The sequence below is a fragment of the Sciurus carolinensis genome, unplaced genomic scaffold (genome assembly GCF_902686445.1).
Source record: "Sciurus carolinensis unplaced genomic scaffold, mSciCar1.2, whole genome shotgun sequence".
Taxonomy (NCBI): domain Eukaryota; kingdom Metazoa; phylum Chordata; class Mammalia; order Rodentia; family Sciuridae; genus Sciurus; species Sciurus carolinensis.
This window is the reverse complement of record NW_025920137.1, coordinates 583,860-705,912: the sequence shown is the minus strand read 5'-3', so window position 1 is coordinate 705,912 and position 122,053 is coordinate 583,860. Positions and strand designations below refer to the sequence as shown.

Below are 122,053 nucleotides of genomic sequence, written 5' to 3'. Positions count from 1 at the left end.
TATTCTTAGCTTGAAATTTTTCTATAATATCATGAAATTCCTGTTGGATACATATTACCATGTCTTTATTGTCAGATTTGTTGTAAAGTTCGTGTAATTGCTGTTGAAGCAATATATTTTCATTTTGCAGTTGCTATCTCTCTTCCGTGGAATCCTGCTTCCCATGATAATTATTCACTTTAGTTTGTTCACTTTGATATGTGTGTGTAATTTCCTCCATTTGGCACTGTGTCTGCCTTAGGTCTCTTTGTACATTTCCTAAAACCAATGTCATTTCTTTAAAAGCATGTCTTGTCTGATGGAGCTTACTTTGTAGGCTACTAACTTTTATTTTATACTTAGTAAGTTCTTGGGAAACCTCCTCATAATTAATTTGGAGGCAAGAGAAATCAAACTTCATCTGGGCCTGTGAATGCAAATATTTATCTCTGGCTCTCTGGAAAGCAAGTTCTTGGTATCCATTTGATGTCTGGCTTTCAGGAAGATGGGAGGGAGCAGCAATGATTCCAGCACGGTATGACTTGTCTTCTGTCTCCAGTCTTTCCCTCTTTCATTTTTCATACTCCAGTTGAAATATATGCATTGTAATCTCAGATTTCATATTATCATATTGTTCATTATACTGGAATACATTCTCTCTAAGTATTTCTTCCTTTATTTTGATGGTCTTTTGAAGGTCATCATACTTTCTTTTTCTAATTTCAATATCCTCAAGGTATTTCTTTTCCTTTTCTTGGTTCTCATGTTTTATTGTGTCTGTTTCTAGTCTCAACATAGTGACTATATCCTCAATCCTGTGATGTTTATCCAGCAGCTGTTTTCCTGTTTCAACACAAGTGGAAACCTAAGCAAAAACAAGGAGATATTTAGCTAACACTCAGCAAAATGATAGATCACAATTTACTTTGAAATCAAAAAAATAACCTATATAATATGTACAATGAAAGGGTTGCAGTAAATGGATATCCAACTGGAGAAAAATTAGATCTAAACTTCAGAGCTTATAAGAGCATACATTCCCAGAAGTTAAAAAAGTTAATTAAAGAAAAGCAATCTATGAGAATACAAAACAAATGATAAGTTTAAGAATCTCAGAATTAAAGAACACTTTTCCTGAATTACAACAGACTCAAGACAGGATAAGTGATTTATAGGCTTGACCATGGGGCTGGGGTTGTAGCTCAGTGGTAGAGTACTCGCCTAGCATGTGTGAGGCACTGGGTTAAATTCTCAGCAACACATAAAAAATAAATAAAGATATTGTGTTCATCTACACCTAAAAATATTTTTTTAAAAAGATAGGTTTGGCCATGTTAAAAAATTTTTCACATTCTTATAACTTAGGTATAGAGCCAACCTATAGTCAGAGCTTTAGTGTACATATATTTGACAGATAAAAATTTCACAAACTTCTTTTGCTTCTCCGTTCCTGAAAATGTTCCACAAATACTCTACTTTTCTAACATTTTTTACTTCATTATAAGAATTACACCTATTGATAACTGATAAATCCAGGCACTAAACTCAGCAATTCTACATACACCAGTGAATTATTTTTAATCCACGATTCTGAAAAGAAAGGTGAGGTTGAAAGTGTAAGCAATCTATTATCCTCCTAATCCCATAACCCCTCCCCCCTCCCTTCACTATCCTCTGCCTAATCCTCTATTCTTTCCTAGTTCCCCCACTGTGAATTAGCATCATATCTGAGAAAAGGTTTGGCCTTTGGTCCTTTGGGATTGGCTTATTTTGTATAACAAATTAGAACAACAACAAAAAGACCCCCAAGTAACAAAAAGTAGATACAGGCTTCAGAATTTCCTCCCAGTGCTCTGACCCCATTTGAGGTTCTCTTCCTCCAAGACAGTAATTTCTGTACTCTAAACATATATGGTTCAAAATCCTAACAGCAAATAAAGTAAAATGTATAAGGCTCTTCTCAGAAAATACTGAGATTGTTTTCTGTTCAGTAATATTTATTTTTTCATTGTAATTTTTGAAATATGAGTAAATATGAAAAAGAGAAAACACAGTGATGTATTTTATTAGGAATGAAACAAGTACCAATAAATCTTCATTAAATATTTGGTATTCCAAGTCAGTGTTTTCAGAAACTCTTTGTACGGAAAGAGGAAATTACTTGGAGCAAACTGTTTCACTTCTCAAAATGGAGGAAAGAATATTCACACTAAGGTTTCTGCTGGCTACACTGTTCCTCCTGGCTTACTAGTGGGACTCTTAAGCAGACCTCCACATAAACATGTCAAGGGGTTAAAATCACTCCCCAAAACTAGAACATCTAATGTTAGTAGCAATGGTTTGGAGATTATGAGAAAATCACCAATTGCTATGAAATATATTAAAAGTATTTTCTCTGGATGAAGCCATCATGAAAGGGACTACTGAATCGCTGCAGAAAAGATTAGTTGAAATAAGAATGTTACTTTATCCAATGGGATAAAATTGCCCCCATCATGAAAATATGTACATTAAGGATACAGATAGATGATACTAAAATTCTTTACACATTCCAAGATGCATAGAGCTCTTGTTTAAAGCACATATGAATACACACACATATGAATACATACACATACATTTTAAAAACAAAAAGAAAGTAATCAGGAATTGTTTTTTTGCATGTCTATCTCTGTTGTTTGCAAGAATAATTTGCCAGAATCCCATCTTATAATATTCTTTCTCTTTTCTAAAAAGTTGCCTCTCAGTGTCATTTTGTCCCTCTAGAACATAGACACATTTCATTAAGTTTTTGATTTCCTGCCACCAGATGTAAGTCTAAAAGCTTATTAAAAGCAGTACTTTCAAAATTTAAAAAAAAAAAAAAACCCTGTTATAAAGGAGGACCCTGGACCGCGGATGGAAGCTGGTTGCTGAGCCCCCCTGCCTACCCCCCACTGCAGAGGGACACTGTGCCTGCCCCCTGAGCTGATCCAGCACACCCTCGCTTGCTCTCCCCAGCTTCTTTGGAGGCTGGTGCAGGCATTTTGAATTATTCCTGATGGTGTGGCCATCATCATTGGAAGGGCAGCTCCCTTCCTGAGACACCTACTGGAGACTGGAGGCCCTTTGACAGGTACCTCTATTTACTCACTAACATCTTACACCCTTCCCCATCCTCTTGTTCACAACTAGAAATGCTGTAAATAGTAATTGAACTCATCCTGTTCATTACAATAATGTTAAAGTCTTCATAGGGGCTATCTGGTTCAGGTTTGCATTTTCTCTGTATTGGGTGCTACTGGTATTGAGCTCCCCTTCAAAGGAGAAGTACTGGAAAATTGTAGGGTCATAATAAGCCTGCAGGGTGGAAACTTCAGTACCTCTGATATTCACTGCTACAGGGGAATATATAGGAACAATATGAAAAAACAGGGGAAGAAAATGCCCCTAACAAACCAAGATGTTGTGATAGAATCCAACGACAGCATGGCAGGAGAAATGACAGAACAAGAGTTTAGAATCTGCATGATTAAAATGATCCATGAAGCAAAAGATGAGATAAGAGAGCAAATGCAGGCAATGCATGACCATTCCAGTAAATGGTTAAAAGAGCAAATTCAGGAAGCAAAAGGACACTTCAATAAAGAGATATTCTGAAAAAAAAAAAAAAAATACTTGAAATGAAAGAAATGATAAACCAAATTAAAAGCTCAATAGAAACATCACCAACAGAATAGATCTAGTGGAAGACAGAATCTCAGACAATGAAGACAAAATATTTAATCTTGAAAATAGAGTTAAACAGAGACGATGTTAAGAAGTCATGAATGGAAACTCTAAGAATTATGGGATATCATGAAAAGACAAATTTAAAAATTATTGGGATTGAGGAAGGTACAAACCAAAGGAATGAACAACCTGTTCAATGAAATAATATCAGAAAATTTCCCAAACCAGAAAAAGGAAATTGAAAATCAAATACAAGAGGCTTACAGAACACCAGGTGCACAAAATTATAACAGATCCACACCAAGACATATTATAATGAAAATACATCACATACAAGATAAAGATAGGATTTTAAAGGCTGCAAGAGAAAAGCAGCAGATTATATATAAGGGGAAATCAATACAGATATCAGCAAACTTCTCAGCCCACACTTTAAAAGCAAGAAGGGCCTGGAACAATATATTTCAAGCTCTGAAAAGAACACGGATGCCAACCAAGAATTCTATACCCAGCAAAACTAACTTCAGATTTGATGATGAAATAAAATCTTTCCACGATAAACAAAAGTTAAAAGAATTTACAAATAGAAAGCCTGCACAACAAAACATTCTTAGCAAAATATTTTGAGAGGAGGAAGTGAAAAACAGCAATACAAGTCAACAAAGGGAGGAACTACCCTAAAGGAAAAGCCCATGAAAGGAGAAATCAAGGCAAGTTAAAAGCCAAAAATAAGCCAAAATGACCAGGAATACAACTCATATCACAATAATAACCCTGAATGTTAATGGCCTAAACACAATCATCAAAAGACATAGACTGGCAGATTGGCTTAAAAAGAAAGACCCAACATTATGCTGCCTTCAAGAGACTCATCTCATAGAAAAACACATCCATAGACTAAAGGTGAAAGAATGGTGAAAAACGTACCATGCACATGGACACAATAAAAAAGCAGGAGTCTCCATCCTCATATCAGACAAAGTGGACTTCAAACCTAAGTTATTTAGAAGTGATAAAGAGGATCCAAGATGGAGACCTAGAGGGAGACTGCACCCCCAGTCGCTCCAGAACCCAGGAGTTAAGAAGGGGAGGCATTGAGAGACTTGGACTGAAATAGAGCCACAGGTGAGTCTGGACACTGGGTAAAGCTCGGCCCGGGTGGCAGGCCCAGATAGAGGTGGCTTATCGGAGCCGGGCAGGGCAGCTAGAGTCATCCACAGGCAGCCCTGCGCACTCCGGCGGTGGGCCCCGCCCACACAGCCAGCTTCTCCAGGTTCTCGGAATGGAACTGGCCCGCTAGTGAGAGCCTTTCTGACCAGAACAAGCTCCGAGTCCCGGAGCCAGTGCAGCGCAACATACTCTGGCACACAAGCAGCTTCAGGGACCAGGATAGGGCAGCCAGAGACCTCCCCAAGTAGCCTGGACCCCTGCGGTGGGAGGTGCCTTCCAAGGCTAGCTTCTCAGACCAGACCGCCCAGTGAGAGGTTTTCTACATAGAACCAGCCACAAGTCCCCAAACCAACGGAGAGCTTCGATCTGCAAGCAGCCTCTGGGATCAGGGCAGGGCAGCCAGAGACCTCTTCAGGCAGCTCTGCCCACTCTGGTCGCAGGCTCTCTTCACAGGGCCATCCAAGATGGTGGCCTAGAGGGACACTGCACCCCCAGTCGCTCCAGAACCCAGGAGTTAAGAAGGGGAGGCATTGAGAGAATCGGACTGAAATAGAGCCACAGGTGAGTCTGCCCACTGGGTAAAGCTCGGCCCGGGTGGCAGGTCCAGATAGAGGTGGCTTATCGGAGCCGGGCAGGGCAGCTAGAGTCTTCATAAGGTAGCCTTCCACACTCTGGCAGTGGGCTCCTCCCACACGGCCAGAGGCACGGTGCAGGCCCACAGTGAGAGCATTTCCGCACAGAACCAGTTCCAAACCGTGGAACCAGTAGGGGGCCAGGGGCAGTTTTCTTCGGATGTGCTGCTTTATCAGATTCCTCCAAGACATCAGGCTACTGAAGGCTGGGAGGTGATACACTGGAAATCTACCGGGACACTATAAGCCAATAGCAGAAAACTGCAATATATCAGGGTCCCACTGACAGCTGACCAATATGAGAAAACAAGGGAAGAAAATGCCCCAAACAAACCTAGATACTACATCAATAAAACCCAATGACAGCACAGCAGAAGAAATGTCAGAAAGGGAGTTCAGAATGTACGTAATTAAAGGCTGTGAGAGAAAAGAACCAAATTACATTCAGGGGGAAGCCAATACGGATATCAGCAGATTTTTCAATCCAGACCCTAAAAGCTAGAAGGGCCTGGAATAACATTTTTCAAGCCCTAAAAGAAAATGGATGCCAACCAAGAATCTTATACCCAGCAAAACTTACCTTCAGATTTGACAACGAAATAAAATCCTTCCATGATAAACAAAAGCTAAAAGAATATACAAAAAGAAAGCCAGCATTACAGAACATTCTCAGCAAAATATTCCATGAAGAAGAAATGAAAAACAAAGAAGCAAATCAGCAAAGGGAGGAGATATCCTAAAGGAACTCTCAAATAAAGAGGAACCAAGTCGTGTCAAAAATAAGCAAATAAATGAATAAAATGAGTCAAATGACCGGGAATACAAATCATATCTCAATAATTACCCTGAATATTAACGGCCTGAATTCATCAATCAAAAGACATAGACTGGCAGATTGGATAAAAAAGAAAGATCCAACAATATGTTGCCTGCAAGAGACTCATCTCTTAGAAAGAGATACCCAAAGACTAAAGGTGAAAGGATGGGAAAAAACTTACCATGCACATGGACCCAGCAAAAAAGCTGGGGTATCCATCCTCATTTCAGATAAAGTGGACTTCAAGCCAAAGTTAATCAGAAGGGATAAAGAAGGACATTTCATAATGCTTAAGGGAACCATAAATCAGCAAGACATAACAATCATAAATATCTATGCCCCAAACAGTGGCTCACCCATGTATGTCAAACAAATCCTTCTCAATCTCAGAAACCAAATAGACCACAATACAATAATACTAGGTGATTTTAACACGCCTCTCTCTCCACTGGACAGATCTTCCAAACAAAAATTGAATAAAGAAACCTTAGATCTCAATAACACAATCAATAATTTAGACTTAACAGACATTTATAGAATATACCATCCAACGAAGAGTGAATACACTTTCTTCTCAGCAGCACATGGATCCTTCTCTAAAATAGACCATATATTATGCCACAAAGCTAATGTTAGCAAATACAAGAAGATAGAGACACTTCCTTGTATTTTATCAGACCATAATGGATTGAAACTAGAAATAAATGAAAGAGCAAAAAACAGAAATTACTCCAACACCTGGAGATTAAACAATATGCTATTATATGAGGAATGGATAACAGAAGATATTAGGAAGGAAATTAAAAAATTCTTACAGGTAAACGAGAACAAAGAAACATCGTATCAAAATCTCTGGGACACTATGAAAGCCGTACTTAGAGGAAGATTTATTTCATGGAGCGCATTTAATAAAAGAAGTAAAACTCAAAAAATAAATGAACTAACACTACAGCTCAAAGCCCTAGAAAAAGAAGAACAGACCAACACCAGAAGTAGTAGAAGACAGGAAATAGTTAAACTCAGAGCTGAAATCAACGAAATTGAAACGAAAGAAACAATACAAAAAATTGACAAAATAAATAGTTGGTTCTTCGAAAAAATAAACAAAATTGATAAACCTTTAGCCACACTAACAAAGAGAAGACGAGAGAAAACCCAAATCACCAAAATTCGGAATGAACAAGGAAGTATCACAACAGACACGACTGAAATACAAAACATAATTAGAAGCTATTTTGAAAATCTATATTCCAACAAAATAGAAAATTTCGAAGATATCAACAAGTTTCTAGAGACCTATGAATTGCCTAAACTGAACGAGGAGGACATGCACAATTTAAATAGATCAATTTCAAGTAATGAAATAGAAGAAGTCATCAAAAGCCTACCAACAAAGAAAAGTCCAGGACCTGATGGTTTCTCAGCCGAGTTCTACAAAACCTTTAAAGAAGAGCTCATTCCAATACTTCTCAAAGTATTCCATGAAATAGAAGAGGAGGGAACCCTCCCAAACTCATTCTACGAAGCCAATATCACCCTGATACCTAAACCAGACAGAGACACATCGAGGAAAGAAAATTTCAGACCAATTTCCTTAATGAACATCGACGCAAAAATTCTCAACAAAATTTTAGCAAATCGCATACAAAAATGTATTAAAAAGATAGTGCATCATGATCAAGTGGGTTTCATCCCAGGGATGCAAGGTTGGTTCAACATCAGGAAATCAATAAATGTAATTCACCATATCAACAGACTTAAAGTCAAGAACCACATGATTATTTCAATAGATGCAGAAAAAGCATTTGATAAAATACAGCACCCCTTCATGCTCAAAACACTAGAAAAAATAGGGATAGTGGGAATGTTCCTTAACATTGTAAAGGCCATCTATGCTAAGCCCATGGCTAATATTATTCTTAATGGTGAAAAACTGAAAGCATTCCCCCTAAAATCTGGAACAAGGCAGGGATGCCCTCTCTCACCACTCCTATTCAATATCGTCCTTGAAACTCTAGCCAGAGCAATTAGACAGACCAAAGAAATTAAAGGGATACGAATTGGAAAAGAAGAACTCAAACTATCCCTATTTGCTGATGATATGATTATATACTTAGAGGAACCAGGAAATTCCACCAGAAAACTCTTAGAACTCATAAGTGAATTCAGTAAAGTAGCAGGATACAAGATCAATGCTCATAAATCCAATGCATTTTTATACATAAGTGATGAATCTTCAGAAAGAGAAGTTAGGAAAACTACTCCATTCACAATAGCCTCAAAAAAAATAAAATACTTGGGAATCAATCTCACAAAAGAGGTGAAAGACCTCTACAATGAGAACTACAGAACACTAAAGAAAGAAATTAAAGAACACCTTAGAAGATGGAAAGATCTCCCATGTTCCTGGATAGGCAGAATTAATATTGTCAAAATGGCCATACTACCAAAAGTGCTATACAGATTCAATGCAATTCCAATTAAAATCCCAATGATGTACCTTGCAGAAATAGAGCAAGCAATTATGAAATTCATCTGGAAGAATAAGAAACCCAGAATTGCTAAAGCAATCCTTCGCAGGAAAAATGAAGCAGGGGGTATTGCAATACCTGAACTTCAACTTTACTACAAAGCAATAGTAACAAAAACGGCATGGTATTGGTACCAAAATAGACAGGTAGATCAATGGTACAGAATAGAAGACACGGACACAAACCCAAACAAATATAATTTCCTCATACTAGACAAAGGGGCCAAAAATATGCAATGGAGAAAAGATAGCCTCTTCAACAAATGGTGCTGGGAGAATTGGAAATCCATATGCAACAAAATGAAAATAAACCCATATCTCTCACCGTGCACAAAACTAAACTCAAAATGGATTAAGGACCTCGGAATCAGACCAGAGACCCTGCATCTTATAGAAGAAAATGTAGGTCCAGATCTTCAACATGTCGGCATAGGACCAGACTTTCTCAACAGGACTCCCATAGCACAAGAAATAAAAGTAAGAATCAACAACTGGGATAGATTCAAACTAAAAAGCTTTCTCTCAGCAAAGGAAACTATCAGCAATGTGAAGAAAGAGCCTACAGAGTGGGAGAAAATCTTTGCCAATCATACTTCAGATAGAGCACTAATCTCCAGAATCTATAAAGAACTCAAAAAACTCAACACCAAGACTACAAATAATCCAATCGCCAAATGGTCTAAGGAAATGAACAGACACTTCACAGAAGAAGACCTACAAACAATCAACAAACATATGGAAAAATGTTCAACATCTCTAGTAATAAAAGAAATGCAAATCAAAACCACCCTAAGATTCCATCTCACCCCAATCAGAATGGCGATTATCAAGAACACAAGCAACAACAGGTGTTGGCGAGGATGTGGGGAAAAAGGTACACTCATACATTGCTGGTGGGGTTGCAAATTAGTGCAACCACTCTGGAAGGCAGTATGGAGATTCCTTAAAAAACTTGGAATGGAACTACCATTTGACCCAGCTATCCCACTCCTTGGCCTATACCCAAAGGACTTAAAATCAGCATACTACAGAGATACAGCCACATCAATGTTCATTGCTGCTCAATTCACCATAGCCAGATTGTGGAACCAACCTAGATGCCCTTCAGTTGATGAATGGATAAAGAAACTGTGGCATATATATACAATGGAATATTACTCAGCCATAAAGAATGATAAAATTATGGCATTTGCAAGCAAATGGACGAAATTGGAGAATATCATGCTAAGTGAGATAAGCCAATCTCAAAAAACCAAAGGAAGAATGATCTCGCTGATAAGTGGATGATGATACATAATGGGGTGTGGGAGGGGTTAGTTTTAGGATTAGAGTGAGGGTTAGGGAGGGGGGCAAGAATGGGGGAAGGAAGGACTGTATAGAGGGAAAAGAGGGATGGGAGGGGTGGGGGGAAGGGGAAAAAAATAACAGAATGAATCAACCAACATCACCCTATGTAAACGTATGATTACACAAATGGTATGCCTTTACTCTATGTACAAACAGTGAAAGAACATGTATCCCATTTGTTCACAATAAAAAAAAAAAAAAAAAAAAAAAAAAGAAAGGGAGTTCAGAATGTACGTAATTAAAACGATCAGGGAAGCTAATGAGGAGATGAAAGAGCAAATGCAGGCATTGAAGGAGGAGATGAAAGAGCAAATGCAGGAATTAAATGATCGCACCAATCAACAGTTAAAAGAGCAAATACGGGAAGCAAGAGATCATTTCAATAAAGAGTTAGAGATACTGAAAAAAAACAAACTGAAATACTTGAAATGAAGGAAACAATAAACCAAGTTAAAAACTCCATAGAAAGCATAACCAATAGGATAGAACACCTGGAAGACAGAACCTCAGACATTGAAGACAAAGTATTTAATCTTGAAAGCAAAGTTGGCCAAACAGAAAAGATGGTAAGAAATCATGAACAGAATCTACAAGAATTATGGGATATCATGAAAAGGCCAAATTTGAGAATTATTGGGATTGAAGAAGGCTTAGAGAAACAAACCAAAGGAATGAACAATCTATTCAATGAAATCATATCAGAAAATTTCCCAAATCTGAAGAATGATATGGAAAACCAAGTACAAGAGGCTTATAGAACTCCAAACATACAAAATTACAACAGACCCACACCAAGGCACATTATTATGAAAATACCTAACATACAAAATAAAGACAGAATTTTAAAGGCCGCGAGAGAAAAGAATCAAATTACATTCAGAGGGAAACCAATAAGAATATCAGCAGATTTTTCAATCCAGACCCTAAAAGCTAGAAGGGCCTGGAACAACATATACCAAGCCCTGAAAGAAAACGGATGCCAACCAAGAATCTTATACCCAGGAAAACTTACCTTCAAATTTGACGATGAAATAAGATCCTTCCATGATAAACAAAAGCTAAAGGAATTTACAAAAAGAAAGCCAGCATTACAGAACATTCTCATCAAAATATTCCATGAGGAAGAGATGAAAAACAACGATGCAAATCAGCACCAGGAGGCGCTAGCCTAAAGGAATAGACAAATAAAGGAGAAACCAAATCATGTCAAAAACAAATATGAGTCAATTGACTGGGAATACAAATCATATCAAAATAATAACCCTGAATGTCAATGGCCTGAATTCATCAATCAAAAGACACAGACTGGCAGATTGGATTAAAAAGAAAAATCCAACAATATGCTGCCTGCAAGAGACTCACCTCATAGAAAGAGACACCCATAGACTAAAGGTGAAAGGATGGGGAAAAACATACCATGCACACGGACACAGCAAAAAAGCTGGAGTATCCATCCTCATCTCAGATAATGTGGACTTCAAACCAAAACTAATCAGAAGGGATAAAGAAGGACATTACATGCTGCTTAAGGGAAGCATAAATCAGCAAGACATAACATCATAAATATCTATGCCCCGAACATTGGCTCATCCACGTACGTCAAACAAATCCTTCTCAATTACAGAATTCAAATAGACCACAACACAATAATACTAGGCGATTTTAACACACCTCTCTCACCACTGGATAGATCGTCCAAACAAAAATTGAATAAAGAAACTATAGATCTCAACAACACAATCAACAATTTAGACTTAACGGACATATATAGAATATACCATCCAACAAAGAACGAATACACTTTCTTCTCAGCAGCACGTGGATCCTTCTCTAAAATAGACCATATTTTATGCCACAAAGCTACTGTTAGTAAATACAAGAAGATAGAGATACTACCTTGTACTCTATCAGATCATAATGGATTGAAATTAGAAATAAATGACAGAATAAAAAACAGAAACTTCTCCAATACATGGAGATTAAATAATACACTATTATATGATGAATGGATAACAGAAGACATCAGGAGGGAAATAAAAAAATTCTTAGAAGTAAACGAGAACAAAGACTCATCATATCAAAATCTCTGAGACACTATGAAAGCAGTACTTAGAGGAAGATTTATTTCATGGGGTGCATTCAAAAAAAGAAGTAGAAATCAACAAATAAACGACAACACTACAGCTCAAAGCGCTACAAAAAGAAGAGCAGACCAATACCAAAAGTAGTAGAAGACAGGAAATAGTTAAAATCAGAGCCGAAATCAATGAAATTGAAACAAAAGAAACAATTGGAAAAATTAACAAAATAAATAGTTGGTTCTTTGAAAAAATAAACAAAATTGATAAACCCTTAGCCACACTAACAAAGAGAAAGAGGGAGAAAACTCAAATTACTAAAATTCGGAATGAACAAGGAAACATCACAACAGACATGAGTGAAATACAAAACATAATTAGAAGCTATTTTGAAGATCTATACTCCAACAAAACAGAAAACCTCGAAGACATCAACAAATTTCTGGAGACATATGAATTACCTAAACTGAACGAGGAGGACATACACAACTTAAATAAACCAATTTCAAGCAATGAAATAGAAGAGGTCATCAAAAGCCTACCAACAAAGAAAAGTCCAGGACCAGATGGGTTCTCAGCCGAGTTCTACAAAACCTTTAAAGAATGCTCATTCCAATACTCCTCAAACTATTCCATGAAATAGAAGAGGAGGGAACCCTCCCAAACTCATTCTATGAAGCCAATATCACCCTGATACCTAAATCAGACAGAGACACATCGAGGAAAGGAAATTTCAGACCAATATCCTTAATGAACATCGACGCAAAAATTCTCAACAAAATTTTAGCAAATCGCATACAAATATATATTAAAAAGATAGTGCACCACGATCAAGTGGGTTTTATCCCAGGGATCTATAAAGAATTCAAAAACTCTACACGAAGAATACAAATAATCCAATCAACAAATGGACTAAGGAAATGAACAGACACTTCACAGAAGAAGATGTACAAGTAATCAACAGATATATGAAGAAATGTTCAACATCCCTAGTAATAAGGGAAATGCAAATGAAAACTACCCTAAGATTTCATCTCACCCCAATTAGAATGGCGATTATCAAGAATACAAGCAACAATAGGTGTTGGCGAGGATGTGGTGAAAAAGGTACACTCATACATTGCTGGTGGGTTTGCAAATTAGTGCAGCCACTCTGGAAAGCAGTGTGGAGATTCCTCAGAAAGCTTGGAATGGAAACACCATTGGAGCCAGCTATCCCACTCCTTGGCCTATACCCAAAGGACTTAAAATCAGCATACTACAGAGATACAGCCACATCAATGTTCATTGCTGCTCAATTCACCATAGCCAGATTGTGGAACCAACCTAGATGCCCTTTAGTTGATGAATGGATAAAGAAACTGTGGCATATATATTCAATGGAATATTACTCTGCAATGAAGAATGATAAAATTATGGCATTTGCAGGCAAATGGATGAAACTGGAGAATATCATGCTAAGTGAGATAAGCCAATCTCAAAAAACTAAAGGACGAATGATCTCGCTGATAAGCGGATGAGGACATATAATGGGGGGTGGGAGGGGTTAGCATTAGGTTTAGGGTTAGGTTTAGGGTTAGGGATAAGGAGAGTGGTAAGAATGAAGGAAAGAAGGACTGTATAGAGGGAAAAGAGGGGTGGGAGGGGTGGGGGGAAGGGAAAAAAATAAACATCATTGCCCTATGTAAGCGTAAAAAAAAAAATAGAGTTATGAAAATGTATTTTTTAAAAATATGACTTGATTTGATTTCCCCTAGTTTTAGAGATGGTATGACTTAAAATATTCATTGTAATTAATTGTCTATTTAAAAATAGCTAGTAGAGAGGTTAATAATTGTTCCCAACTCAAAGAAGTAATAAATGTTACCCTGATTACATTGTATACATGTATTGAAACATTACACGGTACCCCAGTTACTGTGTGTTGATTAAATATATTAAAAAATACAAAAAAAAAAAAGAAGTGATAAAGAAGAACATTTCATACTGCTTAAGGAAAGCATAAAACAGCAAGACATAACAATCATAAATATTTATGCCCCAAACAATGGAGCATTTATGTTCATCAAACAAACCCTTCTCAATTTTAAGAATCAAATAGACCAAAAACATGATAATAGTGGGGGAATTTAACACACCACTCTCACCACTAGATAGATCCTCCAAACAAAAAATGAACAAAGAAACTCTAGAACTAAAAAAAAAATCAATGATATAGACTTAATGGACATTTACAGAGTATTTCATCCATTATTGAGTGAATATACTTTCTTCTCAGCAGCTCCTTGATCATTCTCCAAAATAGATCATATGCTATGCCACAAAGAAGCCATTAGTAAATCCAAAAATACAGAGATACTACATTGTATCCTACAGACCATAATGGAATGAAATTAGAAATGAATGATAAAATAAAAAACAAAAACAATTCATATACCTGGAGGCTAAATAATATGCTATTGAAGGATGCAATGATAACAGAAGACATCAGGGAAGAATTAAAAAAAATTCTTAGAGGTAAATGAGAACAACGACACAACATATCAAAATCTCTGGGACACTCTGAAAGAAATACTAAGAGGAAAGTTTCAAGGACTTAGGAATTAGACCAGAGACTATGCACCTAATAGAAGACAAAGTAGGTCCAAATCTTCATCATGTTGGCTTAGGATCTGACTTCCTCAACAAGACTCCCAAAGCACAAGAAACAAAGCAACAATCAAAAAATGGGATGGATTCAAACTAAAAAAACTTTTTCTGAGCAAAGGATACAATCAAGAATGTGAAGAGAGAGCCTACAGAGTGGGAAAAAATCTTTTCCACATGCACTTCAGATACAGCACTTATCTCCAAAATTTATAAAGAACTTACAAAACTTTACACCAAAAATTCAAAGAACCCAATCAATAAATGGGCCATGGAACTGGACAGACACTTTACAGAAGAAGACACAGAGGCAATTAATAAATATATGAAAAAGTGTTCAACATCTCTAGTAATTAGAGAAATGCAAATTAAAACAACTCTAAGATTCCATCTTACTCTAATTAGAATGGCTAGTATCAAGAACACAAACAATAATAGATGTTGGCATGGATGTGGGGGAAAAGGCACACTTTTACATTGCTGGTAGAGTTGCAAATTGGTGGAGCCACTCTGAAAAGCAGTGTGGAGAATCCTCAGAAAACTTGGAATGGACCCACCTTTTGACCCAGGTATCCCACTCCTTGGTTTATACCCAAAGGCTTAAAATGAGCATACTACAGTAACACAGCCACATCCATTTTTATAGCAACTCAATTCATAATAGCTAGATTGTGAAACAAACCTAGATGCCCTTCAACAGATAAATGGATAAACAAACTGTGGTGTATATATACACAATGGAATATTATTCAGCCATAAAGAATAATAATGTTATGGCATTTGCAAATAAATGGATTGAATTGGAGAATATCATGCTAAGTGAAATAAGCCAGTCCCTAAAAAACAAAGGCCAAATGTTTTCCCTGATAAGTAGAGAATGATATATAATGGGGTAGGGGGTGTGGGGAGTGAGAGAAAAATGGAAGAACTTTAGATTATGTAGAAGGAAATGAGAGGGAGGGGTATGAAAAATGGTGGAATGAGTCAGACATCATTACCCTATGCACATGTATGATTACAAGAATGGTATGAATCTATATCATTTACAGCCACAGAAGTGAAATGATGTACCACATTTGTGTACAATGAATCAAAATGCAGTCTGTAAAAATTTTTTAAAAAATAATTAAATTTAAAAAGAAAGAGAATCAGGACTTTAAAGATGATTTAGTATCATCAAAAATAAAAAAGGAGCCTGTCAATATCTCCTAGATTTTTCCAATTTATTGATTAATTTCTAACAATCCTCTGGATTTCAGAAATACCTGTGGTAATATCGCCTTTTTCTTCTTTACTTTTGTTGATCTGGGTCTTTGCTTTCTTTTGGCTAGTTTGACTAAGGGTTTATAAATCTTATTTATCTTTTCAAAGAACCAACTCTGTTGCATTGATCCTGTGAATTGTGTTTATTCTCAATTTCATTAATTATGGCTCTAATTCTTATTATTTCTTCACTTTTACTGACTTTTGTGTTATTTGTTCTTATTTTTCTAAGGATTTGAGGTGGAGTATAAACTTATTTAGTTGGGTTCTCTCTATTTTTTTTTTAATGTAGGCACTCAAAGGAATGAATTTTTTCTCTTAGTACTTCTTTCATACTATGACAAAGATTTTGATATGTCATATCTTGGTTTTTCATTTGCTTCTAAGAATTTCTTGGTTTCTTTTCTCCAAATTTCTCCTTTGATCCATTCTTCATTAAAAAGAGTGTTAATTCCCATATCTTTATGTAGTTTCATTATTATTTTCTTACGGATGATTTATATTTTCATTCCATTATAATCTGATATAAGAATTCACTCTCATCACTTTATTCAATTTATTTCTCAAAATTCTAGCCAGGGCAATCAGGAAAGAGATGGTAATTAAAGGAATACAAATTGGAAAAGAAGATGTCGAACTATCACTGTATGCTGATGACAAAATTTTATATCTAGAAGACCCAAAAAATTCCACCAGAAGATTTCTGGAGCTGATAAATGAATTTAGCAAAGTAAAAGGATACAAGATCAACTTTCATAGATCAATATCTTCTCTATGCTCTACCAGTGATTCAGTGGAGAAATGAAGAAAACAACCCCATTCAGAATAGCATCAATCAATAAATAAGTTAAATACCGGGGAATTTACCTAATCAAGAAAGTAAAAGGACTCTACAATGAAAATCATAGCACACAGAGAAAAAAAACTGAAGATGACTTCAGAAAATGGAAAGACCTCCCATGTTCTTGGATAGGCAGAATTAATATAACCAAAATGGCCATATTCCCAAAAGCAGTATTCACATTCAATGCAATCCCCATGCTTTTTCCACAGAACTAGAGAAAACAGTCCTACAATTCATGTGGAAGAATAAAAGAATTAGGATAGCCAAAGCAATTCTTGGCAAGAAAAGTGATTCAGGAGGCAGTAAAATACCTGATCACAAATCATACTACAGAGCTATAGTAACAAAAACAGCACGGTATTGGCATCAAAGTAGACATGAAGGCCATGAAGTAGAAGACAAGATGATACAGAGACAAACCCAAATTTATATACCCATTAGGTATTTGTCAAAGATGCCAAAATATATGTTGGATAAAAGACAGCCTTTTTAATAAATGGTGTTAGGAAAACTGGATATTCCAATGTAGAAAAATGAATTTAGATCCCCAGTTTTTCATCCCACACAAAAGTCAAATCAAAATAGTTCAAAAACTTAGCAATTAGAGCAGAAACCTTGAAAGTGCTCTAAGAAAACATACAGTCAACATTCCAAGATATGGGTTCAGTCCCTGATGTCCTCAGTGAGACACCTAAAGTTCAAGAAATAAAACCAAGAATCAATAGATGGGATGCCATCAAATTATAAACCTTCTGACCAGCAAAGGAAATAATTAGAAGAGTGAAGAGTAAGCCTAAGGAATGGGAAAAAATCTTTGCTGGCTACTTCTTGGACAGGAGACTAATATACTAAAAAATATAAAGAACTCAAAAATATCAGTGAAAAATAACAAGTAGTTCAATCAGTAAATGGGCAAAAGAATGAAACAGAAACTTCTCAAAAGAAGAAACACAAAGAACCAACAAAGTATGAAAAACCTTCAGCATCTCTAGCAATTAGGGAAATGCAAATTAAAATACACTTAGATCTCATCTCACTCCAGTCAGAATGGCAATTATCAAGAACATGAATAATGATAAATGCTGGTGAGGATGGTGGGGGGAAGGTACACTGTTACATTGTTTGGATAGCAAACTAGTACAACCATTCTGGAAAGCAATGTGGAGATTACTCAAAAAACTAGGAATGGAATCAACATGTGACACAGCTATCCCACTCCTCCTTGTATATCCGAAAGATCTAAAATCAGCATACCATAGCAATACACTTCAGTGTTTATAGTAGAATACAGTGGCCAAACTATTGAACCTGTCTAGATATTCATCGGTGGATGAATGGATTAATAAAATGTGATAAATATACACAATGGAGTTTTACTCAGCCCTAAAAAAAGAATGAAAGAATGGCATTTGCCAGCAAAGTGATGGAAAAGGGCAAAATCATGCTAAGGGAAGTAAACCAGACTGAGAAAACTAAAGGTTAAATGTTTTCTTTCATATGTGGAAGTTAGAGCAAAATAAGGGAAAGAAGACAGTGGGGGAAGGGGTCAGAGTTCATAAAGTTACAGTAAAGAATAGTAAAGTAAACGTAGGAGAATGAGAGGAAGGAAGGAAAAGGGGAAGATAAATGGAATGAAATTAACAAAATCACACTATGACCATATATAAAGATACCAAAGGGAATGTCACTTTCATGCTTATGTAAAAGAAAGGACGTTTAATAGAGAAGAGAGGGAGGCTAGCAGGAAGGAAGCAAGTGAGGAAAAGAGGGGGAAAGGGCCTTGAATTCAACTTCCTTGCAGGTAAGATTTAGTCAAAATGAACCAAATACTACATATAATTATGGTACTCTAATAAATATATCTTAAAAAGAAGGAGTATATTAAGGCACATGGGACTTTATCCGACATGAATAGCTCAAATTTTAATCACATATATGACAGCTAAACTGGTCAGAGCAGAAACATATCTTAAATGCAGACTGAAGCAGTATCATGAAATACAACATTTTATAAAACATGTAACAAGTTTCCTGATATTTTCAAAGTGATTCAGCTTATGTTATAACATAAAATGCCCAAATTAACAACTATGTTAGTGAGTTAACTTCACTCACCTTCCATTACTACATTCAGAAATGATATTGAGCATCCATTAGAAGTCAACATTTGCAATAAAGAATTTTAGCCATAAAGGCCATCACTTAACTTTAGGATGAGATAGTCTTTTGTTTTAAATCTAAATAATGTAGTCATACATAGCATAACAATTCTTTAATAGACAACACACTGGATATATAACAGTGGAAACATAAGAGTATACTTCAGGGTAGACATCTTCAGTGAGTGTGAGTACAAGCATATGTTTGCATAATGATGAAATTACTAAACAATGCCGTTGTTCTCAGATCTTATCCCAATCATTAAGTGAAACATGACTACATATATTAAATTATACAAATATCATAATTAATGCTGAAATAAGAAGTTTGAAACTTTACTGAGGATTACTTTACCTCAATTAACTTATTTCTTGCAGCACTCAGTTCCATATCTCTTGTTTTAAGAGAGATTTCAAGTTGTGTTTTTATTTCCCTTTCTTTATTATAATCTTCTTCTTTTTCTCTTAACTTGGTCTTAATTTTATTTAAAAAATATTCAGCATTACTTCTCCTCTTCTCCTCTTCTTGTAGGTCACAGCTGCAGTTCAATAGGTTATCTTAAAATTCATTTTGTTAGAAAGTGAAAAGTTCATTTTGTGATCTGGCTCTTCATATGTTAATTTATCATTCTAATCAAAAATTCTGTGTTCTCAAATACATTTCCCTTCTTGTTTTCATATTTTATTTTCTTCTTCAATCTTTCTCAAAGGGGATATATGTATATATAGATATAGAAGATTTAGACACAGAAAGGTAATAAAGAACATTCCATTAGTGGTTAAGAGTCTGTTATAAATAACTCTGGTAGAAATTATGCAAAAAGAATTTTGAGATGATTCTGTTAATTGACAAGTTGAAACTTAACTTTCAGGCAAAGTCATGTTTCCTCCTCAATTCTAAATAAAATTTAAAGATGTTTAAAAAATGTATTTTTTTACAAATCAGTTTATAAGTTTACTAGAAATAAGGTTTTATCTTCATGAAACACTGAACATATTCCTAGCAATGATTCACAATGTAAGATATCGCACCTTTTTATATTGTTTTCACACAATACGTATCAGCACATTAATATAACCCAAGGCTAGTCCACGGAGTCTAATTCCTATTATTACACTTTTAGTTATTTCTTTCTGGGTGACACTTTCAACTGATCTTGTTGACTATTATGTACTTTATAAACAACTTACAAATCACCCTTGGAATAAGAAAGGACCTTATATTTAATCCAAAAATAAAGAGTAAAATGTCCTTTTACCAGAGAAATTTGAACTAATTTTATTTATTTATGAGAAAAGGTGAATAAGCTAGTCTGTAATCACTTTTTCAATTCATAATTTCTTTCATGGGTCCTCAGAATAAAACAGTACCTGGGGATATAGCTCAGTAGTAGCACACCAACCCACTTGAACAAGATCCTGGGTTTTGATCCCAGACACCAGAAGAAAAAAAATATGTAATTTTTCAAAACATGTTCTTGGTTGAAGAAAATGCCCATTTAATCTCTCCTGGAACTGTAAATTAACATAAACTTTCTAGAGTACAATTTAGAAATCCTGATCAAATACTTTTTAAAAAATCTCTCTACTTTAATCAAATAATTCTATTTTGAAGAATGTAGTAAAAATAAACATATAGAAAACGATTTCTATAAATGAGGCTTCTTGAAGCAATGATTGCAATACAAATGTTTTTTAAAAGAATGAAAGACAACCCAAAACTTCATTTCTTACAAAATACTGAGATTCCTGTAAAGTGAGCTTCTATGTAGCCAGTAACATTATGATTGGAGAGAATATGCATTTAATTAGTAGAAGCAATCATTTCTACTGACTTGTTATTATGTCCAAGATTTTCACACTCCACATAAATAAGAAATTTACTCCCTTATGAAATGCCAAAAGGTAAGTCAGGAAATACATTATATCCCCTACATATCTGTAGTTAAAACAAAAAATCATTCAAACATTCCTCTAAGTTTAGGATATTGTACCTCAAATTAAAGAGTTTTTGTTTCCACTCTGCTTTTTTATGCTCTAGCTTGCATTTCACTCTCATTGCTTCTAATAGCTTCATCTCTAGTCCACAAACTTTATCTTCCATTTTTGCAAGTTCTTCTGTAAGTAGTAAACACTGTGAACAGTGACATTTTTTATGTTCTTTTCTTTGAGAGGAAATAACTGCATCCTCAATTTTGGATAGACTAACAGAATCTATATGAGGGAAAAAATAAGATAGAAGTAAAATATTTGAATATTTTTCATATAGGAATGACTTACATTTTCACATGCACTCATTCCTGCACTGAACAAATTCATGCAGTCTGCCTACAATTTCAGGCATATTATATATTATATAGGTAGACAAACCTATCAGACCCATGTTCTTCTTTAGCTTAAAGTGTAGAGGAGAAGACCAAAAAAAATGCATAATGTAAGGAAACAGTTTTGTAATCACATAATGGAATCAAATCTACAGAAAGATTTCCCTGAGGAAAATGTGGTTCCCCAGAGAAATGAAGAATGATTAGGAAGTAGCTGGGTAGAGGGTGAAGAAGAGCATTCCAGTCAACATACAGCATGCACTGAATGAAGCTCTATTACAGTCTGCTTCTGGTCAAGATGGAGTAACACGTACTCACCTGAAATACCCAAACCCAAACAGGCAAAATACATTAAATACCAATTTTCAAGACAGTGGACTTCAGACAATGAGGACAATGTTCCCCGGAAGACAGGAAACAAATGATGTAAGCTTTGCAAGTGTGTCATCTCCCTGTTGTGAGAAAGCTTCCAGCCCTGACTCAAGGAGAACAAGCAGTAGAGTCTATCAGCCTCCCTGAGCTGAGATGATGGGGCTGAGATTCTGGTAAAACCAAGGCACAGAGAGATCTCAGGATAGAGCAGGAGAGGAGAAAGCAGTACAGAGAAAGAATCCTGGAGATCTTCAGAGGGACCCTTTTGAATATTTAGAAGACCAGTGGACAACAAACCCTTGAGTGCCAAGAAGCAACTTGAGATCAAAGGCAAAAGCACTGCAAAGCATTGGAGGAAACTGCCTTCGGTTCACAGAGTGCCAGGAAGTGTGTCTCTTCCTACAAGTCAGTGTGGAATATCCGATATTTCACAGGACATGGGAAGAGTCATCAACAAGTCCCAGTAGTGGAGAATTCATAACCAGTTGATCACCTGACAAATCATAAAAACAAGACTGGGAAGAATCAAGCTCATTACCAGTACCCTAACTGAATTCCAAAATAAAATTCAAAAGGAGAATAGGAGGCATGAAAGATATACTTTAAAAAGAAACACAAATTACACTTGTAGGGAGGAAAACTGACAGAAATCAAAGAGCACAATGACAGGTAAGCCCAACTACATTAACCATTGAACAAAACAGGTTTGAACTCTGTGGGTTGTCTTATACAAGGATTTGTTTGTTATTTGAGGAAATTAGAAACAATTTGAAACAACTCAGAGAAGTCAGGAAATGTCATAGTACATAACTACACTACTCTAGTAATTTTGTAGTCACTTCAAGGTGAACTCAAGTGTTACAAGCATCTGCTTAAAAGGTCACCTGAGTTGATCAACTCCATGGGAGCAGTTTACCTCCAGTAAATTGACTATCACTGTAAGCAGTGATCTCTCACAGTTTTTTATACTCCCCCCACAACACCTTTAACATACAGACCTATAGTGAAAAGGAAAAAAAAAAAAAAAAAAAAACTAAATGGTATGGGCACCAAACAGGCCCATAGACAAGTGGTACAGAATAAAAGACACAGAGACAAACCCACATAAATAAAATTATCCCATACTAGACAAAGGTGCCAAAAACATTCATTGGAGGAAAGATAGCCTCTTCAACAAATGGTGCTGGGAAAAAATTGAAAGCCATGTGTAACAAAATGAAATTAAACCTTTTACCTCTCACCCTTCATGAAACTCAACTCAAAGTTGATCAAAATCTTAGACACTAGAACAGAGACCCTGCGACTACTAGAAGAAAAAGTAGGCCCAATCTTCAACATGTTGGCCTAGGATCTGACTTCCTTCACAAGATCCCCAAAGGTGTAAGAAGTTAAATCAAGAATCAATAAACAGGACATGTTCAAACTATAAAGATTCTTACCAGCAAAAGAAACAATCAATAATGTGAAGAGAGAGACTACAGATGGAGAGAAAATCTTTACTACATACACCTCAGATGAAGCCTGAATCTCTAGGACATATACACAACACAAAAAAATAAATATCAACACCATTCCAAATGTAGATAAAATGAAAGCATGCCTTCTTAAAACCAGAACAAGATAGGGATGCCATTTAACCACTTCTGTTCAACTGAGTCCATGTCACTCTAGCCAGAGCTATTAGGCAAAAGAGAGTAAGTAAAGGGATACACACAGGAAAGAAGAGCTAAAACTAGGTCTGCTGGATGAGGACTTGAAAGACCCAAAAGCAATACACCAGAGAAAATTCTAGAACTCCTGAACAAATTTAGCAGTGTAGAGGCATACAAAATTAACACCCATAAATCAATTTTATAAGAGTAAACTGAAACAATTCATGGACAATAAGGCAGAACACCAGAAGGTTCTCAAAACAATCCTACATAAAAAGATGAAGTTGAAAATAAGACACGCATGTGAAAAGTAAATATCAACAAAGTAGACAAGCAAATGTCAATAAGTAGTGACTCTAAATTTAAAAATAAAGCAAAAGGACATGAGGAAATACATCCCTGTCTACCCTTCACACTGAATGTAATGGGCTTGATTCAATTAAAGGCATTAAGTGAAATAGTGAGTGAAAAAAATCAAGAGCCAACTGTATTTTGTCTGCAGGAAATACACATCACAGGCAAAGAGACTCACAGAATGAAAGGATGGAAAATGGTATTTCCTTTTCATATAAATGCAAGCCAAAAGCAAGGAGAGGTAGGTATTCTCATGTTTATCATATAGACTCTCAATTCTCATGTAGACTTCAAGTCACAATTAGCGAGAGATGACAAAGAATATCACTATCTATTGGTAAAAGGAATAGGCCAAAAACAATGTTTAATCACTGTCAAGATTTACACCTTGAACATCAATGCCCCAAATTTCATTAAACAAAAACTACTGAAAGTAAAGTGACAGATAGGCCATGTAACATAAGTATGAGTGACTTCAATATACTGCTCTCAACAATAACTATGACATCCAGACGAAAATTCAACAGCCACTATGGAGTTCAACTGTATGTTTGATCAAAAGGACTGTACAGATGTCTATGCAATACTTCCTCAGAGAACAGTAGAATGATCATTATTTTCAGAGAATCTTCCCTAAAGCAGACTCGAATTAGGTCGTAAAAGCTACTCTTAGCAAATAAACAAAAGCAATTAAAGTAATTCCTTGCACATTATCAGATCACAATAAAGAACATTTCAAACTCACACCAAGAAACACTACAATCCCTTAGACAGTGAGAAATGCACTTTTGCATGAAAATGTGTCAGCAAAGAAATTCGGGGAAGCATTAAGAGTCCCTTCGAATCAACTGAAAAGAGAAACAAATCCCAGAATCTATGGGATACACCGTAAGCAGCACTAAGAAGGAAATTTATAAATATGGTTACCTTACTTATTAATCAGAGGAAACTCAAATAAATCACCTGTAGATGAATTTCAAGGACTCAGGGAAACAAGAACAATCCAATGCCAAACCCAGCAGAAAGAAAGGATAAATAGTAGTGCCAAATTTATGAACTAGAAAAACAATGACTAACACCAACGATAAATGAAACAAGGAACTGGGTCTTTGAAAAGATAAACAAGATTAAGAATCCTTGAACCAAACTAAACAAGGAAAAGAGAGAAAAGATACAATTGAATAAAGTTACAGACAAATAAAAAAGTGGATCTTATAATAGACACCATTCTGAAATCCAGCAGATCACCAGGGACTATTTTGAAAAGATAAATGCCAATAAATGGAAAATCCAGAGGCCTATTCAGATAAATCACATCATAAAAACTAGCAAATGGAAGGAAAATTGAAAATTTTCTAGACAGATATGATCTACAAAAACTGAATCAGGAGGAAAGAGGAAATTTAAAGAGAGCAAAAGCATACCATTGAACTGAAAGAGGAATGAAAAGTTTCCTACAAACAACAGCCCAGGAACACACACATTCATGGCTGCATTTTGCCAGACATTCAAAAGAGAACTAATACTGATGCTCCTCAAAAAATTAGATGGCGATTAGAAAACAGGGAGAAAACTGACAAAAATGGCATTATGTGAAGGCAATATCCCCCATATTGGAAAACTGCCAAAGAAAAACAAGGAAAGAAACTTATTTAATAATATTCTTAAGAAGATATTTTCCCACTGGTGGAAGCCCAGGTCTCACCAGTACCGGGTGTTGCGCCAGTCCTGGCCAAGCACCAGCCTCAGGCTGAGCTCCCTGGAGTGCCCCAGAGACAACTGCAGAGGCGATTTCATGTATCACAAATGCAAGTCACAGATACAAACACTCATCTGATATAAAACACACTGAGGAACAAGACCTGAGACTCCAGGTTGTGCTGCATAGACAGTGCCAGGAACAGCCCCAGGAGAGAGGGAAGATCTGTGACTTCGAGAGGAAAACCGTAAGGCTGAACCTTGAAAAGATGCAGCCAGCACAGAGAAGGCTCTCCTTCCCCTATGGCCCTCCAGAGACTTCCAGGCCCTGGTGCCTGGACAGGAAGGTCTTTGCAGAGGTGCCAAGTGGGGGATTTGCAGTGGGGAGGTCATACTGGGCTTTCTAGTGGGCACCTTGTGGTCACAGGGTCATGATGGCCAAATCGGGAGGGCCAGAGTCTCAAGGTGACTTGATGAGAAGCAGAGGTACCAGAAGCTGCTGCTGCTGGCTGTGAGGATGAAGGATGGAGCTGTGGGCCAGGCATGCAGATGGCCTCCAGTGTGAGGAGCGGTGAGGGACTCCTTCCTCCCTCAGCCTCCAAGGAGGGCGTGGGCATACCTGCATGTGGCACTGTCTGAAGGCCAAGCCTGTGGCAAGGCCACAGCAGTGGGGCAAGCCAACCCCAAGGGACACTCAGCCTTTGCTCTTCCAAGTGGACACCATGTGGACACCCAACCCACGCACTGCCCTGGCCTCCCCTGTTGCCTCTGCTGTTGCAGGCCTCTGTGTCATTTGAACCTGGGCTGGATGGTCTGCTTCCAGCCGTGCCCACTCAGTCTCCACAACCCAGATGTGTCCACACTGTTGCTTCTCTCTCCCAGGCCAAAGAGCTCAACCTAGACAGTGTCCCATGACGTCCATTACGTATGTGTCCATGTTGCCATTTTTACGTGTCCATGCTGGTGTCTGTTGTCTGAATTACTCCCTAGAGCCTTGCATATGGAAGATGAAGCTGGGTTTTTTGGTGCTGGGGATCAAACCCAGGGCCCAGCATATGCTGGCAAACACTACACCTTGAACTCCCCAAACCTTTTTATTTTATTTTGAGACAGGTCCTCACCAAGTTGCCCAGGCTAGCCTGGGACTTGCCATCCTCATGCCTAGGCCTCCTGAGTTGTTGGGATCACAGACATAGCCACCACTGGTGGCTCATAGCTTTTAAACAAATCAAATAACTAGTGAAGTGTAAGCATCAATCTACCTACTATAAAATTATCCAGGAAGGTCAGGACGAGGGATACTAGGTCAATGTCAGTTAAATATATAAACAACTAAAGGAATTCAGCACTGGAAGGACAAACAACCCTTTTAACCAATGGCAAATGAACAGACAGTTAACTAAAGGAAAGGTATAATCAGTCAAGTCTTACATGAAAAGAGTCAATATCTTTTGCCATAAGGGACATGCAAATGAAAATTATGTTCAGATTCCCTCTTACCTAATTCAGCAAGCAATACTCAAGAATACACAAATAAACACTGATGAGGATCTCCATAATAGGAATCTGTCAGTACTCTTCATGAAGATGCATATTATTACTTCCACTACAGGAAGCAGAATGGAGGTTAATCTTCAAATTAAAAATAAAATTTCCCATGGAGCTGTTATACCACTGCCCACTGGTATTGAAAAAATACAGTCAGCATACAAACAATGGATTCTTATTGAGCTGCAGAAATGGTGCCATGTGCAGGGAAATGGAAGGAACTGGATGGGATTGTGTTAAACAATAAGCAAGACGCAGAAGTAAACATGTCATATGTGAAAATGGTCATCATGAAATGTGTAGGAAGACCATAAGTGGGAAGGGTGAAGAAAAAATAAGAGAAAAACGAAATGATTAGGCTATATTTTGAGACTGACATTCATCAAACTAAGTTACACATGTATAGGAGTATGACACAGAGAAACCCTCTATTCTCTAAAACAAATGTGCACTGGTATGAAACTTTGACCCTCTTAATTATTTTCAGTCAACAATTACTTAATGCTAGGATACAATATGTATTCCAAGTATCAATGAGAAGGGAAGTAAAGAAATTTTTATTAACTATCTAAATATAAAGGCATATATTTCTATGTGTTTTATACTGTATAATCATAAAATGATGTTGGTGATGTTATCTCGCACCCTGCTTCCCAGTCACTACACAATGTGAGGTGAATGATGGAAGACAAATTTTCACTCTGTGCAGAAGGTCCTCCCTCTCATACATTTATGAATCTGGCTCCTTCCCTTCTTTACAGGTCAACCTAAATGTCAGAGCTGGGATAATTTTCAATGATTCCAGAATTCCCCTCACAGACCTATCTACCTCTGAACTATATATATAGAATCTTTAAATAAAAATTGGTGAGAAGTATATTTTCTTCCACTTCTTACTTATAATGAATTTTGAGTCATTCAGAGGAATTGAGACCACACTTCTGCTATCCTTAACTCCACTATTTTTGTTGGGTTTTCATTACATCCTTTGTCCTCACTCTCTTATTCAATCTACATATTTACATTTGCTCTTTATAAAGAATACTTCCTATTTTCCATCCATCTCACCTTCAGGTTCAAATAACTACTCATTTAATTTTCACTCTAATTCGTTCCTTCCACAGTAAGGATACCCAAAATTTATTTACTCCCACCAACTTATACAAATCTCCATCCTCTACGTATGTCTCTCTCGGTGCTGCACTTATTTTCTATTGTGATCTAGTAGGGGCCTCATATTTCTGTTTAGGATCACTACCATCATTATGAGGATACGGGAGACAATAAATTTTAAAAAGGGATGGAAAACAGGTATTAAAAGACATCTTACCTTTGGGAGAGGTGATGACAGGGGAGCATCACACAAGCTCTTTTCCTTGACATGGCTTTTACTACCAGTTGAAACCATATGTTCTCTTTCACTCTCAGATATATTCTTGTGAAGCAAATCTTGATGTTTTGGGTTCCCAGGGTCGCATTTTACTTTTTCGGTAATAAACAAAGTAAAAAAAGTAGATGAAACTCTCTATTATTTCAAGGTAATAAACAGCACAAATGGGAAAGTCTTCAAAGAGATTACCATCATTCCTGGATTGCTGCAACTTTTCACACACTTCTCCTTTTCCTTCCAAGACAAACTAGGAAAGACAGAAAAAACATAAAAACATTAATGAGCAACCATGAAATACACTTTCTTGTCAGCAGCTCCCAGATCATTTTTGCAAAAAGACCACATCTTAGTCTACAATGCAATATTTAGTACATACAAAAAATTACAGATGATAACTTGCACTGCATCAGATTATAATGGAATGGTTTAGAAATCAAAAACATAACAAAACATAGAAACTACACTAACAACTCTAGATTAAATAATGCACTACTAAATGGCCAATGGCTAGCAGAAAATCAGGGATGAAAGTTTAAAATGTTTAAACGTAAATGAGGATGGGGCAAAACATATCCAAATCTCTGAGACACTCTGAAGGTGGTTCTATGCGGAAGTTCATAGCACACAATTCATTCCTTCCTACCTCCATACCCCTTCCTCTTCCTTCACTCCCATTTACCTAATATAAAGTAATAATATTCTTTCCTCTCCACCCCGCTACTGTGAATTAACATCCGCATATCAGGGAAAACTTTAAGCCTTTGGCTTTTTGCTTTTAGCTTATTTCACACAAAATGATATTCTCCAGCTCCATTCATTTACCAGCAAATCCCAAAATTCTATTCTTATTAAAACTGAGTAATACTCCATGGTACATGCATGAGTGTGTCTGTGTGTTTGTGTGTATGTATGTAGTGTATGTGTGTGTGTGTGTGCGTGTGTGTGTGTGTGTGTGTGTTTGTTATATAAAACACAATTTCTCTATCCATTCATCTGTAGAGGGGCACCTAGTTTCGTTCCATAACTTAGCTATTGTGTGTTGAGTTACTATAAACATTGATGTGACTGTGTCACTCTAGTATGCTGATTTTAAGCACCATGAGAATAAGTCCAGGAGTGGGATAACTGGGTCCAGTGCTGGTTCCATTTCAAGGTTTCTAAGGAATCTTCAAAGTGCTTTCCATAATGCTACACCAATTTGCTTTTCCACCAGCAGGACAATAATTCTCCACATCCTTCTCAACATGTATTGTTGCCTGTATTCTTGATAACTGTCATTTAAAGTGAAGCACGTGTGGCACAACAGTACAGGAATTCACACTATACTATACCTACAGTGAAGGAAAAAAAAAAAAAAAAAAAAAAAAAACAGAATGGTATGTGCACCAAATAGGCCCATAGATCCATGATACAGAATAGAAGACACAGAGACAAACACACATAAATAAAATTATCCCATACTAGACAAAGGTGCCAAAAACATTCATTAGAGGAAAGATAGCCTCTTCAACAAATGGTACTAGGAAAAAATTGAAAGCCATGTGTAAAAAAATGAAATTAAACCTTTATCTCTCAGCCTTCATGAAACTCAACTCAAAGTCGATCAAAGTCTTAGACACTAGAACAGAGACCCTGCGACTACTAGAAGAAAAAGTAGGCCCAATCTTCAACATGTTGGCCTAGGATCTGACTTCCTTCACAAGACTCCTAAAGGTATAAGAAGTTAAATCAAGAATCAATAAACAGGACATGTTCAAACTATAGAGCTTCTCCTCAGCAAAAGAAACAATCAATAATGAGAAGAGAGAGCCTACAAATGGAAAGAAAATCTTTACCACATGCACGTAAGATAAAGTCTGAATGTCTAGGACATATAAACAACTCAAAAACTTAGTATCAACAAACCAATGCCAAACCCAGTAGAATGCAGAAAAAATGAAAGCATGCCTTCTAAAAACTGGAACAAGATAGGGATGCCCTTTAACCACCTCTGTTCACCTGAGTCCATGTCACCCTAGCCAGAGCTATTAGGTAAAGTAGCAAGAAAAGGGATACATACAGGAAAGAAGAGCTAAAACTAGGTCTGTTAGATGAGGAAATGATTGGATACATGAACGATCCAAAAGCAATGCACCAGAGAAAATTCTAAGACTCCTGAACAAATTTAGCAGTGTAGAGGCATACAAAATTAACACCCATAAATCAATTTTATAAGAGTAAACTGAAACAATTCATGGACAATAAGGCAGAACACCAGAAGGTTCTCAAAACAATCCTACATAAAAAGATGAAGATGAAAATAAGACACGCATGTGAAAAGTAAATATCAATAAAGTAGACGAGCAAACGTCAATAAGTAGTGACTCTAAATTTAAAAATAAAGTAAAAGGACATGAGGAAATACATCCCTGTCTACTCTTCACACTGAATGTAATGGGCTTGATTCTTCAATTAAAGGCATTAAGTGAAATAGTGAGTGAAAAAAATCAAGAGCCAACTGTATCTTGTCTGCAGGAAATACACATCACAGGCAAAGAGACTCACAGAATGAAAGGATGGAAAATGGTATTTCCTTTTCATATAAATGGAAGTCAAAAGCAAGGAGATATAGGTATTCTCATGTTTATTAAAGTAGACTTCAAGCCACAATTAGCCAGAGATGACAAAGAATATCAGTAACTATTGGTTAAAGGAATAGGCCAAAAAGAATGTTTAATCACGTAAACATTTACACCTTGAATATCAGTGCCCCACATTTAATGAAACAAAAACTACTGAAAGTAAAGGGACAGACAGACCATGTAACATAAGTATGAGTGACTTCAATATAGCACTCTCAACAATACCTTAGGTCTTCCAGAGAAAATATTCAACAGTCACTACAGAATTCAACTGTACGTTTGATCAAAAGGACTGTACAGATAGATGTCCATGCAATACTTCCTCAGAGAACAGTAGAATAATCATTATTTTCAGAGAATCTCCCCTAAAGCAGACTCAAATTAGGTCATAAAAGCTATTCTTAGCAAATACACAAAAACAATTAAAGGATTTCCTTGCATAATATCAGATCACAATAAAGATCATCTCAAATCCACACCAAGAACAGGACAGAAAAAGTACAATCCCTTAGACAGTGAGAAATGCACTTTTGCATGAAAATGTGTCAGCAAAGAAATTTCAGGGAAGCATTTAATGTCCCTTCAAATCAATTGAAAAAAGAAACAAATCCCAGAATCTGTGGGATACAATGAAAGCAGCACTACTAAGGAAATTTGTAAATACGGTTACCTTACTTATAAAGTAGAGGAAACTCAAATAAATCACCTGTAGATGAATTACAAGGAATTAGGGAAACAAGAACAAACCAATGCCAAAACCAGTAGAATGAAAGAAAGGATAAATAGTAGTGCCAAATTTATGAACTAGAAAAACAATGACTAATACCAACGATAAATGAAATAAGGAGCTGGGTCTTTGAAAAGATAAACAAGATTAAGTATCCTTGAACCAAACTAAACAAGGAAAAGAGAGAAAAGATACAAGTGAATAAAGTTACAGACAAAAAAAAAAAGGTGGATCTTATAATAGACACCATTCTGAAATCCAGCAGACTATTTTGAAAAGTTAAATACCAATAAAGGGGAAATCCAGAGGCCTATTGGGATAAATTACATCATAAAAACTAGCAAATGGAAAGAAAATTGAAAATTTTTTAGACAGATATGATCTACAAAAATTGAATCAGGAGGAAAGAGGAAATTTAAAGAGAGCAAAAGCATGCCATTGTACTGAAAGAGGAATGAAAAGGTTCCTACAAACAACAGCCCAGGACCACACACATTCATGCCTACATTTTGCCAAAGCCTCAAAAGAAAACTAATACTGATGCTCCTCCCTCAAAAAATACATGGCGATTACAAAACAGGGAGAAAACGGACAAAAATGGCATTATATGAAGGCAATGTCATCCTCATAGCAAAACTTCCAAAAAAAAAAAAAAAAAAAAAACAAGGAAACAAACACGTAATAATATTCTTAAGATATTTTCAAATGTGCTCATGCAACACCTGAAAATAATTTCAACATTGCATTTAAATGATCATACACCATCATAAAATTGGTTTAATTCCAAAAATTCAAAGACAATTCAACACATGCAAACTAACAGATGTAGTATATCACACAGAGGAATCATGAAAAGAACCTCATGATCATTGCAACTGATGTATAAAAAGCATTTGACAAAATTCAAAGTTACTCCATGAGAAAAGTCTTAAGAAGCTAAAAGCAGCAGAAACTTGTTATAGTATTACAAAGGCTATGTATGCCAAACCCAAACCCAGGGGCACACTTAATGGTGAAAAATCTACAGCATTTCCTCTAAAATCTGAAACAAGTAAAACATGTGCATGCTCATCTCTCCTATACAAAATAGTGCTGAAATTTTAATCAGAGCAATTAGACAAGGGAAGCATATACAAGGTAAGAAGTCAAATTATCCCTATTTACTGATTACTGACACTCTTTGAAGGAAGATCCCACAGGCTGTAACAGAAAAATTTTAAGATATGGTCAACAAATTTGGCAAAGTAGCAGAAAACAAAATCAACACGTATCGATAATATTTCCATACAACAAAAGCAATCCCACTGAGGGCTGGATTTGGGCTCAGTGGTAGAGCACTAACTTGGCGTCTGTGAGGCACCAGGTTCAATTCTCAGTACCATATAAACATAAATAAGAAAAATAAAGGTATTCGATACATTTACAACTAAACAATTTAAAAGAACACAATTCCACTGAAAAGGAAATCAGGATAACTGCCACTCATAATAGATGCAAAAGAAAAAAATACACAGGAAGAAAGAAATCCAAGCAGTTGACAAAAATATTTAAGTAAAATTGCAGAATGATGAAAAAAAATTGAAGGAGACAGAGAGGCTTCATATATTAATGAAAAGGCTACCTTAATATGGGGAAGATAGCCAAGTAGAGAAAGTGGTTCACAGATTTTATGCAATCCCTATCAAACCTCCAACGATATCATTCATGCAACTGGAAAAATTATTCTGAAATCCATATGGATGAAAAACAGACCAAAAATACACAAAGAAAACCTGAGACATAAGAGCAAAGCAGAGGTCATCACAATACTCAATTTCAAAACATAAGACACAGCAATCATCAGGAAAACAGCAGGATAACAGAACTAAATCCGAAACACAAAACAGAATTCATGGAAGATACAGAGAAGAACCCACCTGGAAGTCATCTGATATTTGGACACAAGTGCCAAAAATATATGTATGGGAAAAGTCAACTTCTTTTTTTGATAAGTGCTGGCAGCAAAGGAAGTGATAAAGAGCATGAATAAAGAATCCACAACATAGGAGGAAATATTTGTCCACTACTCCTCTGAGAGGGCATTAAAAACAAGAATGTATATAGAACTCCAAACACTTAGCATCAAATACAATTAATCCAATTAATAAGAACATGACAGACATACCTTAAGAGAAGAAACACACATGGTCAAATATACATGAAGAAAATGTTCAAAGTATCTAGTAGTCAAGGAATGCAAGTGAAAACTGCAGAGTTTTCTTCTCTTCACAGAAAGAATGGAAATCATCAAGAATATTCATAATAAATATAGGTGAGGATGTGGAGGGAAAGGTACACTCACACATTGTTGGTGGAACCACATATTAGTGCAAACATTCTGGCAAGGCATATGGAAATTCCTCAAAAACTAGGAATGGAACCACCATGTGATCTAGCAATTCCTATCCCGGGTACATATTCACAAGCTGTAAAATCAGGAGATCAACAGGGATACAATTACATCAATGTCTGTAGCAACACAAATCAGAGTGGTCAAGATATATTGAAAGGATCATAAATTGGGTATACAAACAGAAAAAAGTGTAAGTCTGTCTTAAGAAATGAAATAATGCCATTTGCCAATGAATGCATAGAAGGAGAATATCTTACAAAATAAAATAAGTCATATGAGAAAACTGAGATTTCAAATGTTTTCTCACATAGGTGGAAGCTAAAGCAAACAAAGTGGAATGAATTAGGGATGGATATGATTAAATTCAATAGGAGATTAATAAAATGGAAAGAGCTTCATGGGGAGGTAGGAAGGTTAAGGAAGGGGAGGGAATTTGGAAGGAATCTGACAGTATTACTCTTCATGTATGGAAATATATAATAGAAAATCCACCTTTTATGTATAGCTATTAATTAAAAATAAATAAATGAGTGGAAAATAGATCAATACAGTAGAAGAAGGTGAGGGGTGAGAGATGAGGGAAAGGAATGGGAGGAACCAGAGACTGAAATGGTATAAAAAACATACATTTATGATTATATCAGTATGAACCTCACTATTATGTACACGTTTAATGCAATGCAGGAGCAAAAGCAAAGTCTCAAGAAAGTGGATGTCATATGTAGAAGAATGGAAGTAGATCTCTATTTCCCCACACGAAGAAGACAACACAAAAGGGTTAACAAACCTACATATGAGAACAGAAACCTACAACTATTTGAAAGAAATCTGGGAAAACATCTCAGCATATAGACATGGGAGATGGCTTTAGGAAGAAAAATATTACTGCTGAAGAAATAACAGCACAAAGAGATAAACAGGAGTGCATCAAAATAAAGCCTTCTGAAGAGCAAAGGAAACAACTAAAAGAGTGATGAGACAGTGTATACCATGGGAGACAATGCATGCCAGTTAATTTTTGACACAGGATTAGCATACTAAATATATAAACAACTAAAGGAACTCAGCACTGGAAGGACAAACAACCCTTTTAACCAATGGAAAATGAACAGAGTTACCTAAAGGAAAGGTATAATCGGTCAACTCTTACATGAAAAGAGACAATATTTTTGGCCATAAGGGACATGAAAGTCAAAATTATGTTGAGATTCCATCTTATGCAATTCTGTAAGCAATACTCAAGAATTGAGTAAACTCAAATGAGGATGTGTGTAATAGGAATCAGTACTTTTCATGAGGATGTATATTATTTCTTCCAGTACAGGAAACAGAATGGAGGTTACACTTCCAATTAAAAATAAAATTTCCCATGGACGGTTATACCACTGCCCACTACTAATGAAAAAATACAGTAGGCATACAAACAATTGATTATGATTCAGTCATAGAAATGGTGCCATGTGCAGGGAAATGGAAGGAACTGGACAGGATTCTGTTAAACAAAATAAGCCAGACTCAGAAGTAAACGTGTCATATGTGAAAATGGTCATCATGAAATGTGTGGAAAGACCATGAGTGTGAAGGGTGACAAAAAAATTGGAAACAAGAGAAAAAGTAAGGCTATATTTTGAGATTGACATTCATCAAACTAAGTTACACATGTATAGGAGTATGACACAGAGAAACCCTCTATCCTCTATAACAAATGTGCACTGGTACGAAACTTTGACCCTCTTAATTATTTTCAGTCAACAATTACTTAGCGCTAGGATACAATATGTATTCCAAGTATCAATGAGAATGGAAGCAAAGAAATTTTTATTAAGCATCTAAAAATGTAGGCATATATTTCTATGTGTTTTATACTGTATAATCTAAAATGATGTTGGTGATGTTATCTCGCACCCTGCTTCCCAGTCACTTCACATTGTTAGGTGAACGATGGAAGACAAATTTTCACTCTGTGAAGAAGGTCCCCCTCTTATACATTTATGAATCTGGCTCCTTCCTTTCCTTTACCTGTCAACTTAATTGTCAGAGCTGGGATAATTTTCAATGATTCCAGAATTCCCCTCACAGACCTATCTACCTCTGAACTATATATATAGAATCGTTAAATATAAAATAAGTGAGAAGTATATTTTCTTCCACTTCTTACTTATAATGAATTTTGAGTCATTCAGAGGAATTGAGACCACACTTCTGCTATCCTTAACTCCACTATTTTTGTTGGGTTTTCATTACATCCTTTGTCCTCACTCTCTTATTCAATCTACATATTTACATTTGCTCTTTATAAAGAATACTTCCTATTTTCCGTCCATCTCACCTTCAGGTTCAACTAACTACTCAATTAATTTTCACTCTAATTCGTTCCTTCCACAGTAAGGATACCCAAAATTTATTTACTCCCACCAACTTATACAAATCTCCATCCTCTACGTATGTCTCTCTTGGTGTTGCACTTATTTTCTATTGTGATCTAGTAGGGGCCTCATATTTCTGTTTAGGATCACTACCATCATTATGAGGATACGGGAGACAATAAATTTTAAAAAGGGATGGAAAACAGGTATTAAAAGACACCTTACCTTTGGGAGAGGTGATGACAGGGGAGCATCACACAAGCTCTTTTCCTTGACATGGCTTTTACTACCAGTTGAAACCATATGTTCTCTTTCACTCTCAGATATATTCTTGTGAAGCAAATCTTGATGTTTTGGGTTCCCAGGGTCGCATTTTACTTTTTCGGTAATAAACAAAGTAAAAAAAGTAGATGAAACTCTCTATTATTTCAAGGTAATAAACAGCACAAATGGGAAAGTCTTCAAAGAGATTACCATCATTCCTGGATTGCTGCAACTTTTCACACACTTCTCCTTTTCCTTCCAAGACAAACTAGGAGAGACAGAAAAAACATAAAAACATTAATGAGCAATCATGAAATACACTTTCTTGTCAGCAGCTCCCAGATCATTTTTGCAAAAAGACCACATCTTAGTCTACAATGCAACACTTAGTACATACAAAAAATTACAGATGATAACTTGCACTGCATCAGATTATAATGGAATGATTTAGAAATCAACAACATAATAAAACATAGAAACTGCACTAACAACTCTAGATTAAATAATGCACTACACTAAATGGCCAATGGCTAGCAGAAAATCAGGGATGAAAGTTTAAAATGTTTAAACGTAAATGAGGATAGGGGCAAAACATATTCAAATCTCTGAGATACTATGAAGGTGGTTCTAAGAGAAGTTCATAGCACTCACCACATTCATTAAAAGAATAGAAAGTCAACTAATAACCTAACATTACATCTCAAGGCCCAGGAAAGAGAAAAACAAATCAACACTAAAATTAGAAAAGGACTGGAAATCATTACAATCAGAGCCAACTTCAATGAAAGTGAAACAAAGTTTAAAAACAACTGATGATTAAAAATTGTTCATTAAAACAAACATGTTACTTGATAAAACTTTACCCCTAAATAAACCAAGAATGAAGGAAAAAAATCAAATTCCTACAATTTGTGAAGGAAACGAAATATCACCACAGAATACACGGAAATTCAGATGATAAACAGAAACATTTTTGAAAACATATACTCCAATAAAATAGAAATCATGAATACATTGACAATTTTCTAGAGAAAGATTACCTACTTAATCTGAGCCTTTGGGTCACACAACATTTTAGCACATCAATATCAAGCAATAAAATTGAACATACTATCAAAAGCCTGCCAACAAAAACAACCCAAGACCCACAAAATCTCAGACAAGTACAATTAGACATTCAAAGAGGAACTAACATCAATCCTCCTCAAACTATTCTATGAAAAATTAAAGGAGGGTACCTTCCAAAGTCATTCTGTGAACTTAGTATCACCATGATTTGAAAACCAAACAAACACACCAAGGAAAAAAACGTCAGGCCAAAAATCCTGAGAACATCAAAGCAAAAATTCTGAATATTAAAATGATAGCAAAACATGATCAAGTGGGTTTTTTCACAGGGATGCAAGGTTGGTTCAACATACACACATCAATACATGTAATTCACCACATCAGTATACATAAGACAAGAATCACGTGATTATCTCAATAGATACAGCAAAAGCATTTGAAAAAATAAAGATTCAAAACATAAGAAAACACAGAGATAGAAGGAATATATGTGAACATTGTAAAAGCTATTCATACTAAATCTTACTCCAACATCATTCTTTTTTTTGTTGTTGTTCTCATTAGTTGTATATGACAGTAGAATGCCTTTATACATTTTGACTGATCATATATAAATGGAGGGTAAGTTATAATTTTTCTGATTTTACATATTGTAGGATCACTTAGGTCACGCAGTCAGATATGTATATGAGGTAAATAATGCCTGTTTCAGTCTAGTATGCTATCTACATCCATACCCCTTCCTCCTCCTTCACGCCATTTTACCTAATATAAAGTAATAATATTTCTTTCCTCTCCACCCCCCTACTGTGAATTAACATCCGCATATCAGGGAAAAAGCCTTTGGCTTTTTGCTTTTAGCTTATTTCACACAAAATGATATTCTCCAGCTCCATCTATTTACCAGCAAATCCCAAAATTCTATTCTTATTAAAGCTGAGTAATACTCCATGGTATATGCACGAGTGTATCTGTGTGTTTGTGTGTATGTATGTAGTGTGTGTGTGTGTGTGTGTGTGTGTGTGTGTATGTTTGTTATATAAAACACAATTTCTCTATCCATTCATCTGTAGAGGGGCACCTACAGATGAATGAAGTTTCGTTCCATAACTTAGCTATTGTGAGTTGAGTTACTATAAACATTGATGTGACTGTGTCACTCTAGTATGCTGATTTGAAGCACCATGAGAATAAGCCCAGGAGTGGGATAACTGGGTCAAGTGCTGGTTCCATTTCAGGGTTTCTGAGGAATCTTCAGAGTACTTCCCATAATGCTGCACCAATTTGCTTTTCCACCAGCAGGACAATAATTCTCCACATCCTTCTCAACATGTATTGTTGCCTGTATTCTTGATAACTGCCATTTAAAGTGAAGCACGCGAGGCGTTTCAAGATGGTGGACTAGAGGGTGGCTGCATTTCATGTTGCTCTAGGACTCAGGATTCATAAGAGGAGATATTGAGAGACTTGGGACCAACTCAAAGCAGCCGGGTGAGTCTCTCCCGTTGGGGAGGCATCCCGGATGGAGCGGTAGTCCCAGAACGCAGGGAACTTTGTGAAGTAAAGCTGCCCGACGAGACTCCCCTCCCCTCGCTGCAGCAGTGAACTCGGACAACTGGGAGCATCGTAGAGGAGGCCGCTCAGCACAACGCTTGGTTTCAGAGCAACCACTGGGGCTCCGGGCGGCTACCCAGAGGAGAAGCTGTGTGGTGAGCTGTTTGGACTCAGAACAACTGCTCCTGAACACCGGGAGGCTGGCCGGAGGAGGAGGAGGAGGAGGAGGAGCGCGGCGGGTCGTTTGGACTCAGAATGACTGCACCAGGGCTACGGGCAGCGGCCCAAAGGAGGAGGTGAGTGGTGAGTTGTCTGGACTCAAAGCGACCATTCCTGAACACCGAGGGGCTGCCCGGAGGAGCGCAGTCATCGCTTGGTCTCGGAGCAGCCGCACCAGAGTTCCAGGCGGCTGCCAGGAGGAGGCATGTGGTGGGTCACTTGGACTCAGTGCAACCGCTCCTGAACACCCAGGGGGGTTGCCCGGAGGAGGAGGAGGAATGGGGCGGGTCACTTGGACCTGGAGTGACTGCTCAGGACTACGGGCGATTGGCAGGAGGAGGAGGTGCGCAGTAAGTTGCTTGGACTCCTAGTGATCATACCGGAACACCGGGTGGCTGTCCAGAGGAAAAGGCGTGTGGCGGGTCGCTGGGACTCGGAGTAACTATACGGGCCTTCAGGTGGCTGCTCAGAGGAGGGGCCGCATAGCCAGGTGATTAGGTGCAGAGCAGGGTCCCAGTACCTAGGCGGTTTCTTGGTGGAAGAGCCGCACAGAGACACGCCTAGGGGCGGAGCAAAGTTTCTAGGACTGCTGAGAGATTCTCTGAGGAGAGGCAGCCTAAGAAGACTCGTCTGCGAAGGGTGAGGCTCCCAGGCCCAGGAGATAGGCCCGGCCCCTGGGAACGTTGGAGAAGAAGGCAGCCAGCCCAGGTGGTAGTTGTAGATTGAGGGGAAACTCTAGGAGGAGAACTGACCAGCGAGACCTCCCCACCGGATGAGTCTTCCCTGCCGGGTGAGGTTTTCCAACAACGGTAAAACCAGAGACACAGGCACAAACAGGCCTTGCCTCAGCCCGCAGCCTAGTTCCCTTTTGGCTTACCAATGGTCAACAAGTGGAGGCATCTCTGCCCACTAGCAGGGAATATACCCCACCTGAAGGCCACCACCCCTAGAGGCAGCTTCCTTGTAGAGCACCGCATTATCAACTTTCTCCAAACTTCAGGATACTGAAGGTTAAGAAGGGATATACTAGAAATCTTCAGGGACATTATAAGTCAATAGAGGAAATCTGCAATATCTTAATGACCCACTGATTCCTGAACAATATGAGAAAACAAGGGAAGAAAATGCCCCAAACAAATCTAGATGTTACATCAATAAAATCCAATGACAGCATGGCAGAAAAAGTGACAGAAAGGGAGTTCAGAATGTACATAATTAAAACAATCAGGGAAGCAAAGGATGAGATGAAAGAGCAAATGCAGGCATTGAATGATGACATGAAGGAGCAAATGCAGGCACTGAATGATCGCACCAATCAACAGTTAAAAAACCAAATACAGGAAGCAAGAGATCATTTCAATAAAGACTTAGAGATACTGGGAAAAAGGACAAACAGAAATCCTTGAAATGAAGGAAACAATAAACCAAATTAAGAACTCCATAGAAAGCATAACCAATAGGATAGAACACCTGGAAGACAGAACTTCAGATATTGAAGACAAAATATTTAACCTTGAAAACAAACTTGGCCAGAGAAGATGGTAAGAACACATGAACAGAATCTCCAAGAACTATGGGATATCATGAAAAGGCCAAATTTAAGAATTATCGGGAATGAGAAAGGCTTAGAGAAACAAACCAAAGGAATGAACAATCTATTCAATGAAATAATATCAGAAAATTTCCCAAATCTGAAGAATGAAATGGAAAACCAAGTACAAGAGGCTTATAGGACTCCAAATACACAAAATTACAACAGATCCACACCAAGGCACATTATAATGAACATACCTAACACACAAAATAAAGACAGAATTTTAAAGGTTGTGAGAGAAAAGAACCAAATTACATTCAGGGAGAAACCAATATGGATATCAGCAGACTTTTCAATCCAGACCCCAAAAGCTAGAAGGGCCTGGAACAACATTTTTCAAGCCCAGAAAGAAAATGGATGCCAACCAAGAATCTTATACCCAGCAAAACTTACGTTCAGATGTGACGACGAAATAACATCCTTCCAAGATCAACGAAAGCTAAAGGAATTTACAAAAAGAAAGCTGGCATTACAGAACATTCTCAGCAAAATATTTCATGAGGAAGAGATGAAAAACAAAGAAGCAAATCAGCAAAGGGAGGAATTATCCTAAAGGAATTGTCAAATAAAGGAGGAACCAAGTCATGTCAAAAACTAAATAAATAAGTAAACTTTAAAAAATGAACCAAATGACCGGGAATACAAATCATATCTTAATAATAACCCTGAATGTTAATGGCCTGAATTCATCAATCAAAAGACATAGACTGGCAGATTGGATTAAAAAGAAAGCTCCAACAATATGTTGCCTGCAAGAGACTCACCTCATAGAAAAAGATACCCATAGACTAATGGTGAAAGGATGGGGAAAAACATACCATGCACATGGACACAGCAAAAAAGCTGGAGTATCCATCCTCATTTCAGATAATGTGGACTTCAAGCCAAAGTTAGTTAGAAGGCATAAAGAAGGACATTTCATACTGCTTAAGGGAAGTATACATCAGCAAGACATAACAATCATAAACATCTATGCCCCCAATAGTGGCTCATCCATGTATGTCAAACAAATCCTTCTCAATATCAGAAAAAAAAAGATCATAACACAATAATACTAGGTGATTTTAACACACCTCTCTCACCACTGGACAGATTTTCCTAACAAAAATTGAACAAAGAAACCATAGATCACAATAACACAATCAATAATTTAGACTTAACAGACATTTATAGAATATACCATCCAACCAAGAGCGAATACACTTTGTTCTTAGCAGCACATGAATCCTTCTCTAAAATAGACCGTACATTATGCCACAAAGCTAATGTTAGCAAATACAAGAAGATAGAGACACTACCTTGCATTCTATCCACATCATAATGGATTAAAGTTTGAAATAAATGAAAGAGTTAAAAAAAGAAACTACTCCAATACCTGGAGATTAAACAATATGCTATTATATGATGAATGGATAACAGAAGATATTAGGAAGGAAATTAAAAAATTCTTAGAGGTAAATGAGAACAAAGAAACATCATATCAAAATCTCTGGAACACTATGAAAGCAGTACTTAGAGGAAAATTTATTTCCTGGAGCACATTTAATAAAAGAAGTAAAACTCAACAAATAAACAACCTAACACTACAGCTCAAAGTCCTAGAAAAAGAAGAACAGACCAACACCAAAAGTAGTAGAAGACAGGAAATAGTTAAACGCAGAGCTGAAATCAACAAAATTGAAACAAAAGAAACAATACAAAAAATTGACAAAATAAATAGTTGGTTCTTCGAAAAAATAAACAAAAATGATAAACCTTTAAACACACTAACAAAGAGAAGACGAGAGAAAACCCAAACCACTAAAATTCGGAATCAATAAGGAAATATCACGACAGACACGATTGAAATACAAAAGATAATTAGAAGCTATATTGAAAATCTATACTCCAACAAAATAGAAAATTTCAGACATTAACAGGTTTCTAGAGACATATGAATTGCCTAAGCTGAATGAGGAGGACACACACAATTTAAATAGACCAATTTCAGTAATGAAATAGAAGAAGTCATCAAAAGCCTACCAACAAAGAAAAGTCCGGGACCAGATGTGTTCTCAGCCGAGTTCTACAAAATCTTTAAAGAAGAGCTCATTCCAATACTTCTCAAAATATTCCATGAAATAGAAGAGGAGGGAACCCTCCCAAACTCATTCTATGAAGCCAATATTACCCTGATACCTAAACCAGACAGAGACTCATCGAGGAAACAAAATTTCAGAACAATATCCTTAATAAACATCCACACAAAAATTCTCAACAAAATTTTAGCAAATCGTATACAAAAACATATTAAAAAGATAGTGCACCATGATCAAGTGGGTTTCATCCCAGGGATACAAGGTTGGTTCACCATCAGGAAATCATAAAATGTATTTCACCATATCAATAGACTTAAAGTCAAGAATGACATGATTATATCAATAGATGAAAAAAAGCATTTGATAAAATACAGCACCCCTTCATGCTCAAAACACTAGAAAAAATAGGGATAGTGGGAACATTCCTTAACATTGTATAGGCCATCTATGCTAAGCCCATGGCTAATATCACTCTAAATGGTGAAAAACTGAAAGCATTCGCACTAAAAACTGGAACAAGGCAGGGATGCCCTCTTTCACCACTTCTATTAAATATCGTCCTTGAAACTCTAGCCAGAGCAATTACACAGACCAAAAAAATTAAAGGGATATGAATAGGAAAAGAAGAACCCAAACTATCCCTATTTGCTGATGATATGAGTATATACTTAGAGGAACCAGGATATTCCACCAGAAAACTTATAGAACTCATAAGTTACTTCAGTAAAGTAGCAGGATATAAGATCAATGCACATAAATCTAATGCATTTTTATACATAAGTGATGAATGTTTGCAAAGGATAATTAGGAAAACTACCCCATTCACAATAGCCTCGAAAAAAATAAAATACTTGGGAATCAATCTCACAAAAGAGGTGAAAGACCTCTACAATGAGAACTACAGAACACTAAAGAAAGAAATTAAAGAAAACCTTAGAAGATGGAAAGATCTCCCATGTTCTTGGATAGGCAGAATTAATATTGTCAAAATGGCCATACTACCTAAAGTGCTATGCAGATGCAATGCAATTCCAATTAAAATCCCAATGACGTACCTTACAGAAATAGAGCAAGCATTTATGAAATTCATCTGGAAGAATAAGAAACCCAGAATAGCTAAAGCAATCCTTAGCAGAAAGAGTGAAGCAGGGGGTATCGCAATACTAGATATTCAACTATACTACAAAGCAATAGTAACAAAAACGGCATGGTATTGGTACCAAAATAGAAAGGTAGATCAATGGTACAGAACAGAGGACACGAACACAAACCCAAATAAATACAATTCTCTCATACTAGACTAAGGGGCCAAAAACATGCAATGGAGAAAAGATTGTCTCTTCAACAAATGGTGCTGGGAGAATTGGAAATCCATATGCAACAGAATGAAACTAAACCCATATATCTCACCATGCATGAAACTAAACTCAAAATGGATTAAGGACCTCGGAATCAGACCAGAGACACTGCAAATTATAGAAGAAAAAGTAGGTCCAGATCTTCAACATGTCGGCTTAGGACCAGACTTCCTCAACAGGACTCCCATAGCACAAGAAATAAAAGCAAGAATCAATAACTGGGATAGATTCAAACTAAAAAGCTTTCTCTCAGCAAAGGAAACTATCAGCAATGCGAAGAAAGAGCCTACAGAGTGGGAGAAAATCTTTGCCAATCATACTTCAGATAGAGCACTAATCTCCAGAATCTATAAAGAACTTAAAAAACTCTATACCAAGAATGCAAATAACCCAATTGACAAATGGGCTAAGGAAATGAACAGACACTTCACAGAAGAACCTCTACAAGCAATCAATAAACATATGGAAAAATGTTCTACATCTCTAGTAATAAGAAAAATGCAAATCAAAACCACCCGAAGATTCCATCTCACCCCAATTAGAATGGTGATTATCAAGAATGCAAGTGACAATAGGTGTTGGAGAGGATGTGGGGAGAAAGGTACGCTCATACATTGTTGGTGGGGCTGCAAATTAGTGCAGCCACTCTGGAAAGCAGTGTGGAGATTCCTTAGAAAACTTGGAATGGAACCACCATTTGACCCAGCTATCCCACTCCTTAGCCTGTACCCAAAGGACTTAAAATCAGCATACTACAGAGATACACCCACATCAATGTTCATAGCTGCTCAATTCACAATTGCCAGATTGTGGAACCAACCTAGATGTCCTTCAATTGATGAATGGATAAAGCAACTGGTATATATATACAACGGAATATTACTCAGTCATAAAGAATGATAAAATTATGGCATTTTCAGGCAAATGGATGAAATTGGAGAATATCATGCTAAGTGAGATAAGCCAATCTCAAAAAAACAAAGTACGAATGATATCACTAATAAGTGGATGAAGACACATAATGGGGGGTGGGAGGAGTTAGTGTTAGAGTTAGAGTTAAGGTTAAGGAGGGGGGCAAGAATGGAGGAAGGAAGGACTGTATAGAGGGAAAAGAGGGGTGGGAGGGGTGGGTGGAAAGGAAAAAAATAACAAAATGAATCAACATCATTACCCTTTGTAAATTTATGATTACACAAATGGTATGCCTTTACACCATGTACAAACAGAGAAACAACATGTATCCCATTTGTTTATAAAAAAAATAAATAAATAAATTTTAAAACATAAAAAAAAAATAAAAAAAGTAAAGTGAAGCACGTGGCACCACAGTACCAGAATTCAAACTATACTATACCTATAGTGAAAAAAAAAACAAAAAAAACCAGAATGGTATGTGCACCAAATAGGCCCATAGACCCATGATACAGAATAGAAGACACAGAGACAAACACACATAAATAAAATTATCCCATACTAGACAAAGGTGCCAAAAACATTCATTAGAGGAAAGATAGCCTCTTCAACAAATGGTGCTGGGAAAAAATTGAAAGCCATGTGTAACAAAATGAAATTAAACCTTTATCTCTCACCCTTCATGAAACTCAACTCAAGGTCAATCAAAGTCTTAGACACTAGAACAGAGACCCTGCGACTACTAGAAGAAAAAGTAGGCCCAATCTTCAACATGTTGGCCTAGGATCTGACTTCCTTCACAAGACTCCTAAAGGTATAAGAAGTTAAATCAAGAATCAATAAACAGGACATGTTCAAACTATAGAGCTTCTCCTCAGCAAAAGAAACAATCAATAATGAGAAGAGAGAGCCTACAAATGGAAAGAAAATCTTTACCACATGCACGTAAGATAAAGTCTGAATGTCTAGGACATATAAACAACTCAAAAACTTAGTATCAACAAACCAATGCCAAACCCAGTAGAATGCAGAAAAAATGAAAGCATGCCTTCTAAAAACTGGAACAAGATAGGGATGCCCTTTAACCACCTCTGTTCACCTGAGTCCATGTCACCCTAGCCAGAGCTATTAGGAAAAGTAGCAAGAAAAGGGATACATACAGGAAAGAAGAGCTAAAACTAGGTCTGTTAGATGAGGAAATGATTGGATACATGAACGATCCAAAAGCAATGCACCAGAGAAAATTCTAAGACTCCTGAACAAATTTAGCAGTGTAGAGGCATACAAAATTAACACCCATAAATCAATTTTATAAGAGTAAACTGAAACAATTCATGGACAATAAGGCAGAACACCAGAAGGTTCTCAAAACAATCCTACATAAAAAGATGAAGATGAAAATAAGACACGCATGTGAAAAGTAAATATCAATAAAGTAGACGAGCAAACGTCAATAAGTAGTGACTCTAAATTTAAAAATAAAGTAAAAGGACATGAGGAAATACATCCCTGTCTACTCTTCACACTGAATGTAAAGGGCTTGATTCTTCAATTAAAGGCATTAAGTGAAATAGTGAGTGAAAAAAATCAAGAGCCAACTGTATCTTGTCTGCAGGAAATACACAACACAGGCAAAGAGACTCACAGAATGAAAGGATGGAAAATGGTATTTCCTTTTCATATAAATGGAAGTCAAAAGCAAGGAAATGTAGGTATTCTCACGTTTATTAAAGTAGACTTCAAGCCACAATTAGCCAGAGATGACAAAGAATATCAGTAACTATTGGTAAAAGGAATAGGCCAAAAACAATGTTTAATCACTGTAAACATTTACACCTTGAATATCAGTGCCCCACATTTAATGAAACAAAAACTACTGAAAGTAAAGGGACAGACAGACCATGTAACATAAGTATGAGTGACTTCAGTATAGCACTCTCAACAATGCCTTAGGTCTTCCAGACAAAAAATTCAACAGTCACTACAGAATTCAACTGTATGTTTGATCAAAAGGACTGTACAGATAGATGTCTATGCAATACTTCCTCAGAGAACAGTAGAATAATCATTATTTTCATAGAATCTCCCCTAAAGCAGACTCAAATTAGGTCATCAAAGCTATTCTTAGCAAATACACAAAAACAATTAAAGTAATTCCTTGCATAATATCAGATCACAATAAAGATCATTTCAAACCCACACCAAGAACAGGACAGAAAAAGTACAATCCCTTAGACAGTGAGAAATGCACTTTTGCATGAAAATGTGTCAACTAAGAAATTTGGGGAAGCATTAAATATCCCTTCAAATCAATTGAAAAGAGAAACAAATCCCAGAATCTATGGGATACAATGAAAGCAGCACTACGAAGGAAATTTATAAATATGGTTACCTTACTTATAAAGTAGAAGAAACTCAAATAAATCACCTGTAGATGAATTACAAGGAATTAGGGAAACAAGAACAAACCAATGCCAAATCCAGTAGAATGAAAGAAAGGATAAATAGTAGTGCCAAAATTATGAACTAGAAAAACAATGACTAACCCAATGATAAATGAAACAAGGAATTGGGTCTTTGAAAAGATAAACAAGATTAAGAATCCTTGAACCAAACTAAACAAGGAAAAGAGAGAAAAGATACAAATTAATAAAGTTACAGACAAAAAAAAAAGGTGGATCTTATAATAGACACCATTCTGAAATCCAGCAGACTATTTTGAAAAGTTAAATGCCAATTAATGGGAAATCCAGAGGCCTATTGGGATAAATTACATCATAAAAACTAGCAAATGGAAAGAAAATTGAAAATTTTTTAGACAGATATGATCTACAAAAATTGAATCAGGAGGAAAGAGGAAATTTAAAGAGAGCAAAAGCATGCCATTGTACTGAAAGAGGAATGAAAAGGTTCCTACAAACAACAGCCCAGGACCACACACATTCATGCCTACATTTTGCCAAAGCCTCAAAAGAAAACTAATACTGATGCTCCTCCCTCAAAAAATACATGGCAATTACAAAACAGGGAGAAAACGGACAAAAATGGCATTATATGAAGGCAATGTCACCCTCATAGCAAAACTTCCCAAAAAAAAAAAAGGAAAGAAACATGTAATAATATTCTTATGATATTTTCAAATGCGCTCATGCAACACCTGAAAATAATTTCAACATTGCATTTAAATGATCATACACCATCATAAAATTGGTTTAATTCCAAAAATTCAAAGACAATTCAACACATGCAAACTAACAGATGTAGTATATCACACAGAGGAATCACGAAAAGAACCTCATGATCATTGCAACTGATGTATAAAAAGCATTTGACAAAATTCAAAGTTACTTCATGGGAAAAGTCTTAAGAAGCTAGAAACAGCAGGAACGTGTTATAGTATTACAAAGGCTATGTATGCCAAACCCAAACCCAGGGGCACACTTAATGTTAAAAAATCTACAGCATTTCCTCTAAAATCAGAAACAAGTAAAAATGTGCATACTCATCTCTCCTATACAAAATAGCACCTGAAATGTTAGTCAGAGCAATCAGACAAGGGAAGGATATACAAGGTAAGAAGTCAAATTATCCCTATTTACTGATTTTCTGAAACTCTTTGAAGGAAGATCCTACAGGCTCTATGAGAAAAATTTTAAGATGTGATAAACAAATTTGGCAAAGTAGCAGAAAACAAAATCAACACGTATCGATAATATTTCTATGCAACAAAAGTAATCCCACTGGGTTTGTGCTCAGTTGTAGAGCATTAGCCTGGCGTGTGTGAGGCACCAGATTCAATTCTCAGTACCATATAAACATAAATAAGAAAAATAAAGGTATTCGATATATTTACACTAAATAATTTAAAAGAACACAATTCCACTGAAAATGAAATCAGGATAACTGACACTTATAATAGATGCAAAAAAAAATTACACAAGACGAAAGAAATCCAAGCAGGTGACAAAAATATTTAAGAAAAATTGCAGAATGATGAAAAAAATTGAGGAAGGTAGAGAGGCTTCATATATTAATGAAAAGGCTACCTTAATATGGGGAAGATAGCCAAGTAGAGAAAGTGGTTCACAGATTTTATGCAATCCCTATCAAACCTCCAACGATATCATTCATGCAACTGGAAAAATTATTCTGAAATCCATATGGATTGAAAAACAGACCAAAAATACACAAAGGAAACCTGAGACATAAGAGCAAAGCAGAGGCCATCACAATACTCAATTTCAAAACATAGGACACAGCAATCATCAGGAAAAGAGCAAGATACCAGTACTAAATCAGAAACACAAAACAGAATTCATGGAAGATACAGAGAAGAACCCACCTGGAAGTCATCTGATATTTGGACACAAGTGCCAAAAACATATGTATGGGAAAGTCAACTTCTTTTTTTGATAAGTGCTGGCAGCAAAGGAAGTGATAAAGAGCATGAATAGAGAATCCACAACATAGGAGGAAATATTTGTCCACTACTCCTCTGAGAGGGCATTAAAAACAAGAATGTATATAGAATTCCAAACACTTACCACAAATACAATTAATCCAATTAATAAGAACTTGACAGACATACCGCAAGAGAAGAAACACACATAGTCAAATATATAAGAAGAAACTGTTCAAAGTATCTAGTAGTCAAGGAATGCAAGTGAAAACTGCAGAGCTTTCTTCTTTTCACAGAAAGAATGGAAATCATCAAGAATATTCATAATAAATATTGGTGAGGATATGGGGGGAAAGGTATACTCACATATTTTTGGTGAGACCACAAATTAGTGCAACCACTCTGGCAATTCATATGGAAATTCCTCAAAAACTAGGAATGGAACCACCATATGATCTAGCAATTCCTATCGCAGGTACATATCCACAAGTTGTAAACTCAGCAGACCAACAGGGATACAATTACATCAATGTCTATAGCAACACAAATCAGAGTAGTCAAGACATATTGAAAGGATCATAAATTAGGTATACAAACAGAAAGAAGTGTAACTCTGTCTTAAGAAATGAAATAATGCCATTTGACAATGAAGGGTTGGACTGGAGAATATCATGCTAAAAAATAAGGTATAAGAGAAAACTGAGATTTCAAATGTTTTCTCACATAGGCAGTGGCTAAAGCAAACAAAGAGGAACGAATTAGGGATGGATATGATTAAGATCAATGAGAGATTAATAAAATGGAAACAGCTTCATGGGGAGGAAGGTTAAGGAAGGGGAGGGAATTTGCAAGAATCTGACAATATTATTCTTCATGTATGGAAATATATAATGGGGATATCCTCCTTTCTAATATATCTATGATTTAAAAATAAATGAGTGGAAGATAGGTCAGTACAGTAGAAGAAGGTGAGGGGGGAGAGGTGAGGGAAAGGAACAGGGGGAACCAGCGTCTGAAATGGTATAAAAAACATACATTTATGATTATATCAGTATGAACCTCACTATTATGTACAGGATTAATGCAATGTAGGAGCAAGAGCAAAGGTCTCAGGAAAGTGGATGTCATATGTAGAAGAATGGAAGTAGATCTCTATTTCTCCACTCGAAGAAGACAACACAAAAAGGTTAACAGCCCTAGATATAAGAACAGAAACCTACAACTATTTGCAGGAAATTTGGGAAAACATCTCAGCATATAGACATGGAGGATGGCTTTAGGAAGAAAAATATTACTGCTGAGGAAATAACAGCACAAAGAGATAAACAGGAGTGCATCAAAATAAAGCCTTCTGAAGAGCAAAGGCAACAACTAAAAGAGTGATGAGACAGTGTATACCATGGGAGACAATGCATGCCAGTTAAGTTTTGACACAGGATTAGCATACTAAATATATAAACAACTAAAGGAATTCAGCACTGGAAGGAAAAACAACCCTTTTAATCAATGGCAAATGAATAGACAGTTAACTTAAAGGAAAGGTATAATCAGTCAGTCTTACATGAAAAGAGTCAATATCTTTTGCCATAAGGGACATGAAAATGAAAATTATGTTGAGATAACATTTTACCCAATTCAGCAAGCAATACTCAAGAATACACAAATAAACACTGACGAGGATCTGCGTAATAGGAATGTATCAGTACTCTTCGTGAGGATGCATATTATTACTTCCACTACAGGAAGCAGAATGGAGGGTAATCTTCAAATTAAAAATAAAATTTCCCATGACCTGGTTATAACACTTCCCACTAGTATTGAAAAAATACAGTCAGCATACACACAATGGATTATTATTCAGTCATAGAAATGGTGCCATGTGCAGGAAAGTGGATAGAACTGGTCGGGACCGTGTTAAACAAAATAAGCCACACTCAGAACGTGAGTGTGAACGTGAGTGTAAACGTGAGTGTAAACGTGTCATATGTGAAAATTTTCATCATGAAATGTGTAGGAAGACCATAAGTGGAAAGGGTGAGAAAAAATTTGGAAGGAAGAGGAAATGGTAAGGCTATATTCTGAGACTGATATTCACCAAACTAAGTTACACACGTATACGAGTATGACACAGAGAAACCCTCTATCCTCTATAACAAATGTGCTATGGTACGAAACTTTGACCATCTTAATTATTTTCAGTCAACAATTACTTAGTGCTAGGATACAATATGTATACCAAGTATCGATGAGAAGGGAAGAAATTTTTTATTAAGTATCTAAAATATGTAGGCATATATTTCTATGTATTTTATACCATATAATCATAAAATGATGTTGGTGATGTTATCTCGCACCCTGCTTCCCAGTCCCTCCACAATGTTAGGTGAATGATGGAAGACAAATTTTCACTCGGTGCAGAAGGTCCTCCTCTTATACATTAATGAATCTGGCTCCTTCCCTTCCTTTACGGGTCAACTTTAATTTCATAGCTGGGATAATTTTCAATAATTCCAGAATTCCCCTCACAGACCTATCCACCTCTGAACTATATATAAAATCGTTAAATATAAAAGAAATGAGAAGTATATTTTCTTCCACTTTTTACTTATAATGAATTCTGAGTCTTTCAGGGGAATCGAGTCCATACTTCTGCTATCCTTAACTCCACTATTTTTGTTGGGTTTTCATTACATCCTTTGTCTTCACTCTCTTATTCAGTCTACATATTTACATTTGCTCTTTATAAAGAATACTTCCCATTTTCCGTCTATCTCACCTTCAGGTTCAACTAACTACTCATTTAATTTTCACTCTAATTCATTCCTTTCACAGTAAGGATACCCAAAAATTATTTACTCCCACCAACTTATACAAATCTCCATCCTCTACATATGTCTCTCTTGGCGCTGCACTTATTTTCTATTGTGATCTAGTAGGGGCCTCATATTTCTGTTTAGGATCACTACCATCATTATGAGGATACGGGAGACAATAAATTTTAAAAAGGGATGGAGAACAGGTATTAAAAGACACCTTACCTTTGGGAGAGGTGATGACAGGGGAGCATCACACAAGCTCTTTTCCTTGACATGGCTTTTACTACCAGTTGAAACCATATGTTCTCTTTCACTCTCAGCAATATTGTCAAGCAAGGTCCCACGTTTTGGGTTCCCAGTGTCACATTTTACTTTTTCAGTAATAAAGTAAAAAAAGTAGATGAAACTCTCTATTATTTCAAGGTAATAAACAGCATAAATGGGGACTCTTCAAAGAGATTACCATCATTCCTGGATTGGTGCAACTTTTCACACACTTCTCCTTTTCCTTCCCAGACAAACTAGGAAAAACAGAAAAAAACATAAAAACGTTAATGAGCAACCATGAAATACACTTTCTTGTCAGCAGCTCCCAGATCATTTTTGCAAAAAGACCACATCTTAATCGACAATGCAATACTTAGTACATACAAAAAATTAGAGATAATACCTTGCACTGCATCCGATTATATGGAATGGTTTAGAAATCAACAACATAACAAAACATAGAAACTACACTAACAACTCTAGATTAAATAATGCACTATTAAATGGCCAATGTATAGCAGAAAATCAGGGATGAAAGTTTAAAATGTTTAAACGTAAATGAGGATAGGGGCAAAACATATCCAAATCTCTGAGACACTATGAAGGTGGTTCTAAGAGGAAAGTTCATAGCACTTACCACATTCATTAAAACAATTGAAAGTTAACAAATAAATAACCTAACATTACATCTCAAAGCCCTGGAAAGAAAAGAACAAATCAACACTAAAATTAGAAAAAGACTGAAATCATTACAATCACAGCCAACATCAATGATTCTGAAACAAAGTTTCAAAATAATTGATGATAAAAAATTGGTTGTTAAAACAAACATGTACTTACAAACTTTAACCTAGCTGAAACAAGAATGAAAGAAAAAAATCAAATTCCTACAATTTGTGAATGAAAGAAAACGAAATATCACCACAGAATACACGGAAATTGAGACGATAATCAGAAATATTTTTGAAAACTTATACTCCAATAAAATAGTAATCATGAAGACATTGACAATTTTCTAGAGAAAGAATACCTACATAATCTGAGCCTTGAGGACATAGAATAGTTTAACACATCAATATCAAGCAATAAAATTGAACATACTATCAAAAGCCTGCCAGCAAAGAACAAACCAGGACCCAATGGAATCTCAGACAAGTACAAATAGACATTCAAAGAGGAACTAACATCAATCCTCCTCTAACGATTCTACGAAAAATTAAAGGAAAGTAATCTTCCAAGGTCATTCTGTGAACCTAGTGTCACCATGATTTGAAAATCAAACAAAGACACACCAAGGAAAAAAACTTCAGGACAAAAATCCTGAGAACATCAATGTAAAAATTCTGAATAAACTACTGGGAAATTGATACCAAAACTTATTAAAAATGATAGCACAACATGATCAAGTGGGTTTTTTCACAGGGATGCAAGGTTGGTTCAACATACACACATCAATACATGTAATTCACCACATCAATGCACATAAAGACAAGGATCACATGATTATCTCAATAGACATAGCAAAAGCATTTGAAAAGATAAAGATTCAAAACATAAGAAAACAGAGATAGAAGGAATATATCTGAACATTGTAAAAGCTATTCATACTAAATCTAAGTCCAAATCATTCTTTTTTTTCTTGTTGTTCTCATTAGTTGTACATTACAGTAGAATGCATTCATACATTTTGATAGATCATACATAATGGAGGGTAAGTTATGATTCTTCTGATTTTACATATTGTAGGATCACTTCGGTCATGCAGTCAGATATGTACATGAGGTAAATAATGCCTGTTTCACTCTATTATGCTTCCTACGCCCATACCCCTTCCTGTCCCTTCACTCCGCTTTACATAATATAAAGTAACAATATTCTTTCCTCTCTACCCCGCTATTGTGAACTAACATCTGCATATCAGAGAAAATTGGGCCTTTAGCTTTTTGCTTTTAGCTTATTTCACACAAAATGATATTCTAAGGCTGCATCCATTTACCAGCAAAGACCAAAACACTATTCTTCTTTAAAGCTGAGTAAGGCCTTTCTGCAAAGAGCCAGCTCCGGGTCGCGCAGTCAGCGGCGAGCTCCGGCCCACAGGCACCTTCATGGACCAGGGCACGGCAGCCAGGTACTTCCCCAGGCAGCCCTGCTCCCTCCAGCGGAGGGCTCCTTTCATGGCCAGCTTCTCGGAGCAGGCCACCCAGTGAGAGCCTTTCTGCACAGACCCAGCTCCAAGTCCCGGAGCCAGCAGCAAGCTCCAGCCTGCAGGCAGCCTCTGGGACCCGGGCAGGGCAGCCAGAGACTTCTCCAAGCAGCCCTGCTCCCTACGACGGCAGGCTCCTTCCACGGGGTGATCCAAGATGTCGGACTGGAGGGTGACTTCATCTCCTATCCCTCCAGAACCCAAGATTTGAGAGGGGGAGGCATTGAGAGTCTTGGACTAAAATAGGGCCATGGGGTGAGTCTCCCCCACCGGGTGAAGCTCGGCCCAGGCGGCAGGTCCGGACAGGGGCAGTTTCTCAGAGCAGGGCAGGGCAGCTAGAGTCTTCCCCAGGCAGGCCTACTCCCTCCGGCAGCGGGCTCCTTCCACAGCCAGCTTCTCAGAGCAGGCTGCCCAATAAGAGCCTTTCTGCACAGAGCCAGCCCGGGTGCAGAGCAAACGGTGAACTCCGGCCCGCAGGCAGTCTCTGGAACCAGGGCAGGGCAGCCAGAGACTTCTCCAAGAAGCCCTGCACCCTCCAGCAGCAGGCTCCTTCCACGGCCAGCTTCTAGGAGCAGACAGCCCAGTGAGAGCCTTTCCACACAGAGACAGCTCCAGCTCTGGAACCAGTAGCAGGCTAGGGGCAGCTTTCTTCGGAAGCACTGCATTATCAAGTTCCTCCAAGACTTCAGGCTACTGAAGGCTGGGAGGTGATATACTGGAAATATACAGGGACACTATAAGCCAATAGAGGAAATCTGCAATACCTCAGAGTACCACTGATATCTGACCAATATGAGAAAACAAGGGAAGAAAATGTCCCAAACAAACCTAGATATTATATCAATAAAACCCCATGACAGCACAGCAGAAGAAATGTTAGAAAGGGAGTTCAGAATGTACATAATTAAAACAATCAGGGAAACAAACAAGGAGATGAAAGAGCAAATGCAGGCATTGAAGGAGGAGATGAAAGAGCAAATGCAGGCATTAAATGATCGCACCAATCAACAGTTAAAAGACCAAATACGGGAAGCAAGAGATCATTTCAATAAAGAGTAAGAGATACGGAAAAAAGAAACAGAAATCCTTGAAATGAAGGAAACAATAAACCAAGTTAAAAACTCCATAGAACGCATAACCAATAGGATAGAACACCTGGAAGACAAAACCTCAGACATTGAAGACAAAATATTGAATCTTGAAAACAAAGTGGCAAAATAGAGAAGATGGTAAGAAATCATGAACAGAATCTATAAGAATTATGGGATATCATGAAAAGGCCAAATTTAAGAATTATTGGGATTGAGGAAGGCTTAGAGAAACAAACCAAAGGAATGAACAATCTATTCAATGAAATCATATCAGAAAATTTCCCAAATCTGAAGAATGAAATGGAAAACCAAGTACAAGAGGCTTATAGGACTCCAAATATACAAAATTACAACAGAACCACACCAAGGCACATTATAATGAATATACCTAACATACAAAATAAAGACAGAATTTTAAAGGCCGCGAGAGAAAAGAATCAAATTACATTCAGGGGGAAACCAATACGGATTATCAGCAGATTTTTCAATCCAGACCCCAAAAGCTAGAAGGGCCTGGAACAACATTTACCAAGTCCAGAAAGAAAATGGATGCCAACCAAGAATCTTATACCCAGCAAAACTTACTTTCAGATTTGACGACGAAATAAGATCCTTCCATGATAAATGAAAGCTAAAGGAATTTACAAAAAGAAAGCCAACATTACAAAACATTCTCATCAAAATATTCCATGAGGAAGAGATGAAAAACAATGATGCAAATCAGCAACGGGAGGAACTAGCCTAAAGGAATAGCCAAATAAAGGAGAAAACAAATCATGTCGAAAAATAAAAATGAGTTAAATGACTGGGAACACAAATCATATCACAATAATAACCTCACATGTTAATGGCCTAAACTCATCAGTCAAAAGACACAGGCTGGCAGATTGGATTAAAAAGCAAAATCCAACTATATACTGCCTGCAAGACACTCATCTCACAGAAAGAGATACCCATAGACTAATGGTGAAAGGATGGGGAAAAACATACCATGCACATGGACACAGCAAAAAAGCTGGAATATCCATCCTCATTTCAGATAATGTGGACTTCAAGCCAAAGTTAGTCAGAAGGGATAAAGAAGGACATTTCATACTGCTTAAGGGAAGTATAAATCAGTAATACATAACAATCATAAATATCTATGCCCCAAACATTGGCTCATCAATGTACGTCAAACAAATCCTTCTTAATTCCAGAAATCATATAGACCACAACAAAATAATAAGAGGGGATTTTATCACACCTCTCTCACCACTTGATAGATCTTCCAAACACAAATTGAACAAAGAAACCATAGATCTAAATAACACAATCAACAATTTAGACTTAACGGACATATATAGAATATACCATCCAACAAAGAACAAATACACTTTCTTCTCAGCAGCACATGGATCTTTCTCTAAAATAGACCATATTTTATGCCACAAAGCTACTGTCAGCAAACACAAGAAGGTAGACATACTACCTTGTACTCTATTAGATCATAATAGATTGAAATTAGAAATAAAACAGAATAAAAAACAGAAACTTCTCCAATTCCTGGAGATTAAAAAATACACTATTATATGATGAATGGATAACAGAAGACATCAGGAGGGAAATAAAAAAATTCTTAGAAGTAATCAAGAACAAAGACACTTCATATCAAAATCTCTGAGACACTATGAAAGCAGTACTTAGAGGAAGATTTATTTCATGGGGTGCATTCAACAAAAGAAGTACAAATCAACAAATAAACGACTTAACACTACAGCTCAAAGCCCTAGAAAAAGAAGAGCAGACCAACACCAAAAGTAGTAGAAGACAGGAAATGGTTAAAATCAGAACTGAAATCAACAAAATTGAAACAAAAGAAACAATCAGAAAAATTAACAAAATAAAGAGTTGGTTCTTTGAAAAAATAAACAAAATTGATAAACCCTTAGCCACACTAACAAAGAGAAAGAGGGAGAAAACTCAAATAACTAAAATTCAGAATGAACAAGGAAATATCACAACAGACACGAGTGAAATAAAAAACATAATTAGAAGCTATTTTGAAAATCTATATTCCAAAAAAACAGAAAACCTCGAAGACATCAACAAGTTTCTAGAGACATATGAATTACCTAAACTGAACTAGGAGGATATACACAACTTAAATGAATCAATTTCAAGCAATGAAATAGAAGAGGTAATCAAAAGCCTACCAACAAAGAAAAGTCCAGGACCAGATGGGTTCTCAGCCGAGTTCTACAAAACCTTTAAAGAAGAGCTCATTCCAATACTCCTCAAACTATTCCATGAAACAGAAGAGGAGGGAACCCTCCCAAACTCATTCTATGAAGCCAATATCACACTCATACCTAAACCAGACAGAGACATATCCAGGAAAGAAAATTTCAGACCAATATCCTTAATGAACATCGACGCAAAAATTCTCAACAAAATTTTAGGAAATCACATACAAAAATATATTAAAAAGATAGTGCACCATGATCAAGTGGGTTTTATCCCAGGGATGCAAGGTTGGTTCAACATCCAGAAATCAATAAATGTCATTCACCATATCGACAGACTTAAAGTTAAGAATCACACGATTATTTCAATAGATGCAGAAAAAGCATTCAATAAATACAGCATCCCTTTGTGCTCAAAACCCTAGAAAAAACTGGAATAGTGGGAACATTCCTTAACATTGTAAAGGCCATCTATGCTAAGCCCACAGCCAATATCATTCTCAATGATGAAAAACTGAAAGCGTTCCCCCTAAAAACTGGAACAAGGCAGGGATGCCCTCTTTCACCACTTTATTCAACATCGTCCTTGAAACTCTAGCCAGAGCAATTAGACAAACGAAAGAAATTAAAGGAATACAAATTGGAAAAGAAGAACTCAAACTATCCTTGTTCGTTGATGACATGATTATATATTTAGAGAAACCTGGAAATTCCACCAGAAAACTTTTAGAACTCATAAGTGAATTCAGTAAAGTAGCAGGTTACAAGATCAATGCTCATAAATCCAATGCACTTTTATACATAGGTGATGAATCTTCAGAAAGAGAAGTAAGGAAAACTACCACATTCACAGTAGCATCAAAAAAAATAAAATACTTGGGAATCAATCTCACAAAAGAGGTGAAAGACCTCTACAATGAGAACTACAGAACACTAAAGAAAGAAATTAAAGAAAACCTTAGAAGATGGAAAGATCTCCCATGTTCTTGGATAGGCAGAATTAATAATGTCAAAATGGCCATACTACCAAAAGTGCTATACAGATTCAATGCAATTCCAATTAAAATCCCAATGATGTACCTTACAGAAATGGAGCAACCAATTATGAAATTCATCTGGAAGAATAAGAAAACCAAAATAGCTAAAGCAATCCTCAGTAGAAAGAGTGAAGCAGGGGATATTGCAATACGAGATCTTCAACTCTACTACAAAGCAATAGTAACAAAATCGGCATGGTATTAGTACCAAAATAGACAGGGAGATCAATGATACAGAATAGAGGACATTGACACAAACCCAAATAAATACAATTTTCTCATACTAGACAAAGGGGACAAAAATATGCAATGGAGAAAAGATAGCCTCTTCAACAAATGGTGCTGGGAAAACTGGACAACCATATGCAACAGAATGAAATTAAACCCCTATCTCTCACCCTGCACAAAACTCAACTCAAAATGGATCAAGGTCCTCGGAATCAGACCAGAGACCCTGCATCTTTTAGAAGAAAAAGTAGGTCCAAATCGTCAACCTGTTGGCTTAGGATCAGACTTTCTTAACAGGACTCCCATAGCACAAGAAATAAAAGCAAGAATCAACAACTGGGATAGTTTCAAACTAAAATGCTTTCTCTCAGCAAAGTAAACTATCAGTAATGTGAAGAGAGAGCCTACAGAGTGGGAGAATATCTTTGCCACTCATACTTCAGATAGAGCATGAATTTCCAGAATATATAAAGAACTCCAAATACTCTACACCAAGAATACAAAGAATCCAATCAACAAATCGGCTAAGGAAATGAACACACACTTCACAGAAGAAGATCTACAAGCAATCAACAGATATATGAAAAAATGTTCAACATCTCTAGTAATAAGAGAAATGCAAATCAAAACTACCCTAAGATTCCATCTCACCCCAAATACAATGGCGATTATCAAGAACACAAGCAACAACAGGTGTTGGCGAGGATGTGGGGAAAAAGGAACACTCATACATTGCTGGTGGGGTTGCAATTTAGTGCAGCCACTCTGGAAAGCAGTATGGCGATTCCTCAGAAAGCTTGGAATGGAACCACCATTTGACCCAGCTATCCCACTCCTTGGCCTATACCCAAAGGACTTAAAATCAGCACACTACAGAGATACAGCCACATCAATGTTCATAGCTGCTCAATTCACCATAGTCAGATTTTGGAACCAACCTAGATGTCCTTCAATTGATGAATGGATAAAGAAACTGTGGCATATATATACAATGGAATATTACTCCGCAATGAAGAATGATAAAATTATGGCATTTGCAGGCAAATGGATGAAATTGGAGAATATCATGCTAAGTGAGATAATCCAATCTCAAAAAACCAAAGGACGAATGATCTTGCTGATAAGCGGATGATGACAGATAATGGGGGGTGGGAGGGGTTTGTGTTATGGTTAGGGTTAGGTTTAGGGTTAGGGTTAAGGAGGGGGGCAAGAATGGAGGAAGGAAGGACTGTATAGAAGGAAAAGAGGGGTGGGGGGGGAAGGGAAAAAAATAACAGAATGAATCAAACAACAACACCCTGTGTAAATTTGTGATTACACAAATGGTATGCCTTGGCTCCATGTACAAACAGGGAAATAACATTAATCCCTTTTGTTTACAATAAAAAAATAAATAAATAAATAAAAATAAAGCTGAGTAATACTCCATGGCGCATGCATATGTGTCTCTGTATGTTTGTGTGTATGTATGTAGTGTGTGTGTGTGTGTGTGTGTGTGTGTGTGTGTTTTATAAAACACATTTTCTCTATCCAGTCATCTGTAGAGGGGAACCTGAGTTCATTCAATAATTTAGCTATTGTGAGTTGAGTTACTATAAACATTAATGTGACTGTGTCATTCTAGTATGCTGATTTTAAAAACTTTGAGTATAAGCCCAGGAGTGGGATAACTGGGTCAAATACTGGTTCCTTTCCAAAGTTTCTGAGGAATCTTCATAGTGCTTTCAATAATGTTGCACAATTTTGTTTTCCACCAGCAGTACATAAGTTTCCCACATTCTCATCAACATTTATTGTTGCTTGTATTCTTGAAAATCACTATTGGAAGTAAAGCACGAGACACAATTCTGGAACTCAAACTATACTATACCTATACTAAAGGACAAAAAAAAAAAAAAAGAATGGTATGGGCACCAAACAGGACAATAGACCAAAGTAGACCAAAGACACAGAATAGAAGACACAGAGAAAAACCCACATAAATAAAATTGTACCATACTAGACAAAGGTGCCAAAAACATTCATTGAAGGAAAGAGCCTCTTCAACAAATGGTGCTGGGAAAAAATTGAAAGCCATGTGTAAAAAAATGAAAGTAAACCCTTATCTCTCACCCTTCATGAAACTCAACTCAAGGTCGATCAAATCAGACACTAGAACAGAGACCCTGCAACTACTAGAAGAAAAAGTAGGCCCAATACTCACCATGATGGCCTAGGATCTGACTTCCTGAACAAGATCCCTAAAGGTATAAGAAGTTAAATCAAGAATCAATAAACGAGACATGTTCAAACTATAAAGCTTCTCCTCAGCAAAAGAAACAATCAATAATGAGAAGAGAGAGCCTACAGATGGAAGGAACATCTTAACCACATGCACGTAAGATAGTCTGAATCTCTAGGACATATAAACAACTCAAAAACTTAATATCAACACAGTTCTAAATGTAGAAAAAATAAAGCATGCCTTCTAAGAATTGGAACAAGATAGGGATGCCTTTAGCCACTTCTGTTCAACAGAGTCCATGTAACCCTAGCCAGAGCTAATAGGCAAAGAGAGCAAGAAAAGGGATATATATAGTAAAGAAGAACTAAAACTAGGTCTGTTAGGTGAGGACAGATTGTATACCTGTAAGACCCAAAAGCAATGCACCAGAGAAAATTCTAGAACTCCTGAAAAATTTACCAGTTTAGAGGCATACAAAATTAACACCCATAAATCAATTTCATAAGAGTACTGAAACAATTCATGGACAATAAGGCAGCACTGCAGAAGGTTCTCAAAAGGATCCTACATAAAAAGAAGATGAAAATAAGATGTGCATGTAAAAAATAAATATCACTAAAGTAGATAAGCAAATGTCAATAAATAGTGACTCTAAATTTAAAAATAAAGCAAAAGGACATGAGGAAATACATCCCTGTCTACCCTTCACACTGAATGTAAATGGGCTTGATTCTACAATTAAAGGCATTAAGTGAAATAGTGAGTGAAAAAAATCAAGAGCCAACTGTATCTTGTCTGCAGGAAATACACACCACAGGCAAAGAGACTCACAGTATGAAGGGATGGAAAATGGTATATCCTTTTCATATAAATGGAAGTCAAAAACAAGGTGAGGTGGGTATTCTCATGTTTATCAAAGTAGACTTCAAGTCAAAATTAGCCAGAGATGACAAAGAAGATCAATAACTATTGGTAAAAGGAATAGGCCAAAAACAATGTTTAATCATTGCAAACATTTACACCTTGAACACTAGTGCCCCACTTTCATGAAACAAAAAATACTAAAAGTAAAGGGACAGATAGGCCATGTACCATAAGTATACTTCAATATACAACTCTCAACAAAACCTATGGCATCCAGAAAAAAAATTCAACATTCAACGGAGTTCAACTGTACGTTTGATCAAAAGCACTGTACAGATAGATGTCTATGCAATACTTCCTCAGACAACATTAGAATAATCATTATTTACATAGAATTTTCTCTAAAGAAGACTGGAATTGTCATGAAAGTTATTCTTAGCAAATACACAAAAACAATGAAAGTAATTCCTTGCATAATATCAGATCACAGGAAAGAATATTTCAAACCCACACCAAGAAAAACACAGAAACACTACAATCCCTTACACAGTGAGAAATGTACTTTTGCATGAACAATGTGTCATCAAAGAAATTGGGGGAAGCATTAAAAGTCCCTTTGATTCAATTGAAAAAAGAAAAAAAACAGAACATATGGGATACATTGTAAGCAGCACTAAGAAGGAATTTATAAATATGGTTACCTTACTTATAAATCAGAAGAAACTCAAATAAATCACACTTGGATAAATTTCAAGGACTTAGGGAAACAAGAACAAACCAATGCCAAACCCAGCAGAATAAAACAAAGGATAAATAGTTGTGCCAAAATTTATGAACTACAAAAAAACAATGACTAATACCAATGATAAATGAAACAAGGAGTTGGGTCTTTGAAAAGATAAACAAGATTAAGAATCCTTGAACCAAACTAAACAAGGAAAAGAGAGAAAAGATACAAGAACTAATGCTGATGTTCCTCAAAAAATAGATGGCAATTAAAGAAGGGGAGAAAACTGACAAAAATGGCATTATATGAAGGCAATGTCATCCTTATACCAAAACTGCCCAAGAATAAAACAAGGAAAACCTTATTTAATAATATTTTTAAGATATTTTCAAACGTGCTCATGCAATACTTCAAAACAATTTCAATATCGCATTTAAATGATCATACACCATCATAAAATTGGTTTAAATCCAAAAACTCAAAAGACAAGTCAACACATGCAAACTAATAGATGTAGTACATCACACAGAGGAATCACAAACAAAAACCTCATGATCATCACAATCGATGTATAAGAAGCCTGTGACAAAATTCAAAGTTCCTTCATGAGAAAAGTCTTAAGAAGCTAGAAACAGCAGGAACTTTTTATAGTAATACAAAGGCCATGTATGCAAAACCCAAAGCCAGGGGCACACTTAATGGTGAAAAGTCTACAGCATTTCCTCTAAAATCAGAAACAAGTAAAACATGTGCTTGCTCATCTCTCCTATACAAAATAGTGCCTGAAATTTTAATCAGAACAATTAGACAAGGGAAGCATATACAAGGTAAGAAGTCAAATTATCCCTATTTACTGATTACTGACACTCTTTGAAGGAAGATCATACAGGATCTACCAGAAAAATTTTAATATGTGATAAACAAATTTGGCAAAGTAGCAGAAAACAAAAACAACAAGTATCAATAATATTTCTACACAACAAAAGCAATCCCACTGAGGGCTGGTTTGGGCTTGGTGGTAGAACACTAGCCTGGCGTGTGTGAGGCACCAGGTTCAATTCTCAGTACCATATAAAAATAAATAAGAAAAATGAAGGTATTCAATACATTTACAACTAAATAACTTAAAAAAATACAATCCCACTGAAAATGAAATCAGGATAACTGAAACTCATAATACATGCAAAAAAAAACAATAGACAAGAAGAAAGGAAACCAAGCAGGTGATGCAAATATTCAAGGATAATTGCAGAACAATGAAAAAAACTGAAGAAGATAGAGTCTCCTCATATATTAATTAAAAGGCAACCTTATTTGGGGAAGATAGCCAAGTACAGAAAGTGGCTCACAGATTTTATGCAATCCCTATCAAACCTCTATCGAAGTATTCACGCAACTGGAAAAATTATTCTGAAATCCATATGGATGAAAAACAGACCAAAAATACACAAAGGAAACCTGAGACATAAGAGCAAAGAAGAAGGCATCACAATACTCAATTTCAAAGCAAAAGACACAGCAATCATCAGGAAAACAGCATGAAAACAGCACTAAAACAGAAACACAAAACAGAATTGATGGAAGTTACAGAGAAGAACCCACCTGGCAGTCATCTGATATTTGGACACAAGTGCCAAAAACATATGTATGGGAAAAGCCAACTTCTTTTTTTGATAAGTGCTGGCAGCAAAGGAATTGATAAAGAGCATGAATAGAGAATCTACAACAAAGGAGGAAATATTTGTCCACTACTCCTCTGAGAGGGCATTAAAAACAAGAATGTATATGGAACTCAAAACACTTAACATCAAATACAATTAATCCAATTAATAAGAACTTGACAGACATACCTCAAGAGAAGAAACACACACGGTCAAATATACATGAAGAAAATGTTCAAAGTAGCTAGTAGTCAAGTGAAAACTGCAGAGTTTTCTTCTCTTCACAGAAAGAATGGAAATCATCAAGAATATTTGTAATAAATGTTGGTGAGAATGTGGGGGGAAAGGTACACTCACACATTGTTGGTGGGACCACAAATTAGTGCAACCACTCTGGCAATTCATATGAAAATTCCTCAAAAACTAGGAATGGAACCACCATATGATCTAGCAATTCCTATCCCGGGTACATATCCACAAGTTGTAAACTCAGCAGATCAACAGGGATACAATTACATCAATGTCTATAGCAACACAAATCAGAGTAGTCAAGACATATTGAAAGGATCATAAATTAGGTATACAAACAGAAAGAAGTGTAACTCTGTCTTAAGAAATGAAATAATGCCATTTGTCAATGAATGTATAAAACTAGAGAATATCGTGCTAAATAAAATAAGTCTTATGAGAAAACTGAGATTTCAAAAGTTTTCTCACATACAGGGAAGCTAAAGTAAACAAAGAGGAACAAGTAGGGATGGATATGATTAAGTTCAATGGGAGATTAATAAAATGGAAAGAGCTAAATGGGGAGGGAGAAGGGATCAGACAGGGGAGGGAACTTGGAAGGAATTTGACAATATTACTCTTCATGTAAGGAAATACAAGATAGAAAATCCACCTTTTATGTATAACTATGAATTAAAAATAAATAAATAAATGAGTGGAAGATACATCAGTGCAGTAGAAGAAGGTGAGTGGTGAGAGGTGAGGGAAAGGAATGGGAGGAACCAAGGTCTGAAATGGTATAAAAAACATACATTTATGATTATATCAGTATGAACCTCACTATCATGTACACGTTTAATGCAATGTAGGAGCAAAAGCAAAGGTCTCAGGAAAGTGGATGTCATATGTAGAAGAATGGAAGTAGATCTCTATTTCTCCACATGAAGAAGACAATACAAAAGCTTTAACAAACCTAGATATAAGAACAGAAACCTACAACTATTTGCAAGATTTGGGAAAACATCTCAGCATATAGACATGGAGGATGGCTTTAGGAAGAAGAATATTACTGCTGAGGAAATAACAGCACAAAGAGATAAACAGGAGTGCATCAAAATAAAGCCTTCTGAAGAGCAAAGGAAACAACTAAAAGAGTGATGAGACATGTATACCACGGGAGACAATGCATGCCAGTTAAGTTTTGACACAGGATTAGCATACTAAATATATAAACAACTAAAGGAATTCAGCACTGGAAGAACAAACAACCCTTTTAACCAATGGCAAATGAACAGACAGTTAAATAAAGGAAAGGTATAATTGGTCAATTCTTACATGAAAAAAGATTCAATAACTTTTGCCATAAGGAACATGCAAGTCAAAATTATGTTGAGATTCCATCTTACCCAATTCAGCAAGCAATACTCAAGAATACACAATAAATACTGATGAGGATCTCCATAATAGGAATCTATCAGTACTCTTCCTGAGCATGCATATTATTACTTCCACTACAGGAAGCAGAATGGAGGGTAATCTTCAAATTAAAAATAAAATTTCCCATGGCCCAGTTATACCAATGCTCACTGGTATTGAAAAAATACAGTCGTCATACAAACAATGGATTTTTATTCAGTCATAGAAATGGTGCCATGTACAGGGAAATGGTTGGAACTGGATGGAATCGTGAGTGGTGAACAAAATAAGCCACACTCAGAAGTAAACAGGTCATATGTGAAAATGGTCATCATGAAATGTGTAGGAAGACCATAAGTTGGAAGGGTGAGGAAAAAATCTGAAGGAAGAGGAAATGGTAAGGTTGTATTTTGAGACTGACATTCATCAAACTAAGTTATACACAAATAGGAGTATGACACACAGAAACACTCTATCCTCTATAACAAATGTGCTGTGGTACGAAACTTTTACCCTCTTTTTATTTTCAGTCTACAATTCCTTAGTGCTAGGATACAATATGTATTCCAAGTATCAATGAGAAGGGAAGTAAAGAAATTTTTATTAAGTATCTAAAATATGTAGGCATATATTTCTATGTGTTTTATACTGTATAATCATAAAATGATGTTGGTGATGTTATCTCACACCCTGCTTTCCAGTCACTCCAGTATGTCAGGTGAACAATGGAAGACAAATTTTCACTGTGTGCAGAAGGTCTTCCTCTTATACATTTATGAATCTGGCTCCTTCCCTTCCTTTATGTGTCAACTTAAATGTCATAGCTGGGATAATTTTCAATGATTCCAGAATTCCCCTCACAGACCTATCCACCTCTGAACTATATATAAAATCATTAAATATAAAAGAAGTGAGAAGTATATTTTCTTCCATTTCTTACTTATAATGAATCTTGAGTCTTTCAGGGGAATCGAGTCCACACTTCTGTTATCCTTAACTCACTATTTTTGTTGGGTTTTCATTACATCCTTTGTCTTCACTCTCTTATTCAATCTACATATTTACATTTGCTCTTTATAAAGAATACTTCCCATTTTCCGTCCATCTCACCTTCAGGTTCAACTAACTACTCAATTAATTTTCACTCTAATTCGTTCCTTCCACAGTAAGGATACCCAAAATTTATTTACTCCCATCAACTTATAGAAATCTCCATCCTCTACATATGTCTGTCTTGGTGCTGTACTTATTTTCTATTGTGATCTAGTAGGGGCTTCATATATCTTTTTAGGATCACTGCCATCATTATGAGGATACTGGAGACAATAAATTTTGAAAAGGGATGGAAAACAGGTATTAAAAGACACCTTACCTTTTGGACAGGCGATGACAGGGGAGCATCACACAAGCTCTTTTCCTTGACATGGCTTTTACTACCAGTTGAAACCATATGTTCTCTTTCACTCTCAGCAATATTGTCGAGCAAGGTTCCACGTTTTGGGTTCCTAGTGTCACATTTTACTTTTTCGGTTATAAACAAAGTAAAAAAAGTAGATGAGACTCTCTATTATTTCAAGGTAATAAACAGCACAAATGGGGAGTCTTCAAAGAGATTACCATCATTCCTGTATTGGTGCAACTTTTCACACACTTCTCCTTTTCCTTCCCAGACAAACTAGGAAAAACAGAAAAAACATAAAAACTATAATGAGCAATCATGAAATACACTTTCTTGTCAGCAGCTCCCAGATCATTTTTTCCAAAAGACCACATCTTAGTCTACAATGCAATACTTAGTACATACAAAAAATTAGAGATAATACCTTGCACTGCATCAGATTATAATGGAATGATTTAGAAATCAACAACATAACAAAACATAGAAACTACACTAATAACTCTAGATTAAATAATGCACTACTAAATGGCCAATGGCTAGCAGAAAATCAGGGATGAAAGTTTAAAATGTTTAAACGTAAATGAGGATAGGGGCAAAACATATCCAAATCTCTGAGACACTATGAAGGTGGTTCTATGAGGAATTTCATAGCACTCACCACATTCATTAAAAGAATAGAAAGTCAACTAATAACCTAACATTACATCTCAAGGCCCTGGAAAGAGAAGAACAAATCAACACTAAAATTAGAAAAGGACTGGAAATCATTACAATCAGAGCCAACTTCAATGAAAGTGAAACAAAGTTTCAAAACAATTGATGATAAAAAATTGGTTGTTAAAACAAACATGTACTTGATAAAACTTTAACCTAGCTGAAACAAGAATGAAGGAAAAAAATCAAATTCCTACAATTTGTGAAAGAAAACGAAATATCATCTCAGAGTACAGGGAAATTCAGACGATAATCAGAAATATTTTTGAAAACTTATACTCCAATAAATTGGAAATTATGAAGACATTGACAATTTTCTAGAGAAAGGATACCTACCCTAAACTGAGCCTTAAGGACATAGAATATTTTAACATATCAATATCAAGCAAAAAATATTGAACTTAGTATCAAAAGCCTGCCAACAAAGAACAACCCAGGACACAATTGAATCTCAGCCAAGTACAAATAGACATTCAAAGAGGAACTAACATCAAACCTCCTCAAACAACTCTGAAAATATAAAGGAGGGTAATCTTCCAAAGTCATTCTGTGAACCTAGTATCACCATGATTTGAAAACCAAACAAAGACACACCAAAAAAAAACTTCAGGACAAAAATCCGGGGAATATGAACTCAAAAATTCTGAATGAACTACTGGAAAATTGATACCGAAAGTTATTAAAATGATAGCACAACATGATCAAGTGTGCTTTTTCACAGGGATGGAAGGTTGGTTCTACAAACACACACCAATAGATGTAATTCACCACATCAATACACATAAAGATAAGAATCACATGATTATCTTATTAGATGCAGCAAAAGCATTTGAAAAGATAAAGATTCAAAATATAAGAAAACGTGGAGATAGGATTATATCTGATCATTGAAAAAGCTATTCATACTAAATCTAACTCCAACATCATTCTTTTTGTTGTTGTTGTTCTCATTAGTTGTATATGACAGTAGAATGCCTTTATACATTTTGATAGATCTAAATAAATGGAGGGTAAGTTATCATTTTTCTGGTTTTACATATTGTAGGATCACTTAGGTCATGCAGACAGATATATACATGAGGTAAAAAATGCCTGTTTCACTCTATTTTGCTTCCTAGGCCCATACCCCTTCCTGTCCCTTCACTCCTCTTTATCTAATATAAAGTAACAATATTCTTTCCTCTCTACCCCACTATTGTGAACTAACATCTGCATATCAGAGAAAACATTGGGCCTTTAGCTTTTTGCTTTTAGCTTATTTCACACAAAATGATATTATCAGGCTCCATCCATTTACCAGCAAAGACCAAAACACTATTCTTCTTTAAATCTGAGTAACACTCCATGGCACATGCACATGAGTCTCTGATATAAAACTCATTTTCTCTATCCATTCATCTGTAGAGGGGGGAACCTTGGTTCATTCCATAACTTAGCTACTGTGAGTTGAGGTACTATAAACACTAATGTGACTGTGTCACTCTACTACGCTGATTTTAAGCACTTTGAGTATAAGCCTAGTACTAGGATAACTAGGTCTAATGCTGGTTCCATTCCAAGGTTTCTGAGGAATCTTCATAGTGTTTTCCATAATGTTGCATGATTTGATTTTCCACCAGCAGTACATAAGTTTCCCACATCGTCATCAACATTTATTGTTGCTTGTATTCTTGAAAATCACCATTTGAAAATGAAGCTAGAGGAACAATTCCAGAACTCAAACTATACTATACCTATAGTGAAGGAAAAAAAAAAAAAAAGACAGAATGGTATGGGCACCAAACAGGCCCATAGACCAATGATACAGAATAGAAGGCACAGAAACAAACCCACATAAATAAAATTATCCCATACTAGACAAAGGTGCCAAAAACTTTCATTGGAGGAAACATAGCCTCTTCAACAAATGGTGCTGGGAAAAAATTGAAAGCCATGTGTAACAAAATGAAATTAAACCTTTATCTCTCACCCTTCATGAAACTCAACTCAAGGTCGATCAAAGTCTTAGACACTAGAACAGAGACCCTGCGACTACTAAAAGAAAAGTAGGCCCAATCTTCACCATGTTGGCCTAGGATCTCACTTCCTTCACAAGACCCCTAAAGGTATAAGAAGTTAAATCAAGAATCAATAAACAGGACATGTTAAACTATAGAGCTTTTCCTCAGCAAAAGAAACAATCAATAATGAGAAGCATACAGATGGAAAGAAAATCTTTACCACGTGCACCTCAGATGAAACCTGAATCTCTAGAACATATAAACATTTCGAAAACTTAATACAAAGGCCATCCTAAATGGAGAAAAATGAAAGAATATCCTCTAAAAAACTGGAACAAGATAGGGATGCCCTTTAACCATTTCTGTTCAACAGAGTCCATTGTCACCCTAGCCAGAGCTATTAGGCAAAAGAGAGCAAGAAAAGGGATACACACAGGAAAGAAGAGCTAAAACTAGGTCTGTTAGATGAGGACATGATTGTACACCTGTAAGACCCAAAAGCAATGCACCAGAGAAAATTCTAGAACTCCTGAAAAATTTACCAGTGTAGGGGCATACAAAATTAACACCCATAAATCAATTTTATAAGAGTAAACTGAAACAATTCATAGACAATAAGGCAGACTGCAGAAGGTTTCAAAAGGATCCTACATAAAAAAAGAAAATGAAAATAAGACACACATGTGAAAAATAAATATCACTAAATTAGATAAGCAAATTTCAATAAGTAGAAACTGAATTTAAAAATAAAGCAAAAGGACATGAGGAAATACATCCCTGTCTACCCTTCACACTGAATGTAAATGGGCTTGATTCTACAATTAAAGGCATTAAGTGAAATAGTGAGTGAAAAAAATCAAGAGCCAACTGTATCTTGTCTGCAGGAAATACACACCACAGGCAAAGAGACTCACAGTATGAAAAGATGGAAAATGGTATTTCCTTTTCATATAAATGGAAGCCAAAAGCAAGGAATGGTAGGTATTCTCATGTTTATCAAAGTAGACTTCAATCCACAAATAGCCAGAGATGACAAAGAAGACCAATAACTATTGGTAAAAGGAATAGGCCAAAAAGAATGTTTAATCACTATAAACATTTACACCTTGAACACTAGTGCCCCACATTTAATGAAACAAAAAGTACTAAAAGTAAAGGGACAGATAGGCCATGTACCATAAGTATGAGTGACTTCAATATACCACTCTCAACAAAACCTATGGCATCCAGAAAAAAAATTCAACATTCACTACAGAGTTCAACTGTACGTTTGATCAAAAGGACTGTACAGATAGATGTGTATGCAATACTTCCTCAGACAACAGTAGAATAATCATTATTTACATAGAATTTTCTCTACAGAAGACTGGAATTATGTCATCAAAGCTATTCTTAGCAAATACACAAAAGCAATGAAAGTAATTCCTTGCATATTATCAAATCACAATAAAGACCATTTCAAACCCACACCAAGAAAAACACAGAAACATTACAATCCCTTACACAGTGAGAAATGTACTTTTGCATGAACAATGTGTCATCAAAGAAATTGGGGGAAGCATTAAAAGTCCCTTTGATTCAATTGAAAAGAGAAAAAAAATAGAATCTATGATTTACATTGTAAGCACCACTAAGAAAGAATTTATAAATATGGTTACATAACTTATAAATCAGAAGAAACTCAAATAAATCAACTGTAGATGAATTTCAAGGACTCAGGGAAACAAGAACAATCCAATGCAAAATCCAGTAGAATCAAAGAAAGGATAAATAGTTGTGCCAAAATTTATGAATTAGAAAAACAATGAATAATACAAACAATAAATGAAACAAGGAGTTGGGTCTTTGAAAAGATAAACAAGATTAAGAATCCTTGAACCAAACTAAACAAGGAAAAGAGAGAAAAGATACAAATGAATAAAGTTACAGACAAAAAAAAAAGGTGAATCTTATAATAGACACGATTCTGAAATCCACCAGATCACCAGGGACTATTTTGAAAAGTTAAATGCCAATAAGTGGGAAATCCAGAGGCCTGTTGACATAAATTACATCATAAAATCTAGCAAATGGAAAGAAAATTGAAAATTTTCTGGACACATATGATCTACAAAAATTGATCAGGAGGAAAGAGGAAATTTAAAGAGAGCAAAAGCATGCCATTGTACTGAAAGAGGAATGAAAACCTTTCTACAAACAACAGCCCGGTACTACACACATTCATGGCTACATTATGTCAAAGCTTCAACAGAGAACTAATACTGATGTTCCTCAAAAAATAGATGGCAATTAGAAAAGGGAAGAAAACTGACAAAAATGGCATTATATGAAGGCAATGTCACCCTTAGCAAAACTGCCAAAGAATAAAACAAGGAAAGAAACTTATTTAATAATATTCTTAAGATATTTTAAAATGTGCTCATGCAATACTTCAAAACAATTTCAAAATCGCATTTAGATGATCATACATCATCATAACACTGGTTTAATTCCAAAACTGCATGGACAAGTCAACACATGCAAACTAATAGATGTAGTACATAACACAGAGGAATCACGAACAAAAACCTCATGATCATCGTAATCGATGTATAAAAAGCATTTCACAAATTTCAAAGTTCCTCCATGAGAAAAGTCTTAAGAAGCTAGAAACAGCAGGAACGTGTTATAGTATTACAAAGGCTATGTATGCCAAACCCAAAGCCAGGCTTTGGGTTTGACATACATTAAGTTTCCACACTTAATGGTGAAAAGTCTACAGCATTTCCTCTAAAATCAGAAATAAGTAAAAGATATGCATGATCATCTCTCCTATACAAAATAGCGCCTGAAATTTTAGAGCAATTAGACAAGGGAAGCATATACAAGGTAAGAAGTCAAATTATCCCTATTTACTGATTTCTGACACTATTTGAAGGAAGATCCTACAGGCTCTACCAGAAAAATTTTACGATGTAATAAACAAATTTGGCAAAGTAGCAGAAAACAAAATCAACAAGTATCAATAATATTTCTACACAAAAAAAGCAATCACACTGAGGGCTGGTTTGGGCTCAGTGGTAGAACTAGCCTGGCGTGTGTGAGGCACCAGGTTCAATTCTCAGTACCATATAAAAATAAATGAGAAAAATAAAGGTACTCGATACATTTACAACTAAATAACTTAATAGAAACCCACTGTGAATGAAATCAAGATAACTGCAACTCATAATAGATGAAAAAAAAATAGGAAGAAAGCTCACCGAGCAGGTGATACAAATATTCAAGGATAATTGCAGAACAATGAAAAAAAAAACAAAGAAGATAGAGTCTCCTCATATATTAATTAAAAGGCAACCTTATATGGGGAAGATAGCCAAGTACAGAAAGTGGTTCACACATTTTATGCAATCCCTATCAAACCTCCATCGAAGTATTCACGCAACTGGAAAAAATATTCTGAAATCCATATGGATGAAAAACAGACCAAAAATACACAAAGGAAACCTGAGACATAAGAGCAAAGAAGAAGGCATCACAATACTCAATTTCAAAGCAAAAGACACAGCAATCATCAGGAAAACAGCATGAAAACGGCACTAAAACAGAAACACAAAACAGAATTGATGGAAGTTACAGAGAAGAACCCGCTTGGAATTCATCTGATATTTGGACACATGTGCCAAAAACATATGCATGGGAAAAGCCAACTTCTTTTTTTGATAAGTGCTGGCAGCAAAGGAAGTGATAAAGTGCATGAATAGAGAATCCACAACAAAGGAGGAAATATTTGTCCACTACTCCTCTGAGAGGGCATTAAAAACAAGAATGTTTATAGAACTCAAAACACTATACATCAAATACAATTAATCCAATTAATAAGAACTTGACAGACATACCTCAAGAGAAGAAACACACATGGTCAAATATACATGAAGAAAATGTTCAAAGTAGCTAGTAGTCAAGTGAAAACTGCAGAGCTTTCTTCTCTTCACAGAAAGAATGGAAATCACCAAGAATATTCATAATAAATGTTGGAGAGGTTGTGGGGGGAAGATACACTCACACATTGTTGGTGGGACCACAAATTAGTGCAACCACTCTGGCAATTCATATGAAAATTCCTCAAAAACTAGGAATGGAACCACCATATGATCTAGCAATTCCTATCCCGAGTGCATATCCACAAGTTGTAAACTCAGCAGATCAACAGGGATACAATTACATCAATGTCTATAGCAACACAAATCAGAGTAGTCAAGACATATTGAATGGATTATAAAATGTGGTATATGAACAGAAAGAAGTGTAACTCTGTCTTAAGAAATGAAATAATGCCATTTGTCAATGAATGTATAAAACTAGAGAATATCGTGCTAAATAAAATAAGTCATATGAGAAAACTGAGATTTCAAATGTTTTCTCCCATAGGTGGAATCTAAAGCAAACAAAGAGCAACAAAGTAGGGATGGATATGATTAAGGTCAATGGGGGATTAATACAATGGAAAGAGCTTCATGGGGAGGGAGAAGGGTTCAGGCAGGGGAGGGAATTTGAAGGAATTTGACAGTATTACTCTTCATGTATGGAAATATATAATAGGAAATCCACCTTTTATGTATAACTATGAATTAAAAATAAATAAATAAATGAGTGGAAGATAGATCAGTACAGTAGAAGAAGGTGAGGGGTGAGAGGTGAAGGAAAGGAATGGGAGGAACCAGGGTCTGAAATGGTATAAAAAACATACATTTATGATTATATCAGTATGAACCTCAGTATTATGTACACGTTTAATGCAATGTAGGAGCAAAAGCAAAGGTCTCGGGAAAGTGGATGTCATATGTAGAAGAATGGAAGTAGATCTCTATTTCTCCACATGAAGAAGACAATACAAAAGCTTTAACAAACCTAGATATAAGAACAGAAACCTACAACTATTTGCAAGAATTTGAGGACACATCTCAGCATATAGACATGGAAGATGGCTTTAGGAAGAAGAATATTACTGCTGAGGAAATAACAGCACAAAGAGATAAACAGGAGTGCATCAAAATAAAGCCTTCTGAAGAGCAAAGGAAACAACTAAAAGAGTGATGAGACAGTGTATACAATAGGAGACAATACATGCCACTTAATTTTTGACACAGGATTAGCATACTAAATATATAAACAACTAAAGGAATTCAGCACTGGAAGGAAAAACAACCCTTTTAACCAATGGCAAATGAACAGACAGTTAAATAAAGGAAAGGTATAATCGGTCAACACTTACATGAAAAAAGATTCACTGTCTTTTGCCATAAAGGACATGCAAATGAAAATTATATTGAGATACCATTTTACCCAATTCAGCAAGCAATACTCAAGAATACACAATAAATACTGATGAGGATCTCCATAATAGGAATCTATCAGTACTCTTCCTGAGGATGCATATTATTACTTCCACTACAGGAAGCAGAATGGAGGTTAATCTTCAAATTAAAAATAAAATTTCCCATGGCCCAGTTATACCAATGCTCACTGGTATTGAAAAAATACTGTTGTCATACAAACAAAGGATTTTTATTCAGTCATAGAAATGGTGCCATGTACAGGGAAATGGTTGGAACTGGATGGGATCGTGTTAAACAAAATAAGCCACACTCAGAAGTAAACAGATCATATGTGAAAATGGTCATCATGAAATGTGTAGGAAGACCATAAGTGGGAAGGGTGAGGAAAAAATCTGAAGGAAGAGGAAATGGTAAGGCTATATTTTGAGACTGACCTTCATCAAACTAAGTGAACACGTATAGGAGTATGACACAGAGAAACCTTTTATCCTTTATAACAAATGTGCTGTGGTACAAAACTTTGACCCTCTTATCATTTTCAGTCTACAATTCCTTAGTGCTAAGATATAATATGTATTCCAAGTATCAATGAGAAGGGAAGTAAAGAAACTTTTCATTAAGTATCTAAAATGTATAGGCATATATTTCTATGTGTTTTATACTGTATAATCATAAAATGATGTTGGTGATGTTATCTCACACCCTTCTTCCCAGTCACTCTACAACGTGAGGTAAACGATTGAAGACAAATTTTCTGTGCAGAAAGTCCTCCTCTTACACATTTATGAATCTGGCTCCTTCCCTTCCTTTATGTGTCAACTTAAAGGTCATAGCTAGGATAATTTACAAGGATTCCAGAATTCCCCTCACAGACCTATCCACCTCTGAATTATATATAAACTCTTCAAATATAAGAGAAGGGCGAAATATATTTTCTTCCACTTCTTACTTATAATGAATTTTGAGTCTTTCAGGGGAATCGAGTCCACACTTCTGCTATCTTTAATTCCACTATTTTTGTTGGGAATACATTACATCCTTTGTCTTCGCTCACTTATTCATTCTAGATATTTACATTTGCTGTTTATAAAGAATATCTCCCACTTTCCTCCCATCTCACCTTCAGGTTCAACTAACTACTCATTTAATTTTCATTCTAATTCTTTCTTTCCACAATAAGGATACCCAAAAATTATTTACTCTCACCAACTTATACAAATCTCCATCCTCTACATATCTCTCTTGGTGCTGCACTTATTTTCTATTATGATCTAGTAGGGGCCGCATATATCTTTTTAGGATCACTGCCATCATTATGAGGATAGGGGAGACAATAAATTTTAAAAAGGGATGGAAAACAGGTATTAAAAGACACCTTACCTTTTGGACAGGCGATGACAGGGGAGCATCACACAAGTTCTTTTCCTTGACATGGCTTTTACTACCAGTTGAAACCATATGTTCTCTTTCACTCTCAGCAATATTGTCGAGCAAGGTTCCACGTTTTGGGTTCCCAGAGTCACATTTTACTTTTTCGGTAATAAACAAAGAAAAAAAGTAGATGAGACTCTCTATTATTTCAAGGTAATAAACAACACAAATGGGGAGTCTTTTAGGAGATTACCATCATTCCTGTATTGGTGCAACTTTTCACACACTTCTCCTTTTCCTTCCCAGACAAACTAGGAAAGAAAAAAGAAAAATAAAAACTATAATGAGCAATCATGAAATACACTTTGTCAGCAGCTCCCAGATCATTTTTTCCAAAAGACCACATCTTAGTCTACAATGCAATACTTAGTACATACAAAAAATTAGAGATAATACCTTGCACTGCATCAGATTATAATGGAATAATTTAGAAATTAACAACATAACAAAACATAGAAACTACACTAACAACTCTAGATTAAATTTTGCACTACTGAATGGCCAATGGATAGCAGAAAATCAGGGATGAAAGTTTAAAATGTTTAAACGTAAATGAGGATGGGGCAAAACATATCCAAATCTCTGAGACACTCTGAAGGTGGTTCTATGAGGAAAGTTCATAGCACTCACCACATTCATTAAAAAATAAAAAGTCAACTAATAACCTAACATTACATCTCAATGCCCTGGAAAGAGAAGAACAAATCAACACTAAAAGTAGAACAAGATTGGAAATCATTACAATCAGAGCCAACATCAATGAAACGGAAAGTTTCAAAACAATTAATGATTAAAAATTGGTTGTTAAAACAAACATGTACTTGATAAAACTTTAACCTAGATGAACCAAGAATGAAGGGAAAAAATCAAATTCCTACAATTTGTGAAGGAAAAGGAAATATCACCACACAATAAAAGGAAATTCAGAAGATAATCGGAAACAATTTTGAAAACTTATACTTCCATAAAACAGAAATCATGAAGACATTGACAATTTTCTAGAGAAAGATTACCCACCTAATCTGAGCCTTGAGGACATAGAATATTTTAACACATCAATATCAAGCAAAAAAAATGAACATACTATAAAAGCCTGCGAACAAAGAACAACCCAGGACCCAATTGAATCTCAGCCAAGTACAAATAGACATTCAAAGAGGAACTAACATCAGTCCTCCTCAAATAATTGTATAAAAATAAATGGAACATAATTTTCCAAATTCATTCTGTGACCCTAGTATCACCAGGATCTGAAAACCAAACAAAGACACACCAAGGAAAACAACAAGAGGCCAAAAATCCTGAGAATATGAATGCAAAAATTCTGAAAAACTACTGGAAAATTGATACCAAAACTTATTAAAATGATAGCACAACATGATCAAGTGTGCTTTTTCACAGAGATGCAAGGTTGGTTCAATATACACACATCAATAGATGTAATTCACCACATCAGTACACATAAAGACAAGAATCACATAATATCTCAAGAGATGCAGCAAAAGCATTTGAAAAGATAAAGATTCAAAACATAAGAAAACACAGAGATAAAGGAATATATCTGAACATTGAAAAAGCTATTCATACTAAATCTAAGTCAAACATTGTTCTTTTTTGTTGTTGTTCTCATTAGTTGTACATGACAGTAGAATGCATTCATACATTTGAATAGATCATACATAAATGGAGGATAAGTTATCATTTTTCTGATTTTACATATTGTAGGATCACTTAGGTCATGCAGTCAGATATGTACATGAGGTGAAAAATGCCTGTTTCACTCTATTATGCTTCCTAGGCCCATACCCCTTCCTGTCCCTTCACTCCTCTTTATCTAATATAAAGTAACAATATTCTTTCCTCCCTACTCCGCTATTGTGAACTAACATCTGCATATCAGAGAAAACATTGGGCCTTTAGCTTTTTGCTTTTAGCTTATTTCACACAAAATAATATTATCAGGCTCCATCCATTTACCAGCAAAGACCAAAACACTATTCTTCTTTATAGCTGAGTATTACTCCGTGGCACATGCACGTGTATCTTTGTGTGTTTGTGTGTATGTATGTACTGTGTGTGTGTTTGTGTGTGTGTGTTATATAAAACATATTTTCTCTATCCAGTCATCTGTAGAGGGGAACCTGAGTTCATTCAATAATTTAGCTATTGTGAGTTGATTTACTATAAACATTAATGTGACTGTGTCACTCTAGTATGCTGATTTTAAGCATTGTGAGTATAAGCCCAGTAGTGGGATAACTGGGTCAAATGCTGGTTCCATTCCAGGGTTTCTGAGGAATCTTCATAGTGCTTGCATAATGTTGCACCAATTTGGTTTTCTACCAGCAGTATATAAGTTTCCCACATACTTATCAACATTTATTGTTGCTTGTATTCTTGAAAATCACCATTTGAAAATGAAGCTAGAGGAACAATTCCAGAACTCAAACTATACTATACCTATAGTGAAGGAAAAAAAAAAAAAAAACAGAATGGTATGGGCACCAAACAGGCCCATAGACCAATGATACAAAATAGAAGACACAGAGACAAACCCACATAAATAAAATTATCCCATACTAGACAAAGGTGCCAAAAACATTCATTGGAGGAAACATAGCCTCTTCAACAAATGGTGCTGGGAAAAAATTGAAAGCCATGTGTAACAAAATGAAATTAAACCTTTATCTCTGACCCTTCATGAAACTCAACTCAAGGTCGATCAAAGTCTTAGACACTAGAACAGAGACCCTCCGACTACGAGAAGAAAAAGTAGGCCCAATCTTCACCATGTTGGCCTAGGATCTGACTTCCTTCACAAGACCCCTAAAGGTATAAGAAGTTAAATCAAGTATCAATAAACGGGACATGTTCAAATGATAAAGCTCTTCTGAGCAAAAGAAACAATCAATAATGAGAAGAGAGAGCCTCCAGATGGAGAGAAAGTCTTTACCATGTGCACCTCAAATGTAGCCTGAATGTCTAGGACATATAAACAACACAAAAGCTTAATAACAAAACGGTTCTAAATGTAGAAAAAATGAAAGCATACCTTCTAAAAACTGCAACAAGAAGGGGATGCCCTTTAACCACTTCTGTTCAAGAGTCCATGTCACCCTAGCCAGAGCTATTAGGCAAAAGAGAGCAAGAAAAGGGATACATACAGGAAAGAAGAGCTAAAACTAGGTCTGTTAGATGAAGACAGATTGTATACCTGAAAGACCCAAAAGCAATGCACTAGAGAAAATTCTAGAACTCCTGAAAAATTTAGCAGTGTAGGGGCATACAATTTAACACCCATAAATCAATTTTATAAGAGTACTGAAACAATTCATGGACAATACATACGGCAGACTGCAGAAGGTTCTCAAAAGAATCATACATAAAAAGAAGATGAAAATAAGACACGCATGTGAAAAATATCACTAAAGTAGATAAGCAAATTTCAATAAGTAGTGACTCTAAATTTAAAAAAAAGCAAAGGACATGAGGAAATACTACCCTTCACACTGAATGTAAATGGGCTTGATTCTACAATTAAAGGCATTAAGTGAAATAGTAAGTGAAAAAAATCAAAAGCCAACTGTATCTTGTCTGCAGGAAGTACACATCACAGGCAAAGAGACTCACAGAATGAAGGGATGGAAAATGGTATTTCCTTTTAATATAAATGGAAGCTAAAAGCAAGGAGATGTAGGTATTCTCATGTTTATCAAAGTAGACTTCAAGCCACAATTAGCCAGAGATGACAAAGAAGATCAATAACTATTGGTAAAAGGAATAGGCCAAAAAGAATGTTTAATCACTATAAACATTTACACTTGAACATCAGTGCCGAACATTTCATGAAACAAAAACTACTGAAAGTAAAGGGACAGATAGGCCATGTACCATAAGTATGAGTAACTTCAATATACCACTCTCAACAATAACTATACCATCCAGAAAAAAATTTGATATTCACTATGGAGTTCAACTCTACTTTTGATCAAAAGACTGTACAGATAGATGTCTACACAGTACTTCCTCAGACGACAGTTGAAAAATTATTATTTTCATAGAATTTTCTCTAAAGCAGACTCAAATTAGGTCATAAAAGCTATTCTTAGCAAATACACAAAAGCAATGAAAGTAATTGCTTGCAATGTATCAGATCACAGGAAAGAATATTTCTATCCCACACCAAGAAAAACACAGAAACATTACAATCCCTTACACAGTGAGAAATGTACTTTTGCATGAATAATGTGTCATCAAAGAAATTGGGGGAAGCATTAAAAGTCCCTTCGAATCAATTGAAAAGAGAAAAAAAAACAGAATCTATGATTTACATTGTAAGCAGCACTAAAAAGGAATTTATAAATATGGTTACATAACTTATAAATCAGAAGAAATTCAAATAAATCAACTGTAGATTAATTTCAAGGACTCAGGGAAACAAGGACAATCCAATGCCAAACCCAGTAAAATCAAAGAAAGGAAAAATAGTACTGCCAAAATTTATGAACTAGGAACAAAATGAATAATAACAACGATAAATGGAACAAGGAGTTGGGTCTTTGAAAAGATAAAGAAGATTAAGAATCCTTGTTTGAACCAAACTAAACAAGGAAAAGAGAGAAAAGATACAAATGAATAAAGTTACAGACAAAAAAAAAAAAAGGTGGATCTTATAATAGACACCATTCTGAAATCCACCAGATCACCAGGGACTATTTTGAAAAGATAAATGCCAATAAGTGGGAAATCCAGAGGCCTAGTGGGACAAATTACATCATAAAAACTAGCAAATGGAAAGAAAATTGACAATTTTCTGGACACATATGATCTACAAAAATAGAATCAGGAGGAAAGAGGGAACTTAAAGAGAGCAAAAGCATGCCATTGTACTGAAAGAGGAATGAAAATCTTCCTACAAACAACAGCCCAGGACCACACACATTCATGCCTACATTTTGCCAGACTTTGAAAAGAGAGCTAATAATGATGCTCCTCAAAAAATCAGATGGCGTTTAGAAAACAGGGAGAAAACTGACAAAAATGGCATTATATGAAGGCAGGGTCACTCTTATAGGACTACTGCCAAAAAAAAAAAAAAAAAAAAAAAAAAAAAAACAAGGAAAGAATCTTATTTAATAATATTCGTAAGAAAGATATTTTCAAATGTACTCATGCAATACTTCAAAACAATTTCAACATAGCATTTAAATGATCATACACCATCATAAAATAGGCTTAATTCCAAAAATTCAAATACAAGTCAACACATGCAAACTAATAGATGTAGTACATCACACAGAGGAATCACAAACAAAAACCTCATGATCATCACAATCGATGTATAAAAAGCATTTCACAAAATTCAAAGTTCCTTCATGAGAAAAGTCTTAAGAAGCTAGAAACAGCAGGAACGTGTTACAGTATTACAAAATCTATGTATGCCAAACCCAAAGCCAGGGGCACACTCAATGGTGAAAAGTCTACAGCATTTCCTCTAAAATCAGAAACAAGTAAAACATGTGCTTGCTCATCTCTCCTATACAAAATAGTGCCTGAAATTTTAGTCAGAGCAATTAGACAAAGGAAGCATATACAAGGTAAGAAGTCAAATTATCCCTATTTACTCATTATTTGACACTATTTGAAGGAAGATCCTACAGGCTCTACCAGAAAAATTTTAAGATAGTGATAAACAAATTTGGTAAAGGAGGCAAAAACAAAATCAACAAGTATCAATAATATTTCTATACAACAAAAGCAATCAAACTGAGGGCTGGTTAGGGCTCAGTGGTAGAATACTAGCCTGGCATGTGTGAGGCACCAGGTTCAATTCTCAGTACCATATAAAAATAAATTAAAAAATAAAGGTACTCGATACATTTACAAGTAAACAACTTAAACAATACAATCCCACTAAGAATGAAATCAGGATAACTGCAACTAATAAGAGATGCAAAAAAAAAAAAATAGGAAGAAAGCAAACAAGCAGGTGATACAAATATTCAAGGAAAATTGCAGAATGATGAAAAAAACCTGAAGAAGACAGAATAATGAAAAGGCAACTTTAATATGGGGAAGATAGCCAAGTACAGAAAGTGGTTCACAGATTTCACGCAATCCCTATCAAACCTCCATCGAAGTATTAACGCAACTGGAAAAAATATTCTGAAATCCATATGGATGAAAAACAGACCAAAAACACACAAAGGAAACCTGAGACACAAGAGCAAAGCAGAAGGCATCACAATACTCAATTTCAAAGCATAAGACACAGCAATCATCAGGAAAACAGCAGGATACTAGTACTAAATCGGAAACACAAAACAGAATTGATGGAAATTACTGAGAAGAACCCACTTGGAAGTCATCTGATATTTGGACACAAGTGCCAAAAACAAATGCATGGGAAAAGTCAACTTTGTTTTTGTTAAGTACTGGCAGCAAAGAAAGTGATAATGAGCATGAATAGAGAATCTACAACATAGGAGGAAATATTTGTCCACTACTCCTCTGAGAGGGCATTCAAAAACAAGAATGTATATAGAACTCAAAACACTTAACATCAAATACAATTAATCCAATTAATAAGAACTTGACAGACATACCGCAAGAGAAGAAACACACATGGTCAAATATACATGAAGAAAATGTTCAAAGTATCTAGTAGTCAAGGAAATGCAAGTGAAAACTGCAGAGCTTTCTTCTCTTCACAGAAAGAATGGAAATCACCAAGAATATTCATAATAAATGTTGGAGAGAATGTGGGGGAAAAGGAACACACACATTTTTGGTGGGACCACAAATTAGTGCAACCACTCTGGCAATTCATATGGAAATTCCTCAAAAACTAGGATTGGAACCACCATGTGATCTAACAATTCCTATCCCAGGTACATGTCCACAAGTTGTAAACTCAGCAGACCAACAGGGATACAATTACATCAATGTCTATAGCAACACAAATCAGGGTAGTCACGATATATTGAATGGATTATAAAATGTGGTATACAAACAGAAAGAAGTGTAACTCTGTCTTAAGAAATGAAATAATGCCATTTGCCAATGAATGCACAGAACTAAAGAATATTGTGCTAAATAAAATAAGTCATATGAGAAAACTGAGATTTCAAATGTTTTCTCCCATAGGTGGAATCTAAAGCAAACAAAGAGGCACAAGTAGGGATGGATATGATTAAGGTCAATGGGAGATTAATAAATGGAAAGAGCTTCATGGGGAGGGAGAAGGGTTCAGGCAGGGGAAGGAATCTGACAGTATTACTCTTCAAGTATGGAAATATATAATAGGAAACCCACATTTTATGTATAGCTATTAATTAAAAATAAATAAATGAGTGGAAAATAGATCAGTACAGTAGAAGAAGGTGAGGGGTGAGAGGTGAAGGAAAGGAATGGGAGGAACCAGGGTCTGAAATGGTATAAAAAACATACATTTATGATTATATCAGTATGAACCTCACTATTATGTACACGTTTAATGCAATGTAGGAGCAAAAGCAAAGGTCTCGGGAAAGTGGATGTCATATGTAGAAGAATGGAAGTAGATCTCTATTTCCCCACACGAAGAAGATAACACAAAATGGTTAACAAACCTAGATATAAGAACAGAAACATACAACTATTTGCAAGAAATTTGAGGACACATCTCAGCATATAGACATGGAAGATGGCTTTAGGAAGAAAAATATGACTGCTGAGGAAATAACAGCACAAAGAGATAAACAGGAGTGTATCAAAATAAAGCCTTCTGAAGAGCAAAGGAAACAACTAAAAGAGTGATGAGACAGTGTATACCATGGGAGACAATGCATGCCAGTTAAGTTTTGACACAGGATTAGCATACTAATATATAAACAACTAAAGGAATTCAGCACTGGAAGGACAAACAACCCTATTAACCAATGGCAAATGAACAGACAGTTAACTAAAGGAAAGGTATAATCAGTCAACTCTTACATGAAAAAAGATTCAATGTCTTTTGCCATAAGGGACATGCAAATGAAAATTAGTTGAGATTCCATCTTATGCAATTCTGCAAACATTACTCAAGAATACACAAACACTGATGAGGATGTGCGTAATAGGAATCTGTCAGTACTCTTCATGAGAATGCATATTATTACTTCCACTACAGGAAGCAGAATGGAGGTTAAACTTCAAATGAAAAATAAAATTTCCCATGGCCTGGTTTAACCACTGGCCTCTAGTATTGAAAAAATACAGTCATCATACAAACAATGGATTATTATTCAGTCATAGAAATGGTGCCATGTACAGGGAAATGGATGTAACTGGACAGGATCCTATTAAACAAAATAAGCCAGACTCAGAAGTGAACAGGTCATATGTGAAAATGGTCATCATGAAATGTGTGGAAAGACCATAAGTGGGAAGGGTGAGGAAAAAATCAGAAGGAAGAGGAAATGGTAAGGCTATATTTTGAGACTGATATTCATCAAACTAAATTATACACATATAGGGAGTATGACACACAGAAACCCTCTATGCTCTATAACAAATGTGCACTGGTACAAAACTTTGACCCTCTTTATTATTTTCAGTCTACAATTCCTTAGTGCTAAGGTAAAATATGTATTCCAAGTATCGATGAGAAGGGAAGTAAAGAAATTTTTTGTTAAGTATCTAAAATATGTAGGCATATTTTTCTATGTGTTTTAAACTGTATAATCATAAAATGATGTTGGTGATGTTATCTCACACCCTGCTTCCCAATCACTCCACAACGTGAGGTGAGCAATGGAAGACAAATTTTCACTGTGTGCAGAAGGTCCTCCTCTTATACATTTATGAATCTGGTTCCTTCCATTCCTTTACGGGTCAACTTAAAGGTCATAGCTGGGATAATTTTCAATGATTCCACAATTCCCCTCACAGACCTATCACCCTCTGAACTATATATAAACTCTTTAATTATAAGAGAAGTACAAAATGTATTTTCTTCCACTTCTTGCTTATAATGAATTTTGAGTCTTTCAGGGAATTTGAGTCCACACTTCTGCTATCCTTAACTCCACTATTTTTGTTGGGTATACATTACATCCTTTGTCTTCGCTCTCTTATTCAATCTACATATTTATATTTGCTCTTTATAAAGAATACTTCCCATTTTGCTCCCATCTCACCTTTAGGTTCAACTAACTACTCATTTAATTTTCATTCTAATTCTTTCCTTCCACAATAAGGATACCTAAAAATCATTTACTCCTACCAACTTATACAAATCTCCATCCTCTACATGTCTCTCTTGGTGCTGCACTTATTTTCTATTATGATCTAGTAAGGGCCTCATATTTCTTTTTAAGATCACTCCCATCATTATGAAGATATGAGAGACAATAAATTTAAAAAGGAAATGAGAAACACATATTAAAAAACACCTTACCTTTGAGACAGGTGATGACAGGGGAGCATCACACAAGCTCTTTTCCTTGATATGGCTTTTACCTCCAGTTGAAACCACATGCTCTCTTTCACTCTCATTAATATTTTTGCCAAGCAAGGCTCGAAGTTTTGAGTTCACAGGGTCACATTTTACTTTTATGGTAATAAAACAAAGTAAAAAAATTAGATGAGACTCTCTATTATTTCAAGGTAATAAACAGCACAAATGGGGAGTCTTCAAAGAGATTACCATCATTCCTGGATTGCTGCAACTTTTCACACACTTCTTCTTTTCCCTCATGGACATACTAGGAAAGAGAAAAAAAAAAACATGAAAAATATATTGAGCAAGCCTGAAATACACTTTCTCCTAAGCAGCACCCAGATCATTTTCTCAAAAAGACCACATCTTAGTCCATAGTGCAATACTTAAAACGTACAAAAAATTAGAGATAATACCTTGCACTGCATCCGATTATAATGGAATGATTTAGAAATCAACAACATAACAAAACATAGAAACTACACTAACAACTCTAGATTAAATAATACACTACTAAATGGCCAATGGATAGCAGAAAATCAGGGATGAAAGTTTAAAATGTTTAAACGTAAATGAGGACAGGGGCAAAACATATCCAAATCTCTGAGCCACTCTGAAGGTGGTTCTATGAGGAACGTTCATAGCACTCACCACATTCATGAAAAGAATAAAAAGTCAACTAATAACCTAACATTACATCTCAAGGCCCTGGAAAGAGAAGAACAAATCAACACTAAAAGTAGAACAAGATTGGAAATCATTACAATCAGAGTCAACATCAAAGAAACTGAAACGAAGTTTCAATACAATTCATAAAAAAATTGGTTGTTAAAACAAACATGTACTTGATAAAACTTTAACCTAGCTGAAACAAGAATGAAGGAAAAAAATCAAATTCCTACAATATGTGAAGGAAAAGGAAATATCACCACAGAATACACGGAAATTCAGACGACAATCAGAAACATTTTTGAAAACTTATACTCCCATAAAACAGAAATCATGAAGACATTGACAATTTTCTAGAGAAAGATTACCTACCTATTCTGAGACTTGAGGACATAGAATATCTTAACACATCAATATCAAGTAATAAAATTGAACATACAATCAAGGGCCTGCCAAGAAAGAACAAATCTCGACCCAATAGAATCTCACTCAAGTACAACTAGACATTCAAAGAGGAACTAGCATCAGTCCTCCTCGAACAATTCTATAAAAATAAATGGAACGTAATTTCCCAAATTCATTCTGTGACCCTAGTATCACTATGATTCCAAAACCAAAAAAAGACACACCAAGGAAAGAATACTTCAGGCCAATGATCCTGAGAACATCATCACAAAACTTCTGAAAAAACTACTGGAAAACTGATACCAAAATTTATTAAAAACATACTACAACATGATAAAAGGGGTTTTCACAGGGATGCAAGGTTGGTTCAACAAACACACACCAATATATGTAATTCACCACGTCAATACACATAAAGACAAGAATCACATGATTATCTCAATAGATACAGCAAAAGCATTTGAAAAGACAAAGATTCAAAACATAAGAAAACACAGAAATAGAAGGAATATATATGAACATTGTAAAAGTTATTCATAGTAAATCTAAGTCCAACATCATTCTTTTTTGTTATTGCTGTTCTCATTAGTTGTACATAACAGTAGAATACATTCATATATTTTGATAGATCATACATAAATGGAGGATAAGTTATCATTTTTCTGATTTTATATATTGTAGAATCACTTAGGTCATGCAGTCAGATATGTACATGAGGTAAATAATGCCTGTTTCACTCTATTTCGCTTCCTAGGCCCATACCACTCCCTCTTGCTTGACTCCTATTTACCTCATATAAAGTAACTCTATTCTTTCCTCTCCACCCCGTTATTGTGAATTAACATCCACATATCAGAGAAAACTTTAGGCCTTTGGCTTTTTGATTTTAGCTTATTTCACACAAAATGATATTCTCCAACTGCATCCATTTACCAGCAAATCCAAAATTCTATTCTTCTTTAGAGCTGAGTAATACTCCATGGCACACGCACGTGTGTCTGTGCGTGTGTGTATGTATATAGTGTGTGTGCGTGTGTGTGTGTGTTATATAAAACACATTTTCTCTATCCATTCATAGGTAGGGGAGCACTTAGGTTAGTTCCATAATTTAGCTATCATGAGTTGAGGTGCATTAAACTTTGATGTGACTGTGTCACTCTAGTATGCTGATTTTAAGCACTTTGAGTATAAGCCCAGTAGTGGGATAACTGGGTCAAATGCTGGTTCCATTTCAAGGTTTCTGAGGAATCTTCATAGTGCTTTCCATAATGTTGCACCAATTTGGTTTTCCATCAGCAATACATAAGTTTCCCACATCGTCATCAACATTTATTGTTGCTTGTATTCTTGAAAATCACCATTTGAAAATGAAGCTAGAGGAACAATTCCAGAACTCAAACTATACTATACCTATAGTGAAGGAAAAAAAAAAAAAACAGAATGGTATGGGCACCAAACAGGCCCATAGACCAATGATACAAAATAGAAGACACAGAGACAAACCCACATAAATAAAATTATCCCATACTAGACAAAGGTGCCAAAAACATTCATTGGAGGAAAGAGCCTCTTCAACAAATGGTGCTGGGAAAAAATTGAAAGCCATGTGTAACAAAATGAAATTAAACCTTTATCTCTCACCCTTCATGAAACTCAACTCAAGGTCGATCAAAGTCTTAGACACTAGAACAGAGACCCTCCGACTACGAGAAGAAAAAGGAGGCCCAATCTTCACCATGTTGGCCTAGGATCTGACTTCCTTCACAAGACTCCTAAAGGTATAAGAAGTTAAATCATGAATCAATAAACAGGACATGTTCAAACTATGAAGCTTCTCTTCAAGAAAAGAAACAATAATGAGGAGAGAGAGCCTCCACATGGAGAGAAAATCTTTACCACATGCACCTCAGAGGAAGCCTGAATCTCTAGGACATACAAACAACTCAAAAACTTAATACCAACACCATTCTAAATGGAGAAAAAATGAAAGAATGCCTTCTAAAAACTGGAACAAGATAGGGATGCCCTTTAACCACTTCGGTTCAAGAGTCCATGTCACCCTAGCCAGAACTATTAGACAAAAGAGAGTAAGTAAAGAAGACCTAAAAGTAAAGAAGTAAGTAAAGAGAGTAAGTAAAGAAGACAGGAAAGAAGACCTAAAACTAGGTGTGTTAGATGAGGACATGATTGTATACCTGAACGATCCAAAAGCAATGTACTGAAACTTCTGAAACTCCTGAAAAATTTAGCAGTGTAGAGGTATACAAAATTAACACCCATAAGTCAATTTTATAAGAGTAAACTGAAACAAATCATGGACAATAAGGGGCGCACTGCAGAAGCTTCTGACATTAAAAGAAGATGAAAATTAGACGCGCATGTGAAAAATTAATATCACAAAAGTAGATAAGCAAATGTCAGTAAGTAGTGACTCTAAATTTAAAAATAAAGCAAAAGGACATGAGGAAATACATCCCTGTCTACCCTTCACACTAAATGTAAATGCTCTTGATTCTTCAGTTAAAGTCATTAAGTGAAATAGTGAGTGAAAAAAATCAAGAGCCAAATGTATCTTGTCTTCAGGAAATAAACATCACAGGCAAAGAGATTCACAGTATGAAGGGATGGAAAATGGTATATCCTTTTCATATAAATGGAAGCCAAAAGCAAGGAGTGGTAGCTATTCTATTGTTTATCAAAGTAGACTTCAATCCACAATTAGCCAGAGATGACAAAGAAGATCACTACCTAATGGTAAAAGGAATAGGCCAAAAATAATGTTTAATCACTGTAAACATTTACACCTTGAACATCAGTGCCCCACATTTCATGAAACAGAAACTACTGAAAGTAAAGGGACAGATAGGCCATGTACCATAAGTATGAGTGACTTTAATACACCACTCACAACAATACCTATGGCATCCAGACAAAAATTCAACAGTCTCTACGGAGTTCAACTATACATTTGATCAAAAGGACTGTACAGATGTCTATGCAATACTTCCTCACACAACTGTAGAATAATCATTTTTTATATAGAATTTTCTCTAAAGCAGACTCTAAATAGGTCATAAAAGCTATTCTTAGCAAATACACAAAAGCAATGAAAGTAATTCCTTGCATATTATCAGATCACAATAAAGAACATTTCAAACTCACACCAAGAAAAGGACAGAAAAAGTACAATCCCTTAGACAGTGAGAAATGCACCTTTGCATGAATAATGTGTCATTAAAGAAATTGGGGGAAGCATTAAAAGCCCCTTCAAATCAACTGAAAAGAGAAACAAAACCCAGAATCTATGGGATAACAATGTAAGCAGCACTAAGAAGAAAATTTATAAATATGGTTACATAACTTATAAATCAGAGGAAACTCAAATAAATCACGTGTAGATGAATTTCAAGGTCTTAGGGAAACAAGAACAATCCAATGCCAAAGCCAGCAGAAAGAAAGGATAAATAGTAGTGCCAAATTTATGAACTAGAAAAACAATGACTAACAACAATGATAAATGAAACAAGGAACTGGGTCTTTGAAAAGATAAACAAGATTAAGAATCCTTGAACCAAACTAAACAAGGAAAAGAGAGAAAAGATACAAATGAATAAAGTTACAGACCAAAAAAAAAGGTGGATCTTATAATAGACACCATTCTGAAATCCAGCAGACCCACAGGGACTATTTTGAAGACTTAATGCCAATAAGTGGGAAATGCAGAGGCCTGTTGAGATAAATTACATCATAAAAATTAGCAAATGGAAAGAAAATCAAAAATTTTCTGGACACATATGATCTACAAAAATAGAATCACGAGGAAAGAGGAAATTTAAAGAGAGCAAAAGCATGCCATTGTACTGAAAGAGGAATGAAAAAGGTTCCTACAAACAGCAGCCCAGGACCACACACATTCATGCCTACATTTTGCCAGACTTTCAAAAGAGAGTTAATAATGATGCCTCTCAAAAAATAGATGGCGATTAGAAAACAGGGAGAAAACTGACAAAAATGGCATTATATAAAGGCAAGTCACCCTTATAGGACTACTGACAAAAAAACAAACAAACAAACAAACAAGGAAAGAATCTTATTTAATATTCTTAAGAAAAATATTTTCAAATGTGCTCATACAATACTTCAAAACAATTTCAATATCACATTTAAATAATCATACACCATCATAACATTGGTTTAATTCCCAAAATTCAAAGACAAGTCAACACATACAAACTAATAGATGTAGTACATCACACAGAGGAATCACGAACAAAAACCTCATGATCATCACAATCGATGTATAAGAAGCCTTTGACAAAATTCAAAGTTCCTTCATGAGAAAAGTCTTAAGAAGCTAGAAACAGCAGGAACGTGTTATAGTATTACAAAATCTATGTATGCCAAACCCAAAGCCAGGGGCACACTCAATGGTGAAAAGTCTACAGCATTTCCTCTAAAATCAGAAACAAGTAAAACATGTGCAAGATCATCTCTCCTATACAAAATAGTGCCTGAAATTTTAGTCAGAGCAATTAGACAAAGGAAGCATATACAAGGTAAGAAGTCAAATTATCCCTATTTACTCATTATTTGACACTCTTTGAAGGAAGATCCTACAGCCTCTACCAGAAAAATTTTAAGATATGATCAACAAATTTGGTAAAGGAGGAGAAAACAAAATCAACAAGTATCAATAATATTTCTATACAACAAAAGCAATCTCACTGAGGGCTGGATTTGGGCTCAGTGATAGAGCACTAGCCTGGCGTGTGTAGCACCAGGTTCAATTCTCAGTACCATATAAACATAAATAAGAAAAATAAAGGTACTCGATACATTTACAAGTAAACAACATAAAACAATACAATCCCACTGATAATGAAATCAGGATAACTGCCACTCACAATAGAGGCACAAAAAAAATAGACATGAAGAAAGAAATCCAAGCAGGTGATACAAATATTCAAGAAAAATTGCAGAATGATGAAAAAAACTGAAAAAGTAGAGTCTCCTCATATATTAATGAAAAGGCAACCTTAATAAGGGGACAATATACATGTACAAAAAGTGGTTCATATATTTTATGCAATCCCTATCAAACCTCCAACAATACTATTCATGCAACTGGAAAAATTATTCTGAAATCAATATGATTGAAAAATGGATCAAAAACACACAAAGGAACCCTGATACATAAGAGCAAAGAAGAAGGCATCACAATACTCATTTCAATGCACCTATCATCAGGAAAACAGCAGGATACCAGCAGTATATCAGAAACACAAAACAGAATTGATGGAAGATACAGAGAAGAACCCACTTGGAAATTATCTGATATTTGGCCACAAGTGCCAAAAACATATGTATGGGAAAAGGCAACTTCTTTTTTTCACAAGTGCTGGCAGCAAAGGAAGTGATAATGAGCATGAATAGAGAATCTACAACATAGGAGGAAATATTTGTCCACTACTCCTCTGAGAGGGTATTAAAAACAAGAATGTATATAGAACTCAAAACACTTAACATCAAATACAATTAATCCAATTAATAAGAGCTTGATAAACATACCTCAAGAGAAGAAACACACATGGTCAAATATACATGAAGAAAATGTTCAAAGTATCTAGTAGTCAAGGAATGCAACTGAAAACTGCAGAGCTTTCTTCTCTTCACAGAAAGAATGGAAATCATCAAGAATATTCATAATAAATGTTGGTGAGGATGTGGAGGGAAAGGTACACTCACACATTGTTGGTGGAACCACAAATTAGTGCAACCACTCTGGCAATTCATATGGAAATTCCTCAAAAACTAGGAATGGAACCACCATGTGATCTAGCAATTCCTATCCCGGGTGCATATCCACAAGTTGTAAACTCAGCAGACCAACAGGGATACAATTACATCAAAATCTATAGCAACACAAATCAGAGTAGTCACGATATATTGAATGGATTATAAAATGTGGTATACAAACAGAAAGAAGTGTAACTCTGTCTTAAGAAATGAAATAATGCCATTTGCCAATGAATGCACAGAACTAAAGAATATTGTGCTAAATAAAATAAGTCTTATGAGAAAACTGAGATTTCAAATGTTTTCTCCCATAGGTGGAATCTAAAGCAAACGAAGAGGAAAAAGTAGGGATGGATATGATTAACGTCAATGGGAGATTAATAAATGGAAAGAGCTTCATGGGGAAGGAGAAGGGTTCAGGCAGGGGAGGGAATTTGAAGGAATTTGACAGTATTACTCTTCAAGTATGGAAATATATAATAGGAAATCCACCTTTTATGTATAGCTATTAATTAAAAATAAATAAATGAGTGGAAAATAGATCAGTACAGTAGAAGAAGGTGAGGGGTGAGAGGTGAAGGAAAGGAATGGGAGGAACCAGGGTCTAAAATGGTATAAAAAACATACATTTATGATTATATCAGTATGAACCTCACTATTATGTACACGTTTAATGCAATGCAGGAGCAAAAGCAAAGGTCTCCGGAAAGTGGATGTCATGTGTAGAAGAATGGAAGTAGATCTCTATTTCCCCACACGAAGAAGACAACACAAAAGGGTTAACAAACCTACATATGAGAACAGAAACCTACAACTATTTGCAAGAAATTTGAGAAAACATCTCAGCATATAGACATGGAAGATGGCTTTAGGAAGAAAAATATTACTGCTGAGGAAATAACAGCACAAAGAGATAAACAGGAGTGCATCAAAATAAAGCCTTCTGAAGAGCAAAGGAAACAACTAAAAGAGTGATGAGACAGTGTATACCACAGGAGACAATGCATGCCAGTTAAGTTTTGACACAGGATTAGTATACTAAATATATAAACAACTAAAGGAACTCAGCACTGGAAGGACAAACAACCCTTTTAACCAATGGCATATGAACAGAGAGTTACCTAAAGGAAAGATAGAATCGGTCAACTCTTACATGAAAAAGAGTCAATATCTTTTGCCATAAGGAACATGCAAGTCAAAATTAGTTGAGATTTCATCTTACCCAATTCAGCAAGCAATACTCAAGAATACACAATTAAACACTGAAGAGGATCTGCATAATAGGAATCTATCAGTACTCTTCATGAGGATGCATATTATTACTTTCACTACAGGGAGCAGAATTGAGGTTACTCTTCAAATGAAAAATAAAATTTCCCATGGCCCGGTTATACCACTGCCCACTAGTATTGAAAAAGTACAGTCAGCATACAGACAGTGGATTATTATTCAGTCATAGAAATGGTGCCATGTACAGGGAAATGGATGTAACTGGACAGGATTCTGTTAAACAAAATAAGCCAGACTCAGAAGTAAACAGGTCATATGTGAAAATGGTCATCATGAAATGTGTAGGAAGACCATAAGTGGGAAGGGTGAGGAAAAAAATTGGAAGGAAGAGGAAATGGTAAGGCTATATTTTGAGATTGACATTCATCAAACTAAGTTACACACGTATACAAGTATGACACAGAGAAACCCTCTATCCTCTATAACAAATGTGCACTGGTACGAAACTTCCACCCTCTTAATTATTTTCAATCTATAATTCCTTTGTGCTAAGATACAATGTGTATTCCAAGTATCAATGAGAATGGAAGTAAAGAAATTCTTTATTAAGTATCTAAAATGTGTAGGCATATATTTCTATGTGTTTTATACTGTATAATCATAAAATGATGTTGGTGATGTTATCTCGCACCCTGCTTCCCAGTCACTCCAGAATGTCAGGTGAACAATGGAAAACAAATTTTCATTCTGTGCTATAGGTCCTTATATATCTATGAATCTGGCTCCTTCCCTTCCTTTACGTGTCAACTGAAATATCATAGGTGGGATAATTTTCAATGATTCCAGAATTCCCCTCACAGACCTATCCACCTCTGAACTATATATATAAAATCTTTAATTAAAAAAGAGGTGAGAAATATATTTTCTTCCACTTCTTACTTATAATGAATATTGAGTCTTTCAGAGGAATCTAGTCCACACTTCTGCTATCCTTAACTCCACTATTTTTGTTGTGTTTCCATTACATCCTTTGTCTTCACTCTCTTATTCAATCTAGATATTTACATTTGTTCTTCTTTAAAGAATATTTCCCAACACCACCTACCCCTGTACCAAAGATGGGCGCCATCACTTGTCAGTCACAGTTGGGAGTGAGCTAGTGGGTGATTCAGGCTGCCTCCATCCCAGAGGTAGCCTGAGGGCCCCCAATCCCCCTGCCTTGCAGAGCTAGGCAGGGGGCAGCCAACCGAGGCTTCTTTATAGGCTGGTGCAGGCATTTTGAATTATTCCTGAGGGCATGGACATCATCATTGGAAGTGCAACTCCCTTCCTGAGACACCTACAGGAAGCTAGAGGACCTTTGACAAGACCCAGGAGTCAAGAAGAGGAGGTATTGAGAGACTCAGGACCAACTCAGAGCCACCTGGTGAGTCACTCCCACTGGGCGGGTTCCCCGGATGGGGTAGTAATCCCAAAATGCAGGGAACGTCATGGAGTAGAGTGGCCCAGTGAGACTCCCCTGCTGGAGCCAAGAACCCAGTCAACCAGGAGCATTGCAGAGGAGGGCCGCAAAGCGAGAGGCTTAGACGTAGAGTGAGGGTCCAAGGCCCAGGCGATAGCTCCAGTCCCCAGGGAACGTAGCAGAGGAGGACCGCTCAGTGTGGTAGACACTCACAGGGCCAGGCTCCCCACCCCAGGCGGTAGCTCAGGACCCATGGGAACATCGCAGAGGAGGGCTGCCCAGTTCAGGTGGTGGTTCTGGACCGAAGGGAACTTCTCAGAGGAGAGCTGTCTAGCGAAACTTCCCTACCGAGTGAGTCTTCCCCACTTGGTGAGGCTTTCCCACCAGCGCAGTAGAATCAGAGACACAGACCCAGATCAGACAGGCCCCAGTCCGCAGTCTAGTCCCCCTTTGACTGACCATCAGTCAACAAGTGGAGGTGCCTCTACCCACTGACAGGTAATATATACCACCTGAAGGCCACCAACCCTAGAGGGGCAGCTTCCTAGTGCATTATCAAGTTCCTCCAAGACTTCAGACTACTGAAGGCTAAGAGGTGAGTTATTGGAAATCTACAGGGACACTATAAGTCAACAGAGGAAATCTGCAATATCTCAGAGTTTCACTACTAGAAGGGTAGACACCTGAGAAATATGAGAAAACAAGGGAAGAAAATGTCCCAAACAAACCTAGATGGCATAGCAATAAAATCTAATGACAGCATGGCAGAAGAAATGTCAGAAAGGGAGTTCAGAATGTACATAATTAAAATGATCAGAGAAGCAAACGATGAGATGAAAGAGCAAATGCAGGCTTTGAATGATCGCACCTCTCATCTGTTAAAAGAGCAAACGCAGGAAGCAAAAGATCATTTCAATAAAGAGTTAGAGATACTGAAAAAAAACCAGACAGAAATCCTTGAAATGAAGGAAACAATAAACCAAATAAAGAACTCCATAGAAAACATAACCAATAGTACAGAACACCTGGAAGACAGAACCTCAGATATTGAAGACAAAATATTTAATCTTGAAAACAAAGTTGACCAAACAGAGAAGATGGTAAGAAATCATGAACAGAATCTACAAGAATTATGGGATATCATGAAAAGGCCAAATTTAAGAATTATTGGGATTGAGGAAGGCTTTGAGAAACAAACCAAAGGAATGAACAAACTATTCAATGAAATAATATCAGAAAATTTCCCAAATCTGAAGAATGAAATGGAAAGTCAAATACAAGAGGCTTAATAGGACTCCAAATGTATAAAATTATAATAGACCCACACCAAGGCACATTATAATGAAAATAGCTAACATACAAAATAAAGACAGAATTTTAAAAGCTGCAAAGGAAAAAAAAACAAATTACATTCGGGGAAAACCAATATGGATATCAGCAGATTTCTCAATTCAGACCCTAAAGGCTAGAAAGGGCCTGGAACAACATTTTTCAAACTGTAAAGAAAACAGATGCCAACCAAAACAATACAGGCAACAATAGGTGTTGGCAAGGATGTGAGGAAAAAGGTACACTCATACATTGCTGGTGGGGTTGCAAATTAGTGCAGCCACTCTGGAAAGCAGTGTGGAGATTCCTTAGAAAACTTGGAATGGAACCACCATTTGACCCAGCTATCTCACTCCTTGGCCTATACCCAAAGGACTTAAAAGCAGTATACTATAGAGATACAGCCACATCAATGTTCATAGCTGCTCAATTCACAATAGCCAGATTGTGGAACCAACCTATATACCCTTCAATTGATGAATGGATAAAGAAACCATGGTATATATACAAAGAAATATTACTCAGCCGTAAAGAATAATGTAATTATGACATTTGCAGGCAAATGGATGAAATTGGAGAATATCATGCTAAGTGAGATAAGCCAATCTCAAAAAAACCAAAGGATGAATGAGCTTGCTTATAAGTGAATGATGACACATAATAGGGGTAGGAGGGGGGCAAGAATGGAGGGACAAGGGATTGTATAGAGGGAAAAGAGGGGTGGGAGGGGTGGGGGGAAGGAGAAAAGAATTAACAGAATGAGTCAAAAACTATTACCCTAGGTAAATGTATGATTACACAAATGGTATGCCTCTACTTCATGTACAAACAGAGAAACAAGATGTATCCCACTTGTTTACAATACAAATAAATTAAAATTTAAAAAAAAAATTTTTAAAAACAGAATATTTCCCATTTTTCTCCCTTCTCACCTTCAGGTTCAACTAACTACTCATTTAACTTTCATTCTAATTCTTTCCTTCCACAATAAGGATACCCAAAAATTATTTACTCCCACCAACTTATACAAATCTCCATCCTCTACATGTCTCTCTTGGTGCTGCACTTATTTTCTAGTTCTGCACTATTTTCTATGTGATCTAGTAGGGGCCTCATATTTCTGTTTAGGATCACTGCCATCATTATGAGGATATAGGAGACAATAAATTTAAAAAAGAGATGGGAAACATGGATTAAAAGACACCTTACCTTTGAGATGGGTGATGACAGGGGAGCATCACACAAGCTCTTTTCCTTGATATGGCTTTTACTACTAGTTGAAACCATATGTTCTCTTTCACTCTCAGAAATATTCTTGTCAAGCAAGGTTCCAAGTTTTGGGTTCACAGGGTCGCATTTTCCTTTATGGTAATAAAGTAAAAAAAAAAGGATGAAACTTTCTGTTATTTCAAGGTAATAAACAGCACAAAGGGGGAGTCTTCAAAGAGATTACCATCATTCCTGGATTGCTGCAATTTTTCACAAACTTTTCCTTTTCCTTCACGGACAAACTAGGAAAGAAAGAAAAAAAAACATGAAAAGTGTAATGAGCAAGCATGAAATGCACTTTCTTCTCAGCAGCACCCAGATCGTTTTCTCAAAAACACCACATCTTACTCCACAATTCAATACTTAGTACGTACAAAAAATTAGAGATAATACCTTGCACTGCATCAGATTATAATGGAACGGTTTAGAAATCAACAACATAACAAAACATAGAAACTACTCTAACAACTCTAGATTATAAAATACATTACTGAATGACCAATGGAGAGCAGAAAATCAGGGATGAAAGTTTAAAATGTTTAAATGTAAATGAGAATATTGGAAAAACATATCCAAATATCTGAGACTCTCGGAAGGTGGTTCGAAGAGGAAAAGTGCATAGCACTCATCTCATTCATTAATAGAATAGCAAGCCAACAAATAAATAACCTAACATTACATCTCAAGGCCCTGGAAAGAGAAGAACAAATCAACACTAAAGCAGAACAAGACTGGAAATCATTAAAATCAGCAAAAATCAACGAAATAAAAATAAATTTTCAAAAAAAGTCAATGACAGAAAATATTGTTTTGCTAAATGAATTATATATTGATAAACGATTAGCCAAATTGAACAGAGTGAAGTACAAAACTCAAATTTCTAAAATTCATGACTTAAAAGAAAATATCAACACCAAGAACACTGAAATACAGGATAATCCAGAACTTTTGAAAACTTATACTGCAATAAAATATATAATCTTGAAGATATTGACAAATTTCTAGTAAAAGAATATTTACATAAATTTAGCTAGGAGAACACAGAATTGTAACAGATCAATTTCAAGGAAACAAATTAAAGAATCTATCAAAAGTCTTCCAAAAGGAAAAGTCCCACCCAATGGAATCTCAGTTGTGTTCAATAAGACTTTCAAAGAAAAACTAACCTCAATCTTCCTCAAACTATTCTGTGAAAAAGAAAAGGAGGGGACTCTTCCAAATTCATTCCGTGACCCTAGTATTATCATGATTCCAAAACTAAACAAAGACACATCAAGGAAAGAAAACTTCAGGCCAATAATCCTGAGAACATAAATGCAAAAGTTCTGAATAAAATACTGGCAAATTGATACCAAACATTTTTAAAAAGTATAGTACACCATGAGCAGTTAGGTTTCATTCCAGGGGTGAAAGTTTGTTTCAACATAAGGAAATTAATAGATTTAATTCACCACATCAATACACATAAAGACAAGAATCACATGATTATCTCAATAGATGAAGCAAGGGCATTTGAAAAAAGTAAAGTTTCAAAACACAAGAAAAATTGGAACTAGCAGGAACATATTTCAACATTGTAAAAGCTGTTTACATGAAGCCCAAAGCCAACATCATTCTACATGGAGAAAAACTGAAAGTATTCCTTCTAAAACCTGGAACAAGACAGGTGTACTCACTGTCACCACTTGTATTCAACATAGTTCAAGTTAATCTAGTCAGAGTTATTAGACAAAAGAAAGAACAGGGATACATACAGGAAAAGAAGAGCTCTGTTTGATGATGACATACATGATTCTATACTTAGAACACTGAAAAAAACTGGACCAGAAACACTCTGGAAGTCATGAAAAAATTCAGCAATGAAGCAGCATACAAAATTAACACCCATAAATCAACTGCATAAGAGTAAACTAAAACAATTCATGCGTACTAAGGCAGCACTGAAGAAGGTGCTCCAAAAAAAAAAAAAAAAAAAAAAAAAAACCTACGTAAAAAGAAGACAAAAATAGAGCATATGATAGAATAAATCCCACCAGAGCAGGTAAGCAAGTGTGAATTATGAGTGAATCCAAACTGAAAATAAAGCAAAATGATACAAAGAAATACATATCTACCATTCATACCGAATGTAAATGGGCTTGATTCTTCAATTAAAGGCATTAAGTGGACTATTGGATGAAAAAATCAAGAGCCAACTGTATCTTGTCTGCAGGAAACACACAACACCTGCAGAGAGACTCACAGAATGACAGGATGGAAAATGGTATTTCCACTTCATACAAATGAAAGTCAAAACCAAGAAACAATAGCTCTTCTCATATTTGACAAAGCAGATTTCCAACCACCATTAGCCAGAGATGACAAAGAAGATCACTACCTACTAGTAAAAGGAATAATCCAAGAAGAAGTTTTAATGACTGTAAAGTTTTATGCCCTGAACATCAGTGCCCCACTTTCTAGAAACAAAAACTACACAAAATAAAGGGAGAGACAGGCCCCGTTAAATAAGTGTGGGTCAATTCAATATGCCACTCTCACCAATAGCTATGTTATCCTGACAAAAACTCAACAGTTACTACAGAGTTCGACTGTACTTTTAATCAAAAAGACTTCAGATATGTCATGGAATATTTCTTCAGACAACAGAATAATCATTCTTTTCATAGAATTTTCTCTGAAACAGACCATATATAAGGCCAGAGAGGCTATTCTTAGTAAATACAAAGCAATCAAAATAATTCCTTGCATATTTTATCATATCAAAATAAAATAAGATTTCAAAAGCATACCAAGAAAAATGACAGAAATAGTATGATCACTTAGAGAATGAGCAGTACACTTTTTCATGAAGAATGGGTCATCAAAGAAATCAGGGGAAATATTAAAAGACCCTTAAAATCAACTGAAATGGGAAATACATATCACAATCTACAGGATACAATGAAAGCAATGTTATCAAGGAAATTTATAAATATGGCTACATACCTTAAAAATCAGAGGGATCTCTACTAAATTAACTATAGATGAATCTCAAGGTTTTAGGGAAACAAAAACAATCCAACACCAAATCCAGTAGAAAGAAAGAAATGATAAGTATTAGTACCAAAATTAATGAAATGGAAAATGAATGAACAATACCAATGATAAATGAAATAAAGAGAGTTTCCTTGAAAAGATAAACAATATTAATAAACCCTGAACCAAACTAACCAAAGACAAGAGGGAGAAGATACAAATGAATAATGTTATAGATGAAAAAGTGGATCTTATAAGAGACATTTTTCTGAAATTCAGAGGACCACTAGGGACTATTTTGGAAAATTAAATGTCAATAAATGGGAAATCCAGAAGCCTATTAGGATGACTTACATTATAAAAGTCATAAAATAAATAAATTTCTAGACATATATGATACAAAAATTGAATCAAGAGAATACAGGAAATCTAAACAGACCAACAGCATGCCATTATATTGAAGCAGTAATAAAAAGCCTTCCTAAAACAAAAGCCCAGGACCAAACACATTCATGGCTAAAATTTGCCAGACCATCAAATGAGAACTAACACTGGTGCTTCTCAAAATTACATGGAATAGAAAAGGGAGGAAACTGAAAAACACATTCTATTACTGCAATATCATCCTTATAGGAAAACTGCATAAACACATAACAAGGGAAGAACACTATTTAATAATATGTTGAGGAAGGTATTTTGGAAAGTCCACATGAAATGCTTGAAAACAATTTCAACAACACATTAAAATGATCATACAATATCATAATATTGGTTTAATTCTAAAAATGCAAGGATGGTTCAGCACATGCAACTCAATAAATGTAGTACAACACACAGAGAATCAAGGACAAAAATCTCATGATAATCGCAATAGATGTAGAAAAAGCCTTTGACAAAATTCAACAGCCCTTCATAAGAAAAGTCTTAAGAAACTAGGAGCAGCAGGAACTTGCTATAGTATTACAAAGGCTATGCAGGCCAAAACCAAAGCCAATGGCATACTGAATGGTAAAAAATTGAAAGCATTCCCTCTAAAATCAGAAAAAAGTAAAAGCTGTGCATGCTTACCACTTCCACACAAAATAGCACTGGAAGTATTGGTCACAGCAATTAGACAAGGGAAGGAAATAAAAAGCAGAAACTCAAATTATCCCTATTTACAGACTATCTGATCCTCTTTTAGAAGATCCTAAAATCTCTCAGATGCTTGCCAAACTAGCTTAAATCAAAATCAACATACATAGAAATATAATATTTCTATACAACAAAAGCAATCCCACTGAGGGCTGGAGTTTTGGCTTACTGGTAGAGAACTTGCCTGGAAGTGTGAGGCACTAGGTTCAATCCTCAGCACCACATAAAAATAAATGAATAAATTAAAGGTATTGTGTCCACTTACAACTAAAAAATTTTAAAAACACACAAGGAGAATGAAATCAGGATAACAACTCCACTTATAAGAGACAAAAAAAAAAAAATAGGAATAACAAAACCAAGAAGATAAAATAACTATTCAAGAAAAATTGCAGAATGAGGAAAACAAAATTGAAGAAGACACTAAGAGATAGAAAGACCTCTTATATTCATGAAACGGCAAACAATATTGGGAAAATATCCATATGCCAGACAGCAGTTCACAGATTTTATACAATCCCAATAAAAACTCCAATGATGTCCTCAAGGAACTGGAAAAATTTATTCTGAATTCACAGTGGAAAAACAGAACCAATATAGAGAAAGGAAAACAGAGACACAAGAGCAATTCAAAAGGCATCACAATGCCCAATTTCAAAGCACAAAACTGAGCAATTAGTCAGGAAAACAGCATGATGCTGGCACGAAAGAGAAACACAAACTAGAATTGACTGAAGATACAGAGACAAATCCACTTGGCTGCATTGAACAGATTCTTGGATACAAGTGTCAAAAATATGTCACCAAGAAGAGATAGTTTTTTCATTTGTTTAGGTGCTGGCAGCAAAGGAAATAATAAAGAGCATAAAGAGAGAATCTACAGAATAAGAAAAAAAATCTATGTCCACTACTCCTATCAAGAGGGCATTAATAACAAGAATATAGAGAGGCTGGGGTTATGGCTCAGAGGTAGAGCACTCACCTAGCACATGTGAGGTGCATGGTTTGATCCTCAGTACCACATAAAATAAATAAAAATAAAGGTGTCTACCTACAACTAAAAAAATTTTTGAAAAAAGAATACATGAAAAACTGAAAATGCTTAATATCATGAATATAATTAACCTGATTATTATTAAACAGACATTTCTCAAAAAAGAAGAAACACATTCAATACTTATTAAAAATTTTTCAAAATCTCTAACACTCACATTAAATGCAAGTCAAAAATACTCAGAGAAATCCTCTCTCTTCAGTCAAAATAGCAGCAATAATATTATAATATTATTATAATATTATAATAATTATATTATAAAATATAATAATATAATAATTATAATAATAATATGATAATTATAATAATAGCAGAGAGCCAGGACCAGTGTAGAGCCACCAGGTGAGATTTACACACCGGGGAGGTGGGCCCAGTGGGCCCCAGCCTGCAGTCTAGGACCCCTGCAGTTGAGGCACCAATGCCCACTAGCAGAGAATATACTCCACCATCCTTAGAGAGGCATCATCTTTTTTGGGTCACTGCATTATCAAATTCCTCCAAGACTTCAGGCTACAGAAGAATAGGAGGTGAGTTATTGGAAACCTGTAGGGACACTATAAGTCTATAGTGGGTAAACAGTAATACCTCAGATTTGCACTCCTAGAGGGGAAGACACATGAGTGATATGAAGAAACAAGGGAAGAAAGGGTCCCAAAGAAACCTAGATGCTGCATCAATAAAATCCAATGGCAGCATGGCAGAAGAAATGTCTGAAAAGGAGTTCAGAATGTACAAAATTAAAATGATCAGAGAAGCAAAGGATAAGAGAGCAAATGCAGGCTTTGAATGATCGCACCAATCAACAGTTCAAAGAGCAAATGCACAAAACAAAGGATCATATCAATAGAGAGATAGAGTTTCTGAAAAAAAAAAAAAAAAGAAATTCTTGAAATTAAGGAAACAATAAACCAAATTAGAAACTCTACAGAACGCATAACCAATAGGATAGAACACCTGGAAGATTGAACATCAGACATTGAAGAAAAAGTATTTAATCCTGAAACAAAGTTGACCAAACAGTGAAGATGGTAAGAAATCATGAACAGAATCTACAAGAATTATGGGATATCATGAAAAGACCAAATTTAAGAATTATTGGTTCCACGCCAGATTGTGGAACCAACCTAGATGCCCTTCAGTTGATGAATGGATAAAGAAACTGTGGCATATATATACAATGGAATATTACTCAGCCATAAAGAATGATAAAATTATGGCATTTGCAGGCAAATGGATGAAATTGGAAAATATCATGCTAAGTGAGATAAGCCAATCTCAAAAAACCAAAGGAAGAATGATCTCACTGATAAGTGGATGATGATATGTAATGGGGCGTGGGAGGGTTTAGTTTTAGGGTTAGAGTTAGGGTTAGGGAGGGGGGACAAGAATGGGGGAAGGAAGGACTGTATAGAGGAAAAAGAGGGATAGGAGGGGTGGGGGAAGGGAAAAATAACAGAATGAATCAAACAACATTACCCTATATAAATTTATGATTACACAAATGGTATGCCTTTACTCTATGTACAAACAGAGAAACAACATGTATCCCATTTGTTTACAATAAAAAGATTAAAAAAAAAAGAATTATTGGGATTGAGGAAGGCACAGAGAAACAAACCAAAGGAATGAGCAATCTATTCAATAAAATAATATCAGAAAATTTCCCAAATCTGAAGAATGAAATGAAAATCAAATACAAAAGGTTTATAGGACACCAAATGTACAAAAGTACAACAGACCCACACCAAGGCACATTGTAATGAAAATACCTAACATACAAAATAAAGATAGAGTTTAAAGGCTGCAAGAGAAAAAAAAAATCAAATTACATTCGGGGAAAACCAATACAGATATGAGCAGATTTCTCAACTCAGACCCTAAAAGCTAGAAGGGTCTGGGAACAGAATTTTAAAGCTCTGAAAGAAAATGGATGCCAACCAAGAATCTTATACCCAGCAAAACTTACCTTCAGATTTGATGACAAAATAAAATTCTTCCATGATAAACAAAAGCTAAAAGAATTTACAAATAGAAAGCCAGCTCTACAGAACATCTCAGCAAAATATTCCATGAGGAAGAAATTAAAAACAACAATGTAAGTCAGCAAAGAGAGGAACTACACTAAAGGAATAGTCAAATAAAGGAGAAACCAAGTCAAGTTAAAAACCAAAACTAAGCCAAAATGACCAATAATAAAAATTATATCTGAATAATAACCCTGAATGTTAGTGGCCTAAACTCATCAATCAAAAATAACAGACTGGAAGATTGGATTAAAAAAGAAAGACTCAATTATATGCTGCCTTTAAGAGACTCATCTCATAGAAAGAGATACCCATGGATTAAAGGTGAAAGGATGGGAGAAAAACATACCATTCACATGGACTCAACAAAAAAGCGGGGGTTTCCATCCATAACTGATAAAATGAACTTCAAGCCAAAATTAGTCAGAAGGGTTAAAGAAGGACATTTCATACTGCTTAAGGGAAGCATAAATCAGCAAGACATAGCAATCATAAAAATGTATGCCCCAAACAATGGCTTATTCATGTACATCAAACAAATCCTTCTCAATTCCAGGAACCAAGTAGACCACAACACAATAATACTAGGTGACTTTATCACACCTCTTACACCACTGGACAGATCTTCCAAACAAAAATTGAACAAAGAAACCATAGATCTCACTAACACAATCAATAGTTTAGACTTAACAGACATATATAGAATACTCCATCCATTGATGAGCAAATATATTTTCTTCTCAGCAGCTCATGGATCCTTCTCTAAAATAGACCATATTTTATGCCGCAAAGCTACTCTTACCAAATACAAAAAGACAGAAATACTACCTTGTATTCTATCAGATCATAATGGAATGAAATTAGAAATCAATGATAAAATAAAAAACATAAACTACTCCAACACCTGGAGATTAAATAATATGCTATTGAATGGTGCATGGAAAACAGAAGACATCAAGGGGGGAAATTTAAAAAAATTCTTAGAGGTAAACAAGAAAAAAAATACAACATATCAAAATCTCTGGGACACTATGACAGCAGCAATAAGAGTAAAATTCAATTCATGGAGTGCATTCAATGAAAGAACAAAAAGTCAGCAAATAAACGACCTAACACTACAGCTCAAAGTCCTAGAAAAAGAACAGATCAACAACAAAAGTAGTAGAAGACAGGAAATAATTAATCAGAGCTGAAATCAAAGAAATTGAAACAAAAGAAACAATCAAAAAATTAACAAAATAAAAAGTTGGTTCTTTGAAAAAATAAACAAAATTGATAAACCCTTAGCCATGCTAAGAAAGAGAGAGAAAACTCAAATTACTAAAAACCAGGATGAAAAAGGAAATATCGTAACAGACACTATTGTAATACAAAACATGAATAGAAGCTTTTTGAAAATTTATACTCCAACAAAATACAAAATCTCAAACACATTGACAGGTGTTCCACCCAAACTGAATGAGGAGGATATACACAAATTAAATAGATCAATTTCAAGTAATGAAATACAAGAAGTCATCAAAAGCCTACCAACAAAGAAAAGTCCAGGACCAGATGGATTCTCAGGCAAGTTCTACAAGACCTTCAAAGAAGAGAGCTAATTCCAATACTCCTCAAGGTATTCCATGAAATAGAAGAAGAGGGAACCTTTCCAAACTCTTTCTATTAAGCTAGTATCACCCTGATACCAAAACCAGACAGAGACACATCAAGGAAACAAAATTTCAGACAAATATCCCTAATGAACATAGATGCAAAAATTCTCAACAAAATTTTAGCAAATTGCACACAAAAACATATTAAAAAGATACTGCACCATGATCAAGTGAGATTTATCCAAGGGATGCAAGGTTGGTTCAACATCCAGAAATCAATAAATGTAATTCACCATATCAACAGACTTAAAAGTTAAAAATCACATGATTATTTCAATAAATGCAGAAAAAGTATTTGATAAAATACAGCACCACTTCATGCTCAAAACATTAGAAAAAAATAGGGATAGTAGGAACATTCCTCAACATTGTAAAGGCTATCTATGCTAAGCCCATGGCCAACATTATTCTAAATGGTGAAAAACTGAAAGCATTCCCCCTAAAAACTGGAACAAGGCAGGGATGCCCTCTTTCACCACTTCTACTCAACATCATCCTTGAAACTCTAGAAGGAGAAATTAGACAGACCAAGGAAATTAAAGGGCTGTGAATAGGAAAAGAACAACTCAAACTACCCCTATTTGCTGATGACAAGATTATATATTTAGAGGAACTGGAAAATTCCACCAGAAAACTTTTAGAACTCATAAGTGATTTCAACAAAGTAGCAGGATATAAGATAAATGCTGGTGATCCAAGATGGCGGACTAGAGGGTGACTACATCTCCAGTCGCTCCAGAACCCAGGATTCAAGAAGGGGAGGCATTGAGAGACTCGGACTAAAATAGACCACAGGGTGAGTCTCCCCCACCAGGTGAAGCTCAGCCTGGGCAGCAGACCCGGACAGGGGCGATTTTTCAGAGCAGGGCAGGGCAGCTAGAGTCTTCCCCAGGTAGCCCAGCTCAGTGCAGCGGTGGGCTCCTCCCACAGGACCAGCCTCTCGGAGCAGGCGACCCAGTGAGAGCCTTTCTGCACAGAGCCAGCTCCAAGTCCTGCCAGCGGTGATCTCCGGCCTGCAGGCAGCTTCAGGGACCAGGAAAGGACAGCCAGGGACTTCCCCAAGCAGCCATGCTACCTCCAGCGGAGGGTCCTTTCACAGCCAGCTTCTCGGAGCAAACCGCCCAGTGAGAGCCTTTCCACACAGAGCCAGCTCCAAGCCCTGGAACCAGTAGCAGGCTAGGGGCAGCTTTCTTTGGAAGCACTGCATTATCAAGTTCCTCCAAGACTTCAGGCTACTGAAGGCTGGGAGGTGATATACTGGAAATATACAGGGACACTATAAGCCAATAGAGGAAATCTGCAATATCTCAGAGTCCCACTGACATCTGACCAATATGAGAAAACAAGGGAAGAAAATGTCCCAAACAAACCTAGATACTATATCAATAAAACCCAATGACAGCACAGCAGAAGAAATGTCAGAAAGGGAGTTCAGAATGTACATAATTAAAACAATCAGGGAAGCAAACAAGGAGATGAAAGAGCAAATGCAGGCATTGAAGGAGGAGATGAAAGAGCAAATGCAGGCATTAAATGATCGCACCAATCAACAGTTAAAAGAAGAAATACGGGAAGCAAGAGATCATTTCAATAAAGAGTTAGAGATACTGAAAAAAAAAAAACACACAGAAGTCTTTGAAATGAAGGAAACAATAAACCAAGTTAAAAACTCCATGGAAAGCATAACCAATAGGATAGAACACCTGGAAGACAGAACCTCAGACATTGAAGAAAAAATATTGAATCTTGAAAACAAAGTTAACCAAACAGAGAAGATGGTAAGAAATCATGAACAGAATCTACAAGAATTATGGGATATCATGAAAAGGCCAAATTTAAGAATTATTGGGATTGAAGAAGGCTTAGGGAACCAAACCAAAGGAATGAACAATCTATTCAATGAAATAATATCAGAACATTTCCCAAATCTGAAGAATGAAATGGAAAACCAAGTACAAGAGGCTTATAGGACTCCAAATATACAAAATTACAACAGACCCACACCAAGGCACATTATTATGAAAATACCTAACATACAAAATAAAGACAGAATTTTAAAGGCCCCGAGAGAAAAGAATCAAACTACATTCAGGGGAAAACAAATAAGAACATCAGCAGATTTTTCAATCCAGACCCTAAAAGCTAGAAGGGCCTAGAACAACATTTACCAAGCCGTGAAAGAAAATGGATGCTAACCAAGAATCTTATACCCAGCAATACTTACTTTAAGATTTGACGACGAAATAAGATCCTTCCATGATAAACAAAAGCTAAAGGAATTTACAAAAAGAAAGCCAGCATTACAAAACATTCTCAGCAAAATATTCCATGAGGAAGAGATGAAAAACAATGATGCAAATCAGCAATGGGAGGAAGTAGCCTAAAGGAATAGTCAAATAAAGGAGAAACCAAATCATGTCAAAAAACAAAAATGAGTCAAATGACTGGGAATACAAGTCATATCACAATAATAACCCTGAATGTTAATGGCCTGAATTCATCAATCAAAGGACATAGACAGGCAGATTGGATTAAAAATAAAAATCCAACAATATGCTGCCTGCAAGAGACTCATCTCACAGAAAGATATACCCATAGACTAAAGGTGAAAGGATGGGAAAAAAACATACCATGTACATAGACACAGCAAAAATGCTGGAGTATCCATCCTCATTTCAGAAAATGTGGACTTCAAGCCAAAACTAGTCAGAAGGGATAAAGAAGGACATTACATACTGCTTAAGAGAAGCACAAATCAGCAAGACATAACAATCATAAATATCTATGCCCTGAATATTGGCTCATCCATGTACATCAACCAATCCTTCTCAATTCCAGATCAAATAGACCACAACACAAAATACTAGTCGATTTTAACACACCTCTCTCACCACTGGATAGATCTTCTAAACACAAATTGATTAAAGAAACCACAGATCTCAATAACACAATCAACAATTTAGACTTAACCGACATATATAGAATATACCATCCAACAAAGAACGAATACACTTTCTTCTCAGTAGCACATGGATACTTCTCTAAAATAGACCATATTTTATGCCACAAAGCTAATGCTAGCAAATACAAGAAGATAGAGATACTACCTTGTATTCTATTAATTCCTAATGGATTGAAATTAGAAATAAATGACAGAATAAAAAACAGAAACTACTCCAATACCTGGAGATTAAATAACACACTATTATATGATGAATGGATAACAAAAGGTATCAGGAGGGAAATAAAAAAATTCTTAGAAGTAATCAAGAACAAAGACACTTCATATCAAAATCTCTGGGACACTATGAAAGCAGTACTTTTAGAGGAAGATTTATTTCATGGGGCGCATTCAACAAAAGAAGTACAAATCAATAAATAAACGACTTAACACTACAGCTAAAAGCCCTAGAAAAAGAAGAGCAGACCAACACCAAAAGTAGTAGAAGACAGGAAATAGTTAAAATCAGAGCCGAAATCAACAAAATTGAAACAAAAGAAACAATCGAAAAAATTAACAATATAAAGAGTTGGTTCTTTGAAAAAATAAACAAAATTGATAAACCCTTAGCCACACTAACAAAGAGAAAAGGGTGAAAACTCAAATTACTAAAATCCGGAATGAACAAGGAAATTTCACAACAAACACGAGTGAAATACAAAGCATAATTAGAAGCTATTTGGAAAATCTATACTCCAACAAAACAGAAATCCTTGAAGACATCAAAAAGTTTCTAGAGACATATGAATTACCTAAACTGAATGAGGAGGATATACACAACTTAAATAAATCAATTTCAAGCAATGAAATAGAAGAGGTCATCAAAAGCCTACCAACAAAGAAAAGTTCGAGACCAGATGGGTTCTCAGCCGAGTTCTACAAAACCTTTAAAGAAGAGCTCATTCCAATACTCCTCAAATATTCCATGAAATAGAAGAGGAGGGAACCCTCCCAAACTCATTCTATGAAGCCAATATCACCCTGATACCTAAACCAGACAGAGACTCATCAAGGAAACAAAATTTCAGACCAATATCCTTAATGAACATCAACACAAAAATTCTAAACAAAATTTTAGCAAATCACATACAAAAATATATTAAAAAGATAGTGCACCATGATCAAGTGGGTTTTATCCCAGGGATGCAAGGTTGGTTCAACATCCAGAAATCAATAAATGTCATTCACCATACAACAGACTTAAAAGTTAAGAATCACATGATTATTTCAATAGATGCAGAAAAAGCATTCGATAAAATACAGCATCCCTACATGCTCAAAACACTAGAAAAATTGGGGTAGTAGGAACATTCCTTAACATTGTAAAGGCCATCTACGCTAAGCCCGTGGCAATATCATTCTAAATGGTGAAAAACTGAAAGCGTTCCCCCTAAAAACTGGAACAAGGCAGAGATGCCCTCTTTCACCACTTCTATTCAACATTGTCCTTGAAACTCTAGCCAGAGCAATTAGACAAACCAAAGAAATTAAAGGCATATGAATTGGAAAAGAAGAACACAAATTATCCCTGTTCGCTGATGACATGATTATATATTTAGAGGAACCTGGAAATTCCACCAGAAAACTTTTAGAACTCCTAAGTGAATTCAGTAAAGTAGCAGATTACAAGATCAGTGCTCATAAATCCAATGCATTTTCATACATAAGTGATGAATATTCAGAGAGAAATCAGGAAAACTACCCCATGCACAATCGCATCGAAAAAAATTAAATACCTGGGAATCAATCTCACAAAAGAGGTGAAAGACCTCTACAATGAGAACTACAGAACACTAAAGAAAGAAATTAAAGAAAACCTTAGAAGATGGAAAGATCTCCAATGTTCTTGGATAGGCAGAATTAATATTGTCAAAATGGCCATACTACCTAAAGTGCTATGCAGATGCAATGCAATTCGAAATAAAATTCCAATGATTTACCTTACAGAAATAGAGCAAGCAATTATGAAATTCATCTGGAAGAATCAAAAACCCAGAATAGCTAAAGCAATCCTCAGTAGAAAGAGTGAAGCAGGGGGTATCGCAATACCAGATCTTCAACTCTACTACAAAGCAATAGTAACAAAAACGGCATGGTATTGGTACCAAAATAGAAAGGTGGATCAATGGTACAGAATAGAGGACACAGACACAAACCCAAATAAATACAATTTTCTCATACTAGACAAAGGGGCCAAAAATATGCAATGGAGAAAAAATTCCCTCTTCAACAAATGGTGCTGGGAGAATTGGAAATCCAAATGCAACAGAATGAAACTAAACCCATATCTCTCACCATGCACGAAACTAAACTGAAAATGGATTAAGGACCTCGGAATCAGACCAGAGACCTTGCATCTTGTAGAAGAAAAAGTAGGTCCAGAGCTTCAACATGTCAGCTTAGGATCAGACTTCCTCAACAGGACTCCCATAGCACAAGAAATAAAAGCAAGAATCAATAACTGGGATAGATTCAAACTAAAAAGCTTTCTCTCAGCAAAGGAAACTATCAGCAATGCAAAGAAAGAGCCTACAGAGTGGGAGAAAATCTTTGCCAATCATACTTCAGATAGAGCACGAATTTCCAGAATATATAAAGAACTCAAAAAACTCTACACCAAGAATACAAAGAATCCAATCAACAAATGGGCTAAGGAAATGAGCAGACACTTCACAGAAGAAGATCTACAAGCAATCAACAGATATATGAAAAAATGTTCAACATCTCTAGTAATAAGAGAAATGCAAATCAAAACCACCCTAAGATTCCATCTCACCCCAATTAGAATGGCGATTATCAAGAACACAAGCAACAATAGGTGTTGGCGAGGATGTGGGGAAAAAGGTACATTCATACATTGCTGGTGGGGTTGCAAATTAGTGCAGCCACTCTGGAAAGCAGTATGGAGATTCCTCAGAAAGCTTGGAATGGAACCACCATTTGACCCAGCTCTCCCACTCCTTGGCCTATACCCAAAAGACTTAAAATCAGCATACTACAGAGATACAGCCACATCAATGTTCATTGCTGCTCTATTCACCATAGCCAGATTGTGGAACCAACCTAGATGTCCTTCAATTGAGGAATGAATAAAGAAACTGTGGCATATATATACAATGGAATATTTCTCAGGCATAAAGAATGATAAAATTATGGCATTTGCAGGCAAATGGATGAAATTGGAGAATATCATATTAAGTGAGATAATCCAATCTCAAAAAACTAAAGGACGAATGATCTCGCTGATAAGCAGATGAGGACTTATAATGGGGGGTGGGAGGGTTAGCGTTAGGGTTAGGGTTAGGTTTAGGGTTAGGGTTAAGGAGGGTGATAAGAATGGAGGAAGAAAGGACTGTATAGAGGGAAAAGAGGGTTCGGAGGGGTGGGGGTGAAGGGAAAAAAATAACAGAATGAATCAAACAACATTACCCTATGTAAATTTATGATTACACAAATGTTATGCCTTGACTCCATGTACAAATAGAGAAACAACATGTATCCCATATGTTTACAATAAAAAAGACAAAAAAAGATCAATGCTCATAAATCTAATGCATTTTTATACATAAGTGATGAATTCAGAAAGAGAAGTTAGGAAAACTACCCCATTCACAATAGCCTCAAAATATAAAATAAAATACTTGGGAATCAGTCTTACAAAAGAGGTGAAAGAGCTCTACAATGAGAACTACAGAACACTAAAGAAAGAAATTAAAGAAAACCTTAGTAGATGGAAAGATCTCCCATGTTCCTAGATAGGCAGAATTAATATTGTCAAAATAGCCATACTACCAGAAGTGCTATACAAATTCAATGCAATTCCAATTAAAATCTCAAGTACGTACCTCACAGAAATAGAGCAAGCAATCATGAAATTCATTTGGAAAAATAAGAAACCCAGAATAGCTAAAACAATCCCTAGCAGGAAGGGTAAACAGGGGGTATAACAATAACAGAATTTCAACTATACTACAGAGCAGTAGTAACAAAAAGGGAATGGTATTGGCACCAAAATAGACAGGTAGATCAATGGTACAGAATAGAAGACACAGAGACAAACCTACTAAATAGTTTTCTCATACTAGACAATGGGGCCAATAATATGCAATGGAGAAAAGATAGCCTCTTCAACAAATGGTGCTGGGAAAACTGTAAAACCATATGCAACAGAATGAAATTAAACCCCTATCTCTCACCCTGCACAAAATCAACTCAAAATGCAGGAAGAACCTTGGAATCAGACTAGAGACACTGCACCTTATAGAAGAAAAAGTAGGTCCAAATGTTCATCATGTCAGCTTAGGATCAGACTTCCTCAACAGGACTCCCATTGCACAAGAAATAAAAGCAAGAATCAATAACTGGGATAGATTCAAACAAAAAAGCTTTTTCTCAGTAAAGGAAACTATCAGCAATGTGAAGAGAGAGCCTACAGAGTGGGAGAAAATCTTTGCCACACATACTTCAGATAGAGCACTAATTTCCAGAATATATAAAGAACTCAAAAACCTTTATACCAAGAATCCAAATAACAAATCAACAAATGGGCTAAGGAAATGAGCAGACACTTCACAGAAGAAGATCTACAAGCAATCAACATATATAAGAAAACATATATATGAAAAAATGTTCAACATCTCTAGGAACAAGAGAAATGCAAATCAAAACTACCCTCAGATTCCATCTCACCCCAATTAGAATGGTGATTATCAAGAATACAGGCAACAATAGGTGTTGGCAAGGATGTGGGGAAAAAGGTACATTCATACATTGCTGGTGGGGTTGCATATTAGTGCAGCCACTCTGGAAAGCAGTATGGAGATTCCTCAGAAAGCTTGGAATGGAACCACCATTTGACCCAGCTATCCCACTTCTTGGTCTATACCTAAAGGAATTTAAATCAGCATACAGTGATGGAGCCACATCAATGTTCATAGCTGCTCAATTCACAATAGCTAGATTGTGGAACCAACCTAGATGCCCTCCAATAGATGGATGGATAAAGAAACTGTGGTGTATATACACAATGGAATACTTCTCAGTCATAAAGAAGAATAAAATTATGGCATTTGCAGGCAAATGGGTGAAGTTGGAGAATATCATGCTAAGTGAGATAAGCCAATCCCAAATAACCAAAGGCCGAATGATCTCTCTGATAAGCGGATGATGATACCTAATGCGGGGTGGCAGAAAGGCAAGAATGGAGGAAGGATGGATTGTATAGAGGAAAAAGAGGGGAGGGGGAGGAAAAATAACAGAATGAGACAAACATCATTACCTTATGTACATGAAGATTACACAAATGCTACGACTCTACTTCATGTACAACCAGAGAAACAAGTTGTACCCCATTTACTTACAATGAATCAAAATAAATAATTTTTTTAAAAAAAGAATATACATAATAAAGGTTGGTGAGGATGTGGGGAAAAAGGTACTCTTGCACGTTTTTATGGGACTGCAAATTAGTACAGCCACTCTAGGAAGCAATATGGAGTTTCCTCAAAAAACTAGAATTGAACTACCAATATGATCCAGCTATTCCACTGCTGGGTGTATGTATAAATGTTCTACAATGAGCACACCAATAGGGATAAAAGTACATAAATACCTATTCCAGTACAACTCACAATAGCCAAGACATATTCAATGCATTATAAAATGCAGTATATGTATATGAAGAAGTTTTAGAGAATGAAATGTTGCCAGTTGTCAATAAATGGATGGAACAGGAGAATATTGTCCTAAATGAAATAACTCCTAGGAGAAAATCAGCGTTGAAATGTTCTCTCTCTTAGGCCAAAGCTACAGAAACCTAAAAGGAACAAAGAGGGTGGTAGATATCATGGAGTTAAAGGGAAGATTATTGGAGCAGAAAAAGATTGATGGGGAGGGCAGAGAGTTAGGGAAGGGGAGGGAATGTTGAATGAATTTGACAAAACTACCCTACTTGCATACATAAAATATCATGTTGAATTCCAATTTTAGGTATATCTATAAAGCACCAATTTAAAATTAATAAATAAAGAAGTCAAAGACCAGTAGAGAAGGGGAAGGTGAGGAAGGAGGGAAAGGGAAGGTGGGAACCAGGGTTGGAAATGATATAAACAACATACATGATGGTATCAATATGTATCCAACTATTATGTGCAAGTATAATGCACTATTAAACACAAAACAAATGGCAATGGGTCAACTGGATATCCAAATGCAGAAGAACGGAACTAGACCTCTATTACTCCCCAAGTACAAGATATCACGAAAGGGACAGAAAACGTAGATAAAAGAATAGAAACATTACAAAACCTTGCAGAAAATGTAAGGGAAGAGCCTCAAAATACAGGCATAGACTAAGACATTATGAAGAGGAATATGATAGCTGAGGAAATAATAGCAAGGTGGGGTGCAGGAAAATAAAATCTTAAGAGCCAAGGAAACAATTAATTGAACAAGGACAAAGTGTATAACACAGGAGATGTTTCTTACCAGTTACTCTGTGACAGATGATTACAATAATAAACATATAAACTTACTAAAGATAAAAACAGCACTGGAAAAACAAAAAACCCATTTAAGGAAAGGCAAATAAGCAGACAGTTCACAAAGGAAAATACATATTGGTTAACTCTTATATGAAATAATAATCACTGTTTTTAGTCATCAGGGACATGCAAATCAAAAGTCCATTGAGAGTCCATCTTACCCTATTCAGAAAGGAAATTTTCAACATTACACAAAATATAAACTGCTGAGGATTGTGGGGAATAGTAATTTTTTCAACATTGTTGAGGATGCATATTATTACATTCAATATGGGAATCAGGATCTAGATTACTCATAAAAAAATAGAAATATCATGTGGCCCAGCTATGCCACTGTTTCCTGAAAACTATTACCAGCATATACACAAAAGATTATTATTCAGCCATAGCAATCATGTCAAGTATAGGACAATGGATGAAACTGGACAGCAGCATGTAAAACAAAATAAGGAAGACTCCGAAGGAAACACGTCATATGGGGAAATGCTCATTATGAAAGTAGAAAGGGGTTGTTTAATTTGCATTTCTCTAATTACTAGAGATGTTGAATACTTTTTCATATATTTATTAATTTTCTGTACATCTTCTTCTGTAAAGAGTCTGTACAGTTCCTTGTCCTATTTATTGATAAGGTGCTTTGTATTTTTGGTTTAAAGTTTTGTAAGTTCTTCATAAATTTTGGAGATCAGTGCTGTATCTGAAATGCATGTAGGAAAGATTTTCTTCCACACTGCAGGCTCTCTTTTCACCTTAGTGGTTCTATCTTTACTGAGAAAAAACTTTTTACTTTGAATCCATCCCATTTATTGCTCCTTGCTTTGATTTCTTTTGCTTTGGGAATCTTGCTCCAATTAGAATGGCTATTATCAAGAACACAAAAACAACAGATTTTGGCATGGATGTGGGGAAGAAGGCACACTTTTACATTGTTGGTGGAGTTGAAAATTGGTGCATCCACTCCGGAAAGCAGTATGGAGATTCTTCAAAAAATTTGGAATGGACCCACCTTTTGACCCACTTATCCCACCCCTCCTTTTCATACCCAAAGAACTTAAAATTAGCATAGTAGAGTAATGTAGCCACATTGATGGCAGCTCAATTCAAAGTAGCTAAATTGTGGAACCAATCTAGAAGCCCTTCAACAGATGAATGGATAAACTGTGGTTTATGTACACAATGGAATATTATTCAGAAATAAAGAATAACAATACTATGGCATTTGCAGATAAATGGATGGAATTGAAGAATATCATGCTAAGTGAAATAAGCCAATCCCAAAAAACAAAAGGCTGAATGTTTTCCCTGATAAGTGGATGATGATACATAATGTGGGTTGGGGGATGAAAGAATAGTGGAGGAACTTTAGATTATATAGAGGGAAATGAGAGGTGGGAGGGGGCAGGGTATGAATGATGGTGGAATGAGGAAGACATCATTACCCATGTACAAGTATGATTGCACAAATGGTATGAATCTACATCATGCACAACCATAGAAAGGAAAAGTTGTATACATTGCAGTACAATGAATCAAAATTCAGTCTTTAGAAATGAAAAAATATTGTTTAAAAAAATTTTTTAAAAAGGAAGAAAAAAGAAAGCCAAAGGAAGAACATTAGTGGTGAGGTGCAGGAATGCACAGAAACAGGAGGGAATGTTATTGCTATATTTAGGGAGTGACATTCTTGAAACTATGTTATATACGTATACATATATGCCACAGGGATATATTTGACCAACTTAAAAAAAAAAATCCTTTTCAGTCTATATTTCGTTAGTGATAACATAAAATAATTGTTCCAAGTCTTAAGAAGGGAAGTAAGGAAATTTATTTATTAAGTATCTAAAATGTTTAAGCATATATTTGTAAGATTCCATACCTAATCATTGTAAAAGGATTGTGGTGATATATTCTGACACCCTATTAACATTCACTCCAGAATCTTGAGAAAAGAATGCTAGAAAAATGTTCTGTCTGTCCAGAATGTCCTCCCCCTAGACATTTATGTGACTAGTTCCTTCCCTTCCTTTACCTGTCAGCTTCAATGCCACACTTGGAAAGATCTTCACTGATTCCAGAATCCATTCACATAGCTATCCACATCAAAACTACATAAACACTCCATGAATTTAAAAGAAGTGAGAATTTCATTTTCTTTCACTTCTTAATTAAAATGAATTTCAACTCTTTCAGAAGAACCTAGTCTACAGTTTCTGCCATCCTTAACTCCACTCCATTCCTTGTGATTGTATTATATCCTTTCTCTTCACTCTCTTACTCAATCTAGATATTTATTTTGCTCTCTTTTAAAGAATACTTTCCATCTTTCTCCCTTCTCACCTTCAGATTCACCAAGCTGTTCATTTGGTTTTCTTTCTATTTATTTCCTTCCCCAATACAATACCTGACAACTGTTTACTCCCACCAACTTCCACACATCTCAGTCCTACGCATGTGTTTCTCTTGGTCTCTCATACTTACATGCCATTGTCAACTCGTAGGGGCCTTATATTTCTTTCTAGGATCACTGTCATCATTATGAGGATATGGGAGATGATATGTTAAAAAATGGGTGGGAAAAAAGTATGACAAACCGCCTTACATTTATGTCAGGTGAGGAGGAGGAGGACGGAGGGGTCTCATGTAAGCTCTTTACTTTGATGAGTCTAGTACGAAGGGCTGAAACCACACATTTCGTTGCACTCTCCGAATCATTGTTGTCATACAAGTCTCGATCTTCTTCTCTCTTAGAGATACATTTTTCTATTATGGTAATAAAACAAATCAAAATATACATGAAACTCTCTGTTAATTCAAGTCAACAAGCAGAACAACAATGGGCAGTCTTCAAAGAGATTACCATCATGCTTGGATTGCCAGGAATTTCCACGTCCTTCACGGACATCCTAGAAGGGAAAAAAAACAAAAACATGATAGGTGCAATGAAAAAGCATTCAGTACACTTTCTTCTCACCAGCACACAGATTATTTTCTGAAATAAACCATATCTTGGGTCACAAAGCAACTCTTAGTGCCTACAAACCATTAGAGATAGTCCTTGCATATGATCGAATTATAAGGGAATGAAATTAGAAATCAACAATATAATGAAAAATGGAAGCTACACCAACCCCTCTAGACTAAACAATGCACTATTGCATGACCAATGAATAGCGGGAGAAATCTTGGATGAAATTTAAAAATACTTAAAGGTAAATGAGAATAACTACACAACATATGCATATCGCTGAGACACTCTGAAGGTGGTTCTCAGAGGCAAGTTCATATCACTGATCTCATTCATTAAAAGAATAGAAAGTCTCCAAATGAGAGGGAGGTGGGAGGTATGAAAAATGGTGGAATGAGACAGACATCATTACCCTATGAACATGTATGATTACATGAATGATATAAATGTACACCATGCACAACCATAGAAATGATAAGGTGTACCCCATTTGTGTATAATGAATCAAATTGCAGTCTGTAAAAACTAAAAAACAATTTAAAAAAAAAGAATAGAAAGTTTCCAAATAAATAACCTAATATTACACCTCAAGAACCTGGAAAAGGAAGAGCAAATCAAAACTAAAAGCAGCACAAGACAAGAAATAAGGAAAATCGGAACCAAAATCTATGAAATGAAAACAAAAAAGTTTCAAATGAATTAATGATATACAAAAGTTGGTTCTTTGGTGAAAAAAACGATAATGTTGACAAACCCTTGACCATGCTAACCAGAGAAAGAAGGAAAAATCTTAATTGTCTAAAATATGTGATTTAAACGGAAATGTCACCATGGACCACACTGAAATACAGACGATAATCAGAAACTATTTTGAAAACATATAACCCAATCAAATAGAAAATTATGAAGATACGGACAAATTTCTGGAGAAAGATTACCCACCAAAATTGAGCCTGGAAGACACAGAAAATTTAAATAGATCAATTTCAAACAACGAAATTCAAGATACTATCAAAAGTCTCCTAACAAAGAAAGGCCCAGGACCCAATGGAATCTCAGCTGAGTTCAACCAGAGCTTCCATGAAGAACTAATATAAATACTTTTCAAAATATTCTATGGAA

General features: G+C 35.8%; 1 protein-coding gene across 1 annotated transcript; it reads right to left on the bottom strand.

The window, feature by feature from the left end:
• Positions 1-550: 550 nt before the first annotated feature.
• Positions 551-68,685, bottom strand: LOC124974196 (putative coiled-coil domain-containing protein 144C). The gene is made up of 7 exons (XM_047537648.1): positions 68,671-68,685; positions 68,426-68,574; positions 37,095-37,152; positions 36,846-36,997; positions 28,704-28,761; positions 28,455-28,606; positions 551-844 (listed from the first exon to the last, which is right to left on the bottom strand). The coding sequence occupies exons 2-7, from the start codon at positions 68,501-68,503 to the stop codon at positions 551-553; spliced, it is 792 nt and encodes a 263-aa protein (XP_047393604.1). The 5' UTR covers positions 68,504-68,574; positions 68,671-68,685.
• Positions 68,686-122,053: the final 53,368 nt, after the last annotated feature.

Coding starts and splice junctions, on each gene's coding strand:
- LOC124974196 (XM_047537648.1), bottom strand. CDS start 68,503: ATGGTTTCAACTGGTAGTAAAAGCCATGTCAAGGAAAAGAGCTTGTGT. Junction 36,998..37,094: donor GCAGCAATCCAGGAATGATG/GTAATCTCTTTG, acceptor TTACCGAAAAAG/TAAAATGCGACCCTGGGAAC. Junction 28,607..28,703: donor GCAGCAATCCAGGAATGATG/GTAATCTCTTTG, acceptor TTACCGAAAAAG/TAAAATGCGACCCTGGGAAC.